Source organism: Narcine bancroftii, unplaced genomic scaffold (assembly GCF_036971445.1).
Source record: "Narcine bancroftii isolate sNarBan1 unplaced genomic scaffold, sNarBan1.hap1 Scaffold_113, whole genome shotgun sequence".
In the NCBI taxonomy this organism is placed as follows: Eukaryota; Metazoa; Chordata; class Chondrichthyes; order Torpediniformes; family Narcinidae; genus Narcine; species Narcine bancroftii.
In genome coordinates this window covers 548514-653421 of record NW_027211848.1, presented here as the reverse complement: position 1 = coordinate 653421, position 104908 = coordinate 548514, and the positions used below count along the sequence as shown (strand labels likewise).

Genomic DNA, 104908 nt, shown 5'->3' with positions numbered 1-104908 from the left:
TGGGGGGACCTATCCTGAATGATTTTCAGAACCTTTCATTCTAAAACCCGACTTCCAGACCCATATTATATTCGTCTAGGAACAAAGTCTACTTTTAATACAAGAATCTGGTTCGGAGACGGGATTAAGGGGAGAGGGAGAAAAGAGATTCTATTGGAGTGTGGATGTGTGTGTGTGGGGTCACTGTGGGATTTGTCTGAGTGTGTGGATTGAGTGTGTGAGAAGTGGATGTGAGAGGTTTGTGTGGGGTGAGTGTTTGGTAAGTGTGGGGATGTGGGGTGTGTGTGTAAGTGGGAGTGTGTGTGGGAAGTGTGTGTAAGTATGTGGGTATGTGGAGTGTGTGTGGGAATTGTGTGTGGTCTGTGTGTTGTGTGGAGTCAGTGTGGAAGGTGTCTGAGTGTGTGGGAAGTGTGTTTGTGGGTGTGTGTGGTGTGTGTTTGTGAGGGATGTGTGTTTGTGGGGGGTGGATGTGTAGGGAGTGGGGTGTGTGGGGGTGGGTGTGTGTATGGTGTGTTAATGTGGTGTGTGTGTGAGGGATGGGTGGGGGAGGGGTGTGTGTGGGAAGTGTGTTTAGATGTGTGTTTGTGAGAATATGTGTAGGGGGCAGTGTGGGGGTGTCTGAGTGTGTGGATGTGTGGGTGGGGGGTGAGAGTGTGTGGGATGGGTGGAGAGATGGTGTGGAGGGGTGTGTGTATGAGGGGTGTGGGTTACGTGTGGTGTGTGTGAGGGGTGTGTGTGTGGTTGTGAGGGGTGTGTGCTTGTGGGGGGTGGGTGTGTGGGGAGTGCATCATGGGTGTGTTAGTGTGTGTGTGAGGGGTGTGGGTTTGGGGTGTGTGTGGGGGTGTGTATGTGTGATTGGGTGTGTGTGGCAGGGTGAGTGTGTGTGTCAGTGTCTGTGTGGGGCACCAACGTATATAGGACATGGCAAGCATTGCATGCGCCCCCACCCCGCTTGTCAGCGCTGCTTCCATCCCCATACTTGTCAATGATGACGTCATCTTGCACCCCTTGACACATCAGCGATGGCACCAACCTCCCTCCCTCCATCAGCGATGGCACCAGCCCCCTCCCTCCATCAGCGATGGCACGAACCTCCCTCCCTCCATCAGCGATGGCACCACCCCCTCCTTCCATCAGCGATGGCACCAACCTCCCTCCCTCCATCAGCGATGGCACCACCCCCCCTCCCTCCATCAGCGATGGCACCAACCTCTCTCCCTCCATCAGCGATGGCACCAATCCCCCTCCCTCCATCAGCGACGGCACCAACCCCCCTCCCTCCATCAGTGAAGGCACCAACCCCCCTCCCTCCATCAGCGACGGCACCAACCCCCCTCCCTCCATCAGCGACGGCACCACCCCCCTCCCTCCATCAGTGATGGCACCAATGCCCTCACCCACACCTCCCCATGGGTCAGCGACTGCACCAATGCCCTCACTTCCACCATGGGCGCTATTTTGGCGTTTGTGTGTGTGGGGAATTTGGGTAAGTCTCTGATGTTTGGGGATGTGAGTATGGTATGTATGTGTGGTGGGTTAGTGTGTGTGGTGGGTTTGTGTGTGGGGTGGATTTGAGTGTGGGGGTTGTTTGTGTTTGTGTGGGGTTTTTGTGTGTGAGTTTGTCTGTGTTAGGGGTTTTGTGCTTGTGTGGTGTTTATGAGTGGGGTTTGTGTGTGTGTGGGATTTGAATATAGAAGGTGTGTGTGTGGGTATGGGATGTGTGGCTTGTGTGGGGTTTGCATATGGAGGGTTGGTGTGTGTGTGTGTGTGTGTGATATACGTGGAGGGAATGTGTGTGTGTGAGCGCATGAGTGTGGGGGAAATATGTGTGGGGTGGTGTGGGTGCGTGGATTTGCGGGTTTGTGTGTGTGGGGGTTGTATGAGGGAGTGTGTGTGTGGGCGTATTTATGGGGTGTGTGTGTATAGGGGTATGTGGTTCGGGATGTGTGTGTAGGGCCATGTGAGTGGGAGTGCATGTGTGAGGGACTTGTGTGGGAGGGTGTTTGTGCAGGGTCGCATTAGTGCGTGTGCATGGTGGGATTTGTCTGGCAATGTTTGTGTCAAGGGTGTGAAGGGTGTGTGTGCGGAGAAATATGTGTGGCAGTGCATGCGAGGGAGGGAGTGTGTAGGGGGCATGATTGGGAATGGGTTTGTGTGTGGGTTGTGTGTGCAGGGGTGTGAGTGTAGGGGTTGCAAGTGTGGAGGGTGCGAGTGTGTGGATGTGAGTGCAGGGGTCTGTGCAGGGGTGAATATGGAGGGGCGTCCATGTGCTGGGTGTGTATGTGGGGTATGTGTTTGGGGGATGGGTGGAGGTCTATGAATGGGTGTGTGTGCGGTTTGTGTTGGGTTTGTGTGGGACGGGTATGTTATTGTATTTGTGGGGAAGTCTGTTGGGTTATGATTGTGTGGGATGTGTATGTGGGGGTGAGTGAGGGATGTGCATTGGGGCCATGTTTTTGGGGCAGATGTATGGGGTTGTGTGCATGGTGGGATGTGTGTGTGTGGTAAATATTTTGGAGTGGCTGTGTGTGCATGTATTTGTGGGAGTGTATGAATGTTAGGGTATGTTCTAAGGTATGTGTGGTGGTGCATATGGGGGGATGGGAAGTATGTATGTGGATATGGGGTGTGGGTGGGTGTGTGTGGGGGGGACTGTGTGTGTGAGAGGATGTGTGTACTGGTATGTGTGTGGGAGGTTTATCTGTGTAGGGGTTGTATTGTGTGAGTGTGCATGTATGTGTGTGTGTAGCTGGGTGTTGATTTTGTGTTGGTTGTGTGTGGGAGTTGGTCAAGTGTGAAGGTGTGTATGTTTGGGGGTGTGTGTGAGAGGTATATGGGGTGTGGGTGGGTGTGTGTGGGGGGGACTGAGTGTGAGAGGATGTGTGTACGGGTATGTGTGTGGGAGGTTTATCTGTCTAGGGGTTGTATCGGGTGAGTGTGAGTGTGCGTTTATGTGTGGGATGTGTGGCTGGGAGTTGATTTTGTGAGTTGTGTGTGGGAGGTGCTCATGTGTGAAGGTGTGTGTGAGGGGTGTATGTGGGCGGTGTTTCTGGGTTGTGCATTGGGGTATATGTGTAGGTGTGGTGTGTGGGAGAGGGACTGTGGGTGCATTGGGTGTTTGTGGAGTGAGGGTGTGGAAGGTGTGTATGAGTGTCGGAGGGTGTTTGTGTATATCTGTCAGAGGTTGTGTGTGGGGGAGTATGTGTATGGGGGATATGTGTGTGTGTTTGTGTGTGCACAGAGTGTATGTGTGGGAGTTTATGAGCGTGAGGGTGTGTTCCTGGGATGTGTATGTGTGTGTAGGGTGTGCATGTGGGAGGTGTGTGATTGTGGGGGGTGTTAGTCGGGCCTTGTATGTGTGGAGTGTGTGTCTGGGGATGTGTGTTGGGGGTTGTGTGTAGGGTGTGTGTGTGGGAGGTGTGTGATTGTTGGGGTATGTGTCTGGGCTATGTGTCTCGAGTGTGTTGCAGTTTTTTCGGGGGGGGGGATTTAAGTGTTTTTTGTTGTTGTTTGAGGGTTTTTGTTTAAGTTAATTGTGAAAGATTGGGTGCCATTCTGAAAGTTGTAATAAGTAATTTAAGTTTTACAATTGTTAATGTTAAGGGTTTAAATCACCCAATAAAAAGGCAATGTGTGATAGATTATATTAAGAAGCTAAAAGTAGGGATCGTGGCAAGATAGCGTAGAGTCTAGACATGTAATCTCGACCTCTCTGGCCAGATTTTTAAATACCTGTTTTTAAACCTTTGTTTTCAAGTTTAAACTTTTTAAATTTTAGTTTAAAGTATCAAGGAATTATTATGGCCACTAATGGTAAAAAGATTAAACCTCAAGTTCATAAGAATATACATTTTCGAAGTGCTGAGGATCTGGGGCCTAGACGACCTGAAACAGCCCCTGGCTCAATTTCTTCATTGCCTAGACCCCAAAGATTTCCTGTGCGGGCTGAAAAAAAATCTATTGCTACCAAATGAAGGATGGCTGGAATTACCCATTCCCCGGAAGAAGGTGCGTGTTCCCAAGAAGTGGAAAGCCTTTTGATTTCAATGGAGGGAGCACACAGGAAAATGTCTCCATTGTTGGAAATGCATCAGGTCGACATCGATTCAATCCAGTTAAAGAAGTTTTGTGGCATAAAGGTTATAAGTCTACTTTTCGTTACCCTGCAGTGTTGAAGGTGTTTTACGGAGTCTGTCAATTTTGGTTTTTTGAAACTGATTGTGAAGCAATGATTTTTGCTGGCTCATGGCCAGATATAAGAGGACAAAGACATAGTCCAGCATTATCTCCTAAAGAAAAATTTGGTAGCTCTGGAAAAGGAAGAAATGGCAAAAATGGGAAAAAAACAGGAATGGAAAGAGTCCAACTTCTGAAATGGGATTTTCGAGATTGGAGTCTTTTGGGTAAAAAGAATTTTCTTATTCTATTTTTTCTTTTGTTCTTATAATATTTTGATGTTACTGACTGTTTGGCTGGGCAAGGAGAGATTTGGACTTTCTTTACTAGTCATCAGCCACTGGTGGGTGACCCACACCCAATTTTTGTTTAGAGGATTACTACCTTTTGGTAGTTTTTTTGGGGGGGGGGATTTTCTTTTTTTTTCCTTTTTCTTTATTTTTTTATTTTTTTTTATTTTTAATTTTTTTTAGTTTTTAATTTGTGATTTTTTTATTGGAGGGCCTATATACATTAATTTGAGTTTTTATATAAAGATATTATTGGTATTTAGTAATAATAGTAGATATGTCAAAGTTGAGGTTTGCTACTTTTAATGTTCGAGGATTAAATAGTTAGATTAATATACGTGGGTCTTGGCGTATATTAAGAAAATGAAAATTGATATTGCTTTTTTACAAGAAACACATTTGAATGTGAATGAAAGCGTGAAATTAAAAAGGAACTGGGTTGGGCATGTATATTCTTCATTTAATTCTAAGGCTAAAGATGTAGCTATTTTGATACGTAAAAATGTATCTTTTGAATTACAATCAATGGAGAAAAAGGCAGAAAAAATAAAAATTTAAAGAAGCTAAAAGTAGATATTGTATTTTTGCAAAGGACTCATTTGACAGAAAAAGAACATGTGAAGTTGAAGAGAGATTGGTCAGGACATGTAATTTTGTCTACATTAAACTCTAAAACTAGAGGCGTGGTGATATTAGTTAATAAAAAAAAACTTTTTGCTGTGGATTTTTTTTTTGCTAATGTTGGAAGAGTACTGATTGTTAACTGGAAGATTTTTTTCTGAAAGTTGGACTTTAATGTATGTTTATGCACCAAATGAAGATGATCAGACATTTATTTCAGGGACATTTTTAAATTCGAATCAGGCATATGGGAATGTGTTAGTCGGAGTAGATTTTAACTGTTGTTTGGATCCCTTGTTGGACAAATCTCCAAAAATTGTTGAAAGAACTAAAATGGCAAAAAGACTGTTTAAGATGATGGAGGATTTAAATTTAGTGGAAATTTGGAGGAATTTAAACCCAACTGAGAAAGATTATTCACTTTATTCAGCTCGGCATAATTCTTTCTCTAGAATAAATGTATTTTTGATTTCTGTGCATTTACAAGGTAGATTTAATTTTGCAGAAGATAAAAGTAGGTTATTCTCATATCCTTCATTAAATGTTTAGGGACTGAATTAACTGAGACAGCTTATCGTTGGAGGTTTAATGAAAAGTTATTGAAGAGACCAGATTTTATTTAGTAGATGAGAGATCAAATTATTTTTTATTTACAAATGAAAGAAAATTCAGTTCAAAGTAAATTTATTTTGTGGGATGCTTTAAAAGCATATTTGAGGGGACAAATTATTAGCTATACAACTAAGAGAGAAAAAAACTATTTATTCGTAAGTTTAAATTTGGAAAAGGAAATCGAAGGCTTGGAGAAAAAATTTAAAAAAAAATATACAGAGGATGAAAAGATAAATTTATCTAAAGTGAAATTACATTATAATTTACAAACGTATAAATATGAGAAAATGATTTTGCAGTCTAAACAATGTTATTATCAATTGGGAGTAAGAGTGCATATGGTTTGGCATGGCAACATAAAACTGAGCAAGTATCAAGGACAATTAATGCTATTAGGAAGAATGGAGAAATTACATAAATGAATACTGATGAATTTTTAAAATTTTATGAAAATTTATATATGTCAGAGGGTTATAAAAAAATGGATCAAATTGATTTATTTTTATCTAGTTTAAATTTGCCAGTGTTGAATGAATTTGAGGTAAAGAATTTAGATATTTTATTTACTGAATTAGAATTGAGAGAAACTTTGCAATCGATGCCTGATCGGAAATCTCCTGGAGAGGATGGATTTAAGGTGGAGTTTTATAAAAAATTTAATGATTTATTATTTCCATTATATAAAGATGTTTTGAAACAAGCAACTAAAATGGATGTATTTCCAGAATCTTTCTCAAAAGCATTGATTACAGTTATACCTAAAAAAAGAAAGGAACTCTTTAAAAGTGTCACCTTACAGACCGATATCATTATTAAATGTTGATTATAGATTGGTGTCAAAAGTTTCAGATAATAGGTTAGTGAATTATTTGCCAAATTTTTTTACGTAACAATCAGGTAGGGTTTGTCAAAGACAATATAGTTAAATTGTCATCAGATAATATAGTTAAATTGATTTCATTAATTAATGCTAAAAACAAGATAATCAACCAACGGATATATCTTTGGATGCTGAGAAGGCATTTGATCGAGTTGAGTGGAAGTTTTTGTTTAAAGTATTGGAAAAATTTAATTTTGTTCCATTTTTTAGGGGTTGGGTTAGGGCTTTATATGCAGAACTTATGACAAGGGTAATAACGAATGGTGAGATTTTAAAATCTTTTAATTTATCTTGTTTTACAAGACAGGGTTTTCCTCTTTCACCTGCTTTACTTGCTTTGGTGACAGAACCTTTAGCTCAGGCTGTTTGACATGATTTTGGTGTTAGAGGACTTAAAGTGAGAGAAAATGAAAATAAAATTAGCTTATTTACACATGATGTTTTTGTATATTTAACTAATCCAAAAACTTCACTAAAATTATCACAGGACTTGTTGAATAAGTATGGTAAATTATTGGGATATGAGATTAATTGGGAAAAGAGTGAGGTTTTACCAATAGCAGAAGAAGATTTTATGGATTGTAGACAAATTACTAAATTTAGATGGTCAAATAAAATTAAATATTTAGGAGTAGTTGTAAATAAAAATGATCATGAATTATTTATTTTGCATTATGTACCTTTATGAAATAAGGTTAAAATTGATTTAGATAAGTGGAAAGATTTATCACTGACCTTAATACGAAGAGTGAATTGCATAAAGATGAACATTTATGCTCGAGTACAATACTTTTTTCAATCTATTCCTTGCATAGTTGGGTTATTCTTATGGAAAGGTAAATTATCGAGGGTTTCTTTCCAAAAATGGACTTGGCATTATAAATTGGGTGGTTTGCAATTACATTGTTTTTATAATTATTATGAGGTGGCACCGATGAAGTTTATTAATTGGTTATTTGATAATGAACAATCTTCTAGGTGGGCAAAGATAAAGATGGCTCAGATTTTGGAAAATAATATTAATCATTTTATTTATAAATGGAATCCTTTATTGTTATAAGAATTTAAATTATCCGTTTTTCGACATACAATGAATATTTGGTAAAATCGCAATTTAATTCTAGATTCTATCGGAATAGTTTCGATAAGATCACCATTATATCAGAATAAATTAATTCCCTTTTCATGATAGAATCCTTACTTAAAAGATTGGGAAATTAAAGGATTAGTGAATGAAATAGATTGTTTTGAAGCAGGGAGGTTTTGTGCATTTAAAAGGTTGGAGGAAAGATATGGTATTGCATCAAATTCTTTGTTTATTACCAACTTTGAGATTATTTAAAGAAGAATTGTGGGAAGGAAATAAATTTACCAGGTCATAAGAAATTTGAATTATTAATTGCAGATAAAGGTGAAAAAGGCTTTATTTCTGATATGTATTGGTTGTTGCAGGAGAAAATGGAAAAAGACAAATGGGAAAGAATTAAATATTATTTTGACATGGGAGGAATGGTCAAAACTGTGTGTTGACGGTGTTACCAAGTTAATTAATGTGAGGTATACTATGGTCAATTAGAATTTTTTGCATCAATTATATTCAACCCCTTAGAAATTGAAGAGATATGGGTTCAGTTTAACAGATTTCTGTTTTAGATGTAGAGAGCAGAAAGTTACTTTTGTACATTCAGTTTGGTCGTGAAAGAAAATTAAGCATTTTTGGGAGGAAATTATAAAATTTTTGAGGGATTTGTTTCAAAGGGATATTTAATGGATCCAAAAATATGTTTGTTGGGTTATGTTAATGTTCCATTTGTTGATTCAAAATGCCTAAACCATATTTGGCTTTGTTAAGATTTGGGTTAGCAGTAGCGAGAAAATGTATAGCTGTCACATGGAAGAATATAAACTTGCAAAGATGGCATAACGGATTTCACTCTTGTCTATATTTAGAAAAATTAACATATAATGTAAGTAATTACTCTTTTTTATTTATATGTGGTGTTTATATTTGAAACACATGGCTATAGAAATTAAATCAATGTTGTAATGTTGGCAGACCAATCAGGGAATATTTGATACATTTCTCTAAAGTTTTGGGGGAGGAGAGGTTGTTTTTTTTTTCTTTATTTTGGTTATTTTTTTCTTTTTTTGGTTTTTATTGTATTAGTAAGGGGGAGGGGATGTAGTTTACAGTTATTTTATGTGTATTTGATTTTCTTTATGTAATTTGAGAATATTAAATAAAATCTTTCAAAGAATCGAGTGTGTATGTGTGTGTGTGTGTGGGGCGTGTGCGTCAGGGTTTGTGTGTGTGGGGGTGTGGTAGGAACTGCCGCTGATCCCCGAGTCCTCCCCACTGCCGCCGCTGATCCCCGACCCCTCCCCACTGCTGCCTGACACATCGATTCCTCCAGACGCTCGAGATTCCAGCCGGCTTCTCTGAGCCGACAGGGTGTCACGGTTGATGTAGTGGTTAGGGCAATGCCTTTACATGGCCAGTGGTCAGGACTGGACCTCAGTTTGAATTCTGCGCTGTCTGTCAGAAAGTTCTCCTCCTCGTTGCTATCAAGTGGCTTCTGTGTTCAATCTTGCCTTTGAAAGTTCTTCTGCATTCAGGACAGGTTGTTCCAGATGGCAGATCAGGCTTGGGTTGGTACGGCCTCTCCTCTCATCTTCTTCTATTTCTGCACATCTGCTGGCTTTGAAGGTTGCTGTTCCCTCTCAGATGATGGTTTGCCAGACCTTTCTGTCCATGGTTCATCCACCCTTTGACAGGTCTTGTTTTTCATCCTGCAGGGTGTCTAGCCACCCTCCTCACCAGGCAAGCCTAGTTGGGGAGCCGGTTTAGTCGCCGACGACTCGACCATGTGACAGGTAGTACTGGGTTACATGGTACCAGTAGCACTCAGGCGAGTGACCTGACACGGATCCTTGTTTACTCTTCACTTCATGCAAAAAGGCTCCCAAGTACTCATGTTGACCATGACTGTGGCCAATATGCCTTTGTTGAAGAGCCTCAGGATCCGTACTTCCATTTCAGTTCATCTAATACTAGAAGGGGTGTCCTATAGTTGTTTCCTTGATGCAGAGTTAAAGGCTTTGGTGTGGGTGATGAATGACGTGTACAAAGGTCAGATCTGTTCACTACATTTTTTTGGAGTTGTCGAATTTTTAGGTGTTGGCAGAAATCTTGCTTGAACTTTGTTGAGATCCTCCAGGACTGGATGTAGAAATACCTGAACATGTTGATTGTGTTTCCAAGTGTGGCTGCCTTATGGTCCTGCTACCAGCTCGACTTCCAGCACAAGTTGTTGTCCTCCCTTCTGCGCTTCACGAATCTACAAGCAACGGAAACAAAAGTCATTCAAGGGAAGAGATGAACAGAGTTGAGGAAGATCACGCGAAGACGACCAATGGTCTTCAGCTCAAAATCATCTTCACTTTTTCGTAAAGATTCAGAGACAATAGAAACCCTTTAATCCCCTATCCCTCTATCCCTCCCCCTTCGTCGACAACTCTTCCTCCCTCTCCCTCCCTCTCCTTCCCCTCTACCTCTCACTCTCTACGAATATCCCTCCCCATCCTCAAAAACTCTCCTTTCCTCTCCCTCTCCTTTTCCCCTCACCCTCTCCCTCTATCACTCCCCTTTCCTCGACAACTCTCTCTCCCTCTACTTTCCTCTCCCTCTCCCCCTCACCCTCTCCCAAAATCCCTCTCCTCGAAAATTTTCCCTCCCTTTCCTCCTCTTTCCCCTCTCCCTCTCCTTCCCCTCTCCCTCTCCTTCTCCTGCCCCCACTCTCTCCCTATATCCCTCCCCCTTCCTCGATAACTCTCCCTCCCTCCCTCTCCTTCCCTTCCCCTCACAATCTCTCTATAACCCTCTGCCTTCCTTGACAACTATCCCTCATTCTCTTTCCCTTCTCCTTCTCCACACCCTCTCCCTCCCTCTCCTTTCCTCTCCCTCTCCTCCTCTTCCCCTCACCCTCTCCCAAAATCCTTATCCCTTCCTCAACAACTCTCCCTCCCTCTCCCTTTCCCCCTCCTTCCCCTCCCTCTCCTTCCCCTCTCCCTCTCCTTCTCCACCTCAACCTCACCCCATTACTCCCCCTTCCTCAAAAACTCTTCCTCACTCTCCTTTCCTCTCCCTCTCCTTTCCCTCTCCTCCTCTTCCCCTCACCCTCAGCCTATATTGCTCCCCCTTCCTCACCAACTCTCCCTCTCTCCTTTCCTCTCCCTCTCCATCTCTTATCGCTCTCCCTCTCCTCTTACCCTCACACTCTTCCCTATATCCTTCCCCATTCCTCGACAAGTCTCCCTCCCTCTCCATCTCCTTCCTCTCTCCCTCTCTTTCTTCTCACCCTCCCACTATCCCTCCCCTTCCTCGACAACTCTCCCTCCCTCCCATTCCTTCCACTCTCCATCTTCTTCTCCTCCCCACTCTCTCCCTATATCCCTCCCCCTTCCTCGATAACTCTCCCTCCCTCCCTCTCCTTCCCTTCCCCTCACAATCTCCCTATAACCCTCTGCCTTCCTTGACAACTATCCCTCATTCTCTTTCCCTTCTCCTTCTCCTTCTCCTCACCCTCTCCCTATATTCCTTACCCTTCCTCGACAACTCTCCCTCCCTCTCCTTTCCTCTCCCTCTCCTCCTCTTCCCCTCACCCTCTCCCAAAATCCTTATCCCTTCCTCAACAACTCTCCCTCCCTCTCCCTTTCCCACTCCTTCCCCTCCCTCTCCTTCCCCTCTCCCTCTCCTTCTCCACCTCACCCTCACCCCATTACTCCCCCTTCCTCGAAAACTCTCCCTCACTCTCCTTTCCTCTCCCTCTCCTTTCCCTCTCCTCCTCTTCCCCTCACCCTCAGCCTATATCGCTCCCCCTTCCTCACCAACTCTCCCTCTCTCCTTTCCTCTCCCTCTCCATCTCTTATCGCTCTCCTTCTCCTCTTACCCTTACACTCTTCCCTATATCCTTCCCCATTCCTCGACAAGTCTCCCTCCCTCTCCATCTCCTTCCTCTCTCCCTCTCTTTCTTCTCACCCTCACACTATCCCTCCCCTTCCTCGACAACTCTCCCTCCCTCTCCCATTCCTTCCACTTTCCATCTTCTTCTCCTCCCCCACTCTCTCCCTATATCCCTCCCCTTCCTCGATAACTCTCCCTCCCTCCCTCTCCTTCCCTTCCACTCACAATCTCCCTATAACCCTCTGCATTCCTTGACAACTATCCTTCATCCTCTTTCCCTTCTCCTTCCCCTCACCCTCTCCCTATATTCTTTACCCTTCCTCGACAACTCTCCCTCCCTCTTCTTTCCTCTTCCTCTCCTTCCCCTATCCATCTACTTCTCCTCTTCCCCACACCCACTCCCCCAATCCCTTCCCTTCTTTGACAACTCTCCCTGCCTCTCCCTCTCCTCTTCCCCTCTAACCCACCCCTTCCTCGACAACTCTACCTCCCACTCCGTTCTTCTCTCTCTCCTTCCCCTCTCTTATGCCCCTCACCCTCTCCCTATATTCCTCCCCCTTCCTTTACAACTCTCCCTCCCTATCCTTTTATCTCCCTCTCCTTCTCCACTTCCTCTCCTTCTCCTCAAACTCTCCCTGTATCCTTCCCCCCTTCCTCGACATTTCTTCCTCTCTCTTCTTCCCCTTTCCCTCTCCTCCTCTTCCACTTACCCTCTCTCCCTCTATCCCACTGCCTTCCTTGACAACTCTCCCTCCCTCTCCTTCCCCACTCTCTCTTTTTCCTCTTCCCTTCACCCTCTCACTATATCCCTCCCCCTTCCTCGACAACACTCCCTCCCTCTCTTTTCCTCTCCATCTCCTTCCCCTCTCCCTCCTCTTCCCCTCTCCCTCCCCTGAGTGAGGTGCTGGATTTGGGAGGGGGGGAGGTCAAATGCATGGGAAAGACTACAATATATCTTTTCTAGCATTGATGAAGAGAAGGATTTTGAGCTGAGCGCTCTCTGCTCCCTGAAAGAGACAACATGGTGGAGAGGATGGTAAAGAAACATCCAGCCTGCTGGATTTCTTGATTTGGGGCACTGAGTGTAAAAGTTGGTGAGTCAAGTTACAGCTGTATAAAATTTTGGTTTGCCGCATTTGGAATATTACGTAGTGTTCTGGTCCCTGAATTCACGGAAGGATGTCGAAGATCTTGTAGACCTCTATCACGTCTCCTCTAATCCTTCTACACTCCAGCTCTGCGAACCTTGCCTCATGAGAATTGTTTCCCAATCCAGGCAGCATCCTGGTAAATCTCCTCTGTCCCCTCTCCTTCCTATAATGAGGTGACCAGAACTGAACATAATATTCTAAGTGAGTCATACCAAAGATTTATAGATTTGCAACATGACCACTCTACTCCTGAATTCAAACCCCCTATGAAGGAATCACAGCACACCATAATCCTTGTTCACTCTCCTATCAAACTGTGTGGCAACCTTGAGAAATGTGTAGATTTGCAACCCAAGGTTCCTCTGTTCATCCACACTCTTAAGTAACCGACCATTAACTCTGGACTCAGCCTTCTGGTTTGTCCTTCCAAAATGCATCAACTCTCACTTATCTGGATTGAAATCCATCTACCACTTTTCTGCCTAACTCTGCAACCCACCTTCATCATTTTGTAACCTTCAACAGCCTTCATCTCCATCCACAACTCCTCCAAACCAACCTCCGTGACATCCGCAAACTTACTGACCTATCCATCCGCCTCTTCATCCAGGTGACATGAAAATCACAAAGACTAGGGGTCGCAGAACAGATCCCTGCAGCACCAACCTCCAGGCAGAATACTTTCTTTCCACTACGACTCTCTGCTTTCTTCCGACATGACAGCTTTTATTTCATGCAGGTAATTTTTCGCTCATCTCATGACTCATGACTTTCTGAAGGAGTCTCCTGTGACTGACCTTGTCAGATGCCTTGCTAAAATCCTCGTAGACCACATCTATCACCCTACCCTCATTAATTTCTTTTGTAACCTCCTCCAAAGACTGAGTTAGATTTGTGAGGCCCAAGCTTGCCTTCACAAAGACATGCTGACTATCCTTGAGTAGAGTGTATTTCTCCAGATCTTCATAGATCCCATCCTTAAGAATCCCTTCCATTAGTTTACTCACCAATAATGTAAGACTAACCCTAATTCCCAAGATTCTCCCTATTACCTTTTTTAAACAAGGGGACTCCATTTACCATTCTCCAATCCACCCGAGTCGCGCTGCTGTCTATCTCCCTCCTTGCCCACGTGAGTGGTGCTGCTGTCTCACCCCCCCCCCCACACATCTGGGTCACGCTGCTGCCTCTCCAACCCACCCCCCCCACCCCTTCACCAAGGGTCGATATCGACTACTTTGGAGACCCCTAATATGTTATTTAAAGTAACTTAATGTCACTTTATTCGATTCAGCAAAGAGTGGGGCAGGGAGGCAAGGTTAGGGGGGCTTTACTAAAGCTCTGCCTGGAGTGGTAGTTAATCCGCCACAGTTGACATGGCGTTGCAGTCGTGCTCCAATCTTCAAATATGCCTGGATGCAGCAGGCATGGATAATTGCCGATGATTTGCCACAACCCATTTTTTATACACTTGTGGATGCATGAAACTATGCACCAGCTTTGATCTTTTTCAAACTTCGAACATGCGAGGCAGGAGCTTTAATAGTAAGAACCCATTTACTTGTTTCAGATGGTGAAGAGAAGCAACATCCACGTCATTCTGTGCATTTCTAAATGGCACATTGGGGAAGTAGTGAAATCAAATTGCATGAGTGGATGCAATTGGTTTGGATGAGACCTTAAACCACATCCTATATGGTTTTTAAAGAACATACAAGATTCTATCGTACAATAGATACGATAGTCGGTTCGAGCAGCGAGTCGGAGGAGATGGAGACCAGAGTTTGGGCAGTGTTCGGAGGAGGAGCGAGTTGAGAGTGACAGGTTTAATTGGTCAAGGCCAATAAAAGGAGGGAAAGGCAAAGGAGAAGCCAGAGAGGAGTGGCCCAATGAGAGAGTGGCCTGGTGAAAGAGTGGGGCTTCGAGGCTTTGGCTCGAGAGGCTTCACCGTGTAGGGGCTGAGGTCGAGTATCTAGATTAAGGTAAGACTATATTTTTTTGTTATTTTCTCTTTCTAAGGTGAGGGGGAGAGAGAAGGGTTGAGTGTGAGAGCAGTTTGCTCTTTTCAGTGTCAGATGTGAAAGGTCCTGGAGTCTTCGACCTCCTGGACATCCACAATTGCACTAGGTGTACTGAGCTGCAGTGTCTCAGGGACCGTGTTAGGGAATTGGAGCTGCAGCTCAATGACCTCGACCTGGTCAGTGAGAGTGAGGCCGTCATAGATAGGAGCTATAGCCAGGTGGTCTCAACAGGGCCACAGGAGGAGGATCAGTGGATTACAGTTATGAGAGGGAAAAGGGAAGAGACAGATACAGGAGGGGGCCCCTGTGACTGAAGCACTCAACAAATGGTACTCCTCCTTGAGGAACATTCAGGCTGGGGAAGGAATCAGTGGCTGTATCTCTGGCATAAGGTCGGCCTCTGTTGCCCAAAAGGGTAGGGAAAGGAAGAGGAGGGTAATAGTTATAGGGGATTCGATGGTCAGGAGGACAATTTGGGGATTCTGTGGATACGATTAAGGAAACAGATTGGTAGTTTGTCTCCCTGGTGCCAGGGTCTGGGATGTAACTTCTTGTGTCATTTCAGAACAAGTTGGATAGCTGCATGGATGTGAGGGGATTGGAGGGATACGGACAGGGAGTGGGTAAGTGGGGCTAGAGGAGCTCACTTAAATCGGTGTGGACTCGAGGGGCCGAGAAGTCCTGTATCCGGACTGTAATTGTCCCAGCCAAGATTTATCTTGCAATCAACATCATTAGGGACCAGCATCATTGCTATTAGGGACCAGTTATGTGAGCAAAATAGCAATGTTTCTCAACTAGGTCAACGACCCTGCTTCATCAATCCAGAAATAAAACATTTCCAAAATCGCAGTGGTGAGAAGTGCCAGGTAAAAGTAAACCTTCGAGATCTTCCACTTGGACATTTCTCCGTTCCAATGTCCTCTTCTGCTCTGATGTTTCCTCACGCAAAAGCTGGAATCTCTGTTCGATGGTAGCTAAAATGAACACAAGGTTCTGTTACACATACATTTAAAAGTGTCTTCAAAGATTTACCACAAGGTTCCGGTGTTTTCATCCCAACAATCACATTTTTTGTTTTGGAGAAAGGAGAACTGTGGGTTTAGTAATATTTAAAGCAATGCAGAACAGAAGATGACGAGCAACAAGTAGGGGCAAAAATGTGAGCAAGGAATGAAAAAAGTTTGGAGGGAATCAGCGTGAAATAGCAGACGAGTGAAATGAGGAACAGTGAAAAGGAAGGGACATTTGCAAAAGGAAATGGAGAGAGAAAGAGAGGGACAGTTGTGCAACTCTTTGTTGAAAACATGTTGAATTCAAGGCCTTTTACTCATCGAGAGGAGCAGGTGAAGTGGGGGGGAGCTGGGGCCGTGGAGGAGCAGGAACAACAATCAAAGCTGAATAGAGAAGACTCTGAGAGCAGCTGCAACCGTTCTCACCAGAACTGTATCCCGCCCTTCGGGTGCTCAGATGCATGGATCTTCAGTGCCCTCCCAGCACAGCATGAGAAATCCCCTCTCATTGGGGGGTCTTTGAGACATCACAGCCCTAAACACTTCCTTGGCTGCATGTTTGCCAGATGTTCACACTTGGTAAATGGCCGCTGCTTAACCTTCTACCATTTCTACATACCCTCTATTTCTAGTAATAACTGATCAACAAGACAAACACACTCTTCAGAAAATATAGAATTTCTGAGATTTAGGAAAGAAAACAAAAATGTAGAAAAATAAATGAGCTGATAGAGCATCTGGAAAAAAAGAAAAGCAACATTAACATTTCGATGGAGCTCGTGACTTCACCATCATGCTGGCATATTGTAACATTTGTTTCCTATTTCCAGTCTTGTTTCTATGATTGGAAGATATCTGGTTTCCAATCATTCAATCTCCTCTTCAATTGATGAGCCACGGACAAGTATGCATGACTGGAGCCTGACTGCTTTATTAAATAATCGCAGAGCATCACTTTCAACGAATTCACTGCAAGAATTCCCATTTGCCGCCATTTTCATTTCCAAGGCTCCAAATATGGTTCTCAATTCAGTACCTTCAATGCAACAATTTTATAAGACCCAACACTTCTAAGATGCACCACTTGAGCAGAAATTTCATTCAATAAACACACATTTTACAATACTATTGTGATTCTGGCCTACGAGTCTGAATCACTGTCCACAATTCACTGGAGAAAGTTCTATTGAACTTTCTTAAATACTGCATTTTATTCAAACATTTATTGAAGTGTGCACAGTTCTTTAGTAAATGGTCTTTCCATTAATTTTAGAGTTTTCAGAGCTTTTTATGAAATGATAGCCTATTTATGACGTGCTAGGTAAAGATGATTCAACATTTGAAATCCAATCAATTGCAAGAAATATTTTAGAATAGTTCAAAGAGGTTGGTGGGTCCCCACTGGTAATTTGCACATTTTGAAAATGTCTAATTTTCCAGCTGGAAGCATCACTTGTATTTGTTGGAATTAGAGAACCATTTTTTGATCTAAGCAGCAAATGTTGAAATGGTACCTGTGGTCTTTCGAAGCTGGAGTACATTTGGAACAACGTCAATGCTCAAGGACAGCAGGCACTTTGCTGCCTCCTGTAACTTTTCGACACCATCTTCATGTTCAGAAATTTCTCCCTGAAGGACCTGTGATTTCAAAATGACACAATGACTCATTCACAATAAAATTAATATTTCTTTCTGTATATCTTAGATTCGCCGATACTTTGGTTAATTTCGATATTGTCTTGGGGTCAATGAGATAAACAGCCTGTGAAGACGATTCTATAAATTATCATAAATACCAACAACTCTCTGGCCTGCTTTGGGGTGAGGAGGCGAACATTTTCAAGGACCCAATAACCACAGGATATTGGAATTTTCTCAAACAACCAGCTCAAACTTTCTATTGATCATTACTCATTACTCATTAATGCTTCGAGGTATTTAATACGCCTGATGTTTGAGCATTTTCTGATTCTGTTGAGCTCATCATCTTTATCTTGTCTACATCTCTTGACCGGCCCTGAAGTCCCTTTGCAAACCATCAAGGTCACAAGAAAATATTTAAAAATGTTCTGATGCTTAGATTTACATCAGCATTGATAAAATAATGCTGAAGAACTCATTTGGCTTTTCACCACTAATGGACATAGATTTGGCTGCAGAGGGTTATTCTGCATTATCGCTTTTCGGCCTGTCCGTCTACTTTTACTCCGGATGACCCCTCTCCCCAATCCATCATCCTTCAAAAGTAAATATGTGTTCTCCCTCAGCAATCTGACCCATTTGCAACTCCTATTCCCACGAGCACTTAATGGACCACAGCTTTTCTCTTTTATTTTTTAATTTTTTTTATTTTTCACACCCTAAATCACATTAGCCATGATATACACTATTTCTTTTTCACACATATACAGTGACTTTTTCTCCCCCCCCCTCCTCCCAAGCCACCCCCCCACCACCCCCCCTCATCCATTTTAGGTATACAATCTAGGTTGCATTAAGCCAGTCAGACAATGTTGTCATTCAACAAAAATACACCAGAAATTCTACTGAGTCCATTCTTTTCTTTCCTTCTCCTTCCATCAACTTAGGTAATGTTTGTCCCCGGTAGGTTCTCACTATTGTATTTAATGTAAGGCTCCTATACTTGTTCGAATATTTCAATATTATTTCTTAACCTATATGTTATTTTTTCTAATGGAATACATTTATTCATTTAAATTTAGTAGTTTCTTCCTTTTAATTTGGTTATGTATTCCATTAATATTTAAAGTCATATAGTTCAGCGTAGCCCTTTTATATTTTGTTTATCTTCTCTTTCCGTTTTTCCATCATTACCTTTCCTCCTTTTCCATTTCTGTTTTCTTATTTTCAACTCTTTATAAGACAACATTCCTACAACATCCAACATTTTCCTTATTCTCCTATTTCTATCTTATTTATCCCCAATCTCCCCTTCCCCTCCTGAGTTGTCCTTTATCCCTTGTCGGACAACCACATCTCCCCTCTCCATTTGGATTTGCGAATCCACTCGCAAGCGTCAACTGATTTTGCAGTGACCGCTATTTCCCCCCACCCCGCCCCCCCCAGAAAAGATTTCACTTTTCATATGTCACCAAGGTCACTCTTTTAATTCCCTCCTTATTCTCTCTATTCCATTACCTTCCCTTATTAATTCTTGTCTATACTATCTATATTTTCCTCTAAGTACAGATACATTCACGTATGCACATTGTCTCTATTCACTCTTATACCTCTTTACCCGCATACATATCAATCGTGATCATTTTTACTCTCATTACCCGTCTTCATCCCTCAGTCTATTTTTGTCTTTACCCACATACATATCAATCGTGATCATTTTTACTCTCATTACCCGTCTTCCTCCCTCAGTCTATTTTTGTAATTGTTCTGCAAATTTTCGTGCTTCTTCTGGATCCGAGAATAGTCTGTTTTGTTGTCCTGGAATAAATATTTTCAATACCGCTGGATGCTTTAGTATAAATTTATACCCTTTCTTCCATAAAATCGTCTTTGCTGTATTGAACTCTTTTCTCTTCTTTAGGAGTTCAAAACTTATATCTGGATAAATGAAGATTTTTTGCCCTTTATACTCCAGTGGTTTTTTGCCCTCTCTTACTTTTTCCATTGTCTTCTCCAGTACCTTTTCTCTTGTAGTATATCTTAGGAATTTTACTACAATAGATCTTGGTTTTTGTTGTGGTTGTGGTTTAGAGGCCAATACTCTATGTGCCCTTTCTATTTCCATTTCTTGCTGTAGTTCTGGACATCCTAGGGTCTTAGGGATCCACTCTTTTATAAACTCCCTCATATTCTTGCCTTCTTCATCTTCCTTAAGGCCCACTATCTTTATGTTATTTCTTCTGTTATAATTTTCCATTGTATCTATTTTTTGAGCTAGTAGTTCTTGTGTCTCTTTAGTTTTTTTATTAGATTCCTCCAATTTCTTTTTTAAGTCTTCTACCTCCATTTCTGCTGCTACTGCCCGCTCTTCCATCTTGTCCATTTTCTTTCCCATTTCTGTTAAGGTCATCTCTATTTTATTCATTTTCTCTTCTGTGTTGTTTATTCTTTTTCTTAAATCATTAAATTCCTGTGTTTGCCATTCTTTAAATGACTCCATGTATCCTTTAATAAGAGAAAGTACCTTCTTTATCTTGCCTTTCTTTTCTTCTTCTATTTCACTGTACTCTCCCTCTTCCTCTTCTTCTTCCTCTGGGTTGGCCATCTGTTGTTTCTTTTTTGCCCTTTCCTTCTCTTCTTTCTTGTTTCTATTGTCTTCTGTGGTCTCTTCTTGCTGCAGGTGTTCTGCAGCTGTCGTTGCCGGCTGTGGAGATCGACACCCCAGCTGGTCCCCCCTCCCGTCGGTGTGTTTTTTTCATTCGCATCACGCATGCGCGATTCCTCGCGCATGCGCGGTTGCGCACTTTTACTCGGCTCAGCGAGCCATTTTTGTAGTCCATTATTTACCGACCTGAGGGAGCGAGTTTCTCTCTCCGCAGCGGGCCTCTTCGGACAGGTAAGGCCTTCACCTTTTTCCTCCTTTGTCTTCTCTTCCTCTCTTCTTACCGTTGCTTTCAATTTTTCTTTTTTAGTCGCCATCTTCTTTCCACCTTTATACTCACTTTTCTGTAACTTTTATTTCTGTTCCTTTGTGTTTTCCTTTGTTTTTCCCGACTTTTCTGGAGAGGGCTACTACTCCATCACGTGACTCCTCTCGACCACAGCTTTTCTCCATGACCATCAATCCCAGGCCATTTACTGCAATAAATGGTCCGACTTTTCTCTGACTGCATGAGCAGAAAAGCCCTCCACTTCAGAAAAGCAAAACTGGAACTAGTGATTTGTCTTTCTGATTCAAATTCCAATTCCTCAAACATCAACTCCAGTCAACATGATGCCATTAGTTTAGTTAATGATGGAGAAGGATAGGTCTGGGACTCGGATTGAGGTTCTAAATTGCAGAAAGGCCAATTTTGAGGAAATGAGAAAGGATTGAGAAGGTGTTGACCTGGAAAAGTATATGCGGGGTCAGTGGAAGACCTACAAAGGTGAAATTTGGAAAGTACAGACTTTGCATGTTCCTGTCAAGATTAACAGGCTTAGGAATCATTTGGAAGTAGAGAGGTGTGCAGCAGGTATAGACATCACAGAGCAAATGAGGTGCTTGAAGAGTATAGAAAATGCAAGAAAAATCCTCAATGAAGTTATCCTCAATGAAGATAGAAAGGCTATCTGGTTGATAATGCGGTAAATTGGATCAGCAAGTTTGCAGGTGACACTAGGATTGGAGGTGTTGTGGACAGCAAAGAAGGTTTTCAAAGCTTGCAGAGGGATCTGGACCTGTTGGAAACATGGGCTGAAAAATGGAAGATAGAATTTAATGCAGATGAGTGTGAGGTGTTGCATTTTGGAAGGACAAGCCAAGAAAGGACATACATGGTAACCAGTCGGGCAGTGAGGAGTACGATAGAACAGAGGGATCTGGGAATACAGACACCTCATTCTCTGAAAATGGTGTCACATGTGGATAGGGTTGCAAAGAGAACTTTTGGCACATTGACCTTGATCAATCAAAGGATAAAGTCTAATTTTCATTGGTGAGACCCAATTTGGATTATTGTGTGCAGTTTGGATCACCTAACTGCAGGAAGGATGGCAATTGTGCAGAGATTGACTTGGATGTGGCCTGGACGTCAGGAGCAGAGTTGTAGGAAAAGGTTAAACAGGTTATGATTTTATTCCCTGGAGTGTAGAATGAGGGAAGAATTGAGAGAGAGATTTAAAATGATGTGGAGGACAGAGTAAATATAGGTAGGCTTGTTCCACTGAGAGCAAGTGAAATACAAACCAGAGGACATGGGGTAAGGGTGAAGGGGATAAATTTAGGGGGAACATGAGGGAGAACGTCTTCACACAGAGTGAAGAGGTGGGAGAGTGGAACAAGCTGTCCGTTGAAGTGGTGACTGTGGGCTCAGTTTTTAATTTGAAAAGAATTTGGACTGGTACATGGATGGGAGAGGTATGGAGGGCTATGGACTGGGTGTGTCAGAGGGCCTCGGCAGAAAAAGGGTTCGGAACAGACAAGAAGGGCCAAAGGGGCCTGTTTCTGTTCTGTAATATTGTAAGGTTCTATGGTTTGAATACTTCTTTGGAATAAATCAATCTCTGCCACTTTGCAAACAAATCTTACCTCCAAATGTGCTCCAAATCACCACTTTCCTCCCACCTCCCTTCCCCTGTTCCTGAAACCCCCATCTATGGAGTTATCGTCTCTGCACCTGATGATTCCATTAATGATTTGCTGAGATTTTTTGCTCTGCTGTTATAATCTTGGAGGTCATCCAAAATTCTGCCACCATATCCTTAGTCACCAGGCCCCCATTAAACATGGATAAGGTCTGAGGAAACCCATACTGAAAATAGACACACAATGAGAGCAGAACTGTTTGGCTTCTTTGTTACAGTTTCCAATCTTGCCCCCACCATCTGGAAGCAAATTGGCTGTTGGATCTTCATCAGGCTCCCATTAAAACCTGATCAAGGTGGAATGAATGGAGCTCAACTTCCTATTTCAGGTGCCAAACTTACAACCTCCCATGTGGCCTTCACCACTGTTATTGGATGTGCACATTAACATTAGTTCAAAGCATTAATTATTCTACTCGTAAATTAGATTAAGCAACATTACACAGTGATTTATGAAATAACAACTTTAATTTACCATGACATTTTCAAGTTCTTGCTGCAAGATTTCTGGATTAGAGATGGCCTCCAGCTGAACCATTCGTCTTTCTGTTTCAATTCTCTCTAGCCACAAACGCAGCTCATCTGCCTTCTCTTGCCATTGTTCAAACAACTTTTTGCCAAGACGGGTTCCAAGTCCAATGCACTATAGAGTGAAAGAAATGAATGAGTATGTGGATTTTTAAAATGTACGATTTTGTGATGCTATCAAATATCGAGTGTCCAATCGATCCAAAATGAGTCAAGCGATACATTACTGGTCCATCACTTATGCCAACTATAATTTTTTTGTTCCCTGCATCAAGTTTTTTGAGGGTCACAGACAAAAAGGCAATGTTCACTTCTCACCAAAGATGAAATGCCTGTTACCCTGCCGTACTGTTCCATTTTCTTATTATGTCAATAAATCTTTTAATTAATATTTTGAGTTTGCTTTCAAAATAAACTGATAGTCAGGAATATATCAGAAGCATTGAAAACCTTCACAAATTTAGTGTGTCAGTGAAGATTAGACAGAAATTCTTTTGGGGCTGGGCTTGTTCCAGCCGAACACGCTGCATTTCTGTTATGCCATTCAAGCCTCACCGTTGAGTTTAGGAATATTGAACCAGCGATGTGACCTTTGTGGATTGGACACATTACACCTTGTTCAGTGACAAATACACGTGGGAGGCCAGTCTGGAAAATCTTCGCCAGTTATGATCTGTTCGACATTTGATTTTATTAAAAGGAAATGAGATCACGACTTATTTTCTGCAATGGTCTCTGTCCAACTTGAGTGAGTTCGGCCACCAAGAGAGCTCCACAATACTGGAAAGATTTAATCATTGTTCCTGTTCTTCATGGGTATTATTAATAACAGCCGCAAACCTTTTCCAGAGCCACTCTTCTAAGACTAAAACTTACACAAGTTGCTCAGTCTATCAAAATGCTCTCAAGTTACTGATCTTAAGTAAAATTGGAGTTTAAATGCTATTAATCTAAAAAAAAAATGAAGATATGTCATACTTCTGATCGAAGTGTGTTGAAGCGAGCATCGGCGCTCTCAACCGTCTCCTCCACATGTTGGCTTATGGCATCAGGATCAATTTGGATCTTGTAGCTTTCAATTGCATTCCTGATTTCAAAGTGAAAGGCAGCATCGATGACACTTTTCCAAGATCGTCTGAGGTGTCTTAGATCCCCTTTGTGAAATTGAAGATCTTTGAAGAGGAATTGCTGCTTCTTAAGTTTGAATGTCAATGACGTGGAGTCAAATTCCCCAGCTTTAATCTTTGTTAGTTCCTTCTCCAAATGACTCATGAATGTTTCAAATTCATCGTGATCTGTTTAAAGGAATATAATGGTCAAATAGTTAAATGTTTTAAAGCATTCAAAATGGTCAAAAAATACCAGATTATCTAGACTTTGATACATTGACAGGATCCTGTAATAATTACAAGTTGGGGTTATTCCAAACCACATGTAGCTTTCTGTTGTCTTACTTAGAATTCTTTTCAACTCTCAGTAAATAGTATTTTATAGTAATCTGGAAAATAAATGAAAACTTTCTCTCACCTTTTCGGAACTTCTGCAATTCTAGATGCAGATCCTCAATCACGTTTAATTGAGAATCTGCACTTGATAAAGCGGATTCGTACTCCTCCATCAAGACATTCAAGATCTCCTGCAGTGCAACTTCCTCGTCTCGCAAAGGGTCCTGGACATTTTGTTCCAGGAAAGTCTGAGCTGCCTCTGTGGCCAAAACCAACTCTTGCTCTTTCCGGGACAACTTTTGGTGATGTTCCTAGAAAAGAAACAATCCTAGGTTCATTTTTATTGCTCCAAGTTGTCTTGGGGGAGGTAAGGTTTCTATTTATTGCATTTGCAATTGAAATAAAATATTCAGGTTTCCCAATTTATTAAAAATCAGGGTACCAAAACACCCTTAAATACACATAGGAAACGTATTTCAAGTCAAGAAACCTAAACGGTTTTATCCTTTCGGAGGTTTAATCAACTACCGTGATCTACAATTCTTTGCTTGTGTCAAAGGATGAATCCTGCTGAGATGGAATAGAATATATTCCATATTTAATTTGACTGACAAGAAAATAAATCCTCTCCTTCAGTATTTGTACACAGTCCCTTCCCCGTCAAACAGACTTACTTTAAACTTAAGCACATTAAACTTTTGTCATTTGAATGATCTCATCCTTACCTTTCCATTCAGGGATTTAATATTCTTTCATGATTTAAAAGAGAACACGTGAAATCTAACTAGAGTTGACTGTGATCTAGTCAGGAGAATGTGAACTAATTTGTAACTGTGTAAGAATACACCCTTCTCACTGTAGTAAATGTCGTGCACCACTGTGGGGTGGATGTCTATGTATATGAGTGTGTGAACAGTTTCAAGAGATGGTGGATCTTCTTGTCTTTTTTTCTTCACTGGTATCACTGTTTCCTTCACCCCAGACTTGCACATCTTCGCCCAGTGGTTTGCTATGCCGTAGGCTCCACATTCAGAACCATATGCGGGGCAATCATTTTGGTCACGGAGGGGTGTTGTCTGCTGCCCTTCCTACAGGTCCTGGGGGTGGCACTTTTCTGATTGTATTTTTTATAGCATCAACCCTTCCTTCACTTTGCTGTGGGTGGGTCTGCATTGATAGGGATTTCATTTGTGTCCTCGTGGATTCGAAGACTCTGCCTGTTTCTATATCTTTGGCCAGTTTCAAGCTATCCTTCCCTATAAGAGACTTTTGCATTCAGGATGGGCATATTAGTGGATCAGCTAATCTTTCCTCTATATCCTTCCATCTGCATTTTGCAGCATTAGTTTTTGGTGTAGTAAGGAAGTTAGTAACAGTCTCATCAGTCTCTTACACAAAACCTTGAAATTCATTGCATTCAAGTCTAGGATTAGAGCTGAGTTCAAGGTGAGAAACAACCTTTGCAAATATCTGCTCTGGATCATTTTTCTCCACCCCGTAAGCTCTCAGCTATTAAATAAGTCACGGCCTGGCTCCCCTATCCAGACATGTATAGCACTAACCTTCTCCTCGCTGTTGCATTTTTAAAATAGCTTTTCACTGCTAAATTGTACATCTGCTGAAACGTTTTCAACGATTCAACAATATCTTCAGCCTCCCGTCCATCACTGGGTGAACTGCTGTTGCACCAGCCATTCATTTTCAGGTGTACTTTTTCTCTTCTTCCCCGTCAGATTTCAGTCACTTCCAATCCATTTTATAGTTTTATTCTTGACCACTGCCAACATGTTCTGTCTCCGTGTTACCTGGGAGGATTCTTAAATAACTTAGAGATGCAAGATTCAAATAACAGAAGGGAGTTTACTTACTGATGCCTTCTACCATCTCAGGAAACTGTTCACACTCATACTCATGTATAGGTGCCCCCCAGTAGTGCACGACGGTTACCACAGTGAGAAGGGTGTATTCCTAGGAAGTTACAAAAGAGTTCACATGATCCTAACGAGATAACACACCCGTCTCACTGTCGTAAATGTCGTGCACCAATGTGGGGTGCATGTCTATGTGAGTATGAACATTTCCTGGCATGGTGGAAGGCATTAATAAGTAAAATCTCTTCTGCTATTTGAATCTTGCATCTCTAAGAAGATGCAAGATTCAAATAGCAGAAGAGATTTTACTTCTGCTATTTAAGAAGCCTCCCACACAGAGACATAACAGTGACTTTATTGTATTTATCTTTACCATTTTGTTCAACATCCTTTGGACTTGACAAGACTTTATTCAAGTCACCTTATTCCAAAACAAACCAGGCTGTCAAGCACACACAGGGCAATAATTTGCATACATGTTAAGCAATGCTTTACGAAAAGAAGATAACACCAATTGGTAAATGTTTAAAGATCTTTGCTCTTTTTTAACGATGAAAATCTGACTTGAGCACTGCATATTAAGGAATGACAAACATGAAAATCTATCCCCATTTTAGTGAAAACATTCTGGGTAATTATCATTTTCACATTAGTACTTCAAGATGCAGGTGTCCCTGCCAGGGCCCAAACTGATTAGTTCTGCCTCACTGCCGGCAATGTCATCATGGACCACCTTCTTGAATAGCTGTCATGCTACTTGTCAAGTTCTTTCTACAAAGTTTTAAGGTTGGGAGTTCTGAATTTAGCCCCTGAGAAGGGATAGGAGTGTGGAGGGGAATCAGCAGGTAGTAATGTTCCTACAGACCTACCGCACGTCCCTGTCCATGTCAGGTGGCACCTCTTTGGACATATTCTTGGAGTCGAGTAGATGTCGTTCACTCCGTTGATAGGATACAGGACCACCTCAGTGGAGAGAATGAATGGAGGGCCAATCAAGCCAACTGCTTTGCTCTGCTGTTAGGGTCCTTGGGCCCTTTGGGAATTGTGCTCATCCAGTCAAGTGCGGAGCAAAGGTTCGCCACCTACTGCTTGACAGGTAGCCTCTGATCTGCTTTGGTAATTACAGTACTCAAAATGGCTGGTCTATGTTAGGACCACAGTGAGAAGGAGACCTGGAGTCATGTGACAACACCCAAATGAAGTACCATTATGCAGGTTATTGGTGAACAATGCCACTTTATGTCACAGTGTGTGGGCCACACTTTCCATCGGGCAGCTGATTATTAAAGTATGGCTCTGTCCTGCTTTTGGTAGATGGACCAGATACCAGAAGAATTTGCCACTTTGTCAGAAGGATGTCAGTGCATCAACTGTGACAAGAGGTGCAAAAAAATCTAGACTGAACTTCTTCAGTACTTCGAATGTGATGGAGTCTGGTCCTATTTGCACTTGGTGTTCCAAAGTAAAATAAATGGGGTGAAAGTGATTTCTGTGATGGTGTCGGAAGAACCTGATGGAACATGCTAGAAAGTGTCTTAACCCCAACTTTGTTATTCAGAAGCTGAGGACTACCTCCACTGAGAATGAGGAGACCCTTGGTCCCTCTTTTCCTGTTTACTGTTCATGATCCAGCCGGAAGGATGACAGAGCTCAAATTTCATCAGCGGTTAATTCTGTCTTTGGAATGTTATTTTTTTTTCTGCATTGCCTGCCCACTGTCCAATGTTGTAAGATTATCAGTCTGGCACCTCATGTGCATCTGCATTCCCTATTAAACCATGGTGATGACTTGTCTTGGTTGTAATGGGAGAACTAACGATGGTAAGTAACACTTTCCTGCTGCAAATGTTAAAGGCCCATCGTACCTTTTGGCCACTGTGATTCCAGCTGTCAATTTATTCTGAATCTATCCCATTTAGCACAATGGTGCTACCACACATCAGAATTGAGGGAGCCCCTGGAGAAACATGGGATGGATCTTTCTGCTCCTGCTGTCACCAACAGTTGCTTCAACAACAGGAAAATTGTGGTAGTGAGGGGTTGTAGCCTTACTCACTCTCTTTTCCAAACCAATCCCTAGATCTTCACAAGGATCTGGCCTGGTTGAGTGGACGAACAGTGACGTTGCTACGCCAGAATTCATTCCGGTGGTGTATGCTTCCTCAACCCTTTTTGGTTGTGAATAGCTTGCATGGCCCATTCAATGGGTTATAAAGAGTTAATCACATGAGTGGGTGCTGGAGTTATCAAAATAGGGGAGGAGGTTCTTCCCTTTACAACATCAATATCCACATTATATGAGAAAACTGCATTACTGAGGTGAAGAGTTTTTGTTAAGAAGCTGCCATGGTGAGATTGTTAGTGAAGGGCCTCTGTGACCATCGTCAATCACTGCCCCTTCACTAGTGAGTTAATCATATTCCCGTCATCTCTCATCACTTGCATGACTGGGCCAGAGCAAAGAACAGAAAGTAGGACTGAGTTAGAAAGAGGATCTGCTAGATCTTTGAATAGGATTGGGAGAAGATCGTCAAAATTCAATTCAACATTATTTAGAAATTGTGTTAGTCATTATTTAAGTGAAATTTAGTCAGTCGCCTTTCATCAAATCTGTACTGATCAGAGGTTCTGATGAAAAGTCCAATCCAAAATATTTTTACAATTGTTCGAATATACACTTATCCAAAACACCTGGAAGTGTTCATACCTTCAGGCCTTGCTGGTGGTCATTCAGTCTTTCGCCCATCTCAGCAAATGACCCCATCGCATCGTCCTCTTCCTCCATCTGGAAACCATCACCTAATGCGTAGAATTCGTCTTCGGTGATATGAACTCCATAGTGACCCTCGACTGCCAACCATTTCAGAAGATCACCTACTGTCTTCTTATGTTTTTGTAGGTGATCTTCTGTTGTTTCCTACAAATTGCAAAATCCTGTTAGTTTGAAGACGTGTTGTACTTTCCTGGCAGCAATTCCATATTCCCTCATCTATTTGCAAACCCTTGGGATTGAGGAGGATGTGAAACCACTTGAGTGGAAGATGCCTGTTTATAAACAGGGGCCATTCCACACCATTTCATCGGAATATGCACATGGGCAACACGTGGTCTTGCCCAGTCTTCGATCATTACGAAAAGGATGGTACTAAAGACCAGCCTTCTATACACACACACGGGCATCAATGGAATTCCGCTTCATCATTTCCCTGCTCATGTCTCCCTAACACTGCCTTCATTTCTCGGGCCCCTTCGTCTAATCCCTCCCCTTTCATTTCAAAGGCCTTCTCTGCGTCTAAAGCAACTGCTACTGTTGGCGCTTTACTCCCTTCTACTGCATGAATTAAGTTAATAAATTTACAAATATTGTCTGTTGTGCGTCTTTTTTTAATAAATCCAGTTTGGTCTAGATTTACCATTTTAGGTACATATTCTGCTAATCTGTTTGCTAATAGTTTAGCTATTATCTTATAATCTGTGTTAAGTAATGATATTGGTCGATATGATGCTGGTGCGAGTGGATCTTTCCCTGCCTTTGGTATTACTGTAATTATTGCTGTTTTACATGAATCTGGTAAGCTTTGTGTTTTGTCAATCTGGTTGATTACTTCCAGGAGGGGAGGAATTAATAAATCTTTAAATGTTTTATAGAATTCTATTGGGAATTCATCCTCTCCTGGTGTTTTATTATTTGGTAGTTTTTTTTTATTATCTCTTGTATTTCTACTATTTCAAATGGTTCTGTTAATTTATTTTATTCCTCTATTTGTGATTTTGGTAGTTCAATTTTAGTTAAAAATTCATCTATTTTGCCTTCTTTCCCTTCGTTTTTAGTTTGGTATAATTGTTCATAGAATTCTCTAAAGTTTTCATTGATCTCCGTTGGATTATATGTGATTTGTTTGTCTTTTTTCCTTGATGCCAATACCATTTTCTTAGCTTGTTCTGTCTTAAGCTGCTATGCTAGGATTTTGTGCGTTTTTTCCCTTAGTTCATAATATTTCTGTTTTGTCTTCATTATGTTCTTCTCCACCTTATATGTTTGTAGTGTTTCATATTTTATTTTTTTATCTGCCAATTCTCTTCTTTTAGTTGTATCTTCCTTCATTGCTAATTCTTTTTCTATATATACTATTTCCCTTTCCAACTGCTCTGTTTCCTGATTATAGTCCTTCTTCATCTTGGTTACATAACTTATTATTTGCCCTCTAATGAACGCTTTCATTGCATCCCATAGTATAAACTTATCTTTCACTGATTCCGTATTTATTTCAAAGTACATTTTAATTTGTCTTTCAATGAATTCTCTAAAATCCTGCCTTTTAAGTAGCATGGAGTTTAATTTCCATCTATACATTCTTGGAGGGATGTCCTCTAACTCTCTTGTCAATATCAAGGGTGAATGGTCCGATAATATTCTAGCTTTATATTCTGTTTTTCTTACTCTATCTTGCTTACGAGCTGATAACAGAAATAGGTCTATTCTTGAGTATGTTTTATGTCTACCCGAATAATATGAATATTCCTTTTCCTTTGGGTGTTGTATCCTCCATATATCCAAAAGTTGCATTTCTTGCATCGATTTAATTATAAATTTGGTTACTTTGTTCTTTCTGTTAATTTTTTTCCCAGTTTTATCCATATTTGAATCCAAATTAAGGTTGAAATCCCCTCCTATTAATATGTTCCCTTGCGTATTTGCTATCTTCAAAAAAATATCTTGCATAAACTTTTGATCTTCTTCGTTAGGGGAATATACATTGAGTAGATTCCAAAACTCCAAATATATCTGACATTTTATCATTACATATCTCCCTGCTGGATCTATTATTTCCTCTTCTATTTTAATTGGTACATTTTTACTGATTAATATAGCTACTCCTCTTGCTTTTGAATTGTACGACGCTGCTGTTACATGTCCTACCCAATCTCTCTTTAATTTCTTGTGCTCCAATTCAGTTAAATGTGTTTCTTGCACAAATGTTATATCAATTTTTTCTTTTTTCAGTAAATTTAGCAGTTTCTTCCTTTTGATTTGGTTATGTATTCCGTTAATATTTAAAGTCATATAGTTCAACATAGCCATTTCATACTTTGTTTATCTTCCCTTTCCGTTTCTCCATCATCACCTTTCCTTCTTAACCATTTCTGTTTTCTTGTTTTGAACACTTTATAAGACAACATTTCTAAAACATCAAAAATTTTCCTTATTCTCCTATTTAAAACTTCTTTAACCCTATTCTCCCCTCCCCCTCCTGAGTTGCCCTTTATCTCTTGTTGGGCAAACACATCTCCCCTCTCCATTTGGATTTGCGAATTCACTCGCCATTGTCAACTGATTTTGCAGTGACCATAACTCATCCCCACCCAGCCCCCCACCGGAAAAGATTTCAATTTTCATATGTAACAAAGGTCACTCTTTTAATTCCCTCCTTATTCCCTCTATTCCCTTTCATTCCCTTATTAATTCTTATCTATACCCTATATATTTTCCTCTAAATACGTATACATTCATGTATACACACACATACATACACATCTACATATATATATATATATATATATATATATTAATATATATTATATATATATATCTATATAATATATATATACATATACCCATATACACACATACATATAGTTCGTGGTCATTTTTACTCTCATTACATGTCTTCATCTCTCTGCTTGTTTTGTAGTTGTTCTGCAAATTTTCGTGCTTCCTCTGGATCCGAGAATAGTCTGTTTTGTTGCCCTGGAATAACTATTTTAAGTACCGCTGGGTACTTTAACATAAATTTATATCCTTTTTTCCATAAGATCGTTTTTGCTGTATTGAACTCCTTCCTCTTCTTCAGGAGATCAAAACTTATGTCTGGATAGAAAAAAAAATTTTTGACCTTTGTATTCCAGTGGCTTTTTGTCTTCTCTTATTTTCTTCATTGCTTTCTCCACTATATTTTCTCTTGTTGTATATCTTAAAAATTTTACTAAAATGGATCTTGGTTTTTGCTGCGGTTGTGGTTTCGGGGCTAATGTTCTATGTGCCCTCTCTATTTCCATTTCTTCCTGTAATTCTGGTCTTCCTAGGACCCTGGGGATCCAATCTTTTATAAATTCTCTCATATTCTTGCCTTCTTCATCTTCCTTAAGGCCCACTATCTTTATATTATTTCTTCTAATGTAGTTTTCCATTATATCTGTCTTCTGAGCTTACAGCTCATGTGCCTCTTTAACTTTTTTATTAGATTCTTCTAATTTCTCTTTTGTCCTCTACTTCCATTTCTACGATTATTTCTCGTTCTTCCTCGGACAGGTAAGGCCTTCACCTTCTTCTTCCGACGTTCTTTCTTCTTCTCTTCTTCCCGTTGTTTTCGACATTTCTCTCTTCGCTGCCATTTTCTTCTCACCTTTATTTTTACTTTGTTTTAAATTTTAATCTTGTACCTTTGTGTTTTGTGCGTTTTTTTTTAACTTTTCCGGAGAGGGCTGGAATTCCCTGACCGGCCACTACTCCATCACGTGACTTCCCCAACTGGATCATCTTCAGCTGTCATCATTTTCTTAGTCACAGACCTAGTTACCGCACATGCAGGATATATCTCACCATCCTCTCTAACCACATCCTTACTAGGCCAATTTGTCAATCTTAAAACTGACCCAACTTTATTCTCTGACAAATCATTCCCCAGCAAAAACGAGACACCTTGCATGGGTAACTCCTACTACAACAGTTCCTTTGACTAATTCTGAATTTAGCACAACCTTGTGAAGCAATATTGACCCTACCTCATCTCCAACACCTTTAATCAAAGTTGTCTCCTCTGTGTCTGTCCTTTGATCCACAGTTAAAACGGTTTCTAACAACAATGACTGAGCAGCCTCAGTATCTCTAAGAATGTTAACTGGAACCTGTGGTTCTCCCTCCTTTATTGAGACAAAGCCCTCTGACACAAAAGGCTTGAAAACATCCATGACCTACTGATCAGGTTATGCACCTCTGCTCTCCTTAAATTCCACTGTTTCTGTATACATGGTTCTGGTTAAACCTGTTTTTACCTTTTCTGTTTCAAGACTAGACAGTCACACGACCAGCTTTCTTACACAAATGGCATATAAATACAGAAGTTCTGTCCTTTCCTACCTTTCCTTCATCTTTTTACTGAACATTTTCTCCAGACTTTATTTCAGCCCTACTATCCTGCTCCATCCTAACCTTATGAACAGGTTTATTAATCTGGTCCACATGAGCTCTCTGAAAATGCCTATTATTCTGGAATGTCCTTTTGTGAGTCTTCCTCAACAAATTTTCCTTCACATGTAATATTTCACTATTATAATCCTCTACGTTTGTACTTTTCTCATCCAATGTTTAACTTCAACAATTTTCAATGCCTCAGAAATAGCCATCACTTCCTATTTTCTCACCTTCTGCAGTTCTGCAGGTGATGGTTGTAACAAAAATGTATCAACATCCATTGCTGCAGTTTTTCCAGACACAAGCTTTCTGTTAGCTTGTAAAAATAGCCTGCAAAAACATCCCAATCAACTAATAAATCATGAAACTGCAATGTTCAAATCCTAAAGGATGAGCCCCCATAAAATGTTACGGAGTCCAGATGACCCCAAAAACCAGTAGCAATAGATATGCACGACAACACAGGGTTATTTAAACAAAAGTAGTTTAGAATTTTATTTGAACATGAAAACAGAATTGAACTTTAACTTATTACTTAACCTACCTAACCCAATTAATCCGCCCTCAAATACTAAGTGCAGGTGAGTGTAATGTGTATTGAAGATTAGAAAAGTTCTTTGGATCACAGTCCTGGTTGCAGGCAATTCTTGCAACAGTGCTCATACATTAGCATTAACAAAGTTCACCAAGCTTTGGTGTTTAACAGACAAATGGTTACCACTCAGAAGGGCTCTTGCTGGTTTTCAGAGAGAGAGATTCCATTTCCAGAGCATCTGCAACTGATTACTTCTTAATTAGTCTTTCTGACAGAACTTTCCCCCTTCAGGGTTCTCCGGATGATCTTTTTCTTTCAGGTCATCTTTCAGACCATCAGTCTTCTCCTTTGACCAGGCAGCCTTCCAAAGTTTGGCAGCTTGTCCCTCTGGAACAGATTTCTCTGACTCCTTCTCTCTCACTCCCTCCCTCTCTGAGAGCAAAGCTGTTCTAACTCTGCCTGCTAACGCCACATGCTCTCCTAGGCAAGCTGTATGTGGATACTTTGTTGCTCCTTTGCAAAAAGCAGGATGCAATAATCCTGCTAAAATTCTGGCTTTTCAAATGTGTGTGTGTGGAAGCTGCTCGAGTAATTCATTCCAAGCTACCTCTAAAACTCTTGTCACACTGCACATTCAGAGATCTGAGAAGAACCCTTGGCCGAGCCAACTTTGCTTGAAAGTAAACAACAATCACTAGCGATCTGTGGTCGTCTCAGCCTTCCTTAAGATAGGTTGCAGACACCACCTTATCAATTAGTGCATTGGATCAGGTAGTGCCGGAAATGCACAGAGAAGCCGCTGTGTGGAGATTTCACAGAAATACAGTTTAGAAGCAGGAAAGGATCAGATGTTATTGAACAACAATGAAAGGAACTATTAGCATGTGGTCTACAAAGTAACCTTCTTTTTGTATACTTTATTTAAAATCAAATTCAAAATCCACAATAAAATACATCATATTAACATACAAAAATTTCCCCCATATATACCCCCCTCCCACCCCCTCTCTTAGCTCCCTCCCATCCTCTACAACCTCAAACTAAAGAAACAAACCATCATAGTCGGGTTTGATGTCACCAATCAACCATGACATATTTAGACCCATACATTTCACAGAGGGACCCGCACATTAACAAAAATGGTAGACGCATGGCGTAAATTGTAAGTTATCTTTTCCAATGGAATACATGATTGCAAGTCCATGTGCCATCTCTGAATACTTAATTCAATTTAATCTTTCCAGGTTATAGCTTTACATTTTCTCGCTACTGCCTATTCCAACTGAATAAATGCAATTTGAAATGTATCCAATTTCATTTCCAAACTCCATTTTACTTCATATGTCCCAATAAAAATTCCATAATTCCATTCAGAAAGGGTTTCACCTGATCACCTAACCATACTGAATGTAAAAAAGACCCTATCTATTCCCCACATTGAAAACACATATCCAAAGAGATAAATCTATACCTCTTCAACTTCTCAGGTGTTAAGTAAAGTTGATGAATAAAATTATAATGAACGAATCTTTATCTTACGTTTACTGGCTTAGTCACACTGTCCTCACATAATGTCATCCAATCATCCTGAGAAATTAAAACCGACAGATCCTTCTTCCTTTTACTTCTCACTTTATAAATATCCGACTTAGGCATCTTATTTTGTAATAAAGCATACATTTGTGTAATCAATCCCCTTTCCCCTCCTTCAATAATTGAACATTCAAATCTCTTCCTTCGAGGTAATCTCAAACTGTGTCCAAAATTATCTAGTAACAAAGTTACTAAGCATGGACCTGATCCATTTTTTCATTCTATCACTGATATGAAACAAAATTTCCAGCTTCATAACAATCTTCGGCCAAGATAATACCTTTCTTTTCCCAAATATTCAGGAATATGTGATTTATTTTTATACAAAGCTTATTTTAATACAAAGGGTTTTAGCCGAAATTTTGCCCTCAGCACCAATAGCAACGTTGGTCCGATACCATATTTCCATGAAATGTTTTAACACCGGTAAAGGATAATTTTGGAAAAGTTGAGCATTCCATTTATAAATAAACTGTTGCATTCTTTGTTCATGAAGCTGAGCCATTTGGATTTTAGCCCAACGTAAAGATTGTTGTGATCCAACCATTCTATTAATAAACTTGAATTGTGCCGCTTCATAATAATCCTGAAAATGTGGTAATTATAAAACTCCAAGTCAATTTTTGTATAGATACTCTTGCCAATTTACCTTTTCATAATAAAGATCTTCCCAGCACATGGAAATCCTTAAAACCTTTTAGGAATCCCACATGTAATTGATTGACAAAAATACTGAATACGGGGGGAAAAAATTCATTTTAAAACACTGTCGTGCTGGACACAACCAAGAAAGACTCAGCCACCACATTGAAAGCCATTAATGATGTTTTTATTCAAATTCAGCCCGCGCCCTCTTAAGGGCAGCCTAAGCTCAGTCACCTCGTGCATTGTGATATCAGAATCGCTGCCCCAGGCGTGTGCTGAGCAGGTGAATTGAGGCAGGGAGAAAACCTTGACAGCGCCATCTTCCCATGGCTGCTCCGCCATGTGGCGTTATACACCATGGGAGACTGCGCCGCCACATCGCCCTATTAAAGTTATCAGTAAATCTTTCCACCTATTTAAATCTAATTTAATTTTATGCTATAATAGTCTATAATTCAACTCATATAAATGATTATAATTATCATCTACATTTATCCCAAAATACTTAATTTTATCCAACCGCTTAAATGTAACAATATCTGCAGTTTGCATAATCCATTCTTGTCAAAGGCATCATTTCACTCTTATCCCAATTAACCTTATATCCTGATAATGCACCACACTGTTCCAACCTTGCATGTAACCTTCCTAACGACTGCGTAGGATTTGTTAAATATATCAAAGCATCATCGGCAAATAAATTCATTTTATACTCTTCCTCATTTGCCTTAATATCTTTAATATCACCATCTTGTCTAATCATTCGCGCTAACGGTTCAATAACCAAAGCAAATAAAGCCGGTGACAAAGGACACCCTGTCAAGTTGATCTAGATAATATAAAGGAAGAAGATACTTGTCCATTTGTCACCACTCTAGCCAATGGATTTTTATATAAGGCCTTCACCCAACCAATAAAGAGTGGCCCAAATTTAAATTTTTCCAATACCTTAAACAAAAATCCCCATTTTACTCTGTCTGCAAGGTAACCTTGATTAGAGAGAGGCATTAGATTAGATGTATTTTTTAGATTTAATTTTTCAAGTTGTTTTCTTTTTCTTTTTATTCTTTTGTTTTGTACAATTTATTTCAATAAATGGGTTCACCATATAGATTATTTCTTATTACATTACAACTCCGATTATCTGAAAGGGCTGTGACCAACCGGCTGCTGCCGAGGCCGCTCTCCTGGATGACGGCAGGACAAGGGATTCTTCCAACCACTTGCTGGGAGTGAGTGGTGTGCAGTTTGATGGGAGAGTTGGAGAGAAAAGTCAATAGGGGAAGGTAAAGAAGGAATAGAAAAAGAGAGGGGAGGGAGTTACCTGAAACGAGAACAATCGATGTTCTAATTTCACGTGCAATAATTTTTTTTTCAACCTGAGAGGTTAGTTTGTCTCTGAAAAATATTTCAGATAAATGCAGATTCCTGATTTGTTTTGGATATCTTCATTTATTTGAATTTTTGTAAACTTTTGGATAAATGAGGATTTCAGCGAATCTGATTTTGGATGATTGGAGTTGGAGTGTAATTGTTTTGGAGGTTAACAAGTCATCCTGAATGTAGTTTCATTAACTTTGTTTTCTTCGCGTGTCCTTACTCGTAATGGAATGAATTGTCACGTGGTTTTCAGATTTCTGTATGTATGCTTATATGTTAAACTCAATAAAAACATTTTACCAAGAACAAGCATGTGGTCTTGCAGGTAAAAGTCACAGTTAAAACTTAATGACTATTTTCAAATCCACTGCAAAGCATTATCTTCATCATGTGAACCATGGCAGTGAACAGAACAAAAGTATCTGGAAAAAGCAAGGCAAAACACCTTTCAGGATTGGCCCAATGAACATTGGTTCAAGGGTTGCTGAAGGCATTGCAACTGAACACATGGCACAGGGTCAATCCCCAGAGACATTCAGATTTTACACCTATACACTCAAGGCTGAGGTTTCTGACTTGAATTTGATGAAAGGCAAACCACAGATTCTTGGTGCATCTTTACGAAGAACACTCTTGTTTTGATTTCAGCCAGAAAACCAGGACTCCAGTCTTTCATCAGTCTTTCTTCCAGGGCAGAAACCAAAGGAAAGGGCACATTCTTCTGGGGGTCCTTGGTTAATATTTACTCTTAAATCACCATGGCAGAAACACAGAACATAGAACACTGCAGCATAGTACAGGCCCTTCAGCCCTTGATGTTGTGCCAACCCATATATTCCTTCCTAAAAAAAGCACTAAACTCTCCCTACTCCAAAACAATAAAGAGAATTTAATTCCTGCCTTTGACAGCCAATTGTTCCCAGAAGAAATATTAAAAATAATTATACTTCAAATGTAACAACAGAAAATGTTGGAAATAGTCAGCAGGTTGGTCACCTCCTGACTTGCTGGGAGTTTCCAGCCTTTTCTGTTCTTATTGAAATATCCAGTAATTCCAGTTTTATCATTTACACTTTAAACCTTGGGGATCCTTTGTGCTGTGAAAGGAAAGAGAATGTTTTTCATTTTAATTTACAAAAATAAGACTATCTGGACCCATTTATTAAGTAGGAATGTATAAATTCCAAGTAGGATTCACTTGTTGATGACCTTGTTTAAGTTTCAGAATAAATGAAGCACCCAATCTGTAGATGCTTTGGAAAAAGATAAGACAAAGCATAACTGATTTACCAACACTGAATTGGAGGTAATTAGCTGCGAAACACCAAACTCTCCTTATAGGATGAGTGTCTGATGTTTACGTGAGTAATGAACCTTGTGCACACAGTACAACTTATGTTCATTTCGACATTGCCTCATAGAAGGTTTCACACGTGACCGAGAGTACCTGCTGCGTGTTTTCTTCCCTGCGGTCGACATTGAAGTCTGACGATTCCTCCGCAGCAACTCGGGAATGAAACCACCTGCCTCTGATCTTCTTGCAGCAGTTGCACGTCATTCTTTTCCGAGGAGTGAGGGATCTCCTACTCTGCTCCTCTTCCCCAGCCACTCGTGCCACTCGTAGACAGCACAAGGCATTGCCCATTCTCCTGCAAGTCACACGCGAGGTGTTTCCAGTGACGTGTGATGTAGTAATTCAAATACGTCACCACCGTGAGCCTCACTTGGCCAAAAAGCCCTGGTATTCGGCAAAGACTGTGCCACGCGCTCGCACCACGTTCAACCCTCACAATGGACACGACTGCAGTCTCAGCAACTGGGTTTGCTGGCTGTGTGATGTCATCAATGGGTTTATTGTTACACAATAATACAGAAAGACAAGTGAAACCATGGCAATCTCCCAATATTTACTCTCTCGCTATGATGTCACAATGAGACCCCAACCCCCCCACATTCTCGGAATGAATGTACTCAAGGGGCAGTTTATATTTGAGGGTCTCCCGCCAACCATTGTTGTCGGGGCAGCCAGGTGGACTCCTCTTGTCATTGCCCCTCCCTCCCAGGTAGTCTGCACCCACCTGGATCGGGTGCCAGGGGGCTATAAGGAGATCGGGGAAGTGATTGATACCCTCCTCTATGAGGGACTGTGATAAGACCCGCCGTGCCCCCCAAAAACACCCCATTCTGGCCTGTCTGTAAGAAAAATGACACGTGGTGAATGTTATTGCAAATTGGACAAATTCACTCCCCTCCTCAACTCACTCTTGCTGTGGTCGTTTCCGATGTGGTTGAACCACTTCATTGGATTCCAGATGATGGAATGTTTATTTGACACCATTACATCTCCCAAAATCATTAAACTGCTCTGGGAGGGGAAAAAAAGTTTGGTATCAGAGATGATTTACTCTGGGAGAACATGGCACCATAAGAGTGACCCAACTTATCAAAGGCTTGTTTCATGGAGCTAGGATCGCAGATGTTTAATTCACATTAGTTAGATCAACAGGGGTTAGGAAATGGCCTTGTCTTTGTCACATTATGAAAGCTCCAAATCCCAGAATATTCCCTAACTAAAGTCACTTTTGGCAACAGTGCATTGAAAAGGTTTCTTTTGCCATGTCCAGACGTGTAAAACATCTGACATTTCCAATTTCGGATTTCAGATTTTTTGTCAGAGTTCATACATGACGTCACATCCATCCCTGAAATTATTTTTGCTGTGGGCCATGCAGAATTAACCCTTCTTGGCAATGCCATATAAAGCTGACTCAACACTGAGATGTAAACAAATAAAGAAATTTAAACAAACCGACTGTACGATACAGAGAGAAAAACATCAATAAAGTGTAAAAGTACCCTCCTTACATAAGTCCCTGAACTGAGTTTGTTGTTGAGGAGTCTGATGGTAGCAGCTGTTCCTGAACCTTATGGTGCGGGTCTTGTGGCACCGATATCTCTTTCCTGAGTGTGTGCTGCGTGGTGTGGATTCTTGAAGATTGATGCTGCCTTCCGATGGCAGATTTCCAGATGTTTTCGTTGGTGAGGAGGGTTTTGCCTGTGATGTCTTGGGCTGTGTCCACTTCCTTTCAGAGGGCTTTTCAGTCAAGGGTATTGATGTGCCTATACCCAACTGGGATGGAGCCGATCAGCACACTTTCTACCACACCTCCATAGAAACTTGCCAGGGTTTCCGATGTCGTACCAAAGCTCCGCAAATCCCTGAGGAAGTACAGGTGTCGACGTCTTTTTTTCACAACGCCATTTGTGGTTGGGTCCAAGATAATGACTTTCAAGATCTGAAATTTGCTCACCCTCTTCACCACTAATCCCCTGATGATCACTGAACCATACAACTCTGGATTTCCCTTCCTGACATCCACAATCAGCTCCTTGGTTTTGGTGGCATTGAGTGGGAGTTGGTTGTTCATGCACCATTCAGCCAAGTTTTCATTCTCTCTTCTGTATGCTGTCTCATCGCCCCATTATATACAATCCACTACCATGGTAGCATCAGTTGCATTGGCTTTGTTGTACTGAGCCACGCAGTCATAAGTTTATAGAGAGAAAGCAGGGACTAAGAACACAGCCCTCTGGTACTGGTGGAGATTGTAGAGGAGATGTTCTTACTGATCCTCACTGATTGTGGACAGGAGGAGAGGGAAATTCAGCATCCAATTACACAGTGGGGTGTTGAGTCCCAAGGTCTTGGAGTTTGATGATCAATTTTGAGGGAATGATGGTGTTAAATGGCAAACTGTTGTCGATAAAAAGCATCCTGAAGTATGCATCTTTGCTGTCCAGGAGTTCCAGGGGTTTGTGTAGTGCCAGTGAGATGGCATCCACCATAGACCTACTGCTACGATTGCAAATTGGAACCGATCCATTTCACCGCTCAGAGAGGAGCTGATAGGCTTCAGCACCCAGCCTTTCCAAACAGCTCCTCACTTCTGACTGAGGTTCAAGGTTCAAGACTCCTTTTATTTTAGGCAGACGGAGAGTCACCACTTTGTCCAGCTCCCCTTGCAGAAATGAGGCCCCAGCAAGGAATGGTTGACAAGGCCAGTGCTCTAAGCACTGAGCTATTGGAGTAGAAAGGGAATCAAAACAACCTCTGTTCAGAGCCACGGTCTGTGAATTCTCCTCCTATGCTCCCTCAGCCTCTGCGGCTGCACAGTCTCCTGTTTAATTCATTGACAACATCGTGGCCCATCCCTTCGCAAGTGAACATGAACACAGTGTCTTGTCGCTCTTCTGCCCTCACGGAACTTTTTATAGTCGTTGGCACATTGTGATGTTCCACTGCGAATCGCAGACGCCATGCAGTGCGATTTTTTTGGTGAGGTCCCCCCAGTCAGTATGGTTGACATGGAATGACTGGAGATTGCACTTGATTACGTCTTTGTAGTGAAAACGTGGGCGGCCAACATTGCGGGGAGCATCTGGTAGCCCACCGTAGAGGACATCTTTGGGCAATCGGCCATCCTGCATACAGACAATGTGGCTAGCCCACCGCAGGCAGTGAGCGCGAATGATTGAGTAGAGGTCCGTACCTCCAGTCTTCTCCAGGACTTGGACGTTTGTGACTCTGTCGTGCCATGAGTAGCCTAGGATGGATCTGAGGCAGCAGAAATGGAATGCGTTAGGCAGTGTTCATGCTTTATGTATGTGACCCAGGGTTCAAGGCTGTAGAGAAGCATACTCAGCACGCAGGCCTCGTAGACTCGGATTTTCAACTTGGTGGAGAGGTGGCAGTTTTCCCACACATGGGCACGGAGACAGTGGATGCTTTTCCCAGGCTTGTGTCCAGTTCTGCATCAAGTGAGTTCGTTGTTGTCACAGTGAAGCCTCAGTAGCAGAATTTGTCTATGTTGGCGAGCACTGACCCATTGATCGTAACTGATGGAGTGTCGTGGGTTTGTTGGCTAAAGATGCCCGTCTTGCCCAGGCTCATTTTCCGACCAAATTCAGTGCAGGCAGATGCAAATGCATCACACAATACTTGCAGCTCTGGCTGGGAGTGAACCATGAAGGCAGCATCATCTGCATAGAGCAGTTCTCAAATCATAACTCTTCTGATTTATGTCCTGGCCCGGAGCCGTGACAGATTAAAAAGTTTTCTGGAGCTCCTTGTGTGCAGCGCTGTGCCTGAAGCTTCTGGAAAGGCATGGCGCAGAAGAGCAGAGATGAAAATGCCAAACAGAACTGGAGCGAGTACGCAACCCTGTTTTATGCTGCATTGGATTGGGAACTCTTCTGATCTCAAGCCATCGAATTGGGCAGTGGCCTCTATGATGTTGTGAAACTGGACGATGATGGACAGTAGTGTGTCAGGGCAGCCAAGATGTTTTAAGACATGGAATAGATGTGAGTCAAAGGCCTTGGTCAGGTTGATGAAGCACATATAGAGAGGTTTGCGTTGTTTAATGCATCTCTCTTGCAGTTGTTGGAAGTCGAAGGCCAAATCGATAGTTGATGGAGATGGCCGAAAGCCACATTGGCTTTCAGGCAGTATTCTGTTGGCGATGGTTGGCAGACGTGGGGGTGGGGGGGGGGGGGTTGAATGGGATTGCACAACAGAGTATGTTGTCTACAAGGCTGAGCAGTGAGATGCCATGGTAGTTACTGCAGTATTGGTGGTCACCTTTGTTCTTGGAAAGGGTCACAATATTTGCGTCCCGCAGATCTTTGGGGATGTAACGGTGGAGCCAACATGTTTTGAATAGTATTGTGAGCTCGGAGGTAAGTGCTTCGCCACCAATTCAAGATCTCAGAAGAGATACCATTGATTCCAGGTGATTTGTTATTTTTCATGCAATGGACTGCTTTTATGACATCGGTGATGGTAAATTCAGCATCTAGCTCCGCTAGGACAGGTAGTTGCGGCAGTGTGTTGTTGATGATGTCAGGGTCCACAACGATTGGTGTTGTGTAACACAAGCTCCAGATCCAAACCTCCGACATGATCAGGAAGCCTTCAGCATCCGAGACCCTTCAGAAGCCCTTTTTGCCCTCAGCACCCTCTCGTATCCCATTTCCTACGGGGATTCCCATGAGCCAGTCTCCAGCAGCCCGCAGCCTGAGCGGTTCCCATGAACATAACTCATGTGCAGCCTGTGTGGCTCCTTTAGCCGCTGAACCCATTTCTGATCCACTGTTATGGTCACTGGCCGGTGGAATCATATCCCAAGCTTCACCTTCTTAACAGGGATGTTCTCTCCATTTCTGGTGCCCTGCTCCCCAGAGTATGCTGAGGGGGTGTAGGGCTTCCCATCGGTTGCAGGGTGGGAATATGATGATTGGGTGTAGGGCTTCCCGTCAGTTGCAGGGTGGGAGTATGCTCAGAGGGTGTAGGGCTTCCCATTGGTTGCAGGGTGGGAGTATGCTGAGGGGGTGTAGGGCTTCCCGTCAGTTGCAGGGTGGGAGTATGCTGAGGGGGTGTAGGGCTTCCCATCGGTTGCAGGGTGGGAGTATGCTGAAGGAGTGTAGGGCTTCCCGTCAGTTGCAGGGTGGGAGTATGCTGAGGGGGTGTTCCCATCGGTTGCAGGGTGGGAGCATGATGAGGGGGTGTGTAATGGAAGATTTAAACCATGTTTCTTACTTTTGCAGCCTTTGCTCCTGCAAGGCTGAGAACCTGCTTGTTGCATATGAATTAGTAGACATTATCTAAATTTACACTATGGGGCCCAGGGATGCATATGAATCAGTAGACATTATCCAACTTCCCTCATGAGGCCCAGAGATGCAGTTGTCTTTTGTTGGTCGCAGACTGTCAGGAGACCTTGAAGATAATTAAATCATTTATTCAAAGAGATAAGATCTGAAGTAAACAACTTTTGGGGTAATATAAGCCATGGTCCCACTGCTGAAGTTTGAGACTCTCCAAGAGGTGGCAACATCTCTCAGCAAGAAGAAGAACTTCAAGAATCCAGCTAACGTCCCGGTCAAGGGAGGTGGAGAAGCTGCTACCAGCGCCCCGACAACCTTCTACAAATGTGCAGTCGTTGCCTTGCTTCAGCAGTTGGGACCAGTCCAGGTGTTGATGTATAATTGGGAAGGGCTTGCATATTGTAGTGTGAATTCAGATTTAAATTTAGTAATAAAGCCTTGTATAAACTGAACTGCTCTCAGTGTGTGTGTGTCTATTTTCTTTCGGTAGCTCAAACACTGTGACCAATCAAAAACGAACAAAATGAGAGGTATAAGTTTACCCAAGACAGGGTGTAGGGCTTTCCGTCGGTTGCAGGGCGGAAGTATGCTGAGGGGGTGTAGGGCTTCCCGTCGGTTGCAGGGTGGGAGTATGCTGAGGGGATGTAGGGCTTCATGTCAGTTGCAGGGTGGGAGTATGCCGAGGGGGTGTAGGGCTTCCCGTCAGTTGCAGGGTGGATGTATGCTGAGGGGGTGTAGGGCTTCCCATCGGTTGCAGGGTGGGAGTATGCTGAGGGGATGTAGGGCTTCCTGTCGGTTGCAAGGTGGGAGTATGCTGAGGGGGTGTAGGGATTCCTGTCGGTTGCAGGGTGGGAGGGGGTGTATGGTTTTCTGTACGAGTACTGGTTGTTGGGAGTGTATTGTTTGGCGGGGCCCTTTGGGGTGATGTGATGGTTGGCTGTCCTAGTGTCTGTTGCCTTCATGCTGATCCATAGGGGACTGTGAGTCTCCCACATTGTCCACGATTGCAACCGGTGCAAAGTCCCTGGTGGCCACCGAGTCTTCCCGTCCGTCCCTGAATGTGACAAATGCATAGTGGGGATTCGCCTGGCTCAACTCCACTGGGTCCACCCGTGGGTCCATTTTGTGGGTCTGGGCAGTGCTTCCAGAGGAGTGCTGGTCCCAGTGTCATCAACCATCTAGGCAGCACTGTGCCTGTCGCGGCTTTCCTCGTAAAGGAAAACATATGGTCATGTGGTGTTGTGTTAGTGGTGGTACACAATAACGAGCGTATAGAATGTAAAGCCTCTGGTAACACATCTTGCCATCTTGTCACGAGTAGGTCTTTTGCCTTTCAGATCAACAGGATGGTTTTCCAGAGAGAGGCATTTTCCCTTTCTACTTGCCCATTTCCCCTGGAACTGTAGCTTGCGGTGCAGTTGGTGGCAAAACCTCTGTCCTGTAGGTACTGGGTCGACTTCGGAATTCATAAAGCGGAACCCCTCTTTGTGTACATAGCTGGAGTACTCACACATGCTGAAAATGGATTGCAGGCACTTTACTACTGTGGCTGCCGATACGTGGGGACATGGGATTCCAAAAGATCAGTGGGAGTATTCGTCTATGGCATTAAGGAAATAGACATTCCTGTCGTAGGAAGGGTGCGGGCCTTTAAAGACAAGGCTGAGGTGCTCAAAAGATCTAGTAGCTTTCATAAGTGTAGCTTTATCCGGCCAGTACAATTGTAGTTTGCATTCCGCACAGATGGGACAGCCCTTGTTTACTGTCCTTACTTCCTCTCCCGAGAATGGGAGATTTTGGGTCCTTTTGAAGTGAAACAGTCTAGTGACTCCCGGGTGGCCCAGCTCATTGTGCAAGCTCTGCAGTTGGGACATGTGGTTGAGGGCCTCACAGTTGTCCCTGGACAGTGTATCTGAGGGCTCATTGAGCCTCCCTGGATGGTAAAGAATGTCGTAATTATATGTAGTCAATTCTATCCTCCAGCACAAGATTTTATTGTTTTTTTATCTTCTCCTGTTCTGGTTGGCGAACGTAAAAGCCATAGATCATTGGTCCTGACAAGGTTTCCATGCCAGATAATCTCTCCAGTGCCTTACTGCTTCCACAATGGCTTGAGCCTCCTTTTCCACTGCTGAGTCTCTCACCTCTGACCACTGTAGGGTCCATGAGAAAAAGGCTACCGGTCGCCCCTCCTGGTTCAGTGTAGGAGCTAGCGCTACATCTGATACATCGGTCTCCTCTTGGAATGGGATCGTCTCATCTATGGATGGCAGGATTGCTTTTGCAGTCAGGTCCTTAATATCTGTGAAGGCTTTGACAGCTGCTGGGCAGGTTGGGAACCGGAGGCTTTTATCAGTGGGCAAGCCCTGTCCTCATAGTTGGGGACCCACTGTGCATAATATGCAAAATGTCCCAAATATCTCTTTAAGGTTTTCTGTTAGTGTGGGACTGGGAGGTCTGGGAGCAGGTGCATGCGGACAGGGTCTGGGCTGATTTTCCCCGTTCTGTACCACATATCCCAGGATGGCCAGTTACCTAGTGCTAAAGACACACTTGTCCCTATTATACATTAGATTGAGTTCCTCTGCTGCCTGAAAACAAATGGAAGGTTAATGTCATGGTCAGATTGTGAGTGGACACCTACCAACTGATCCCTTCGCCATGCGGACACTCGGTCCTGGGCAAGCGTGTGCACCCTGTGGGACATTGGGGTTGGCTAGGGGTGTCTCAGAGTTAGCAACCCATCCAGGAGATCCTGGTAGTAGATCATGATCAGGAGGGCGACTTGTCGTACGCCTTCTGCCCGTGCTTGTCGCGATCCTTAATTGTAAGTCAGAAACCCAGGTGGTTGCACGGCCAATCCCGGTTCCGTTGAATTAACTAACAGGCGGAGCTGTATATATATATATGTATATATATATAAAATATATATATATTAGTCTATTAAATTGTGACTAACATCAACCACATTAGACAGAGTCCAAGTTAAATGCTAGTTTTAATAGACAAGTATATAAAGCAAGTTCTTGCCTCTGTGCAAGCCCAGGTCAGAATGGAGGAGCCTAGGATTGGTCGGCTTTATATATGAGGTTGTCAGGTGGTGGTGCTGGTGACCTAGAGGAGTAATAGCATATCACCACAGTATATTCTCCACTTATATAAATGCAGAACATTTATAAAGAAGGGCAAGACAGGTCAGGTGCCTATTCTTTGAAGGTGAAAAGAATGATGTCATTAGAACATAAAACACTACAGCACAGTAGAGGCCCTTATGCCCTTAATGTTGTGCAGACCCATATATTCGTTCCAAACTAAAATACTAAAGTCTTCCTGCCTTGTGACCCTCTATTATTCGCTAATCTAGGTGCCAGTCTAAGGGTCTCTTAAATGCCCATAGAGGGGAGGCAGCACCCACTTTGGGAATCACTATGCGATGTTAACTTTTGGTTTACGGTATCTTGACCTTTTCTCCAGCACGGTGAAGGATGTGAATGTGTCGTAACGGCTCTTTGTCACAGAATTTACTATCTTCCATTCATCTTCACGTCCAACCCAAAACTGTACTCTCCGAATGTGATCTTCCCAGCAAGAAGCCAGTGCAATCCTCTGGTGTTCCATAAATGGAAGAGAGGTATTTCAGCCCCTGAATGCTGCTGTCCTGGTCAACCTGCCCGAAGGGCAGTGCCCACAGAACACCTGTGTAGGATTCCACTATTGTCCTGGGAGTTGGGGCTTAATGGGTTAGAGAAGAACACATTGTCGATGTTGACCACGGCATACCAGGGTTTGTCGCCCCTGCCCGTGATATCCTCCACCAATTTAACCACATCGAAAACGACCGGAGCAAGAGTGAGTAGGGGGGGGGGTGGGGGTGGGGGGGTGGGGAGTGAATTTGTCCAATTTACAGTATCATACACCACGTGCCATTTTTATTACAGACAGGCCAGATTGGGCTGTCTTATCACACCCCCTCATAGAGGAGGGTATCAATCACTTCCCCGATCTCCTTATAGCCCCCTGGCACCCGATCCAGGTGGGTGCAGACTACCTGGGAGGGAGGGGCAATGACAAGAGGAGTCCACCTGGCTGCCCCGACAACAATGGTTGGCGGGAGACCCTCAAATATAAACTGCCCCTTGAGTACATTCATTCCGAGAATGTGGGGGGGTTGGGGTCTCATTGTGACATCATAGCGAGAGAGTAAATATTGGGAGATTGCCATGGTTTCACTTGTCTTTCTGTATTATTGTGTAACAATAAACCCATTGATGACATCACACAGCCAGCAAACCCAGTTGCTGAGACTGCAGTCGTGTTCATTGTGAGGGTTGAACGTGGTGCGAGCGCGTGGCACAGTCTTTGCCGAATACCAGGGCTTTTTGGCCAAGTGAGGCTCACGGTGGTGACGTATTTGAATTACTACATCACACGTCACTGGAAACACCTCGCGTGTGACTTGCAGGAAAATGGGCAATGCCTTGTGCTGTCTACGAGTGGCACGAGTGGCTGGGGAAGAGGAGCAGAGTAGGAGATCCCTCACTCCTCGGAAAAGAATGACGTGCAACTGCTGCAAGAAGATCAGAGGCAGGTGGTTTCATTCCCGAGTTGCTGCGGAGGAATCGTCAGACTTCAATGTCGACCGCAGGGAAGAAAACACGCAGCAGGTACTCTCGGTCACGTGTGAACCCTTCTATGAGGCAATGTCGAAATGAACATAAGTTGTACTGTGTGCACAAGGTTCATTACTCACGTAAACATCAGACACTCATCCTATAAGGAGAGTTTGGTGTTTCGCAGCTAATTACCTCCAATTCAGTGTTGGTAAATCAGTTATGCTTTGTCTTATCTTTTTCCAAAGCATCTACAGATTGGGTGCTTCATTTATTCTGAAACTTAAACAAGGTCATCAACAAGTGAATCCTACTTGGAATTTATACATTCCTACTTAATAAATGGGTCCAGATAGTCTTATTTTTGTAAATTAAAATGAAAAACATTCTCTTTCCTTTCACAGCACAAAGGATCCCCAAGGTTTAAAGTGTAAATGATAAAACTGGAATTACTGGATATTTCAATAAGAACAGAAAAGGCTGGAAACTCCCAGCAAGTCAGGAGGTGACCAACCTGCTGACTATTTCCAACATTTTCTGTTGTTACATTTGAAGTATAATTATTTTTAATATTTCTTCTGGGAACAATTGGCTGTCAAAGGCAGGAATTAAATTCTCTTTATTGTTTTGGAGTAGGGAGAGTTTAGTGCTTTTTTTAGGAAGGAATATATGGGTTGGCACAACATCAAGGGCTGAAGGGCCTGTACTATGCTGCAGTGTTCTATGTTCTGTGTTTCTGCCATGGTGATTTAAGAGTAAATATTAACCAAGGACCCCCAGAAGAATGTGCCCTTTCCTTTGGTTTCTGCCCTGGAAGAAAGACTGATGAAAGACTGGAGTCCTGGTTTTCTAGCTGAAATCAAAACAAGAGTGTTCTTCGTAAAGATGCACCAAGAATCTGTGGTTTGCCTTTCATCAAATTCAAGTCAGAAACCTCAGCCTTGAGTGTATAGGTGTAAAATCTGAATGTCTCTGGGGATTGACCCTGTGCCATGTGTTCAGTTGCAATGCCTTCAGCAACCCTTGAACCAATGTTCATTGGGCCAATCCTGAAAGGTGTTTTGCCTTGCTTTTTCCAGATACTTTTGTTCTGTTCACTGCCATGGTTCACATGATGAAGATAATGCTTTGCAGTGGATTTGAAAATAGTCATAAAGTTTTAACTGTGACTTTTACCTTCACGACCACATGCTTGTTCTTGGTAAAATGTTTTTATTGAGTTTAACATATAAGCATACATACAGAAATCTGAAAACCACGTGACAATTCATTCCATTACGAGTAAGGACACGCGAAGAAAACAAAGTTAATGAAACTACATTCAGGATGACTTGTTAACCTCCAAAACAATTACACTCCAACTCCAATCATCCAAAATCAGATTCGCTGAAATCCTCATTTATCCAAAAGTTTACAAAAATTCAAATAAATGAAGATATCCAAAACAAATCAGGAATCTGCATTTATCTGAAATATTTTTCAGAGACAAACTAACCTCTCAGGTTGAAAAAAAAATTATTGCACGTGAAATTAGAACATCGATTGTTCTCGTTTCAGGTAACTCCCTCCCCTCTCTTTTTCTATTCCTTCTTTACCTTCCCCTATTGACTTTTCTCTCCAACTCTCCCATCAAACTGCACACCACTCACTCCCAGCAAGTGGTTGGAAGAATCCCTTGTCCTGCCGTCATCCAGGAGAGCGGCCTCTCGGCAGCAGCCGGTTGGTCACAGCCCTTTCAGATAATCGGAGTTGTAATGTAATAAGAAATAATCTATATGGTGAACCCATTTATTGAAATAAATTGTACAAAACAAAAGAATAAAAAGAAAAAGAAAACAACTCGAAAAATTAAATCTAAAAAATACATCTAATCTAATGCCTCTCTCTAATCAAGGTTACCTTGCAGACAGAGTAAAATGGGGATTTTTGTTTAAGGTATTGGAAAAATTTAAATTTGGGCCACTCTTTATTGGTTGGGTGAAGGCCTTATATAAAAATCCATTGGCTAGAGTGGTGACAAATGGACAAGTATCTTCTTCCTTTATATTATCTAGATCAACTTGACAGGGTGTCCTTTGTCACCGGCTTTATTTGCTTTGGTTATTGAACCGTTAGCGCGAATGATTAGACAAGATGGTGATATTAAAGATATTAAGGCAAATGAGGAAGAGTATAAAATGAATTTATTTGCCGATGATGCTTTGATATATTTAACAAATCCTACGCAGTCGTTAGGAAGGTTACATGCAAGGTTGGAACAGTGTGGTGCATTATCAGGATATAAGGTTAATTGGGATAAGAGTGAAATGATGCCTTTGACAAGAATGGATTATGCAAACTGCAGATATTGTTACATTTAAGCGGTTGGATAAAATTAAGTATTTTGGGATAAATGTAGATGATAATTATAATCATTTATATGAGTTGAATTATAGACTATTATAGCATAAAATTAAATTAGATTTAAATAGGAGGAAAGATTTACTGATAACTTTAATAGGGCGATGTGGCGGCGCAGTCTCCCATGGTGTATAACGCCACATGGTGGAGCAGCCATGGGAAGATGGCGCTGTCAAGGTTTTCTCCCTGCCTCAAGTCACCTGCCCAGCGCACGCCTGGGGCAGCGATTCTGATATCACAATGCACGAGGTGACTGAGCTTAGGCTGCCCTTAAGCGGGCGCGGGCTGAATTTGAATAAAAACGTCATTAATGGCTTTCAATGTGGTGGCTGAGTCTTTCTTGGTTGTGTCCATCACGACAGTGTTTTAAAATGAATGTTTTCCCCCGTATTCAGTATTTTTGTCAATCAATTACATGTGGGATTCCTAAAAGGTTTTAAGGATTTCCATGTGCTGGGAAGATCTTTATTATGAACAGGTAAATTGGCAAGAGTATCTATACAAAAATTGACTTGGAGTTTTATAATTACCACATTTTCAGGATTATTATGAAGCGGCACAATTCAAGTTTATTAATAGAATGGTTGGATCACAACAATCTTTACGTTGGGCTAAAATCCAAATGGCTCAGCTTCATGAACAAAGAATGCAACAGTTTATTTATAAATGGAATGCTCAACTTTTCCAAAATTATCCTTTACCGGTGTTAAAACATTTCATGGAAATATGGTATCGGACCAACGTTGCTATTGGTGCTGAGGGCAAAATTTCGGCTAAAACCCTTTGTATTAAAATAAGCTTTGTATAAAAATAAATCACGTATTCCTGAATATTTGGGAAAAGAAAGGTATTATCTTGGCCGAAGATTGTTATGAAGCTGGAAATTTTGTTTCATATCAGTGATAGAATGAAAAAATGGATCAGGTCCATGCTTAGTAACTTTGTTACTAGATAATTTTGGACACAGTTTGAGATTACCTCGAAGGAAGAGATTTGAATGTTCAATTATTGAAGGAGGGGAAAGGGGATTGATTACACAAATGTATGCTTTATTACAAAATAAGATGCCTAAGTCGGATATTTATAAAGTGAGAAGTAAAAGGAAGAAGGATCTGTCGGTTTTAATTTCTCAGGATGATTGGATGACATTATGTGAGGACAGTGTGACTAAGCCAGTAAACGTAAGATAAAGATTCGTTCATTATAATTTTATTCATCAACTTTACTTAACACCTGAGAAGTTGAAGAGGTATAGATTTATCTCTTTGGATATGTGTTTTCAATGTGGGGAATAGATAGGGTCTTTTTTACATTCAGTATGGTTAGGTGATCAGGTGAAACCCTTTCTGAATGGAATTATGGAATTTTTATTGGGACATATGAAGTAAATTGGAGTTTGGAAATGAAATTGGATACATTTCAAATTGCATTTATTCAGTTGGAATAGGCAGTAGCGAGAAAATGTAAAGCTATAACCTGGAAAGATTAAATTGAATTAAGTATTCAGAGATGGCACATGGACTTGCAATCATGTATTCCATTGGAAAAGATAACTTACAATTTACGCTATGCGTCTACCATTTTTGTTAATGTGCGGGTCCCTCTGTGAAATGTATGGGTCTAAATATGTCATGGTTGATTGGTGACATCAAACCCGACTATGATGGTTTGTTTCTTTAGTTTGAGGTTGTAGAGGATGGGAGGGAGCTAAGAGAGGGGGTGGGAGGGGGGTATATATGGGGGAAATTTTTGTATGTTAATATGATGTATTTTATTGTGGATTTTGAATTTGATTTTAAATAAAGTATACAAAAAGGTTACTTTGTAGACCACATGCTAATAGTTCCTTTCATTGTTGTTCAATAACATCTGATCCTTTCCTGCTTCTAAACTGTATTTCTGTGAAATCTCCACACAGCGGCTTCTCTGTGTATTTCCGGCACTACCTGATCCAATGCACTAATTGATAAAGTGGTGTCTGCAACCTATCTTAAGGAAGGCTGAGACGACCACAGATCGCTAGTGATTGTTGTTTACTTTCAAGCAAAGTTGGCTCGGCCAAGGGTTCTTCTCAGATCTCTGAATGTGCAGTGTGACAAGAGTTTTAGAGGTAGCTTGGAATGAATTACTCGAGCAGCTTCCACACACACACATTTGAAAAGCCAGAATTTTAGCAGGATTATTGCATCCTGCTTTTTGCAAAGGAGCAACAAAGTATCCACATACAGCTTGCCTAGGAGAGCATGTGGCGTTAGCAGGCAGAGTTAGAACAGCTTTGCTCTCAGAGAGGGAGGGAGTGAGAGAGAAGGAGTCAGAGAAATCTGTTCCAGAGGGACAAGCTGCCAAACTTTGGAAGGCTGCCTGGTCAAAGGAGAAGACTGTAGGTCTGAAAGATGACCTGAAAGAAAAAGGATCATCCGGAGAACCCTGAAGGGGGCAAGTTCTGTCAGAAAGACAGAATTAAGAAGAAATCAGTTGCAGATGCTCTGGAAATGGAATCTCTCTCTCTGAAAACCAGCAAGAGCCCTTCTGAGTGGTAACCATATGTCTGTTAAACACCAAAGCTTGGTGAACTTTGTTAATGCTAATGTATGAGCACTGTTGCAAGAATTGCCTGCAACCAGTGAGATTGGACTGTGATCCAAAGAACTTTTCTAATCTTCAATACACATTACACTCACCTGCACTTAGTATTTGAGGGCGGATTAAGTGGGTTAGGTAGGTTAAGTAATAAGTTAAAGTTCAATTCTGTTTTCATGTTCAAATAAAATTCTAAACTACTTTTGTTTAAATAACCCTGTGTTGTCGTGCATATCTATTGCTACTGGTTTTTGGGGTCATCTGGACTCCGTAACATTTTATGGGGGCTCATCCTTTAGGATTTGAACATTGCAGTTTCATGATTTATTAGTTGATTGGGATGTTTTTGCAGGCTATTTTTACAAGCTTACAGAAAGCTTGTGTCTGGAAAAACTGCAGCAATGGATGTTGATACATTTTTGTTACAACCATCACCTGCAGAACTGCAGAAGGTGAGAAAATAGGAAGTGATGGCTATTTCTGAGGCATTGAAAATTGTTGAAGTTAAACATTGGATGAGAAAAGTACAAACGTAGAGGATTATAATAGTGAAATATTACATGTGAAGGAAAATTTGTTGAGGAAGACTCACAAAAGGACATTCCAGAATAATAGGCATTTTCAGAGAGCTCATGTGGACCAGATTAATAAACCTGTTCATAAGGTTAGGATGGAGCAGGATAGTAGGGCTGAAATAAAGTCTGGAGAAAATGTTCAGTAAAAAGATGAAGGAAAGGTAGGAAAGGACAGAACTTCTGTATTTATATGCCATTTGTGTAAGAAAGCTGGTCGTGTGACTGTCTAGTCTTGAAACAGAAAAGGTAAAAACAGGTTTAACCAGATCCATGTATACAGAAACAGTGGAATTTAAGGAGAGCAGAGGTGCATAACCTGATCAGTAGGTCATGGATGTTTTCAAGCCTTTTGTGTCAGAGGGCTTTGTCTCAATAAAGGAGGGAGAACCACAGGTTCCAGTTAACATTCTTAGAGATACTGAGGCTGCTCAGTCATTGTTGTTAGAAACCGTTTTAACTGTGGATCAAAGGACAGACACAGAGGAGACAACTTTGATTAAAGGTGTTGGAGATGAGGTAGGGTCAATATTGCTTCACAAGGTTGTGCTAAATTCAGAATTAGTCAAAGGAACTGTTGTAGTAGGAGTTACCCATGCAAGGTGTCTCGTTTTTGCTGGGGAATGATTTGTCAGAGAATAAAGTTGGGTCAGTTTTAAGATTGACAAATTGGCCTAGTAAGGATGTGGTTAGAGAGGATGGTGAGATATATCCTGCATGTGCGGTAACTAGGTCTGTGACTAAGAAAATGATGACAGCTGAAGATGATCCAGTTGGGGGAGTCACGTGATGGAGTAGTGGCCGGTCAGGGAATTCCAGCCCTCTCCGGAAAAGTTTAAAAAAAACGCACAAAATACAAAGGTACAAGATTAAAATTTAAAACAAAGTAAAAATAAAGGTGAGAAGAAAATGGCAGCGAAGAGAGAAAAGTCGAAAACAACGGGAAGAAGAGAAGAAGAAAGAACGTCGGAAGAAGAAGGTGAAGGCCTTACCTGTCCGAGGAGGCCCGCCGCGGAGAGAGAAGCCCGCTCCCTCAGGTCAGTGGAAGTCCCGGGCTTGGGACTACAAAAATGGCTCGCAGAGCCGAGTAAAGGTGCGCAACCGCGCAAGAAAAAAAACACACTGACGGGAGGGGGAAACAGCTGCGGAGTCGATCTCCACAGCTGAGAGAGACACCTGCAGCACAGCAGCTGGTGCAGAACAGAGACAATAACGACAACAAGAAAGAAGATGGTAAAAAGAAAAGAAGGAAACAACAGATGGTCAATCCAGAAGAAGAAGAACAGAAACAAGTGGAAGAAGAAGAGAAAGGCAAGACAATGGATGTATCTTTTTTCAAAGAATATATGGAATCAGTGAAAGAATGGCAATTACAAGAATTTAATGAGATAAAAAGAAGAATTAAGAATGCAGAAGAAAAAATGAATAAAATAGAAATGGTCATATCAGAGATAGGAAAAAGAGTGGAGAATGTGGAAGAACGAGAAATAATCGTAGAAATGGAAGTAGAGGACAAAAGAGAAATTAGAAGAATCTAATAAAAAAGTTAAAGAGGCACATGAGCTGTAAGCTCAGAAGACAGATATAATGGAAAACTACATTAGAAGAAATAATATAAAGATAGTGGGCCTTAAGGAAGATGAAGAAGGCAAGAATATGAGAGAATTTATAAAAGATTGGATCCCCAGGGTCCTAGGAAGACCAGAATTACAGGAAGAAATGGAAATAGAGAGGGCACATAGAACATTAGCCCCGAAACCACAACCGCAGCAAAAACCAAGATCCATTTTAGTAAAATTTTTAAGATATACAAGAGAAAATATATTGGAGAAAGCAATGAAGAAAATAAGAGAAGACAAAAAGCCACTGGAATACAAAGGTCAAAAATTTTTTTTCTATCCAGACATAAGTTTTGATCTCCTGAAGAAGAGGAAGGAGTTCAATACAGCAAAAACGATCTTATGGAAAAAAGGATATAAATTTATGTTAAAGTACCCAGCGGTACTTAAAATAGTTATTCCAGGGCAACAAAACAGACTATTCTCGGATCCAGAGGAAGCACGAAAATTTGCAGAACAACTACAAAACAAGCAGAGAGATGAAGACATGTAATGAGAGTAAAAATGACCACGAACTATATGTATGTGTGTATATGGGTATATGTATGTATATATTATATATATATATAATATATATATATTTTATATATATATATATTAATATATATTTTATATATATATATATATATGTAGATGTGTATGTATGCGTGTGTATACATGAATGTATACGTATTTAGAGGAAAATATATAGAGTATAGATAAGAATTAATAAGGGAATGAAAGGGAATAGAGGGAATAAGGAGGGAATTAAAAGAGTGACCTTTGTTACATATGAAAATTGAAATCTTTTCCGGGGGGGCTGGTTGGGGATGAGTTACGGTCACTGCAAAATCAGTTGACATTTGCGAGTGAATTCGCAAATCCAAATGGAGAGGGGAGATGTGTTTGCCCAACAAGAGATAAAGGGCAACTCAGGAGGGGGAGGGGAGAATGGGGTTAAAGAAGTTTTAAATAGGAGAATAAGGAAAATGTTTGATGTTTTAGAAATGTTGTCTTATAAAGTGTTCAAAACAAGAAAACAGAAATGGATAAGAAGGAAAGGTGATGATGGAGAAACGGAAAGGGAAGATAAACAAAGTTTGAAATGGCTACGTTGAACTATATGACTTTAAATATTAACGGAATACATAACCAAATCAAAAGGAAGAAACTGCTAAATTTACTGAAAAAAGAAAAAATTGATATAACATTTGTGCAAGAAACACATTTAACTGAATTGGAGCACAAGAAATTAAAGAGAGATTGGGTAGGACATGTAACAGCAGCGTCGTATAATTCAAAAGCAAGAGGAGTAGCTATATTAATCAGTAAAAATGTACCAATTAAAATAGAAGAGGAAATAATAGATCCAGCAGGGAGATATGTAATGATAAAATGTCAGATATATTTGGAGTTTTGGTATCTACTCAATGTATATTCACCTAACGAAGAAGATCAAAAGTTTATGCAAGATATTTTTTTGAAGATAGCAGATACGCAAGGGAACATATTAATAGGAGGGAATTTCAACCTTAATTTGGATTCAAATATGGATAAAACTGGGAAAAAAATTAACAGAAAGAACAAAGTAACCAAATTTATAATTAAATCGATGCAAGAAATGCAACTTTTGGATATATGGAGGAAACAACACCCAAAGGAAAAGGAATATTCATATTATTCGGGTAGACATAAAACATACTGAAGAATAGACCTATTTCTGTTATCAGCTCGTATGCAAGATAGAGTAAGAAAAACAGAATATAAAGCTAGAATATTATCGGACCATTCACCCTTGATATTGACAACAGAGTTAGAGGACATCCCTCCAAGAATGTATAGATGGAAATTAAACTCCATGCTACTTAAAAAGCAGGATTTTAGAGAATTCATTGAAAGACAAATTAAAATGTACTTTGAAATAAATACGGAATCAGTGAAAGATAAGTTTATACTATGGGATGCAATGAAAGCGTTCATTAGAGGGCAAATAATAAGTTATGTAACCAAGATGAAGAAGGACTATAATCAGGAAACAGAGCAGTTGGAAAGGGAAATAGTAAATATAGAAAAAGAATTAGCAATGAAGGAAGATACAACTAAAAGAAGAGAATTGGCAGATCAAAAAATAAAATATGAAACACTACAAACATATAAGGTGGAGAAGAATATAATGAAGACAAAAGAGAAATATTATGAACTAAGGGAAAAAACGCACAAAATTCTAGCATAGCAGTTTAAGACAGAACAAGCTAAGAAAATGGTATTGGCATCAAGGAAAAAAGACAAACAAATCACATATAATCCAACGGAGATCAATGAAAACTTTAGAGAATTCTATGAACAATTATACCAAACTAAAAACGAAGGGAAAGAAGGCAAAATAGATGAATTTTTAACTAAAATTGAACTACCAAAATCACAAATAGAGGAATAAAATAAATTAACAGAACCATTTGAAATAGTAGAAATACAAGAGATAATAAAAAAAAACTACCAAATAATAAAACACCAGGAGAGGATGAATTCCCAATAGAATTCTATAAAACATTTAAAGATTTATTAATTCCTCCCCTCCTGGAAGTAATCAACCAGATTGACAAAACACAAAGCTTACCAGATTCATGTAAAACAGCAATAATTACAGTAATACCAAAGCAAGGGAAAGATCCACTCGCACCAGCATCATATAGACCAATATCATTACTTAACACAGATTATAAGATAATAGCTAAACTATTAGCAAACAGATTAGCAGATTATGTACCTAAAATGGTAAATCTAGACCAAACTGGATTTATTAAAAAAAGACGCACAACAGACAATATTTGTAAATTTATTAACTTAATTCATGCAGTAGAAGGGAGTAAAGCGCCAACAGTAGCAGTTGCTTTAGACGCAGAGAAGGCCTTTGAAATGAAAGGGGAGGGATTAGACGAAGGGGCCCGAGAAATGAAGGCAGTGTTAGGGAGACATGAGCAGGGAAATGATTAAGCGGAATTCTGTCGATGCCCGTGTGTGTGTATAGGAGGCTGGTCTTTAGTATTTTCCATCCTTTTCGTATTGATCCAAGACTGGGCAAGACCACGTGTTGCCCATGTGCATATTCCGATGAAATGGTGTGGAATGGCCACTGTTTATAAACAGGCATCTTCCACTCAAGTGGTTTCACATCCTCCTCAATCCCAAGGGTTTGCAAATAGATGAGGGAATATGGAATTGCTGCCAGGAAAGTACAACACGTCTTCAAACTAACAGGATTTTGCAATTTGTAGGAAACAACAGAAGATCACCTACAAAAACATCGGAAGACAGTAGGTGATCTTCTGAAATGGTTGGCAGTCGAGGGTCACTATGGAGTTCATATCACCGAAGACGAATTCTACGCATTAGGTGATGGTTTCCAGATGGAGGAAGAGGACGATGCGATGGGGTCATTTGCTGAGATGGGCGAAAGACTGAATGACCACCAGCAAGGCCTGAAGGTATGAACACTTCCAGGTGTTTTGGATAAGTGTATATTCGAACAATTGTAAAAATATTTTGGATTGGACTTTTCATCAGAACCTCTGATCAGTACAGATTTGATGAAAGGCAACTGACTAAATTTCACTTAAATAATGACTAACACAATTTCCAAATAATGTTGAATTGAATTTTGACGATCTTCTCCCAATCCTATTCAAAGATCTAGCAGATCCTCTTTCTAACTCAGTCCTACTTTCTGTTCTTTGCTCTGGCCCAGTCACGCAAGTGATGAGAGATGACGGGAATATGATTAACTCACTAGTGAAGGGGCAGTGATTGACAATGGTCACATAGCCCCTTCACTAACAATCTCACCATGGCAGCTTCTTAACAAAAACTCTTCACCTCAGTAATGCTGTATTCTCAGATAATGTGGATCTTGATGTTGTAAAGGGAAGAACCTCCTCCCCTATTTTGATAACTCCAGCACCCACTCATGTGATTAACTCTTTATAACCCCTTGAATGGGCCATGCAAGCTATTCACAACCAAAAAGGGTTGAGGAAGCATACACCACCGGAATGAATTCTGGCGTAGCAACGTCACTGTTCGTCCACTCAACCAGGCCAGATCCTTGTGCAGATCTAGGGATTGGTTTGGAAAAGAGAGTGAGTAAGGCTACACCCCCTCACTACCACAATTTTCCTGTTGTTGAGGCAACTGTTGGTGACAGCAGGAGCAGAAAGACTCATCCCATGTTTCTCCAGGGGCTCCCTCAATTCTGATGTGTGGTAGCACCATTGTGCTAAATGGGATAGATTCAGAATAAATTGACAGCTGGAATCACAGTGGCCAAAAGGTACGATGGGCCTTTAACATTTGCAGCAGGAAAGTGTTACTTACCATCGTTAGTTCTCCCATTACAACCAAGACAAGTCATCACCATGGTTTAATAGGGAATGCAGATGCACATGAGGTGCCAGACTGATAATCTTACAACACTGGACAGTGGGCAGGCAATGCAGAAAAAAAAATAACATTCCAAAGACAGAATTAACCGCTGATGAAATTTGAGCTCTGTCGTCCTTCCGGCTGGGTCATGAACAGTAAACAGGAAAAGAGGGACCAAGGGTCTCCTCATTCTCAGTGGTGGTAGGCCTCAGCTTCTGAATAACAATGTTGGGGTTAAGACACTTTCTAGCATGTTCCATCAGGTTCTTCCGACACCATCACAGAAATCACTTTCACCCTATTTGATTTACTTAGGAACACCAAGTGCAGCAGACAAATAGGACCAGACTCCATCACATTCGAAGTACTGGAGAAGTTCAGTCTAGATTTTTTTGCACCTCTTGTCACAGTTGATCCACTGACATCCTTCTGACAAAGTGGCAAATTCTTCAGGTATCTGGTCCATCTACCAAAAGCAGGACAAAGCCATACTTTATTTAATCAGCTGCCCGATGGAAAGTGTGTCGCACACACTGTGACATAAAGTGGCATTGTTCACCAATAACCTGCATAATGGTACTTCAATTGGGTTTTGTCACATGACTCCAGGTCTCCTTCTCACTGTGGTCCTAACATGGACCAGCCACTTTGAGTACTGTGATAACTAAAACAGATCAGAGGCTACCTGTCAAGCAGTAGGTGGCGAACCTTTGCTCCGCACTTGACAGAATGAGCACAATTCCCAAAGGGCCCAAGGACCTCAACAGCAGAGCAAAGCAGTTGGCTTGATTAGCCCTCCATTCATTCTCTCCACTGAGGTAGTCCTGTATTCTATCAACGGAGTGAACGACATCTACTCGACTCCAAGAATATGTCCAAAGAGGAGCCTTCTGACATGGAGAGGGACATGCATTAGGTCCGTAGGAACATTACTACCTGCTGATTCCCCTCCACACTCCTCTCCCTTCTAACTGGGAAAGATATTGCCGTTCGTTCAGTTTGGGCCCTGGCAGGGACACCTGCATCTTGAAGCACTAATGTGAAAATGATAATTACCCAGAATGTTTTCACTAAAATGGGGATAGATTTTCACGTTTGTCATTCCTTAATATGCAGTGCTCAAGTCAGATTTTCATCGTTAAAAAAGAGCAAAGATCTTTAAACATTTACCAATTGATGTTATCTTCTTTTCGTAAAGCATTGCTTAACATGTATGCAAATTATTGCCCTGTGTGTGCTTGACAGCCTGGTTTGTTTTGGAATAAGGCGACTTGAATAAAGTCTTGAAAAGTCCAAAGGATGTTGAACAAAATGCTAAAGATCAATACAATAAAGTCACCGTTATGTCTCTGTGTGGGAGGCTTCTTAAATAGCAGAAGTAAAATCTCTTCTGCTATTTGAATCTTGCATCTTCTTAGAGATGCAAGATTCAAATAGCAGAAGAGATTTTACTTATTGATGCCTTCCACCATGCCAGGAAATGTTCATACTCACATAGACATGCACCCCACATTGGTGCATGACATTTACGACAGTGAGAAGGGTGTGTTATCTCGTCAGGATCATGTGAACTCTTTTGTAACTTCCTAGGAATACACCCTTCTCACTGTGGTAACCGTCGTGCACTACTGGGGGGCACCTATACATGAGTATGAGTGTGAACAGTTTCCTGAGATGGTGGAAGGCATCAGTAAGTAAACTCCCTTCTGTTATTTGAATCTTGCATCTTTAAGTTATTTAAGAATCCTCCCAGGTAACACGGAGACAGAACATGTTGGCAGTGGTCGGTCTAAGAGAACAAGAATAAAACTATAAAATTGATTGGAAGTGACTGAAATCTGAAGGGGAAGAAGAGAAAAAGTACACCTGGAAATGAATGGCTGGTGCAACAGCAGTTCACCCAGTGATGGACGGGAGGCTGAAGACATTGTTGAATCGTTGAAAACGTTTCAGCAGATGTACAATTTAGCAGTTAAAAGCTATTTTAAAAATGCAACAGCGAGGAGAAGGTTAGTTCTATACATGTCTGGACAGGGGAGCCAGGCCGTGACTTATTTAATAGCTGAGAGCTTACGGGGTGGAGAAAAATGATCCAGAGCAGATATTTGCAAAGGTTGTTTCTCACCTTGAACTCAGCTCTAATCCTAGACTTGAATGCAATGAATTTCAAGGTTTTGTGTAAGAGACTGATGAGACTGTTACTAACGTCCTTACTACACCAAAAATTAATGCTGCAAAATGCAGATGGAAGGATATAGAGGAAAGATTAGCTGATCCACTAATATTCCCATCCTGAAGTGCAAAAGTCTCTTATAGGGAAGGATAGCTTGAAACTGGCCAAAGATATAGAAACAGGCAGAGTCTTCGAATCCACGAGGACGCAAATGAAATCCCTATCAATGCAGACCCACCCACAGCAAAGAGAAGGAAGGGTTGATGCTATAAAAAATACAATCAGAAAAGTGCCACCCCCAGGACCTGTAGGAAGGGCAGCGGACAACACCCCTCCGTGACCAAAATGATTGCCCCGCACACGGTTCTGAATGTGGAGCCTACGGCATAGCAAACCACTGGGCGAAGATGTGCAAGTCTGGCGTGAAGGAAACAGTGATACCAGTGAAGAAAAAAGACAAGAAGATCCACCATCTCTTAAAAATGTTGACACACTCATATACATAGACATCCACCCCACAGTTACTTCAGTGAGAAGGGTGCATTCTTACACAGTTACAAACTAGTTCACATTCTCCTGACTAGATCACAGTCACCTCTCGTTAGATTTCACGTGTTCTCTTTTACGTCATGAAAGAATATTAAATCCCTGAATTGAAAGTTAAGGATGAGATCATTCAAATGACAAAAGTTTAATGTGCTTAAGTTTAAATAAAAGTACGTCTGTTTGACAGGGAAGGGACTGTGTACAAATACTGAAGGAGAGGATTTATTTTCTTGTCAGTCAAATTAAATATGTAATATATTCTACTCCATCTCAGCAGGATTCATCCTTTGACACAAGCAAAGAATTGTAGATCAAGGTAGTTGATTAAACCTCCGAAAGCATAAAACCATTTAGATTTCTGGACTTGAAGTACGTTTCCTGTGTGTATTTAAGGGTGTTTTGGTACCCTGATTTTTAATAAATTGGGAAACCTGAATATTTTATTTCAATTGCAAATGCAATAAATAGAAACCTTACCTCCCCCAAGACAACTTGGAGCAATAAAAATGAACCTAGGATTGTTTCTTTTCTAGGAACATCGCCAAAAGTTGTCCCAGAAAGAGCAAGAGTTGGTTTTGGCCATAGAGGCAGCTCAGACTTTCCTGGAACAAAATGTCCAGGACCCTTTGCGAGACGAGGAAGTTGCACTGCAGGAGAACTTGAATGTCTTGATGGAGGAGTACGAATCCGCTTTATCAAGTGCAGATTCTCAATTAAACGTGATTGAGGATCTGCATCTAGAACTGCAGAAGTTCCGAAAAGGTGAGGGAAAGTATTCATTTATTTTCCAGATTACTATAAAATACTATTTACTGAGAGTTAAAAAGAATTCTAAGTAAGACAACTGAAAGCTACATGTGGTTTGGAATAACCCCAACTTGTAATTATTACAGGATCCTGTCAATGTGTCAAAGTCTATATAATCTGGTATTATTTGATCATTTTGATTATTTCACCATTATATTCCTTTAAACAGATCATGATGAATTTGAAACATTAATGATTCATTCAGAAAAGGAACTACGAAAAATAAAAGCTGAGGAATTTGACTCCACGTCATTGACATTCAAACTTAAGAAGCAGAAATTCCTCTTCAATGATCTTCAGTTTCTCAAAGGGGATCTAAGATACCTCAGACGATCTTGGAAAAGTCTCTTCGATGCTGCCTTTCTCTTTGAAATCAGGAATGCAATTGAAAGCTACAAGATCCCAATTGATCCTGATGCCATAAGCCAACGTGTGGAGGAGACGGTTGAAAGCGCCGATGCTCGCTTCAACGCACTTCGATCAGAAGTATGACATATCTCCTTTTTTTTGACTAATAGCATTTAAACTCCAATTTTACTTTAGATCAGTAACATGAGAGCATTTTGATAGACTGAGCAACTTATGTAAGTTTTAGTCTTATAAGAGTGGCTCTAGAAAAGGTTTGCGGCTGTGATTAATAATACCCATGAAGAACAGGAACAATGATCAAATCTTTCCAGTATTGTGGAGCTCTCTTGGTGGCCAAACTCACTCGAGTTGGACAGAGACCACTGCAGAAAATAAGTCATGAACTCATTTCTTTTTAATAAAATCAAATGTCGAACAGATCATAATTGGTGAAGATTTTCCAGACTGGCCTCCCACGTGCATTTGTCACTGAACACGGTGTAATGTGTCCAATCCATAAAGGTCACCTCGCTGGCTCAGTATGTCCTAAACCCAAGGGTTAGGCTTGAATGGCATAACATAAATGCAGAGTGTTCGGCTGGAACAAGCCCAGCCCCAAAAGAATTTCTGTCTAATCTTCACTGACACACTAAATTTGTGAAGGTTTTCAATGCTTCTGATATATTCCTGACCATCAGTTTATTTTGAAAGCAAACTCAAAATATTAATTAAAAGATTTATTGACATAACAAGAAAATGGAACAGTACGGCAGGGTAACAGGCATTTCACCTTTGGTGAGGAGTTAACATTGCCTTTTTGTCTGTGACCCTCAAAAAACTTGATGCAGGGAACAAAAAAATGATAGTTGGCATAAGTAATGGACCAGTAATGTATCGCTTGACCCATTTTGGATCGATTGGACACTCGATATTTGATCGCATCACAAAATCGTACATTTTAAAAATCCACATACTCATTCATTTCTTTCACTCTATAGTGCATTGGACTTGGAATCCGTCTTAGCACCAAGGTATTTGAACAATGGCAAGAGAAGGCAGATGAGCTGCGTTTGTGGCTAGAGAGAGTAGAAAGAGAAAGACGAATGGTTCAGCTGGAGGCCATCCCTAATCCAGAAATCTTGCAGCAAGAACTTGAAAATATCATGGTAAATTAAAGTTGTTATTTCATAAATCACTGTGTAATGTTGCTTATTCTAATTTACGAGTAGAATGATGAATGCTTTGAAATAATGATAATGTGCACATCCAATAACAGTGGTTAAGGCCACATGGGAGGTTGTAAGTTTGGCACCTGAAATAGGAAGTTGAGCTCCATTCATTCCAACTTGATCAGGTTTTAATGGGAGCCTGATGAAGATCCAACAGCCAATTTGCTTCCAGATGGTGGGGGCGAGATTGGAAACTGTAACAAAGAAGCCAAACAGTTCTGCTCTCATTGTGTGTCTATTTTCAGTATGGGTTTCCTCAGACCTTATCCATGTTTAATGGGGGCCTAAGAAAATGGTGGCAGAATTTTGGACGACCTCCAAGATTATAACAGCAGAGCAAAAAATCTCAGCAAATCATTAATGGGATCATCAGGTGAAGAGACGATAACTCCATAGATGGGGGTTTCAGGAACAGGTTAAGGGGGGTGGGAGGAAAGTGGTGATTTGGAGCACATTTGGAGGTAAGATTTGTTTGCAAAGTGGCAGAGATTGATTTATTCCAAAGAAGTATTCGAACCATAGAACCTTACAATATTACAGAACAGAAACAGGCCCATTTGGCCCTTCTTGTCTGTTCCGAACCCTTTTTCTGCCGAGGCCCTCTGACGCACCTAGTCCATAGCCCTCCATACCTCTCCCATCCATGTACCAGTCCAAATTCTTTTCAAATTAAAAATTGAGCCCACAGTCACCACTTCAACGGACAGCTTGTTCCACTCTCCCACCTCTTCACTCTGTGTGAAGACGTTCTCCCTCATGTTCCCCCTAAATTTATCCCCTTCACCCTTACCCCATGTCCTCTGGTTTGTATTTCACTTGCTCTCAGTGGAACAAGCCTACCTATATTTACTCTGTCCTCCACATCATTTTAAATCTCTCTCTCAATTCTTCCCTCATTCTACACTCCAGGGAATAAAATCATAACCTGTTTAACCTTTTCCTACAACTCTGCTCCTGACGTCCAGGCCACATCCAAGTCAATCTCTGCACAATTGCCATCCTTCCTGCAGTTAGGTGATCCAAACGGCACACAATAATCCAAATTGGGTCTCACCAATGAAAATTATACTTTATCCTTTGATTCATCAAGGTCAATGTGCCAAAAGTTCTCTTTGCAACCCTATCCACATGTGACACCATTTTCAGAGAATGAGGTGTCTGTATTCCCAGATCCCTCTGTTCTATCGTACTCCTCACTGCCCGACTGGTTACCATGTATGTCCTTTCTTGGCTTGTCCTTCCAAAATGCAACACCTCACACTCATCTGCATTAAATTCCATTTGTCAGCCCATGTTTCCAGCTGGTCCTGATCCCTCTTCAAGCTTTGAAAACCTTCTTTAGTGTCCACAACACCTGCAAGCTTACTCATCCAATTTACCCCATTATCATCCACATAGCCTTCCTGGTTTCTTTCTTGAGGTTTTTTCTTGCATTTTCTATACTCTTCAAGCACCTCATTTGCTCTGTGATGTCTATACCTGCTGCACACCTCTCTTCTTCCAAACCAGATTCCTAAGCCTGCTAATCTTGACAGGAACATGAAAAGTCTGTACTCTCCAAATTTCACCTTTGTAGGTCTTCCACTCACCCCGCACATACTTTTCCAGGTCAACACCTTCTCATTCCTTTCTAATTTCCTCAAATTGGCCTTTCTCCAATTTAAAATCTCAACCCGAGTCCCAGACCTATCCTTCTCTATCATTAACGAAACTAATGGCATCATGTTGACTGGAGTTGATGTTTGAGGAATTGGAATTTGCATCAGAAAGACAAATCAGAAAGTTTTGCTTTATTGAGGTGGAGGGCATTTCTGGTCTTGCAGTCAGAGAAAAATCGGACCATTTATTGCAATAATGGCCTGGGATTGATGGTCATGGAGAAAAGCTGTGGGCCATTAAGTGCTCGAGAGAATAGGAGTTGCAAACGGGTCGGATTGCTGAGGGAGAACACATATTTACCTTTGAAGGATGATGGATTGGGGAGAGGGGTCATCTGGAGTAAAAGTAGACAGGCAGAAAAACGATAATGCAGAATAACCCTCTGCAGCCAAATCTATGTCCATTAGTGGTGAAAAGCCAAATGAGTTCTTCAGCATTATTTTATCAATGCTGATGTAAATCTAAGTATCAGAACATTTTTAAATATTTTCTTGTGACCTTGATGGTTTGCAAGGGGACTTCAGGGCCGGTCAAGAGATGTAGACAAGATAAAGATGATGAGCTCAACAGCATCAGAAGATGCTCAAACATCAGGCGTATTAAATACCTCGAAGCATTAATGAGTAATGAGTAATGATCAATAGAAAGTTTGATCTGGTTGTTTGAGAAAATTCCAATATCCTGTGGTTATTGGGTCCTTGAAAATGTTCGCCTCCTCACCCCAAAGCAGGCCAGAGAGTTGTTGGTATTTATGATAATTTATAGAATCGCCTTCACAGGCTGTTTATCTCCTTGACCCAAAGACAATATCGAAATTAACCAAGGCATCGGCAAATCTAAGATATACAGAAATAAATATTAATTTTATTGTGAATGAGTCATTGTGTCATTTTGAAATCACAGGTTCTTCAGGGAGAAATTTCTGAACATGAAGATGGTGTCGAAAAGTTACAGGAGGCAGCAAAGTGCCTGCTGAATTTGAGCAATGACGTTGTTCCAAATATAGTCCAGCTTCGAAAGACCACAGGTACCATTTCAACATTTGATGTTTAGATCAAAAGGTGGTTCTCTAATTCCAACAAATACAAGTGATGCTTCCAGCTGGTAAATTAGACATTTTCAAATTGTGCAAATTACCAGTGGGGACCCACCAACCTCTTTGAACCATTCTAAAATATTTCTTGCAATTGATTGGATTTCAAATGTTGAATCATCTTTACCTAGCACGTCATAAATAGGCTATCATTTCATAAACAGCTCTGAAAATGACCATTTACTAAAGAACTGTGCACACTTCAATGTTTGAATAAAATGCAGTATTTAAGAAAGTTCAATCGAACTTTCTCCACTGAATTGTGGTCAGTGATTCAGACTCGTAGGCCAGAATCGCAATAGTATTGCAAAATGTGTGTTTATTGAATGAAATTTCTGCTCGAGTGGTGCATCTTAGAAGTGTTGGGTCTTATAAAATTGTTGCATTAAAGGTACTGAATTGAGAACCATATTTGGAGCGTTGGAAATGAAAATGGCGGCAAATGGGAATTCTTGCAGTGAATTCGTTGAAAGTGATGCTCTGCGATTATTTAATAAAGCAGCCAGGCTCCAGTCATGCATACTTGTCCGTGGCTCATCAATTAAAGAGAAGATTGAATGATTGGAAACCAGACAACTTCCAATCATAGAAACAAGACTGGAAATAGGAAACATATGTTAAAATATGCCAGCAAGGCGGTGAAGTCACGAGCTCCATCGAAATGTTAATGTTGCTTTTCTTTTTTCCAGATGCTCTATCAGCTCATTTATTTTTATACATTTTTGTTTCCTTTCCTAAACCTCAGAAATTCTATATTTTCCGTTTGTCTTGTTGATCAGTTATTAATAGAAATAGAGGGTATGTAGAAATGGTAGAAGGTTAAGCAGCGGCCATTTACCAAGTGTGAACATCTGGCAAACATGCAGCCAAGGAAGTGTTTAGGGCTGTGATGTCTCAAAGACCCCCCAATGAGAGGGGATTTCTCATGCTGTGCTGGGAGGGCACTGAAGATCCATGCATCTGAGCACCTGAAGGGCGGGATACAGTTCTGGTGAGAACGGTTGCAGCTGCTCTCAGAGTCTTCTCTATTCAGCAGGGTATTCTTTGTTGTTCCTGCTCCTCCCCGGCCCCAGCTCCCCCCCACTTCACCTGCTCCTCTCGATGAGTAAAAGGCCTTGAAGTCAACATGTTTTCAACAGAGTTGCACAACTGTCCCTCTCTTTCTCTCTCCATTTTCTTTTGCAAATGTCCCTTCCTTTTCACTGTTCTTCATTTCACTTGTCTGCTATTTCACGCTGATTCCCTCCAAACTTTTTTCATTCCTTGCTCACCTTTTCTCTCGTCATCTTCTGTTCTGCATTGCTTTAAATATTACTAAACCCACAGTTCTCTCTCCAAAACAAAAAAATGTGTTTCTTGGGAAGAAAACACCGGAAACATGGTAAATCTTTGAAGACATTTTTAAATGTATGTGTAACAGAACCTTGTGTTCATTTTAGCTACCATCGAACAGAGATTCCAGTGTTTGCGTCAGGAAACATCAGAGCAGAAGAGGACGTTGGAACGGACAAATGTCCAAGTGGAAGATCTTGAAGGTTTACTTTTACCTGGCACTTCTCACCACTGCGATTTTGGAAATGTTTTATTTCTGGATTGATGAAGCAGGGTCGTTGACCTAGTTGAGAAACATTGCTATTTTGCACACATAACTGGTCCCTAATAGCAATGCAGGAATGACCTAATGATGTTGATTGCAAGATAAATCTTGGCTGAGACAATTACAGTCCAGATACAGGACATCTCGGCCCCTCGAGTCCACACCGATTTAAGTGGGCTCCTCTAGCCCCACTTACCCACTCCCTGTCTATAACCCTCCAATCCCCTCATATCCATGCAGCTATCCAACTTGTTCTGAAATGACACAGGAAGTTACATCCCAGACCCTGGCACCAATCTGTTTCCTTAATCGTATCCACAGAATCCCCAATTTGTCATCCTGACCATCGAATCCCCTATAACTATTACCCTCCTCTTCCTTTCCCTACCCTTTTGGGCAACAGAGGTTGACCTTGTGCCAGAGATACAGCCACTGATTCCTTCCCCAGCCTGAATGCTCCTCAAGGAGGTGTACCATTTGTTGAGTGCTTCAGTCACAGGTGCCCCCTCCTGTATCTGTCTCTTCCCTTTCCCCTCTCCTAACTGGAACCCACTGATCCTCCTCCTGTGGCCCTGTTGAGACCACCTGGCTATAGCTCCTATCTATGATGGCCTCACTCTCACTGACCAGGTCGAGGTCATTGAGCTGCAGCTCCAATTCCCTAACACGGTCCCTGAGATGCTGCAGCTCAGTACACCTAGTGCAATCGTGGATGTCCAGGAGGTCGAAGACTCCAGGACCTTTCACATCTGACACTGAAAAGAGCAAACTGCTCTCACACTCAACCCTTCTCTCTTCCCCCTCACCTTAGAAAGATAAAATAACAAAAAAATATAGTCTTACCTTAATCTAGATACACTCGACCTCAGCCTCTACTCGCTGAACCCTCTCAAGCCAAAGCCTCGAAACCCCACTCTTTCACCAGGCCACTACTCACTGGGCCACTCCTCGCTGGCCTCTCCTTTGCGTTTCCCTCCTTTTATCGGCCTTGACCAATTAAACCTGTCACTCTCAACTCGCTCCACCTCCGAACACTGCCCAAACTCTGGTCTCCGCCTCCTCCGACTCACTGCTCGAACCGACTAGGCCCGAGGCCGGGTAAAGAACAGAATTTATTGTACGATAGAATCTTGTATGTTCTTTAAAAACCATATAGGATGTGGTTTAAGGTCTCATCCAAAGCAATTGCATCCACTCATGCAATTTGATTTCACTACTTCCCCAATGTGCCATTTAGAAATGCACAGAATGACGTGGATGTTGCTTCTCTTCACCATCTGAAACAAGTAAATGGGTTCTTACTATTAAAGCTTCTGCCTCGCATGTTCGAAGTTTGAAAAAGATCAAAGCTGGTGCATAGTTTCATGCATCCACAAGTGTATAAAAAATGGGTTGTGGCAAATCATCGGCAATTATCCATGCCTGCTGCATCCAGGTATATTTGAAGATTGGAGCACGACTGCAACGCCATGTCAACTGTGGCGGATTAACTACCACTCCAGGCTGAGCTTTAGTAAAGCCCCCCTAACCTTGCCTCCCTGCCCCACTCTTTGCTGAATCGAATAAAGTGACATTAAGTTACTTTAAATAACATATTAGGGGTCTCCAAAGTGGTCGATATCGACCCTTGGTGAAGGGGTGGGGGGGTGGGTTGGAGAGGCAGCAGCGTGACCCAGATGTGTGGGGGGGGGGGTGAGACAGCAGCACCACTCACGTGGGCAAGGAGGGAGATAGACGGCAGCGCGACTCGGGTGGATTGGAGAATGGTAAATAGAGTCCCCTTGTTTAAAAAAGGTAATAGGGAGAATCTTGGGAATTAGGGTTAGTCTTACATTATTGGTGAGTAAACTAATGGAAGGGATTCTTAAGGATGGGATCTATGAAGATCTGGAGAAATACACTCTACTCAAGGATAGTCAGCATGTCTTTGTGAAGGCAAGCTTGGGCCTCACAAATCTAACTCAGTCTTTGGAGGAGGTTACAAAAGAAATTAATGAGGGTACGGTGATAGATGAGGTCTACGAGGATTTTAGCAAGGCGTCTGAGAAGGTCGGTCACAGGAGACTCCTTCGGAAAGTCCTGAGTCATGGGATGAGCGAAAAATTACCTGCATGAAATAAAAGCTGTCATGTCGGAAGAAAGCAGAGTGTCGTAGTGGAATGAAAGTATTCTGCCTGGAGGTTGGTGCCGCAGGGATCTGTTCTGCGACCCCTGCTCTTTGTGATTTTCATGTCACCTGGATGAAGAGGCGGATGGATAGGTCAGTAAGTTTGCGGATTTCACGGAGGTTGGTTTGGAGGAGTTGTGGATGGAGATGAAGGCTGTTAAAGGTTACAAAATGATGAAGGTGGGATGCAGAGTTAGGCAGAAAAGTGGTGGATGGATTTCAATCCAGATAACTGAGAGTTGATGCATTTTGGAAGGACAAAGCAGAAGGCTGAGTCCAGAGTTAATGGTCAGTTACTTAAGAGTGTGGATGAACAGAGGAACCTTGGGTTGCAAATCTACACATTTCTCAAGGTTGCCGCACAGTTTGATAGGAGAGTGAAGAAGGATTATGGTGTGCTGAGATTCCTTCATAGGTGGTTTGAATTCAGGAGTAGAGTTGTCATGTTGCAAATCTATAAATCTTTGGTATGACTCACTTAGAATATTATGTTCAGTTCTGGTCACCTCATTATAGGAAGGAGAGGGGACAGAGGAGATTTACCAGGATGCTGCCTGGATTGGGAAACAATTCTCATGAGGCAAGGTTCGCAGAGCTGGAGTGTAGAAGGATTAGAGGAGACGTGATAGAGGTCTACAAGATCTTCGACATCCTTCCGTGAATTCAGGGACCAGAACACTACGTAATATTCCAAATGCGGCGAACCAAAATTTTATACAGCTGTAACTTGACTCACCAACTTTTACACTCAGTGCCCCAAATCATGAAGTCCAGCAGGCTGGATGTTTTTTTACCATCCTCTCCACCATGTTGTCTCTTTCAGGGTGCAGAGAGCGTTCAGCTCAAAATCCTTCTCTCCATCAATGCTAGAAAGGATATATTGTAGACTTTCCCTTGCATTTGACCTCCCCCCCTCCCAAATCCAGCACCTCACTCAGGGGAGGGAGAGGGGAAGAGGAGGGAGAGGGGAAGGAGAGGGAGAGGAAAAGAGAGGGAGGGAGTGTTGTCGAGGAAGGGGGAGGGATATAGTGAGAGGGTGAAGGGAAGAGGAAAAAGAGAGAGAGTGTGGAAGGAGAGGGAGGGAGAGTTGTCAAGGAAGGCGGTGGGATAGAGGGAGAGAGGGTGAGTGGAAGAGGAGGAGAGGGAAAGGGGAAGGAGAGAGGAAGAAATGTCGAGGAAGGGGGGAAGGATACAGGGAGAGTTTGAGGAGAAGGAGAGGAAGTGGAGAAGGAGAGGGAGAGAAAAGGATAGGGAGGAAGAGTTGTAAAGGAAGGGGGAGGAATATAGGGAGAGGGTGAGGGGCATAAGAGAGGGGAAGGAGAGAGAGAAGAATGGAGTGGGAGGTAGACTTGTCGAAGAAGGGGGTGGGTTAGAGGGGAAGAGGAGAGGGAGAGGCAGGGAGAGTTGTCAAAGAAGGGAAGGGATAGGGGAAGTGGAAGAGGAGAAGTCGATGGATAGGGGAAAGAGAGGAAGAGGAAAGAAGAGGGAGGGAGAGTTGTCGAGGAAGGGTAAGGAATATAGGGAGAGGGTGAGGGGAAGGAGAAGGAGAAGGGAAAGAGGATGAGGGATAGTTGTCAAGGAAGGCAGAGGGTTATAGGGAGATTGTGAGGGGAAGGGAAGGAGAGGGAGGGAGGGAGAGTTATTGAGGAAGGGGGAGGGATATAGGGAGAGAGTGGGGGAGGAGAAGAAGATGGAAAGTGGAAGGAATGGGAGAGGGAGGGAGAGTTGTCGAGGAAGGGGAGGGATAGTGGGAGGGTGAGAAGAAAGAGAGGGAGAGAGGAAGGAGATGGAGAGGGAGGGAGACTTGTCGAGGAATGGGGAAGGATATAGGGAAGAGTGAGGGTAAGAGGAGAAGGAGAGCGATAAGAGATGGAGAGGGAGAGGAAAGGAGAGAGGGAGAGTTGGTGAGGAAGGGGGAGCGATATAGGCTGAGGGTGAGGGGAAGAGGAGGAGAGGGAAAGGAGAGGGAGAGGAAAGGAGAGTGAGGGAGAGTTTTCGAGGAAGGGGGAGTAATGGGGTGAGGGTGAGGAGGGGAAGGTGAGGGAGGGGAAGGAGGGGGAAAGGGAGAGGGAGGGAGAGTTGTTGAGGAAGGGATAGGGATTTTGGGAGAGGGTGAGGGGAAGAGGAGGAGAGGGAGAGGAAAGGAGAGGAGAGTTTTTGAGGAATGGGAGGGATATAGGGAGAGAGTGAGGGCAGGAGAAGGAGAGGGAGAGGGGAAGGAGAGGGAGAGGGGAAAGAGGAGGAAAGGGAGGGAAATTTTTTGAGGGGAGGGATTTTGGGAGAGGGTGAGGGGGAGAGGGAGAGGAAAGTAGAGGGAGGGAGAGTTGTCGAGGAAAGGGGAGTGATAGAGGGAGAGGGTGAGGGGAAAAGGAGAGGGAGAGGAAAGGAGAGTTTTTGAGGATGGGGAGGGATATTCGTAGAGAGTGAGAGTTAGAGGGGAAGGAGAGGGAGGGAGAGGGAGGAAGAGTTGTCGACGAAGGGGGAGGGATAGAGGGATAGGGGATTAATGGGTTTCTATTGTCTCTGAATCTTTACGAAAAAGTGAAGATGATTTTGAGCTGAAGACCATTGGTCGTCTTCGCGTGATCTTCCTCAACTCTGTTCATCTCTTCCCTTGAATGACTTTTGTTTCCATTGCTTGTAGATTCGTGAAGCGCAGAAGGGAGGACAACAACTTGTGCTGGAAGTCGAGCTGGTAGCAGGACCAACTGTCAATAAGGCAGCCACACTTGGAAACACAATCAACATGTTCAGGTATTTCTACATCCAGTCCTGGAGGATCTCAACAAAGTTCAAGCGAGATTTCTGCCAACACCTAAAAATTCGACAACTCCAAAAAAATGTAGTGAACAGATCCAACCTTTGTACACGTCATTCATCACCCACACCAAAGCCTTTAACTCTGCATCAAGGAAACAACTATAGGACACCCCTTCTAGTATTAGATGAACAGAAATGGAAGTACGGATCCTGAGGCTCTTCAACAAAGGCATATTGGCCACAGTCGTGGTCAACATGAGCACTTGGGAGCCTTTTTGCATGAAGTGAAGAGTAAACAAGGATCTGTGTCAGGTCACTCGCCTGAGTGCTACTGGTACCATGTAACCCAGTACTACCTGTTGCATGGTCGAGTGGTCGGCGACTAAACCGGCTCCCCCACCAGGCTTGCCTGGTGAGGAGGGTGGCTAGACACCCTGCAGGATGAAAAACAAGACCTGTCAAAGGGTGGATGAACCATGGACAGAAAGGTCTGGCAAACCATCATCTGAGAGGGAACAGCAACCTTTGAAGCCAGCAGATGTGCAGAAATAGAAGAAGATGAGAGGAGAGGCCGTACCAACCCAAGCCTGATCTGCCATCTGGAACAACCTGTCCTGAATGCAGAAGAACTTTCAAAGGCAAGATTGAACACAGAAGCCACTTGATAGCAACGAGGAGGAGAACTTACTGACAGACAGCGCAGAATTCAAACTGAGGTCCAGTCCTGACCACTGGCCATGTAAAGGCATTGCCCTAACCACTACATCAACCGTGACACCCTGCTCAGAGAAGCCGGCTGGAATCTCGAGCGTCTGGAGGAATCGATGTGTCAGGCAGCAGTGGGGAGGGGTCGGGGATCAGCGGCGGCAGTGGGGAGGACTCGGGGATCAGCGGCAGTTCCTACCACACCCCCACACACACAAACCCTGACGCACACGCACCACACACACACACATACACACTCGATTCTTTGAAAGATTTTATTTAATATTCTCAAATTACATAAAGAAAATCAAATACACATAAAATAACTGTAAACTACATCCCCTCCCCCTTACTAATACAATAAAAACCAAAAAAAGAAAAAAATAACCAAAATAAAGAAAAAAAAACAACCTCTCCTCCCCCAAAACCTTAGAGAAATGTATCAAATATTCCCTGATTGGTCTGCCAACATTACAACATTGATTTAATTTCTATAGCCATGTGTTTCAAATATAAACACCACATATAAATAAAAAAGAGTAATTACTTACATTATATGTTAATTTTTCTAAATATAGACAAGAGTGCAATCCGTTATGCCATCTTTGCAAGTTTATATTCTTCCATGTGACAGCTATATATTTTCTCGCTACTGCTAACCCAAATCTTAACAAAGCCAAATATGGTTTAGGCATTTTGAATCAACAAATGGAACATTAACATAACCCAACAAACATATTTTTGGATCCATTAAATATCCCTTTGAAACAAATCCCTCAAAAATTTAATAATTTCCTCCCAAAAATGCTTAATTTTATTTCACGACCAAACAGAACGTACAAAAGTAACTTTCTGCTCTCTACATCTAAAACAGAAATCTGTTAAACTGAATCCATATCTCTTCAATTTCTCAGGGGTTGAATATAATTGATGCAAAAAATTCTAATTGACCATAGTATACCTCACATTAATTAACTTGCTAACACCGTCAACACACAGTTTTGACGATTCCTCCCATGTCAAAATAATATTTAATTCTTTCCCATTTGTCTTCTTCCATTTTCTCCTGCAACAACCTATACATATCAGAAATAAAGCATTTTTCACCTTTATCTGCAATTAATAATTCAAATTTCTTTTGACCTGGTAAATTTATTTCCTTCCCATAATTCTTCTTTAAATAATCTCAAAGTTGGTAATAAACAAAGAATTTGATGCAATACCATATCTTTCCTGCAACCTTTTAAATGAACAAAACCTCCCTGCTTCAAACAATCTATTACATTCACTAATCCTTTAATTTCCCAATCTTTTAAGTAAGGATTCTATCATGAAAAGGGAATTAATTTATTCTGATATAATGGTGATCTTATCGAAACTATTCCGATAGAATCAAGAATTAAATTGCGATTTTACCAAATATTCATTATATGTCGAAAAACGGATAATTTAAATTCTTGTAACAATAAATGATTCCATTTATAAATGAAATGATTAATATTATTTTCCAAAATCTGAGCCATCTTTATCTTTGCCCACCTAGGAGATTGTTGATTATAAAATAACCAATTAATAAACTTCATCGGTGCCACCTCATAATAATTATAAAAACAATGTAATTGCAAACCACCCAATTTATAATGCCAAGTCCATTTTTGGAAAGAAACCCTCGATAATTTACCTTTCCATAAGAATAACCCAACTATGCAAGGAATAAATTGAAAAAAGTATTGTACTCCAGCATAAATGTTCATCTTTATGCAATTCACTCTTCCTATTAAGGTCAGTGGTAAATCTTTCCACTTATCTAAATCAATTTTAACCTTATTTAATAAAGGTACATAATGCAAAATAAATAATTCATGATCATTTTTATTTACAACTATTCCTAAATATTTAATTTTATTTGACCATCTAAATTTAGTAATTTGTCTACAATCCATAAAATCTTCTTCTGCTATTGGTAAAACCTCACTCTTTTCCCAATTAATCTCATATCCCGATAATTTACCATACTTATTCAACAAGTCCTGTGATAATTTTAGTGAAGTTTTTGGATTAGTTAAATATACAAAAACATCATGTGTAAATAAGCTAATTTTATTTTTATTTTCTCTCACTTTAAGTCCTCTAACACCAAAATCATGTCAAACAGCCTGAGCTAAAGGTTCTGTCACCAAAGCAAGTAAAGCAGGTGAAAGATGAAAACCCTGTCTTGTAGAACAAGATAAATTAAAAGATTTTGAAATCTCACCATTCGTTATTACCCTTGTCGTAAGTTCTGCATATAAAGCCCTAACCCAACCCCTAAAAAATGGAACAAAATTAAATTTTTCCAATACTTTAAACAAAAACTTCCACTCAACTCGATCAAATGCCTTCTCAGCATCCAAAGATATATCCGTTGGTTGATTATCTTGTTGTTTTTAGCATTAATTAATGAAATCAATTTAACTATATTATCTGATGACAATTTAACTATATTGTCTTTGACAAACCCTACCTGATTGCTACGTAAAAAAATTTGGCAAATAATTCACTAACCTATTATCTGAAACTTTTGACACCAATCTATAATCAACATTTAATAATGATATCGGTCTGTAAGGTGACACTTTTAAAGAGTTCCTTTCTTTTTTTAGGTATAACTGTAATCAATGCTTTTGAGAAAGATTCTGGAAATACATCCATTTTAGTTGCTTGTTTCAAAACATCTTTATATAATGGAAATAATAAATCATTAAATTTTTTATAAAACACCACCTTAAATCCATCCTCTCCAGGAGATTTCCCATCAGGCATCGATTGCAAAGCTTCTCTCAATTCTAATTCAGTAAATAAAATATCTAAATTCTTTACCTCAAATTCATTCAACACTGGCAAATTTAAACTAGATAAAAATAAATCAATTTGATCCATTTTTTGATAACCCTCTGACATATATAAATTTTCATTAAATTTTAAAAATTCATCAGTATTCATTTATGTAATTTCTCCATTCTTCCTAATAGCATTAATTGTCCTTGATACTTGCTCAGTTTTACATTGCCATGCCAAACCATATGCACTCTTTCTCCCAATTGATAATAACATTGTTTAGACTGCAAAATCATTTTCTCATATTTATACGTTTGTAAATTATAACGTAATTTCACTTTAGATAAATTTATCCTTTCATCCTCTGTATAATTTTTTTTAATTTTCTTCTCCAAGCCTTCGATTTCCTTTTCCAAATTTAAACTTACGAATAAATAGTTTTTTTCTCTCTTAGTTGTATCGCTAATAGTTTGTCCCCTCAAATATGCTTTTAAAGCATCCCACAAAATAAATTTACTTTGAACTGAATTTTCTTTCATTTGTAAATAAAAAAAAATTTGATCTCTCATCTACTAAATGAAATCTGGTCTTCAATAACTTTTCATTAAACCTCCATCGATAAGCTGTCTCAGTTAATTCAGTCCCTAAACATTTAATGAAGGATATGAGAATAACCTACTTTTATATTCTGCAAAATTAAATCTACTTGTAAATGCACAGAAATCAAAAATACATTTATTCTAGAGAAAGAATTATGCCGAGCTGAATAAAGTGAATAATCTTTCTCAGTTGGATTTAATTTCCTCCAAATTTCCACTAAATTTAAATACTCCATCATCTTAAACAGTCTTTTTGCCATTTTAGTTCTTTCAACAATTTTTGGAGATTTGTCCAACAAGGGATCCAAACAACAGTTAAAATCTACTCCGACTAACACATTCCCATATGCCTGATTCGAATTTAAAAATGTCCCTGAAATAAATGTCTGATCATCTTCATTTGGTACATAAACATACATTAAAGTCCAACTTTCAGAAAAAAATCTTCCAATTAACAATCAGTACTCTTCCAACATTATCAAAAAAAAAATCCACAGCAAAAAGTTTTTTTTTTATTAACTAATATCACCACGCCTCTAGTTTTAGAGTTTAATGAAGACAAAATGACATGTCCTGACCAATCTCTCTTCAACTTCAAATGTTCTTTTTCTGTCAAATGAGTCCTTTGCAAAAATACAATATCTACTTTTAGCTTCTTTAAATTTTTATTTTTTCTGCCTTTTTCTCCTTTGATTGTAATTCAAAAGATACATTTTTACGTATCAAAATAGCTACATCTTTAGCCTTAGAATTAAATGAAGAAGAATATACATGCCCAACCCAGTTCCTTTTTAATTTCACGCTTTCCATCACATTCAAATGTGTTTCTTGTAAAAAAGCAATATCAATTTTCTTTTTCTTAATATATGCCAAGACCCGCTTACGTTTAATCTAACTATTTAATCCTCGAACATTAAAAGTAGCAAACCTCAACTTTGACATATCTACTATTATTACTAAATACCAATAATATCTTTATATAAAAACTCAAATTAATGTATATAGGCCCTCCAATAAAAAAATCACAAATTAAAAACTACAAAAAAATTAAAAAATAAAGAAAAAGGAAAAAAAAAGAAACCCCCCCCCAAAAAAAACTACCAAAAGGTAGTAATCCCCTAAACAAAAATTGGGTGTGGGTCACCCACCAGTGGCTGATGACTAGTAAAGAAAGTCCAAATCTCTCCTTGCCCAGCCAAACAGTCAGTAACATCAAAATATTATAAGAACAAAAGAAAAAATAGAATAAGAAAATTCTTTTAACCCAAAAGACTCCAATGTTGAAAATCCCATTTCAGAAGTTGGACTCTTTCCATTCCTGTTTTTTTCCCATTTTTGCCATTTCTTCCTTTTCCAGAGCTACCAAAGTTTTCTTTAGGAAATAATGCTGGACTATGTCTTTGTCCTCTTATATCTGGCCATGAGTCAGCAAAAATCATTGCTTCACAATCAGTTTCAAAAAACCAAAATTGATAGACTCCGTAAAACACCTTCAACACTGCAGGGTAACGAAAAGTAGACTTATAACCTTTATGCCACAAAACTTCTTTAACTGGATTGAATCGACGTCGACCTGATGCATTTCCAACAATGGAGACATTTTCCTGTGTGCTCCCTCCATTGAAATCAAAAGGCTTTCTACTTCTTGGGAACACGCACCTTCTTCCGGGGAATGGGTAATTCCAGCGCCATCCTTCATTTGGTAGCAATAGATTTTTTTTCAGCCCGCACAGGAAATCTTTGGGGTCTAGGCAATGAAGAAATTGAGCCAGGGGCTGTTTCAGGTCGTCTAGTCCCCAGATCCTCAGCACTTCGAAAATGTATATTCTTATGAACTTGAGGTTTAATCTTTTTACCATTAGTGGCCATAATAATTGCTTGATACTTTAAACTAAAATTTAAAAAGTTTAAACTTGAAAACAAAGGGTTAAAAAACAGGTATTTAAAAATCTGGCCAGAGAGGTCGAGATTACATGTCTAGACTCTACGCTATCTTGCCACAATCCCTACTTTTAGCTTCTTAATATAATCTATCACACATTGCCTTTTTATTGGGTGATTTAAACCCTTAACATTAACAATTGTAAAACTTAAATTACTTATTACAACTTACACAATGGCACCCAATCTTTCACAATTAACTTAAACAAAAACCCTCAACCAACAATGAAAAACACTAGACCCCCCCCCTGAAAAAACTGCAACACACTCAAGACACATACCCCAGACACATACCCCAACAATCACACACCTCCCACACACACACCCTACACACAACCCCCAACACACATCCCCAGACACACATTCCACACATACAAGCCCCGACTCACAACCCCCACAATCACACACCTCCCACATGCACACCCCACACACACATACACATCCCAGGAACACACCCTCACGCTCACAAACTCCCACACATACACTCTGCGCACACACACACACATATCCCCCATACACATACTCCCCCAAACACAACCTCTGACAGATATACACAAACACCCTTCGACACTCATACACACCTTCCACACCCTCACTCCACAAACACCCAATGCACCCACAGTCCCCTTCCACACACCACACCTACACATATACCCCGACGCACAACCCAGAAACACCGCCCACATACACCCCTCACACACACCTTCACACATGACCACCTCCCACACACAACTCACAAAATCAACTCCCAGCCACACATCCCACACATAAACGCACACTCACACTCACCCGATACAACCCCTGGACAGATAAACCTCCCACACACATACCCGTACACACATCCTCTCACACTCAGTCCCCCCCACACACACCCACCCACACCCCATATACCTCTCACACACACCCCCAAACACACACACACCTTCACACTTGACCACCTCCCACACACAACCAACACAAAATCAACACCCAGCTACACACACACATACACGCACACTCACACAATACAACCCCTACACAGATAAACCTCCCACACACATACCCGTACACACATCCTCTCACACACACAGTCCCCCCCACACACACCTATCCACACCCCATATACCTCTCACACACACACCCAAACACACACACCTTCACACTTGACCACCTCCCACACACAACCAACACAAAATCAACACCCAGCTACACACACACATACATGCACACTCACACAATACAACCCTACACATCTGCCCCAAAAAACATGGCCCCAATGGACATCCCCCACTCACTCCCCACATACACACCCCACACAATCATAACCCTACAGACTTCCCCACAAAAACAATAACATACCCGTCCCACACACACCCAACACAAACCACACACACACCCATTCATAGACCTCCACCCATCCCCCAAACACATACCCCACATACACACCCAGCACATGGACGCCCCTCCATATTCACCACCGCATTCACACCCCTGCACACACAACCCACGCACAAACCCATTCCCAATCATGCCCCCTACACACTCCCTCCCTCGCATGCACTGCCACACTTATTTCTCCGCACACACACCCTTCACACCCTTGACACAAACATTGCCAGACAAATCCCACCATGCACACGCACTAATGCGACCCTGCACAAACACCTTCCCACACAAGTCCCTCACACATGCACTCCCACTCACATGGCCCTACACACACATCCCGAACCACATACCCCTACACACACACACCCCATAAATACACCCACACACACACTCCCTCATACAACCCCCTCACACACAAACCCGCAAATCCACCCACCCACACCACCCCACACATATTTCCCCCACACTCATGCGCTCACACATAGACACACACACATTCCCTCCATGTATATCACACACACACACACACACACCAACCCTCCATATGCAAACCCCACACAAGCCACACATCCCATACCCACACACACACTCTCTATATTCAAATCCCACACACACACAAACCCCACTCATAAACACCACACAAGCACAAAACCCCTAACACACACAAACTCACACACAAAAACACCACACAAACACAAACAACCCCCACACTCAAATCCACCCCACACACTAACCCACCACACACACTAACCCACCACACATACACACCATACTCACATCCCCAAACATCAGAGACTTACCCAAATTCCCCACACACACAAACCCCAAAATAGCGCCCATGGTGGAAGTGAGGGCATTGGTGCAGTCGCTGACCCATGGGGAGGTGTGGGTGAGGGCATTGGTGCCATCGCTGATGGAGGGAGGGGGTGGTGCCGTCGATGATGGAGGGAGGGGGGTTGGTGCCTTCGCTGATGGAGGGAGGGGGGTTGGTGCCGTCGCTGATGGAGGGAGGTGGATTGGTGCCATCGCTGATGGAGGGAGGGGGGTTGGTGTCATCGCTGATGGAGGGAGGGAGGTTAGTGCCATCGCTGATGGAGGGAGGGGGGTGGTGCCATCGCTGATGGAGGGAGGGAGGTTGGTGCCATCGCTGATGGAAGGAGGGGGTGGTGCCATCGCTGATGGAGGGAGGGAGGTTGGTGCCATCGCTGATGGAAGGAGGGGGGTGGTGCCATCGCTGATGGAGGGAGGGAGGTTGGCGCCATCGCTGATGGAGGGAGGGAGGTTGGTGCCATCGCTGATGTGTCAAGGGGTGCAAGATGACGTCGTCATTGACAAGTATGGGGATGGAAGTAGCGCTGACAAGCGGGGTGGGGGGGCATGCAATGCTTGCCATGTCCTATATACGTTGGTGCCCCACACAGACACTGACACACACACTCACGCTGCCACACACACCCACTCACACATACACACCCCCACACACACCCCAAACCCACACCCTTCACACACTCCCCATACACCCATCCCCCACAAACTCACACCCCTCACAACCACACACACACCCCTCACACACACCACACATAACCCACACCCACACCCCTCATACACACACCCTCACACACACACCCTCACAACACACACCCCTCCACACCATCTCTCCACCCATCCCACACACTCTCACCCCCCACCCACACATCCACACACTCAGACACCCCCACACTGCCCCCTACACTTCACAAACACTCATCTACACACATTTCCCACACACACCCCTCTCGCACCCATCACTCACACACACACCCCACACTAACACACTATACACACACCCACCCCCCACATACCCCACTCCCTACACATCCACCCTCCACAAACACACATCCCTCACAAACACACACCACACATAACCCACACCCACACCCCTCATACACACACCCCTCCACACCATCTCTCCACCCATTTCACACACTCTCACCCCCCACCCACACATCCACACACTCAGACACCCCCACACTGCCCCCTACACATATTCTCACAAACACACATCTACACACACTTCCCACACACACCCATCCCTCACACACACACCACATTAACACACCATACACACACCCACCCCCACACACCCCACTCCCTACACATCCACCCCCCACAAACACACATCCCTCACAAACACACACCACACATAACCCACACACACATACCCCTCATACACACTCCCACACACATAACCCACAACACACACCCCTCCACACCCCCATCCACCCATCCCACACACTCTCACCCCCCATCCACACACTCAGACACCCCCACAGCCCCCTACATTAATCCTCACATACAACCCACACACTCCCACTTACACACACCCCACACACACCTCTCACACACACCCACAAACACACTTCCCACACACTCAGACAACTCCCACAGTGACCCCACACACACACACATCCACACTCCAATAGAATCTCTTTTCTCCCTCTCCCCTTAATCCCGTCTCCGAACCAGATTCTTGTATTTAAAGTAGACTTTGTTCCTAGACGAATATAATATGGGTCTGGAAGTCGGGTTTTAGAATGAAAGGTTCTGAAAATCGTTCAGGATAGGTCCCCCCAATTATTTCGGGGCAAATTGGAAGATGTTCTTTTATATCAGCGACATGTTCTATCAGTGAGATAATTTTGTCGAGTTCCTTCCATTTGACGTCGATGTTGTGCTTTGTACAAATGTCTGCATATATTTGTTCACTTATGGAAAATGGAAAGAAGGAAATGCACACACGCACACATACCCACTCCCACACCCTACCACACGCACACATACATACACACAACCTCCCTCACACCCCTTCTTACACACGCCCACACACATACCTACCCAAAAGGACCCAAGCACATACACTCCACACATATCCACCACACAATCCTACCCACACACCCCACACACAACCCCTCACCCATTCCCTCCATAACCCCACATGCAGACCCCAAACACACACCCCAATCCCACAAAACTCCAGACACACATCCCAATGATTTTGGGGCAAATTGGAAGATGTGCTTTTCTATCAGGGACGTGTTCCATAAGTGAGTTAATTTTGTCGAGTTCCTTCCATTTGACGTCGATGTTGTGCTTTGTGCAAATGTTCTGTATATATTTGATCGTTGATATATTTGTATATCTTTGTTCACTGTTCTGTAGAAATTCTGTATATATTGTATATATTCTGTATATACTTTTTCACTGTAAACAAAAGCCCCACATATCTGCACACACACCCTCACACACACACCCTCCCCCACACCCCTTCTTACACACGCCCACACACATTCCCACCCACAAGCAACCATGCACATATAACCCACACACATCCACTGCACAATCTCACCCACACACACCACACACATCCACTCACACGTTCCATCCAACACCCCAATACCCGAACATGCAGTCCACAAACACACACCCAATTCCACACAACTCCACACACACATCCCAAATCCCACACACAACCCCAACTATTTCGGGGCAAATTGGTAGATGTGCTTTTATATCAGGGATGTGTTCGATAAGTGAGATAATTTTGTCGAGTTCTTTTCATTTGACGTCGATGTTGTGCTTTATACATATGTTCTGTATATATTTGATCGTTGATATATTTGTATATATTTGTTCACTCTTCTGTATATATTCTGTATATATTGTAAATATTCTGTATATACTTTTTCACTGTAAATAAAACCCCCACATACATGCACGCACACACACACTACCACACACACCCAAATGCCAACAGACACTCCCACTCCCTCACACACACACACACACACACACACACACACACACACACACACACACACACACACACACTGTCCCTCACACCCCTTCTTACACACGCTCACACATATACCCACCCACAAGCACCCATGCACTTATACCCCACACACATCCACTACACAATCTTAAAAAATCAAACAAAAGATGAGAAACATTAAATCGGACTGACCCGACAGGACGGAGGAACTAAGGTCGTTTGGAATCAGCAGATGCGATAGAATCGGCAATCTCCGTCAGGCCGAGGGACCTTGAAACACCACACAAGTACAAACTAAACTGGATGAGAGGGTCCTTGCAGAGAAATGGATTGGAGTCAATCCACAGGACCCTCAGAGCAACAGAGAGGATCACTGGAGTCTCCCTCTTCCCCATCAGTGTGATCTAGCAGGATCCTTGTCTGAAGAGGCCATGCCAAATCCTGGAGAAGCCCTTTGACCCTGCCCACAGCATCTCTCAGCTGCTCCCATCAAGGAAGAGAAAGGAGGATCAGAACCAGCATCAGCAGGATGAAGAACAGCTTCTGTGCAGGGGTCGGGAGAAGGTTGAAGCACCAAAGGAACTGCTCCCACTCACCATCCGAGTGCAAACAGAGAGCGCATGTAAAATGTTCAATGATGGGAATGTATGGACATGATACTAAGGGCTGAAAGAGACTTGGAACAGGGTTTTTTGTGGTCGATCATTTATTACGAATAAAGTCTTACACGAAAGGGCAAGAAGCAGCTAAGGTTCTTCTTTCCACACAGATCTACTGTTAGTCCTCTAATTCTATGGGAACTGTCGCAGGGTTGTAGCTCCCAGTTGTTGGGATAGGCTGACACAAAGTGGTAGGTCCAGGTACTAATGAGGATGCCATCAGGTGGTTCCCCACCCCCCACTCTCTCCCCACCACCACTGCCAACATCAGTTCTTTGTATTACAAATAAAGATGAGTGAAACACAGAAGTCTGCAGACGCTGTGATTATAATTACAAACACACCGACATGCTGAAGGAACTCAGCTATTCTTTCCAGCATTCAGGCCTGAGCCCTTCTTCAAGGAATAAACAGAATAACCCAGAAGCAGGAAATCTCAGAAAGGCTCAGAATTCCGGTTAGGGGACAAATCCAGCCCAACAAAAGGTGTTAATTGGATGTGATAGGGATGAGGTTTTTCATAGCAGGCCGAGCGACCATGTGGTCAGGCGGGCCGAATCGCTGTCCCAGTCAGTTGGTACAAGATGGCATAGGCCCCCCTTCCCTTCTCATGAGAAGCATGCATTTGGTGACACATGTTGCCTGGGAGGGAGATGTCGCCACATCCTGGTTGCAGCAACTCCGCAACGCACTGACATCACTCCCCTAGACCAGCGCACCCCAGAGAGGAATGAGGTCGTCCCCTAAAAGCAGCACGAGAGGTTCATATAAAGGCAGTTACTGGTTCACTTCATGCTGTGTGGAGGTGCTTCATTTCAGTAGCACCACCTTTTGCAGTCACGACAAGACCATGAACAGGCTGTCAGCAAGAGAATGGGATGGGGAATTGAAGCAGGTGGCCACTGGGAGATCCCCGCTCTTGTGGCGGACATGGAGAAGTTTGTGTTTATAGGATAGCTATAAATTCCGATGAAAATACAACCAGTATAGGTTTTACTCACTCACAGGCTTCCAGAGTGGGTGAGAAAATACAAGTCTTTAGGCCAGCAAATCTTCCAGACAGGGTTCAATGATCAATTCTTCCCAACAGGGTCCCAACCTCCAAAAGGCAGCCCATTCATATATTGGTTTCCCGCCCAAACACAGCTGATTGAGTCTATTACCTATCAGATGTGAATTGTCAAAAGCTACAGTAAGCGTTCAGTAACCTTAACAACACCTTCCAGTGCCAGCTTGAAATTGTTTCTGCTCAGAGGTTTCGCCCACCATTGTTCACAGACGAAGGTGAATGATGCTTGTCAGTGACACATGGGTCTCTCTGGAGGTTGAACTGATCCCAGGGCACTGAGTTCTGGAGAAATGACCACACCAAATTTGATGTTGCTGAATGGAGGAAACACTTTCGTATGTCGCATGGCACCTTTCACTTCGTGCTGGAACTCTAAGAACCTCACCTGAAGCCGCATAGACCAGGCGCAGCAACCATGGAGCCGGGATTTCGATTAGCTGTGGCTCTGCGCTGGTATGCCACCCCTTGTGAGTATCGATCCATCAGTCCCATCTTTGGAATAGGCATCAGCACCGTGTGCATGGTGGTGCAGGAGGTGACGGCCGCCTTGACGAAGTTCCTCGGTAAACGTCTCATGTCCCTGCCCATTGGAACACGTCTCCAGGAGACCAATGACAGCTTGGTGCAAAGGGGATACCCAATGTGTGCCGGTGCCATTGATGGATCACATATTCCCATTATTGCCCCCAGCTTGCATGCTGCAGCCTACTACAATTGCAAAGGCTGGCATTCAATGGTTCTGCAAGCGGTGGTCGACCACAGATTCTGGTGAGCTAAGCCTTTATTGGTCTTTATCACATCACATCTCAATGTCTATCACTTCACTGTGCTTTCCATTCACGTTACAGCTTCTCAGATGTGTTTGTTGGCTGGGCAGTACCCATGATGCCCGAGTGCTTGCCAACTCTCCTCTGTATAGAAAGGAAGAGGACCAGGGCGGATACCACTTCCCACCTGATGTGAGTGTTCACCCTACAAAGCTCCATGTGTCAATCTTATGTATGCTTATTGTGTCAACGGTCATGTGTATGAATTAACAACATTCTCCATTGTTGTGCCTGCAGGTGTCCAAGGATGTTAATGGAGTGGAGGTTCCAACGCATCTTGTGGGTCATCTGGCATATCCACTACGAAATTGGCTGATGAAGGGGTTCACACAGCACCAAGGACTGGATCTGGATCAGCAAAGATTTAACAAGGCCCTTAATTCTGCAAGGATAGTGGTGGAACATGCATATTGCCGTCTAAATGGCTGCCGGTGGTGCCTGTCCAACCGTCTGGATATCTCTACCACCTTAGTCCCAGGTGTTGTGTTTGCTCGCTGTGTCCTGCACAATATATGTGAGATTAACAAGGAAGACTTTCTGTCAGAGTGGACGTTGGTTGAAGCAGATGGTCCTGCACCCATTAGCACAGATTGTCGCAATCAGCAGGCCCATGGGCACCAGGCCATCCATTCTGCCATTTTGTCCATCCTGTAAGGGTATGACCCTGCCACCTAGCTCCTAATTTCCACAACTTGTTCCCCCCTCCACCCTCCCCACCCAATGCGACAACATGAACCTACTGCCTGGCATGTTATGTGTTCTCGTGAAGTAATGGTTGCATATAAATGAGACTTGTGTGCTTGTCAAAAATGTAATAAAAAACATTTTTTGAGAAATCTTATTGCTTCATAAATATCTGAGTTCGATATAGCAATGTAAACATTTCACATTATGTTTAAACTAGATGTAAACCATGGAACGGACAAATCACATTGCAAATACACTCCACACTTGAACACTGCAGAACAAAAACAAAAATGGTAAACACAACAAACACCTCCACCCGGCACCACAGCATTTCTGTGTTGTGCCGATTATCCCTCTCGGAGGAGGGTTACCAAGTTCATTTGGCAGGCGCATCCTGCGCATTCAGGTGGCCTTCCGGCAGCCCATATTGCCATTATATGCGGCTTTACAAGTGGGGCATTTGGCCACCTGAAAGTGCCTTTTCTAAGAGTTCCTGTATCTGGCTCATTCCTTGAAGAAGGGCTCAGGACTGAAATGTTGGGAATATATCTTGATCTCCTATGGACACTGAAAATCCGGGCTGAGCTCCTCCAGCTTAACGGTGGGTTTTTAACCACAACATATAGATGCACATCTCAAGACAAGGCCACAAAAATGTGCCACCTGGGAAAATTGCATAACAGGGGCATCTTGTGGTTCCACTTGGCTGCTTCTTACATTATTTGGCCAGGACTTTCTTTGCAAATTTCCCAACACCTATTCTGTGTTTTCTCCAGCCTGTCAATTCAAATACACTTGTTTTCTTACTTCTCCAGTTCTTGGTTTCTCTGCTTCCTGACCTGCTTTTTCCAGCAGTTTTGTATAACTTATATTCCAGCAGTTGCTGTGGTTGAACTTTTACTGATTTAATGAATTGTTTTCATCAGAATCTAAATGTGCTTGAGTCCACGGTCAGCCATGTAAGCATTGAAATGGGTGGCCACAGGGAGATCCACCCTGTTGCAGCAGACAGAGTTGAAGTTCATTAAATGCACCCAATGATTTGGTCACTGCAGCCACCAGTTAAAAAATTCAAGAGGTTCTGCAGTCTGTGTGTCAAGAAATCCCTCTGCACCTCTGTTTTTAGTGGGAATCCTTCAACCCTGAAGTTGTGCTCTCTCGTCCTTGACTCCTCTAACATGGGAGATAATTTTACCAAATCTACTGTATCCAGGCTTCTCAACATTCGAAGTGCTTCTTAGGACCCCTACCACTCATCATTCTTCTGAACACCAAGGAGTATAGTCCAAGATCCATCAAACCTTCCTCATATATTAATCCCTTCATTCCAGGAATCATTCTTGTGAATCTTCTGCAATGCCAGCACATCCTTTCTTCAATAAGGAGCCCAAAACTCTCTCCGCTACTGCAGGTGCAGCCTCGCCAGTGCCTTCTTAAGCCTCAACATCACATCCCTGCTCTTATATCCTATTCTTTGTGATATGAATACCAACATTCCAATCAGCTGATTGACCACCAACATGGAAGTTAACATATGGGGCATCCTGCACGGCGATGCCAAGGTCCATCTCCCCCAGAATTTTCAATCGGCCCTTTTATTCCTTCTTCCAAAGTTCATGACCAGACATTTTCCTACTTTGGAATTCACTGGCCTCTTCTTTTTCCATTCTCCTAATCTATCTGTCTCTCTGCAGCCTTGCTGTTTTCTCCCAGCTACCTGCTGCTCTGTAACGGGTGAAGAAAAAGAGATGGCCCCCAGAATTGTTTCCCAGCATTTCTGCACACCTGCAGAAAGCCACATAACACAGCAATTGCCTTCTGGTCGTTCCCCCTGATAGTACAGATTCTAACACCAATGTGTATCTGTCCAGAGTGTACTTTAGGATGACTGTGATTGGCTGAGAGTGTAGCCACACCTACTGGCAGGTCTTAAAGGATTTTTCCTAGCCAGACCAGGTCATTCTGGACTGGTCGACCCACTTATGATATGCTCCAGTCTTTTAGTTAATAAAAGTCTTGGTTTGGATCAACAAGTGTTTGGTTCTTTCGACGCACTCTGCAATGTTCCCCCTTCCTGCACCTTTGCTCTCTGAGATGTGTCACCAGCAGTGTCCTTTCCTTCTGTTCCTCAAAATAGATACTTTATTTTCATATTTCAATATGTGCGCAACTCGGAGTTCACAATATTAGCCAAGAGCTGTTAAAATTCTCGGGAAAACATTGCAAATTATAAAATCTTCTCAAACAATGAAAAACCATGTACAAAAGTGAAAACAGTGACTCCTGGTGGGCCAGGTAAAAACTATCGGGAGATACATAAAAAGGTGCCTTTTTAGAATCTTTTTCTGCTCATGTAGAGAGGGTTTTGAAGGTTAATTGGAAACTATTTTCAGAGGCTTGGACATGGATGAATTTTTACGGACTGAATGAAGATGATGTTCACTTTGTTCCTGATGCATTTTTATATTTGAATCAATCAATGAGAATATTATGGTTGGAGGAGATTTTAATTGTTGTTTGGATCCGTTGTTGATTAAATCTCCAAAAATTGTGAAAAAAGACAAAATGGCAAAAAGAATAACTGAGTTAATGGGGGTTTTAAATTTAGTGGAAATATGGGAACGGAGGAATCCGACCAAAAAGGATTTTTCCTTTTATTCTGCACGTCATGATTCGGTTTCAAGAATAGATTTTTTTGGTATCAGCCCATTTGCAGGATCGAATCAGACAGGCTGAGTATAAGAGTAGGATTCTGTCAGATCACTCATTATTGTTAATTTCACGTAGTATCGCTGAGATGGTGGAAACTTGTTATTGTTGGTGATTTAATGAAACGTTGTTTAAAAAAAACCTGAAATTATTACGCTTGTAAGAGATCAGATTAGGTTTTTTTAGAAACGAATGAGGGATCAGTTCAAAGTAAGTTTATGTTATGGGATACTTTAAAAAAGATATTTACGAGGTCAAATTATTAGTTATATAGAACAAGTGAAGAAACAATATATAGCAGAAATTCAGGGCTTAGAGAAAGAAATTGCAACATTAGAGAAGACATTTAAGAAAAATTCAACTGAGGATAATAAAATACAGTTGTCCAAATTGAAGCTTTGTTACAATACAATTGTGAAAAAATAATTCAATGATTGAAACAGCTCTACTATGAGTTGAGGGAGAGAGCACATAAGGTTTTAGCTTGGCAATTGGAAACTGAACAAGTGTCTAGAATGCAGTTAGGAGAAATTCAGAGATAACATAAACCACAGGATATTAATGATGAATTTTGTACATTTTATCGGGACTTTATCTGAAGGGAATTCGGATATGGAGCAGATTGATTGTTTTTTGTCAAATTTAAATTTACCTTTATTAGAGGAAGTGGATATTAAGACTTTGGATGGTTCATTTACTGATTTGGAACTTAAGGAGGTGTTACAATCTATGCCAAGTGGAAAATCACCTGGAGAAGATGGATTTACATTGGAATTTTAGAAAGAATTTTATGATTTGTTATTTCCGGAATAACAAGCCACTGATACAGGTTTATTTCCAGAGTGGTTTTCAAGGGCATTAATAACAGTTATCCCAAAGAAAGACAGAGATCCATTAAAAGTTGTCTCATACAGACTAATATTAATAAATATTAATCTTGAATGTATATTACAAAATTGTAGCAAAGGTTTTAGCAAACAGATTGGCTAACTTTTTACCGCAATTAGTACATGTGGATCAAGCAGGATTTATCAAGGACAGATGTTCAGCTGATAATATTACTAAATTAATTACAATAATTAATGCTTCAAGACAACTCAACCAGACAATGATATTAGCGCTAGACGTGGAAACGGCTTTCCACAGTGTGGAGTGGAATTTTTATTTAAGGTGTTAGAAAAATATAAATTTGGACCACTCTTTACCAGTTGGGTTAAGGCATTATATTCTAATCCTTTGCTCGGGTGGTGACGAATGGACAGATTTTGAAGGCATTTAATTTGTTTAGATCCACTAGACAGGGTCGTCCGCTGTCACTAGCCTTATTTGCATTAGTTATAGAACCAAGCAATTAGGCAAGAAATGAATATTAAGGGAATTACAATTGGTGGGCAAGAGTATAAAATTAATCTGTTTGCAGATGATGTGTTGATATATTTGTCTCAACCTAAGAATTCTTTAGAACCATTACAAAATTTGTTGAAAAGATACGGGGTAATGTCAGGTTATAAAGTAAAGTGAGATATTACTAATATCAGATGGATATTATTCAGATTGTAAACAACTTATGAAGTTTAAATGGTCAAATAAAATTATTTGGGCATTATAATGGATAAAGAGTATCAAAATTTATACAGCTTAAATTATGTACCATTATTAAATAAGATTAAGTTTGATTTAAATAGATGGAAGGAGTTACTGCTAACACTGATTGGATGGGTAAATTGTATTAAAATGAATATATATCCTCGCATTCAGTATTTGTTTCAATCTATTCTGAGTGTTATACTGGGAAAGATCTTTCAGGAATTAAATAAAGCAGATTGTTTCTTTCTATGGAATGGTATGTTGTCTCGAATCTCTATGCAAAAGTTAACATGGAGGTATGTTTTGGGAGGTCATCAATTACCACATTTTCAAAATTATTATCAAGTAGCACAATTAAAATTTATTAATAGAGTGTTTGATATTGACCAACCTCCGATGTGGGTGAATGTGGAGAGGGATCAAATACAAGAAAGAACAATACATTATTTTATATATAAATGGAATCCTCTGCTTTTGCAGTAGTATCAACTGCCAGTATTGAAACATTTGATAGGAGTATGGTATAAATGGAATCAGTTTATAGGATCGAAAGGTAAGATTTCAGCTAAGACACCATTATATCAGAATCAGACAATTTCATTTTCTATGAATAATTCTTATTTGAACGATTGGGAATCAAAAGAAGTGATATTATTGGAGGACTGTTTTGAAGTCGATTCACTTCTTTGGTTTAATAGACAGAGAGAAATTTGGAATATCGCAAAATACTTTATTTGCTTACTATCAAGTACAAGATTTATTATTGGAATGCTTTGGTAGAAATTTAGTATAACCTGGTCAAATGAAATTTGAGAGGTTCATTGTTGATAAGGGGAAAAAAGGGATTTGTTTCTGAAATGATGTGTTATTACACAAAGAGATGAAAAAGGTAGATATATTTAAAATAAAGGATAGATGGGAGAAGGATTTATGTGTTCCTATTTCTGTGGATGAGTGGTCTTACATGTGTTTGGTTAGTGTTATGAAATTAATTAATGTACGATATAGTTTAGTTAATTATAACTTTCTGCATCAGTTATATTGAACTCCTGAAAAACTGACAAAATATGGATTTAGTGGGTCAGATTTGTGTTTTTGATTTGGTGATCAGACAGGTACTTTTTTTATACTCAGCGTGGGAATGTTTAAAGTTGAAGCCCTTTTGGTAAAAAGTGATTAAATTTTTGCGATTTCTTTTCAAATAGATTTATATGTGGATCCATGGGTATGATTACTGGGATACATGAATACAATTATGGCAAATTTACGCTTGGAGAAACCTCAAATTGCATATATTCGTTTAGAATTAGCAGTGGCTAGAAAATGTATAGCTGCAACTTGGAAAAATGATGTCGAATTGAGTATTTATAGATGACACAATGAAATTCAATCATGTATTTACTTTAAGAAAATAATGTATAATTTGCAAAATAATTATTCTTTTTTTATAAAGATGTGGAGTTGGTATTTGGAATGTATGGTTTGAGATTTTAAGTAAAAGCCTTATACGTGTTGCAAGATGTAAATGGATGGCGCACCGTAACAGCCTGTTATGAGACGATGTCATTCAGTTTTTTAATATAAGCTCTGTAGGGGTGAGGGTTATAGGTGCTTGGAGAGATGGGAGGGGGAGGAGGGAGGTAGTAGAGGGTAGTTATAGATTACACTTTGTATTTTTTCCTCTGGGTACTGATGTCCTCTCACATCCCTCAGGTAGGTGTAAATGGCACCTTGATGACTGATGTGGATTGTTTTATATTTTAAATACAACATCTATGTTGTACATGTAATGACAATATCATTCAAAGAATTAGACTCAACTACAAAACTGGGAGGAAGGATGTGAACCTGAAAGATTTAGTTATGGCCACTGATTCTTAAACAATTTGGTGAGAGGACACACACATGGTTACCGGGATGAACTCAGACATGAGAGGTTTCAGAAAGGAGAAGAGACTGTTCTTGATCAATCAAGAAATTTTAGAGATCACCCAGTAAATGTTATGAGAAGGCACATGCGCACGTGATGCCATAAAAGGAGTTACGTTTATATTGCATATTCAGTTAATTTTTAATTTAGACATACAGCACGGTAGCAGAACATCTCATGCCCTGAAGCCATGCTGCCCAATTTACACCATTAACCTACACCCCCTGCACATTTTGAATGGATCATGGAAACCAGAGCCACTGGGGAAAATCCACGCAGATACAGGGAAGACTTTCAAACTCTTTATAGACAGTGGAGGACCTGAACCCAGGTCCGGTCCCAATCACTGGTGCTGTGATGGTGTTGTGCTAATTTCCACACCAACCATGTCATCCTTTAGATGCCATCTTATTCAGAATAAAGAGTGTTTACTCTTTCTCTCTTTTAACCATCTTGAACACAATGTCAAACTGTTTCATTAACCTCCAAAACAATTGATCAGAAATAATCTATAGAACACCGTCGAACCTGTTTACTGAAATAAATTAAATGGAAGGAAAAAAGAAAAAATTAAAAGCTAAAACTAAAAAAAAACTAAAAATTAGGTCTAATCCAACCTCTCCCTCTAATCAAGGTTACCTTATGTAATGAAGAAAAGACCAATCGTGTGGAACAGCTGGCAGCCCCCAGAGAACAGGCAATGAACGGCCAAAACACACATTTAGTTCCTCCAATTGTAGAAAATCTAAGAATGGGCCCCCATTATTTCATCAATTGGAACTTTCTATCTTTAATATTAGATATGATTGTCTCTAAACTTAAAAGGACATTTCATCATGTAATCACTGTGTATGGGTCAGGGAAGAATCATCTTTCCATTTCAATTACATTGCTCGTCTGGCTATTAACGTAGCAAAAGCTCAAATTTTTTTTCCTGAGCTGCCGACAATGGTTTATCTGGATCACGAGAAAAACCAAACAGTGCAATTAACGGACAAGTTCAAAATTGATAGTAAGAACCATTGATAAAGTTTGAAAAATGCCTTTCCTGAATTTCTCTAAGTTTGGGCATTCCAAAAACAGAGGAATTAAAGAGACTTGGAAAATTTTAAATTTCTCACATAGTGAATCAACACCTGCATACAAGCGAGATAGTTTCAGTTTGGACATATGTATTCCTGTACCATCTTAAATTGTAAAAATAAATGCCTAGCATAAAGTGAAGAGTCATTGATCCGATTGAGAATAGAATACCAAGCTACTTCTGGAAATTTTATATTTAAATCTCATTCCCAACTGCTCTTAATATTGGATTTTAAACCCAATACATTATTATAAATACATGCTATTAATCCACCATGAACATAATGCCATAAATTTAAAGAAATAGAAGAAGAATATTAGTCTTATAAATTCACGGAAAATCCAACATCTTAGGTTGAAGAAAATGTCTAAATTTTCAATGTCAAAAAAGAGTGATAACTAAGTTCAAAATTTAGTTGATAATTGTTTGAATGTGGCAAAATTAACTGAAATAAAGGGGTAATTGAAACTTTGAATATCTATTCTATACAATCCTTGAAATCTACATCCAACAAGGATGGTGGAAAAAGATGGTTATCTATCATAGGGTTGCCCAATGTAAAACTATTTAGCCCAAAACAGTTCCTAAATTGGCCAAAATTCTCTATCAGTTTTTCAATCATGGATTATGTGTCAAATTTGGAAAATGGTGAAAATGATCCTATTGTAGAACTTTTTTGGAAAACTGTAATTCCGTCATGGCCCATGAAGGGCGATTCACTGATTTTTCCAAAATTATCTAAAGCAAGCCTGATCCAAATGCTATACTCTTTCCATTTATTACATTCCCAGCAGAAGTTGGGGAATTACAACTAGTAACAAGGAACTGGCTCTGTTATCCCCTCTTCACACAGGCCATAAAGTTCATAGTTGGAGCAAAGGTCTATCTTGGATCAAATGAACCGATAAAAACAGGATCCAAAGCAAGATTTAATTTGTTATTTTGGCCCAGTATTTAATGGCAGAAACTTGCTGAGCAGAGAGGGCTTTTATAATAGATATATAATATTGAAATATTACAGACCTGAAGGGTTTTTATGTATTCATTAAATAAACAGAAAAGGGTTTAAAATAATCAGACAATAGTCCAATTTTATAAATTAGATCAGGGTATTATATTATAAGCCCAAAGTTAGGGTTGTACCTAATGGACAAATGTCCTCAGCATTCCCATGAACCAGGTGTAGTGGGCAGGGATGCCCATTATCTCCAGCTCCCTTCATTTTGATTCGAGAACCGTTGGTGGAAGATATTCACTGAGATCCAGACATTAAAGGATCGTGGGTAAATAAACCAGGAAGAAGATGAGATTAATCTATTTGCAGATGATGTCCTGATATGTTTGACAGACCCAGCAATTTCATTGGTAACACTACACTTTAAACTGGAAGATCATGGGAAGATCTTGGGATATAAAAGGACCAAAATAATCAACTTCCACGTATGTAAAAGGGAATTAATCAGGTGAAACTCTGGCCTGTGGTAAATCAGACATTTGTTGTTGTCCAGGTTTTCATTCTCTCTGTAAGTCACAAAGATATGAACCCTCATGATTTCATTATTAATATATTTAAGCACTGATGTACTATCAGGCCAAAACTCAGAATCTGCTAACTCCATCTGTAATTCTCTTCTTAACATAGTGTCCATTTTGCTCACCGTAGTAGCAGCAGTCAATTCCATTCAAGGTCTGGTGACTGACTTTAATGGAGTAACTCTGGCTTTTCCCATTACAAATCCACCATGTACTCGCACTTGGTTTTCACAGGACTCAGTAACTGACAGGATCAAAATCACCTTCACTACATCAGCAAAATGGTGTAACAGCAAACGTGGCCACTCCAAAGTCTGTTGACTTCAAACGTCCAAGTATTTGAAGACACTCAATCCAATTTCTCCAATCTTGTGCGATGGATTCTGAGATAGTTTCATCCCATCCAAATTTTCTTCTGCACAATTCTTGAAGAATTTTCTTTCATTGAATATTTTATTTAAATCAACATATATATGAAAGTTATAACAATTAAAAATCAAATCACAATGTTACAGAGCTTACAAATATATGTTGATAATATATAAAAAAGAAAAGAAAGGAAAAGAAACTAAGATACTACAGTAGCGGCAGCTACAACCAGGCAGGTTGAGTTCAGTGAGCAAAAATTCCTTTATTCAGGTTTGCATGGCTGGTCTTATGTTCCCAGCCCAGACTTGGCTGAGAAGCGTACCGGGGGGTCACGTGGGCCGCAGTTCACGGGCTTCTGAGCCTGGTGCCGAGGTAGGGGAGAAACCCGCGACGGTGCCATTTTGGACGGCTGCCCCACCGCATGCATGACATGAGGGGCTGGATCACATGCCTAATGGCATGCGCCACACAGCCCCCCCCCAGAACCGGTGCCAATGGCCTTTTTTGTCGGGCAGCCTCGCTTCTTGGGTTGAGCCGCGACCGCTGGCTCATTGGGGTTGAGGTGTGCTGGCTTTAATCTGTCCACAGTAAACAGTTCCCTCTTACATTAATGTCTGGTGTGAAGGTGGATCCTGAATGCTGGATGACTCTGTACAGTAGAGGTTAATGGTGATGTATGGGAGACTACGTAGATACGTTGATACTGGGCTCAGACTGGGAAGAAGGTTTATTGGTGATGTATGGGAAACTGAGACAGTTACTGTGACACCGGGTTAATAGTGGGGAATATGTTTAACAGAGCTGTACGATAACCTTTGGCGAATATAGTGACACCAGGTTCACAAAAGGGAGAATGTTTAACGGTGATTTACAAGAAATTGTGGTAGATGCAGTAACACCAAGCTCACATTGGGGATAAGGTTTACTGGTGATGTACGGTAGACTTTGGCAGACACTGTAACACCGATTTCACAGTAATGAGAAGGTATAATAGTGATGTACGATAAACTGTGGCAGATACAGTAAAACTGGTCTCACAATGGGGAGAAGATTTACTGGTAATCTACGGGAAACTGAGGCAGATATTGTAACACCAGCTTCACAGGGGGAGAAGGTTTAAAGTAGATGTACATCAAACTGAGGTAGAAACTGTGAGAAAGTTTTCACAGTGGTGAGAAGGTTTAACAGTGATGTCAGACACTGTGACACCAGGTTCACAGTGGGTAGAAGGTTTAATGGTGATGTGTGGTAAACTTAAAAAAGTAACTTTCACACCAAGTTAACAGGGGGAGGAGGTTTAACGTTGATGAACGGTAGACTGAGGCAGAAACTGTGAGACAGCATTCAGAGTAATGTGAAGCTTTAACAGTGATTTACTCCAAACTGTGTCAGCTACTGTGACAAAAAGCCACCTTCCCCAGTTAGACTATAAAATGGTCAATTTTTAAAGTTGTAAAAGTGATTAAAATACTGTTCATAGACGTTGGAATAGTGAACTATCAAAACGGCTGCAAATGTGAAAAAAATCGAAAACTCAGTTACAGAAGAAATTACCTTACAAAAGTGTTAAAGAATTGAGGCCTACCTATCAAGTTGAAGCAACAGAATCGTCGACTGGAGTCTCCAAGCCTCATAGAACTCCTGCCCAGCTAAGTATTACACCAGTTTAGCATTGAGTTTGCCCAATTTCGAATCGTGTATTCGTGAACCCGGGCGCATGACAGGCCCGCGAGCCCACAGCATTGCCTGGTGGTCCGGGGATGACGCACCTGCGTGTGGGTAGACCTACCGGGCAAGCGCAGTGCGTCAAGGGTCCACGGACCTTTGGAGAAGGTGTGGGCTGTGGGGGAGCCCAAGCGACGGTGAGCTGATGATGTTGGCACACTGTCGTTGGGTGTCCAGACCTGCAGCCGCACCGGAAGAGGACCTACTGCTTTGGAGGAAGAAGAAAGCTCAACTTCATTAGAGTTTGAAGAACTGGGTCTGAGGGAAAAGAAGGTCGGCCTCAAGGGAGGTGATCGATCCTGGACTGGATTCTGTGTTTCCAATTCTGGAAGGGATTGCTCAGCTCATGGACGATATGTCAAATATGTCAATGCAGATGACTCATCAGATGACTCAAGGATTTTCGGAAATGAAAACTAAAATGAACACTGTTTGTGAAGAAGTAACTTTTCCGAAGGAAGATATTAATGCAGTTAAGAGTGATGTTACGAGATGGACACCATCAGTGGATACTGTGCAAGATCATTTTAAAAAGATTGAGGAGGGTTTCTTGAATGCAAGAGTCAAGTGGAGCGTCATTAGTAAAAAATGGAAAAAGTGGAAGATCCTTTTGTAGATTGGGGGATTCAGAAGAAGGAATTATTGAAGAAGTTTGACTCATTGGAAAACCAAAGTCGAATAAGTAATGTTAAGATAGTTGGTCTTCTGGAAGATATGGAAGGTTCGGATCCGGTGAAGTTTTTTAAGAAATGGATCCCGGAAGTGTTGGGCTGGGAATTCTTTCCGGATGGACTGGAATTAGATCGAGCAAATAGAGTGTTAAGGAAGAAACCATTTCCAGGCCAATTACCACCAGCAGTTTTTATTTGCTGTTTTAAATATCAAGACAGGAAGATGATATTCCATTTGGCGGTGCAGAAAGCCCGGCAAAATCAGGCTCCAACGATGGTTCAAAATAATAGGGTTTTTTTTTAATGCAGATCTGAGTCAAGAAATTATCAGAAGATGCTGAGAATTTAATTCGGCTTAAAAAGTATTGTGGAGAAAGGGATATAAATTTGCTTTTCATTACTCGGCAGTATTGAAAGCTTTTTATGGGAATTTTCAATCTCAGTTTTTTGAAAATGACCATGATGCATTATTATTTGCTGATTCATTGCCAGATGTACAAGGAAATGGGCGATCGTCACCAATGTCACCGAAGAGAAGGGTCAATGGTAATGGAAATGGGAAGATTGGAAAATATGGAAAGAATATGAAAAAGTTGAATTGACGCAAAGTCTTCTCGATATTGAAGATCCGGAACAATCATTGGGACTGGAATCACTGGGTTGAATGTTTTTGTTTCAATACTTTGTGAAAGTCTGACAGGGGGAGTGGCTGACACTGAGTCCTTTAGTCACCTGCCACTTGTGGACTTTACCACACCCAGATTTTTAAGGAGCTACTACTTTTGAGTAGCTCGTTTGGGGATTGATTTTTCTCTTTTTTTTGGAATCTTTTAAATAGGTGGGGATTAGAATACTGTGAGATTTAGAAGGGGAGCATTATTTTATAATAGGATTCACATTCGTGGGAAGGTTTAACAGTGATATACTATGAAATGTGTCAGATACTGTAACACCAGGTTCACATGGGAATAAGGTTTAACGGTGATGTATGGTATGTTGAGGTAGATAATGTGACACCAGGAGTACAGTGGGGAGAATGTTTAATGGTGATGTATGGTATGTTGAGGTAGATAATGTGACACCAGGTGTACAGTGGGGAGAAGGTTTAACGGTGATGTATGGTATGTTGAGGTAGATAATGTGACACCAGGAGTACAGTGGGGAGAAGGTTTAACGGTGATGTATGGTATGTTGAGGTAGATAATGTGACACCAGGAGTACAGTGGGGAGAAGGTTTAACGGTGATGTATGGTATGTTGAGGTAGATAATGTGACACCAGGTGTACAGAAGATAGAAGGTTTAACAGTGACGTATGGTAGGACTGAGGCAGATACAGTGACACCAGGTTCACAGTTGGGAGAAAATTTAATGGTCATGTACGGAAGACTGAGGCAGATACAGTGACACCATGTTCACAGTTGGAGAAGGTTCATCGATGATGTACGGGAGACTGAGACAGTTATTGTGACACTGGGTTCACAGCAGTGAGAACGTTGAACAGTAATGTCCGATAAACTGTGTCAGATACTGTGACACCAGGTTCACAGTGGGGAGAAAATTTAACGTTCATGTACAGTAGACTTTGGCAGATACAGTGACACCGAGTTTACAGTAGTGAGAAGGTTTAACAGTGATATACTATAAACTGTGTCAGATACTGTGACACCAGGTGCACAGTGGGTATAAGGTTTAACGTTGATGTACGGTAGACTGAGTCAGATACTGTTACTCCGCATTTTCAGTAATGAGATGGTTTAAAAATGATATACAATAAACTGCGGCAGACACTGTGAAACCAGGTTTACTGTGGGAATATGGTTTAATGGTGATTAAAAAAATAAACTGTGGCAGATAAAGTGACACCAGATTCACAGTGGGTAGAGGTTTAATGCTGATGTATTGATGACTGAGGAAGATATTGTGACACTGGGTTCACAGTAAGAAGGAGGTTTAATGGTGATGTAAAATAAACTGTGGCAGATAAAGTGACACCAGGTTCACATTGGGGAGAGGTTTAATGGTGATGTACGGAGGACTGAGGCAGATACTGTGACACCGGATTCACAATGCGGAGAAAGTTTAACAGTGTGGTATGATAAATTCTGGTATATACTTTGACATCGGTTCATATTGGGGAGAAATTTTAACGGTAATGTATGGTAGAGTGAGGAAGATACTGTGACACCATGCTCATTGTATTGTTCATTTATCTTAATTACAATATCTAATTTATATGCTCATTTCTTTTTGTGGCAACTTCTGAACATTCCATAAACTTCAATTCTAATAAGATTTTGTTCATTTAAATAGGTCACCACTAAAAGCCGAAATTGTTTGGTCTCTAAAGTACGCTGCACAAAATTAAATTCTTTACTTGGGTTTGGTTGCAACAGCTCTTCAGTCTGCTTCATTATTTTTTCAGTCCCTTGTTTTGTACTTTCTGTTTTGCCCTGCAGATTCGCCAAATCATCCAACACTGTCTTCTCAGCTTGACCCAACATCCCCTCTGTAAACTTAAGCAAACCAAGGAGACCAAAGTTAAAATTTTCATATTTGCATTTTCAAAAACAAAAATGGCGCTGTGACTTGCAGTTTTACATCATAATCCCACTTGCTAAACTTGCAAGGAACTGCACCTCATCCTACAGCTGGAAAATTGCATAGAACTGCTTGGTTAAAGCAAAGATTCCACCCAGTCACCCCATTAAAGGCCTCCAAGTTAACAACAGATAGCAACCTGAAAGTTAAACACAAAGATCTGTATCAGGAAAATTAACGGGCTTTTAAAAAAAAATCATTTCCACTATTGAAAGAAAACTCATCAGGGAACACCAGGTTCTTGTTGAACCATTCCTGTTGTATTCCTCAAAATGGTTTGAATCTTGATTTCAAGCAGAGTCATTTGGTGAGATTGTTGGTCCAGAACAAACCCTGCCTACACACTCCCTTAAATACCTGAAAAGTCCCGGCTCAGCTCTGCTCCATTCTTAAGCTATCAGAGCTTTTCTGAAGAGATAACGGACTTCAGATGCTGGTACGTTGTCAAAAAAAACACTAATGCTTCCCTGAACAACTCTCTCTGAAAACCAACAAGAACCTTCCGAGTGGTAATCATTCACCTTTAGAGCACCAAAGCCTGGTGAACTTTATATATGTTAAATTCTATACACAGTATAAGAATGGCCTGCAACCAGTGAACTTGGAGGAATGAGAAGTGAGATTGAACTGTGAACCTAATAACTTTTCTGAACTTACAGACATATTACACACACGTGCACTTAGAATTAGAAGGGGGCTAAGTTAGATAAAGTAAATTCAAGTAGTAAAATAGTGATCAGTTAAAGTGTAATTCTGTTTTCATGTTTAAAGATAATTAAAATCAACTCTTGTTTATGTAACCATTTGTCTTGGTGAATATCTATTGCTGCTGGGTTTGGGGATCCTCTGTTCTCGTAACACAGCACCAAGCTTCAGGTTATGATAATTGTCCATAAATGGGCTCCGGCATCTTTTGAAAGTTATTATTTGACTCTTTAATAATTTTTTGTAAATTTCAACAGACATAATATCATTTAATTGTTGTTTATGTGTCGTTGGAGAATTACCTTTCCATTCAATCAGATTTAGAGTTTTGGGTGCCGTATTTGAGAAAAGATGTGCTGGTGTTGGGGAAGGTTCAGAGATGATTTACTGGAATGATATCAGGAATGAAAGGGTTAGTGTATGAGGAACATTTGTTGACACTTTGACTGTACTAGTTGGAATACAGAAGGATAAGGGGGACCTCAGAGGCATTTCAAATGCTGGATGGCCTGAGCAGAGTACATATGGCAAAGATGTTTCCCATGGTAGGGAATTCTAGAACAAGAGAGCATAATTTCAGGATAAAAGGGTGTCGATTTAAAACAAATTTTGTCAGTGGGTCGTGAATCTGTGGAACTGAGGTCATTGGGTTTATTTAAGGAAGAAATTGACAGGTATTTGATTAGTCAAGTAATTATGGGTTAAGGGGAGAAAGTTGGGCAGTGGGGCTGAGTGGAAGAATGGTGGAATAGACTCGATGGACCTACTTCTGCTCCTATATCTTGTGATTTATATCATGCGGAAGACCAAGACAACCTCTTCTGCATCATGGTTTTATGTTATGTGAACCCATTTCCGAGTGAATCCCATGTTACGTGGCCCACACTCCTCCGGAATATTTGCTCTCATGTTATGCCATTTTAACCAATTCAATAAGATCGCTAAAGACCGCTGCGTTTCTCTCAATGCAAATTCTACATTGACAGAATTACAGCTTCCTCATTTAAAAAATTAGTATCGAGCAGCTCAAATGAGATTTCTTGGTTCTTTTTTGAAAGGGTTAAAATAGAATCAAATAAAATAGGAGAGTGAAAAGCAGAAGAATTTAT

The 104908-nt window shown here is 41.4% G+C and overlaps 3 protein-coding genes across 7 annotated transcripts; 2 read left to right on the top strand and 1 right to left on the bottom strand.

Annotated features, from left to right (window-relative positions):
- Positions 1-2547: 2547 nt before the first annotated feature.
- On the bottom strand, positions 2548-38989 carry LOC138750293 (microtubule-actin cross-linking factor 1-like). 4 transcript variants are annotated; one of them, XM_069912392.1, is made up of 8 exons: positions 38631-38989; positions 28546-28755; positions 24050-24278; positions 23501-23817; positions 22470-22637; positions 17242-17365; positions 15596-15691; positions 2548-9917 (listed from the first exon to the last, which is right to left on the bottom strand). In XM_069912392.1, exons 1-8 carry the CDS (start codon positions 38826-38828, stop codon positions 9910-9912), a joined length of 1350 nt encoding a protein of 449 aa, XP_069768493.1. In that variant the 5' UTR covers positions 38829-38989; the 3' UTR covers positions 2548-9909. The 4 variants fall into 4 exon arrangements, with proteins under 4 accessions (XP_069768493.1, XP_069768494.1, XP_069768496.1 ...); XM_069912393.1 differs by lacking the exon at positions 38631-38989 and adding an exon at positions 35105-35371; XM_069912395.1 differs by lacking the exon at positions 38631-38989 and adding an exon at positions 33749-33805.
- A 9157-nt stretch (positions 38990-48146) lies between these two features.
- LOC138750286 (microtubule-actin cross-linking factor 1-like) lies at positions 48147-78310 on the top strand. Of its 2 annotated transcripts, XM_069912387.1 has the most exons (8): positions 48147-48513; positions 58885-59094; positions 63281-63509; positions 63724-64040; positions 64901-65068; positions 67694-67817; positions 69323-69418; positions 74292-78310. In XM_069912387.1, exons 1-8 carry the CDS (start codon positions 48316-48318, stop codon positions 74297-74299), a joined length of 1350 nt encoding a protein of 449 aa, XP_069768488.1. In that variant the 5' UTR covers positions 48147-48315; the 3' UTR covers positions 74300-78310. The 2 variants fall into 2 exon arrangements, with proteins under 2 accessions (XP_069768488.1, XP_069768489.1); XM_069912388.1 differs by lacking the exon at positions 69323-69418.
- Positions 78311-83090: 4780 nt separating this feature from the next.
- LOC138750292 (uncharacterized) lies at positions 83091-88984 on the top strand. The gene is made up of 2 exons (XM_069912391.1): positions 83091-88332; positions 88438-88984. Exons 1-2 carry the CDS (start codon positions 87985-87987, stop codon positions 88852-88854), a joined length of 765 nt encoding a protein of 254 aa, XP_069768492.1. The 5' UTR covers positions 83091-87984; the 3' UTR covers positions 88855-88984.
- The last annotated feature ends 15924 nt before the right edge of the window (positions 88985-104908 follow it).

What these genes read in the sequence shown, in the direction of transcription:
- LOC138750293 (XM_069912392.1), bottom strand. Translation starts at nt 38,828, where the DNA reads ATGGGCAATGCCTTGTGCTGTCTACGAGTGGCACGAGTGGCTGGGGAA. An exon ending in ACCACCAGCAAGGCCTGAAG is followed by an intron (nt 24,279 to 28,545) that starts GTATGAACACTT and finishes TTTCTTTTCTAG; the next exon opens with GAACATCACCAAAAGTTGTC. An exon ending in ATTGCAGAAGTTCCGAAAAG is followed by an intron (nt 23,818 to 24,049) that starts GTGAGAGAAAGT and finishes TCCTTTAAACAG; the next exon opens with ATCACGATGAATTTGAAACA.
- LOC138750286 (XM_069912387.1), top strand. Translation starts at nt 48,316, where the DNA reads ATGGGCAATGCCTTGTGCTGTCTACGAGTGGCACGAGTGGCTGGGGAA. An exon ending in ACCACCAGCAAGGCCTGAAG is followed by an intron (nt 59,095 to 63,280) that starts GTATGAACACTT and finishes TTTCTTTTCTAG; the next exon opens with GAACATCGCCAAAAGTTGTC. An exon ending in ACTGCAGAAGTTCCGAAAAG is followed by an intron (nt 63,510 to 63,723) that starts GTGAGGGAAAGT and finishes TCCTTTAAACAG; the next exon opens with ATCATGATGAATTTGAAACA.
- LOC138750292 (XM_069912391.1), top strand. Translation starts at nt 87,985, where the DNA reads ATGACAGCTTGGTGCAAAGGGGATACCCAATGTGTGCCGGTGCCATTG. An exon ending in GATACCACTTCCCACCTGAT is followed by an intron (nt 88,333 to 88,437) that starts GTGAGTGTTCAC and finishes TTGTGCCTGCAG; the next exon opens with GTGTCCAAGGATGTTAATGG.